Here is a 144,179-nt window from a genome sequence, read left to right as displayed (position 1 = left end):
AACAATGCTGCCTGCCAAGCACTCGCCACTCTTCCAGGCACCTCTCCCACCTCCACATGGGACCGGCGCCTCTACAGCTGTTGCCTTGGCCGTCACTACCAGAGTGCGTGGGTCTGAAGATGCTCTAGAACCATGGGGGCCCTTCAAACAAGTGGACTCTGCTGAGACACCAGCAGTCTCTGCCTCCACCCCAACCCCCACTATTCTGCACAGCCAGAAGCAATGAGGCCTGATTTTCCCTGGTGCTGGGACCAAGAGCTGTGGGGTCCAGTGAGGAGCTGGGAACACTCCCCAGGTGTCCCCCCTGACCCTTTAAAACGTGTAACTGTGCTTTCCGCTGGCCCACCACTGCTACCGCTGCTGCCACTACCACACCGTGTCTTTTCCACCCCAGCTCCGCCCCCCTACCTGTCTGGATGAGCATTTCTTCTTTATATCTTTGCTTGTTGGACCTGCATGCAGCTCTATTTTCTACAACTTTGGCTGTCTCCAGTCCTAGCGTAGTTGCACTCTCTCTTAGTTGTGGAGGGAGATGCAGCGTGTACGTCCACACTTCCATCTTGGCCGGAAGTCCCTTTTTAAAAAAATTAATTTTTTAAATTAATTTTTAAAATTGTTCTATTACAGGTTTGCTATTTCCCCCCTGTTGCTCTCCTGTGTCCCACCTATGCCCCTTCTCCCATGGTCAATCCCCACCCCGTTGTCCATGGATCATTTATACTAGTTCCTTGACCAGTCCCTTTCCTTTCTTCCCCCTCATCTTCCCCTCCCCCATCCCCTCTGGTCACTCTCAGTCTGTTTCTTGTTTCCATGCCTCTACTTCTATTTTGCTCATTTGTTTGTTTTGTTCATTAGGTTCCTGTAATAGGTGAGATCATATGATATTCTTCTTTCACTGCCTGGCTTATTTCACTTAGCATAAAACTCTCCACTTCTGTCCATGCTGTCATGAAAGGTAGGAGTTCCTTCTTTCTTTCTGCTGCGTAGTATTCCATTGTGTAAATGTGCCACAGCTTTTTGATCCACTCATCTACAGATGAGCACTTAGGCTGTTTCCAGCACCTGGCTACTGTAAGTAGTGCTGTTATGAACATAGAGGTGCATAGGTTCTTTTTAATTGGTGTTTCAGTGTTCTTTGGGTATAACCCTAGCAGTGGAATCACTGGATAAAAAGGTAGTTCCATTTTTAGTTTTTTGAGGAATTTCCATATGTTTTCCACAGTGGCTGCACCAGTCTGCATTCCCACCAACAGTGCACTAGGGGTCCCTTTTCTCCACATCCTCGCCAGCACTTGTTGTTTGTTGATTTATGGATGATGGCCATTCTGACTTGTGTGAGGTGGTATCTCATTGCTGTTTTAATTTGCATCTCTTTGATGGCTAGTGATGTTGAGCATTCTTTCATATACCTATGGACCCTCTATGTCCTCCTTGGAGAAGTGTCTGTTTAGGTCCTTTGCCCATTTTTTAATTGGATTGTCTGTCTTTCTGGTGTTGAGTCATATAAGTTCTTTAGATATTTTCATGATTGAACCCTTGTCCAAAGTATCATTGGCAAATACGTTTTCCCATATGGTTGGTTCCCTTTTCATCTTGCTGATGTTTTCTTTCACTGAGCAGAAACTTTTTAGTTTAATGTAGTCCCATTTGTTCATTCTTTCCTTCTGATTGACACAAGCAAAGGGGAGATTTAATGAAAGATATGGTCATGCAGGATGGGGAATAGAAAGCATCAGGGAACAGAGATTACAGAAGTCACAGAATTTGCTCCTTGGAAATAGGCAGGATCCATGGGTGCTTCAAAGGACCAAGAAGCAGGAAGATGCATAACTATCATAACTAACACAGCCTCGTCAGACTTTGCCCCCTGTCTCCCTGGCTGTTTCTGCTTCAGTGACCTGGCAGCATTCCTTTATCCTTACTCATGATTCACTCTCTGGAGCAGGTTCACTGAGCTTGGTTCATTGCCAGTCCTCTCCCTCTACCAGGTATGGGAGGGAAAGAAAATATCTATTCCCCCCGCTTTGGCTCCATAGTGGGAGAGCACACCCATGGTCTCCTCTTTTAAGTACGTTTGCCCTCAAGAATAGGAATGGATGCTCAGGGCCCCCAAAAGACAAAGTGTCCCCACAGTCTGTCAACACCATCATGCTGCAAGGAGTTTGAATAAGAGACACTGGTTGTGCCCTACTCATTGGCTCTGAGAGGGCTTGTGTGTCTTCTGGGGGTTGGTTGCTACCTCCATTTCATTAGCTGGGTTTTGATGATAACATTAAAGAGCTGTGTGTCCCATACCAGGCCTTTGAATCCCTCCTGACACATGTGGACTGATCCCAGACCTCAAAAAAATTGCCCATGAGCATTGGGTTCCCAATTCTTCATTCTATTACCTTCACACTCAGGAAGCACATCCATTATATTTAGCATAAATGCCTCTGTTGGAGCGTAAGAAAGTCCCCTTTTCAAGATTCATTGAAGACCACTCCCCGTTCCTTTTTCAAAACCAGTCTCTGTACAGAACACATTTTCTGGTTGCTACAGAGTGGGGATTGGACTTCAGAAACAGACCAGAGTGGCTGTGGTTTGTGCAGGAAGAGATTGGAGGAGCCAGTTCCCTATGGATGTGAAGCCAAATCAGGCAGGAGAATGCTGCAGGGGTCCTGTCTATCTCCCTCACAGCCACTGCCTAAGTTTCAGGCTTTTCTCAGAACAGCTAAGCATCTGGACACCACAGCATGAGAATCAAGAAAACAGCTCTGTGAACTCCAGATCTGCAGTCTGGGGAAAGGGTGTCCTTGAGCTGTGTAGCTACACAGGTCTTTGCAATGCTACAGGGATTTTCCTGAGATTTAAATTTAAAATCCATTTTTTTTGACTTCCAATCAAGATGGTGGCATAGACAAACATAGCTTGCTTCTTTTCACAACCACATCAAAATCACAACTAAAATATAGAACAACCATCATTCAGAACCATCAGAAAGTGAGTTGAATGGAAGTCTGACAACAATGAAATTAAAGAAACCATATCCAATCAGACTGGTAGGAGGGACACAGATGTGGAACTGGCTGGTCCCATACCCACGTGTGGTGGATAAAAATTTGGGAGGGATATCTCAGGACCCAGAAGTCCAAGCCCCATACCAGCCCCCCACCCCCCAACCCAGGGTTCCAGTGCCAGGAAGATAAGTCCCCACAACTTCTGGCTGCAAAAACCAACGTGGAATAAGTCAGTGGAAGAAGCTGCTGGAGCCCCAAGCTGTTCCTCTTAAAGAACCCACACAGGAACTCACCTACTCAGACTCACTCCCTCTGAGCTCCAGCACCAGGGTAGTACCTTGAAAGGTATCAGTGGTATACAGGGAGAAACTAAAGTGTCTGGCATCAAGGTGAACAGAGACCATTGTCCCTTTTCTAAACCCTCCCCCCAACAGAGCCAGCAAGCTGGTGCCCTATCTGAGACTCAATCAACCTGGCTAACACTGTTTGATCTACCTTGGAGATCCCCAGGGCCTCTGCGTCACCCAATTTATGGGCCCACCCAAACTGTTTTTCCATAAGAATTGCTGGTCTTGGCTCATGCCACACAACTTCCTAATCCTCTCAGACAGGCAACAGCTGGCCTCAGTGAGCCCCAGACCCGGCATTAGCAGCAGCCAGACTAGAGTCACAGCTTGGCTACACCTGGGAATCTCCAATCTCAGCACAAGTAACAGCTATCTCAGATTGCTTTATAGCTCAGGCAGGGTGGCCCTGGGAAAAACACAGATGGGGTCTGACTTTGATCTGTACCACCCAGGAAACTCCAGGGCCAACACACCCAGTGGAGAGCTACAGACCACCTCAGAGTTCTACCACCCTGCCCCTGCATAGCTGATCCAATACGGGAGGTGGAGGCTAGTGGTCAGTGGTCACAGCCAATCCTTGCAGCTGACTGGCATGCGTAAATCCCTTCCATTTATCTTCAAACAGCAACCAAGTCTCAACTATAAGAGGAAGGTGTCCTGAACCCACATGAAGGGCGCTCCTTGGGTAACCAGGTTGGGTGATAGGGGAGGCAGTGCCACTGGACACTACAGGACACCTACTACATTAGACCACACTACCAAGATATGAAGTCAAAGCAGCTCCACCTAATACACAGAAACAAACACAGGGAGGCTGCCAAAATATGGAGGTAAAAGAACATGGCCCAAATGAAAGAACAGATCAAAACTGCAGAAAAAAATTTAAATGAAATGGAGATAAGCAATCTATCAGATGCAGAGTTCAAAACACTTGTTACAAGGATGCTCAAGGAACTTAGTGAGGACCTCAGCAACATAAAAAAAGATCTAGTCAGAAATGAAAGATACACTAATTGAAATAAAGAACAACTTATAGGGAAACAACAGTAGAGTGGATGAAGCCAAGAATCAGTCAATGATTTGGAACATAAGGAAGCAAAAAACAATGAATCAGGACAACAAGAAGGAAAAAAAATTTAAAAAATGAGGATAGTATAAGCAACCTCTGGGACAACTTCAAGAGGTCCAAGGTTTGCATGATAGGGGTGCCAGAAGGAGAAGAGAAAGAGCGAGAAATTGGACATCTATCTGAAAAACATAGTGAAAGAAACTTCCCCAATTTGGTGAAGGAAATAGACATGCAAGTCTAGGAAGCACAGAGTCCCAGACAAGATAACATGCAGAGAGGCCTACTCCAAGACACATCATAATTAAAATGCCAAAGGTTAAAAATAAAGAGAAGATCTTAAAAGCAGTGAGAGAAAAGAAGTTATTGTGTACAGGGAAGTTCCCATAAGACTGTCAGCTGATTTCTCCACAGCAACTTTGCAGGCTAGAAGGGACTGGCAAGAAATATTCAAAGTCACGAAAAACAGGGACCTACAGCCAAGATTGCTCTACCCAGCAAAGTTATAATTTGGAATCAAAGGGCAGATAAAGAGCTCCCCAGACAAGAAAAAAATAAAGGAGTTCATCATTACAAAACCATTATTATATGAAATATTAAAGAGATTTATTTAAGAAAAAGAAGATCAAAACTATAAACAATAAAATGGCAATAAATAATTATCTATCAACAATTGAATCTAAAAAACAAACCAAGCAAACAAGAACAGAGACAGAATCATGGATACAGAGAGCATTTTGATGGTTGCCAGATGGGAGGGAGGTGTGGGGGAATGTGTGAAGAGACGAGGGGATTAAGAAATACAAATAGGTAGTTACAGAATAGCCATGGGGGTGTAAAGCACAGTGTAGGAAATGGAGCAGTCAAAGAACTTATAGGTATGATCCATGGACATGAACATTGGTGGGGGGATTGCCTGAGGAAATGGGAGGTGCTGGGTGGAAGGGGTTAAAAGGGGAAAAATCAGGACAACTGTAATAGCATAATCAATAAAATATAAGTTAAAAATAAAATAAAATTTAAAGATAAAAATAATTTTTTTTTTTTTTTTTTTTTTTTTACAGAACAATATAACTTTTGAGCAGAAAGAGGATTTCGGAGCTCATCAAATCTAATGCCCACCTCATAAATGTGGAAACAGAAACCCAGAGGGATCAAATTACTCCCAGAGCAGGACTTGAAGCATTGACATGTTAACTGCCAACCTAGTACCTTTCATATGGAGACATCTGTATAACAATGTAGATCATCCCTCTACTTTTGTTCATTGGATAATTTATTTGTCTTTAAACTTTTTTTTGACTACTCCCCATGTGCCTATTGCTGCTCTGGACACCAGGCAGCCTATTCTGTTTGAGGTGTCCCATATTATTAGCTATATTTACTGGTGTCTCTGGTTTTATAGGTAAATTGAAGCACTAGAACCATAATGTTTTCATAATGATAATGTTTTAAGATGAAAAAAATATAGTTTGAAAAAGGCTCTAGTTTTAAGTTCTAGTTCAATTTCAAACTGCACAATTTTTGATGTGTTTCCAGGGGAGTGCCCCTCCCCATTTCTGAGATATGTAAAAATGTGCTGGGTGCAAGGTGGCACCTCAGCTGTCAAGGTGTTTGCTGCATACCCTCTTTAAAGTTCACACTGTCTCGAGGGCTCCGCAAAATGGTCGAGGGTCAGACTCCCAACTGGTGACCCACATGTCTGAAGCTTCTCTCTTCCACCTGCTACATGGCAGCCACATGCTGGCCTCATCCTCATCCATTCTGAATTTAGGAAAACAGATGGACGGCAGGTGTAGGGTCGGCACATAAGGGAAATAACTTTGGTGGTGGCATGGTTAGCAGACTGGGTTTTATTGAGTTAAAAGTTGACACATGTAGGGCTAGCTGATTACTTCTAATCATGCAGACTTGGCCTGAAGATGTGTTTCTGGCCTGGCTGCTGTATCCTAAGGCATTTGATTATGAAGCGATCTGGGACTTGGCTTGGCTAGGATTGGAGGTATATGAGAAACTAGCTGAAAACCTAATGAATGAATTTCAGGAATTTCCAGGAATACATATTCAATATGCCACTTTTTGTTGAAAAATGAATAAATATAGCATGTGGGAATGAATGAAGCACTTAGCAGAGTTTTTCTCCACTGGCAGAGAGTTTGTAGTGTATGTGTGTTGGGAGCCTTTGGGAAATAGCGGAACAAGGAACGCTTTGTTAGAAACTGAGAACGTACTGCGATGCTTTCTGTGTATCACACAAGTCTCAGCATCATCACCCTGAATGCAATACAAAAATCGTTTTATTTCCAGGACATTTTTTTTTTTTTTAAATTTGACATAGGTCTTTGACTGGATGTTAGACTTCAGTTTTGTGGCCAAAGCACACATCCTGGAGGAATAGTTACCTTTTCTTTACTTAAAACAAGGACAACAACAGTGTACTGGCTGAATCTTGTATTTATAAAGTGACATTTTCACATCTGCCTTGTGAATTTCTTTCTTAGTCAAGTGGTCATAAAGAAGGGGAAGATAAAAAAGGAAAGAAATGGGAGTAATTTAAGTAAAGAATAACTTCCTTTTTATTAGGTTTAACTTGAAACCAGGTATCATGTTTATATAAATACTGTGGAAAATATTTAACCTATTCATAAAGGTTAAGTAACTAACTGATAAGCTTTGTAAGGAAAGAATGTTTAAATGCTCCCATTAAACTCAAACCTTGCCAGGCAATTTAAAAAAATTTTCAAATACATAACCATTAGGAAACTGAAAAGAAGTCTGAGGAATAGAAAGAATTTCTGGTGAACAAATACAGTTGTTCATTGTAGAAACTGTTGTTACTTTGTATATCTGAGGGTGCAAAATGAGTCAAAAGGTCAAAATAACAGGATTTAGATGAAAGCTTTAATGATACAATTTAGTCCTTAGTAAAGGCTAAGATAAATTCCCTCAGCTGCTGGCTGGAAGAAATCAAAGGGGCAAGATATTTTATCTGGGTCTCTTTTTCTATAAATAATACATGAAATGATGAGATTAGCAAGATTGAGAGGTCTAAGGGTATAAACAGAACATTTGGGAGACTGGAAAAACTGTTTATAAAGATAAAAATTAGGCAATGATACATTTGTAGATTTCTTCTTTGAATAGAATGACCATATGATTTAGCCTTCAACCAGGAGACTTAGAGTTTAGAAGTGGACGGTCTTAAAAGCTATGCCTGGACAACAGGCATTCCCCAGGACTAGCATGGGAAACCTCTGCATACGTGGTCACCCTTTCTTTGAACTGCTTCTTATAGCTACACTTTAAATGCAAAGAATTAAATAAGCCACCGTCTTTTTTGTTTGTTTGTTTCTTTTGGGGAGTTAGGGAGCCCTATGTACTTTTCCAAAAATTTGTGCTATTTTAAAAAAAGATTTTATTTATTTATTTTTCAAGAGAGGGGAAAGGAGAAAGAAAGAGAGAGAGAGAAACATCAGTGTGTGGCTGCCTTTCATGTGCCCCCAACTGAGGACCTGGCCTGCAACCCAGGCATATCCCCTGACCAGGAATTGAACCGGCAACCCCTTGGTTCACAGGCTGGCACTCAATCCACTGAGCCACACCAGCCAGAGCAGATCTGTGTTGTTTCTGTTGCATTAAAACATGCTTATAAAATCATCAGATGGTAAAATGTATAATTAAAAAGCGAAAATCCCAAGCACATTTATGAAGAAGTAAAAGATCACATTCAACCCCATCAGCCAGAATTCAGTCACATGGCCACACTTAAGTGCAAGAGAGACTGGGAAATATGGTCTAGCTGTGTGCTTAGGAAAAGGAGCAGATTACGGGTTTTCATGATCAGCTAGCACTCTGCCACAGTTCAGCAAAATTCTGGTTACCCTTCAAGGCCTAGCTCGAATGTCAATCCTAGAATTACAAATTCTGATTTCCCCACTGCGCCCTCTCTTATGCACTTTGATTATACTAGGGCATATTATGTATGATACGATTAGTATGGCAAGAAATGCTTTTTTCTTATTAATACCTAGCATAGTTCCTTGTACATGGTGGGTATATATTCGTCAAAAACAATGAATTTAATTCATTTAATTCTATATTATTTCATGGGAAAGCCTCAAGGACTTACTGAGGTTTTTTTGTTGTTTCATGTCTGTGCTCTAGGCATCTGCAGTAATACAAAAATGAGACAAGGTCATTTGAAATTTCTTGCAGGACACTCAGTGTCACATGAGGCCTAGGACAAATGGAATGAAGGCCTTTTCTTTTCCTTAGTGCCTCCTCTCTCAGTCTCCTCAAGCCTCCCCTATACAATAGCCCTACTCCCTGCTCTCAAGATTATCTTCCACAGGCTTCCCCACACTCTCTCCAACCCCCATCCCAGCCCAGTTCCTTTGGCCTCAGTGACTTAATCTTCCCACTAGAGACTTGCATTTTAAAAGGGGTAGCTGTTAATCCTGAGGAATCATTGACTGATTAGTTGTATTGGGAAGGAACTTGGGATTCTGATTCTGACAAGGGCTACCACATTGTATTAAAAGAAAAAAAAAATTTGAAATTTAACATTTTCCCAGGGAACAAAAGTAAGAGTTTAAATGAAGAAAAACACATACAATTTTTTACAAATGGGAATTTTGTACCTTAGAAATGAACAATCTTCCTTTGAATCCTGGCTCTATAATTGCCAAGGTAAACAGGAGTAAAGCCCATGTGCCTTTGATGCCTAGTGCTCTTATTAACTCAAATGGGGCAGGAATGAAAGCATTTCTGCAACAATCGTGCAGGGGATTTGAGCACCCATTTAAGGCTGTAACCAGGCCAGAATTTTCTTTTTGAGGCCAAAGATAATCTGGTCCAAAAAACGTGAACACAACAGGAATGTTTCTGGTCATTTTTCTCAAATCCACCAGAGGGTTCTCACTGAATTTTCTGACAAACTCAGCCTATATTCTGCATCTATAAGACAAGGGAGCATTTATGTAAAATGTTTTTTTCCCTACAACTCCAACCCTCACTTTCTCCTCGACATCTGAGAAGCGAGACCACAACTGCATAACATTTTATAGATCTGCCTGATTAAAACCAGTTCTCCCTATAGGTCACATCATGTATGAGACACACGGTTTTTGTCAAGAGACCAGCTACTAGCAGCAAAGGTTTTGATGCTATTGCTAGTAAGAAATTAGTAACTAGATCCTTGGTCTGTTTTAAGACAACTTTATAATTATACTGTTTCAGTGGTAAACCAGATCCTTGAGCCAAGGGTAATTTGGAAATTCTAGATTTGTATGCTTTTTCCCCCCTTTCTTTAATGTTCATCTTTGCTGCCTCTCCATCTTCTTTCTCCAAACATGTAATTTTCCTCTATTCCTTCCTCACTCCTGGCTCCCTGTTTCTGTGACCCTTTGTCACAAAGGACAAATGCATCTTGTTCCCCGTCATCCTGAGACATCCTGAGCAACAATCAAGGCTGTGTATGCACGAATCTAATTCTGGAACGTGTTGCTGCTCAGTGAGGGCGTCACCAATGTGGGCTCACTGGTTTGCCTCTGGGATTGGAGGTTAACACGAGGCTTTGTCCAGTGCTTAAACTGTCCGTGCATCCAGGAGTTAATCTCTGTTTTTTTCAGGCTAGGATCACACTGGAGATGACTTTCTTGAACTCCTGAGTGCTTCTTGATTCTGTCAATTTTTCAGATTCAGAGCTCTTTTGATATGAAAATATTTATTAAATATTAGAAATTAAAACCAGGGCTTCCCTAAGGGAAATTTTCTAGTCTCAGTTAGTTTCACATCATGTTCTCTCTTCACAATTTTCTTCCTTCACCGTCCCCTGTACTTTTTCTGGTGCAATTGTTTTCCTTCTCTTTTAAGCTATATTATGGGATGGTTAAAAAAATCTATTAAGTATATCTTGAAAGCCATACATTTTCATTTCAGCTGAAAGTCATCCAAACCTTATGCATTTCAGTTGAACATTCCCTCCAGCCGGCCTCCCTGTGCCAAAGACCCTTCTTCATACCTGACCAAATTTCTTTAGAATATGGCTGAAGTTACAGGGATTCCTCCAAGATCTTGACAGGATCACTGTCACCAAATTCCTGATTGTTCTTTCACACAGTGTACTGGCTGGAGCTGTTTCCTTCTCCCTCAGATCTGCTCTTTCTTCTTCCTTTATGTTTTCTTCCTTTTGCTGTTTCTCACTACACTTGTGCTCCCCTCCCCGGTAGCCTGGTCAGCTGCTTAGTCTTTCTCCCCCGTGAGCACAAACCCTCTACTGAGAAATCAGACTGGAGGGTTGCTGCCACAGGGCCAGCCGCCGTGGTACTGAGAGACAGCCCAAGTTTCCTTCCGAGACAGCTGTTTTCCATTTCAGCAATCTCAACATTGTGGCTTTGTTGATTGTCTTTTCACCTCTAGGTTTGGTCTTATTCGTAGCTAAAACATAACGAAGCATTTTCAGTAAGGCCTCTAGGGCCGCTGCTCGAGCCCTTTCAGCCACAAGCCCCCCACTGTGAGCGTCCTGTGCAGACGCTAGTGGGGTCCCCATAAGCCACCTCCCCTCGTACCCAGGGGAGAAATTAAGGCAATTTCAATAAGGCCACTGGTGAGGAAAATTGGTTGATCGAGTTATGACTAAACGGCTTTTCAAAGCGTCTCATAATTCTGGGAGGAGGGAATTAGTTCTGTAGATTGTCAGAGCCTGGGCTCCAACCCACAGATAAAGCCAAATCCACAGGATCCCATGGCTGGAGAGGCTGGGCTCTGCTTTGGAAACACACCACGTGGCCTAACTCGGCAGGGCTGCCCCTCGGTGCCCAATGCAACTAATGCTTGCCTGTTTTAAGTGAAAACATCCCAGGATGGGAAAGTGTATTCTGAGAATGGAATGCTTTGTAGCTTCTTTACTTGGGAGGCAGCATGGCATGCTAATAAATGAGAATGCTCTTTAAAAGCCCACCCTTTCTGCTTCCAGGCTGTGTCTCCTCAGGGAGCCTGTGATAAAGATCATTAATATTTTCCCTGTAAGTAACTGAATCAAAGAGCAGCTTTGCTATCTGTACCATCTGGATGCCAATTAGGTTGTACACTTATTAACTCTTTGATAGCCTCAGTTAGCATAGTACCTTTTGTATGTACATATATGCACACTACACATATACATATAATAAAAATATATAATCTCTCCATTTTATGTATAAATATACAGTATCTCATATATACTCTCTTTGTACACACATATTTCCAATCAGCCTGCATATTTAACCTGGCTATGCAATACTTATGTGATGGTGGACATGTCAGATAATGTCTCTGCATCTCAGTTTACCCATCTGTAAAATAAAGGAGTTAAACTAGCAGGTGTGCTTGAGGGAGAGGTGTTTCCACTATATTTTTATTTCCCTCCATTAAGCACAGTTCTGGGCATGTGGTGGGCTCCCAGTGCAGAATACATAATGTGCTAGTACATAATAGGAATCACCTGATTCCTAAGGTTATGACAATTCCTAACATTTTGTGATTCTAATATCTTTACATAGTGCTGTCAGGAAATTACTGGAAGCGGGGAGAGGAAAATATAGTCATGCGCCACTTAACGATGAGGATACATTCTGAGAAATGAGTCATTCAACAATTTCGCCATTGTGCAAACATCAGAGTGCACTTACACAAACCTAGATGGTATGGCCTGCTATACACGTAGGCTATATGGTATAGCACCATCGTATATGTGGTCCATTGACCGAGACAGCATTATGTGGTGCATGACTGCAGTCATCAGATCAGCATGCATGTGTACTCTAAGAGACAATAACAATCTACTTGGCTTCATAAACAAGACCCAGTTAGAGAAACTTAATCTCTTCCTTGGGTCCTTGATTGGCCTGCTTAGTTACAAGCAACTAACAGACTTTATCTAGCTTGACTTTAGCAAGACTTTTGACTCAGTCTTGGGTGACACAATTGTCAATAAACCTTACCTGAGGCCCTTTCATCTTATATGGATTACAAATTTACCCCTGCTCAAATACATCTTGCACATAGCTAGTGGCTTAAACCTATTAAATATCACTCTTCTTTAAAAACCAGAAGTGGCCTCTCCATTGGCTTTCTGATGATTTCCAAGGCCCTCAGCTTGGTGTTCAGGCTTCACTGGCTTTTGGCCACCTTTTCCTTTCAACCTTATTTCTAAGAGTTGCCAGGAGACACATCTTTGGGGTGAAAAGAGTCTTCTAATTGCTTTATTCCTTCCTGTGGCACCACTATTCCACCCCACATTTCTTATTGCCCCAGAGTTGCTGGTGTAAACCTGGAATACTTCCTAATACAAAGCCAGTGCCACCCACCCCCAACCCCATCCTTCCTAATTCTTCCTTTATAGCCCAGATTGGGACCTGCCTCTTCCACTGAGGTCTGCTTGGTAGGCCTGTGGTGGAGGAAATCGCCTTCCTCTGATTTTCCAAGTCATCTGTAGTCTGCATGACACTGTCTTGTCCTTGTTCCTACAGCTCAGTCACTTCATAAACCTCCTAGAGGAATCTGATAGAGCTTGAAGAATGTCTGAGGTCCTTAGGAAGGGATAAAAGGCTGGAAATCAAGATGGTTGGGAGAGTTTAGAAGAAGTAGAGACAAATAAAGGGTAATTTCATGTGACTCTAAATATATGATTCAGTGTCAAGCTTGTATGTCCACTGGTGGTGAGTGTAGAAGAGCAGAAATGGAGTGCCAGGGGAGGTGGCAAAACTGCCTTGACTGTGTGTGTCTTTAAGGTTGGTTAGGATGATTTAGGAAATCATTTTCAAAAAGCCCATGATTTGTTCTATGCTTCTCTTAATCAAACTAGGAAATGACAGTAATATTAAAAATTTCTTGGTTAATAGATCTGGCATGAACATATAGTTATTTATGGATTTGTTACAAAAACAGATAGATGTGGAAGAACTTTGACAAAGAAGTTCTCTCAAGGAGAGAGATTTTTATTATTAGCAATCACCTTATTTGACTTGGGTTTTCTGTAACTTAACCATCATGTTAATGACTGTCTTCCTAAGTGAGGGGTTAGGTTGAGCCTGAGCAAGTGACTCACCCTTGCCCTCTATCTGCTTATCTCTCTAGTCAAGTAGGGGTCCCATTGTTGGCAGGAGTACTCCTAACTCATCTTTTACTGGATTCTTGGTGAAGCTTTTCTCCATCTCAGTTACTTTACCTCCTCTTTATAGGGTGCTCTGCCCTGAGGTCAAAGATGATCTACAACAATTTATGAGAAACAAAGGAAATGGGAGAGGGATGCTAAGCTCTTTTATGGTGGGGAGGGGCTTCTACAATCATGACCCTATGGGGGGGATAGTTAATTTTTACGAACCAGGGGTATGGACTTGGGGGGGATTGCTGGGGGAGGGGGGTGCTGGGTGGAGGGGAGCAAGGGGGAGAAAATTGGAACTGTTGTAACAATATAATCAATAAAAAACATTAAAAAAAAAAAAAAAGAACATCTGGCCTCTGCTATAGGGTAAGAGCTGGGACAAGCACAGCCCCCTAGGTGTGGGGAGAGAGCTGTATGGGGAGAGGGCTCTGTGTGGAGAGGGATGTGTGGGGAGAGGGATGTGTGAGCCTTCTCTCTAGAATGCTGGCCCTCGTCCAGAGTCTGATCAGCAATTCTCAAAGCTGACTGAGTCTCAGGGTGACCTGGGTTTCTTTTGAGCAATGAAGATGCATGGGCCTTGCTTAATGATTTAACAAGTCCTTACTGTGTGCTATGCCACCATATTTAAAAAGCATTATATGCGTCCTGCTGATCAAACAGCAAGAACCATTGACCTAGTCTCTTGATATTTAGCAATCTCCTTAATTTATTCTTCTTCCTTACAAATACACTTACATTTTTCAAAGGGCTCCAGGACAAGAATTTGGTTAATCCCAATGCCAATGCATTCGCTGTTGAAGAACAAGGAGGAAATCTAAAAAAATGAGAAGGCTTCAGAAATAAGATAACAGATATTGAGTTATTTTGGAAATGATTTTTCCCTCTTGTCCAATATTCAAAGAGATTTTGGGAGACACACATGCACACATAGAGTCAGGGTGATGAATAAACAGGAAGGAAAAGATTGACTTTTATTGCTTGCTGGTTTAACGTTAAAAACATTTTTTAAAAAATATTTTGACTTTCCCCTTTTTCCCTTAGAACTGAATCGAGCTATTTTTAAGATGGAATAAGTGGTTGGTTTGAGGAGATGATGAAAAGCATGACATCACCAAACTATTTCAGTAGAGTAAGAGGACTATGCCAGGTTAGGTCGGGTTAGGTTTGGTTCTCTGCATTTAGGAAGTGAATTGCGTCTTTTTCTAATTTGGCTTTACACGGGGGCTGCAGCTCTTCACTGGAGACGGGAAGGAAAATATTTATTTAAAGCTAATTTGTAAACTTCATTTTCAGTTCAAGGCCTGGAATCTAAACTGCTATTCTGTCCTTCTAGGCAGCAATCTGGAGACTCTCTGAGCATTTCAAAGTGGATCAGGGTTGCAGGCTTCTTCTCAGGGGCCCAGACTCCCCCCTCTCACCCTTCCAAATGCCCGCACTCTTTTAGGTCAGCTGCAGGCTATCAGTTTGGAAAGCAAATCCTTAACCTGAACTTTTTGCTCCTGATAAGGGCTCTGTGGATAGCAAAGAGATAAGTTATTTATTTAGACTTTGTTGTGGAATCTTTTTCTCCATGTGTGTTATTGTCAGCAACTCCTATTTGCCCAAGAGGTTTTGAAATGTTCCCTCTGAATGTTAATATGTTTATAACATTTCTCCAATGGAATGCCTCACTCCTAATAAACATTCAGCTTCTTGCAAGGAGTTCCCCCATCCCTCTGTTTGCCACTGTGTGTCCCTGGTGACCAAAGCACACCTTTGGGTAGATTCTGTGAAAGGCTGTTGATCTGTTGTGTTGTTTTCTAAACAAACTCGGATATGGTTTTATTGTTAAAAGAAGCATTTTACTCTGAAGTTCCTAGCCTATTTATGGGTCTCTGATAGATTGTTATTTTTTGGCAGGCTTGAGATAAGCCAGGGTCAAGGAAACAGCTTGCACTCGTCTTTTCAAGTCTAACTTGTCCTTGCCATATCATTTCATTATTTCCTTCCCTGTTATCTTCAAACATTTTCTCAAAGCAGACCTTGACAAGAACAGGAAGGTTGGCAAAGGTCTGGCAAGGAGGTTGTTTTTCTTCGGGTTCTAAAATGGATGTTTCCCCCTCCTCCTGCCCTTTCCCCCATCCTTTCTTCTTTATTACCCACCTCCAGGCCTCTCCAAAGCTGGTGGAAAAAAGTTAAGAACTCCTTTCCCTCTTTAAAGAAGGGTCTGTAAGAGGTTTCTAATCAGCTCACTGTCAGCCTATTTCCTCTGATCAGCTTAAATAGGTCCACTTGAAGTTCACAGCTGCCAAAACCAGTGTTCAGACGGGAAGCATGGGGGCATTTGAGAAGCATTTATGAACTTCCACCCAAGATCATCCAGGAGGCTGAACCCTTTCTTCTTGATTAAATTAGTGTTTCCCACTAACAGGAGGAGGTATTCCTATTCAGCAAGCTGATCCCTCCCAACCCCCTGCCCCCATGAAAATGTAAACTTGATTCCTGTGTCCTTAGCAGGAGCCTGGCTTTTGTGACTGAGGCTACCAGTGAGCCCATCATAAACATCTTGGTACAAATGAACCTTTTATCCTCTCATGGATGGTTTCTGGTCTTTATGCATGAGCAACAACAACAAAACCAAAACAAAAGTGAGATGTGTTACCTCTGGCTGGAGCAGCTGTGTGTTAGGGGGAAGTTGGTTCCCGCACTGTGTCTGCCACGTCCTTTTCTGAGATTTTTCTGCTGTCTTTAGACAAGAATGGCTTTGTTAACCATTAGCTACTGACAAGAGTGTGTCCATTTCCGCAAAATTAATAAGAGATAGCATTTTTCTTCTTTCTAAATGGCCCATGCCGGTAATTAACATCGCCTTTCATTACTCAACTTGAAAGCCCCCTTCTCAGCTCCCCCTGACCTTGCCCTGGCTTTGTTAAACTGTGGCCTCCAGCCTCTGAAAGACCTGAATATAGAAAAAGCACCCAAGACCCTTGCTGAGGTGCCTTGAAAGACTCATTCCAGAAATATTTAGAGTGCCTACTGTGTGGGACTACCAAGTTGAATCAGACGCAGACTCTTGTGGAAAGGAAGCAGGGAAAAAATATAAAAAGGGGTTGTTTAAAATAGCCCTAACATAGTAATAGAAAGTGCTGATTGCACAGAGCCAGTCGGGTGGGGAGCATGGCTAACCAATGACCTCTGTGCAAGTTTTACGGAGGAGAGGTGACAAGTAAGGGGACCAGGAAAATGCTGGAGTTCATTGTAGGAAAAGGAATACAAAAGTTCAAATGAATTTTTCTCACTTTTTTTTTTTTTTTTTTTAGAGAAAGGGGTAAAGAACAATTTCATAAAGAATATATAAGTCAGCTCAAGAGAGATCTTTTTCTTTTTGATGAATTGTGTCCATGTACATTGAGCCAACAAGGTGTTAGCTGTAGACATTTTCATCATGGTACTAGATTCTAGTGTAGCCAACTCCCCTACAAATATGTAAAATATCTTCCTGTCCTTTTTTTTCCTATCAGGTCTATGCCCCAGGAAGATTCTCAGTCACATAGGTGAAAGTGTCACTTGGTGTGAGTTAACTTAGATTTTACATTCATCATATCTTTAACCAAGAACGTCATGTTTAAAAAAGTCACCAAGAAAAACCTAAATGCCCAGTAAGAGAAGATGGATTGAAAAGATTGTGGTGCAACATAGGAAGGGATCAAATCGCAACCATGATGGCCATGATTCTTAATCGTTTATGATAAAACAAAAATAACGTTTTCATTTTTGTGAAGAATATAAATACGTACTTTGAAAAGTACAGCCTAGAAGACTAAACACTAAAATGTTACCAGTGGTTGTTGATGAGTGCTGGATAAACAAAGGATTTGAATTTTTGTTCCCTGTGATTTTCATTATTTTCCAAAATGTCTACAGTGTACATGTATTACATTTGTAATCAGATAAAATGCTGTTGAAGAATAAGGAAGTTGAGAGAAACTTCCTATTCAGGTAAGTTTTAATACAGATGATTATGAAAATGACTGGTAGGACTGCGTCCCCTCCCAACGCCACCTTGGACGTCACCAGTTTAAAAAAAAGAAAGAAAAAACAAAAACAAAAAGCAACCAGTATGCTGCAATCAGAATGAAACACAGGAGTCTGCTTTAAGTAGCAATGACTGTCATTCAATAAACTCAATGGGAGAGTTCTCTTTCAGCTACTTTGGTTGAAAATTTGTCAGTTGATTCTTTTACAAATTTGTGCAGTGAAAGAATCATTTCTCTCTCTGCCTTTGATGGAATTTAGTTCTAGTAACTTCTAGGTTCTGAATTATTCAAGGGTCAAAAATATGTTGTATAGGTTGTCCTGATCCGTGTGTGTGTGTGTGTGTGCACACGCGCGCGTATGTGTAAACCCTTTGTTACTGCCCTCTTGATCAAGCCTAATGATATAAAAATCTAAAAGCCAGTTATGCCTCCAGTGACAGCCTTCACGAATGCACAACAAACCTCTTTATTTTTGTCCATTATTTTGTAATTTTACTCAAATTACATAAAATAGATAAGCTTGTTTATTCCACAATTGGTGGTAAGTGTGCAAAGTATCTCAGGTTGTGATTCAGTTGTCTGCAGTTCTGGGAGCAGAGTAAATAGCTTTTGCTTTTATTCAAATCTTGATCCTAATCATTTGCAAAAGAAAAGCTAAATTGGGGGTTTGTGTGGGATGTAGATGGCAGGTGGAGGCGAGGAAGTGAGTGCAGAGAAATGGGAAAAAAAAATGCAAACCTGTAGTTCAGATTAAAATCAGTTCCCAGCTTCCTTGGGTGTTTTGTGTCATCATGCCGCACAATTTGAAGATCCCCTAAATTAGAGCGACCCCTGTGGGTGCCCCTCCCTCAGACATAAATTGTTTTTTGATGTCTGAGTCATTCAAAATTGTGGGGTGGAAACTTGTAAACAGAATGAGAAAAGCTGTTTGCCACGAGCATGCAACCTTTAAAACCATTTTGGGCCTTGCGAGAAGGTTCCTCCCCCTTTTCTCCTTACAAACACTCAGAAAAATAAAAAAAGAAAAAGAAACTCAAGGAAATGTTGTTTTCATGATGGGAGGATTCAGGGCCTCTATGGTCTTTGGGGCTTGACAAGAATTTAGCTGCTGACTGGGAAGCTGGATGTAACCTTGGGAAAGAGGGACAACCTCAGAGCAGAAAGGCTGGTGTGGAACAGCTTGGTTTCTCTGAACCTGAGTTAGGGGCAGGAGGAAGCAGCTGGGAAGGGGGCGCCCAAGGAGGCAGAGCCTATTGACCTTGATCTGAGAGTCAGGAGTTTGACGAAAAGATCCCTCTCAAATCTGTTTTATAGCAACTCGTGTCCTCAATGCTTAGAAATATTTTCTCCCCATCCCTCACCTTGCTTCCCAGGGGATCAAGCAATTTATAGCAAATACAAATGAATAAAAAACAAACACTGGATCAGGCAGGTGGGGAGAGAAGATAAAAATAATGCACCATTGCTGTGGTTGACTGAGCAAGTTAACTCTCAACTTTCCGGGGTCAAATGTAGAGAAAAGATGGGTGGGGAATGATTTATGCAGTTGCTTCTTTTTGGTTCTGTGTGAGAAAAAAACACATGGCTACAGGGAAAGCAATGCCTTTCCTACCACTTAGGAGTGAAGAAATTTCTCCTGGGTGCCTTTTTATAGGAGACACTAGAAATGTGGTTGAAAATGTGCTCAAAAATTTTTTTAAAGCATTTTGCCTTTCCTTTAAACTTTCCAGTTTATGTGTCCATCCAGCCTTGGCCATTAAGATGCATTCAATGGTAGTTCATCCTGTACCTTCTTATATAGAGATTTACAGTACCATTTAATTAAACAAGGAGATTCATTATATTGAGGTGGCTCTAATCCCTTAGTAGCCTACAGAAGCAAACTCAAACCTAAGCCTGTAATTGCCTCAAGGTTAAGAATGGAAACCTGAGGATAACCAATCACAAACAGCCGAGTAGACTCTTCCTAATAAGGCAACAGTTAAGCTATAGCTATTTAAATATTTTCTTGCATAGTTTCTGTTTCTTCTCTGTAAAAGGCTTTCCTCCAATTCCTGTTGGTGGAGCACTCCTAACCACTTCCAGTTTGGTACTGCCCAGTTAGAATTAATCATTGCTTAATAAATTCTTCAAAATTTTAACATGCCTCAGTTTATCTTTTAACAATACAAAAATCAATAATTTGTACATCCACAGTAGACAATTAGGATTGTGCAGTGTGCCATACAGTTAGCACTTGACAAATACTGGCTAAATGAATAAATGAAAAATTAGTAAGCCAGTGTGCTGTCAATAATGAGAAAAAGTCATAAAATATTGTAATTGCAATAGTAAAATCTAGAAATAAACCTAATATAAAGAAAACCATAAAAGTTTGTTAAGTGATGAAAGGAAACTTGAATAAAAGACACATGCCAGCCTTGCAGATGCTGCTGCTGCCCCGGATATTCCCGCACCCAGTCATGGTCAACCCCACCGTGTTCTTCGACATTGCTGCGGACGGCGAGCCCTTGGACCATGTCATCTTCGAGCTGTTATCAGATAAAGTCCCAAAGATGGCAGAAAACTTTTGTGCTCTGAGCACCGGGGAGAAAGGATTTGGTTATAAAGGTTCCTGCTTTCACAGAATTATTCCAGGATTTATGTGCCAGGGTGGAGACTTCACACGCCACAATGGCACAGGCGGCAAGTCCATCTACGGGGAGAAATTCAATGATGAGAATTTCATCCTGAAGCACACAGGTTCTGGCATCTTGTCCATGGCAAATGCTGGACCCAACACAAAAGGTTCCCAGTTTTTCATCTGCATGGCCAAGACCAAGTGGCTGGGTGGCAGGCATGTGTTCCTTAGCCAGGTGAAAGACGGCATGGGTGTTGTGACAGCCATGGAGCGCTATGGGTCCAGGAATGGCAAGACCAGCAAGAAGATTACCATTACTGACCGTGGACAACTCTCATAAATCTGACTTGGGTTTTATCTTAACCACCAGACCATTCCTTCTGTAGCTCAGGAGAGCACCCCTTAACCCCTATCTGCTTGGAATGTTCTATAATCTTTGTGCTCTCACCGCAGTTCACTAGGTTCCATATTTTTCTTACATCTTCCAAGTCTAGCTGGATTGCAGAGTTAAGTTTATGATTATGAAATAAAAACTAAACAATTGTCAAAAAAAAAAAAAAGATATATGCCATGCTGGTTAGATGAATCAAAATTGTGAAGGTGAGGCAGGAGATGGGAGGGAGGAAACTCTGGAGGTGCCCCAGGATGAAGACAAAGGATATTGATACAGAATAGAAACCCTGTTCTAAGAAGACCCTGTTTTAAGACTGCTTTTCCCCGCTTTCTGGATAAGTGCTGAATCATGGTGAATTATGACTGCACTTGCAGTCAAGGAAAATCATAGGAGACCGCATGTGTAGTAGCTTAAAAGTAATATAACTTCTTGTACATGTGCCATAAAAGCCCGCCAAAAAAACTAGTCAGGAAATATCTGCCCTATAAGAATAGAATCCCTCCAGCCCCTGAGGTCAATCTCTGCTTGGAGTTGGCCCACTCCCATGCTCTGTGGAGTGTACTATTGCTTAATAAAACTCCTCTCTTTCTGTTATAAACTCTCTGTGTGTTCAGTTCAATTCTTTTTCCACAATCACCAAGAACCTAGTTACCTGTGTCCACCTGTGACAAAGGTGTCAGTTCTTCCCCAAATAATCTATTAATTAAATGAAACACTAAGAAACATCACAAGGGAATATTTTATGAAACTTGACAAGCAGATCTGAAAGTTTATATAGAACAGAAAATGCACATATTAATCAAAAGATTATTGAAGAGTTAGCAGTGACAGGAGAGTTATTCTACTTTATATCAAAACACACTTTTAAATAGTAATAATGAAAACAGTGTATTTTTAACATAAAAATAGAAAAATTTATCAGTGGAACAAAAGAGTCTGTAAATGCACCCATGTTTACATAGGAATTTAGTAATACAACAAAGAACACTTCAAATTATAAAGTGATGATCTATTCAATAAATAATGCAGGAAATAAGAAGAAAAGAAAATTTTAATCTCAGCATAAATATGAAAACATTTCATATAGATTAAAGAGCTAACTTTAGAGGAGAACTATAAAAGTATTAGAACAATAATGAAACTACTTTTGTAATTTTTAGATGGGTAATGTCCTTTAAAACAAGAAAAAAAAATACAGAAACCATTTAAGATAAAGGTTTTATTCAAGTTACATTAAAAACCTTAAGCTTTATTTTAATACACTGAAATATATAAAACACGAGTAACAGTCTGAGGTAAAATATTTGCAAGCTACATAATAGATAAATATTATCATCCACAATATATAGAGAGCTCATACAAATAAATAAGAAAAACAAAAATGTAGGAAGATGGGCAAAAATATAAATGGTCAAGTCACTGACTTAAATAAAAATGACCAATATTCATGTATAAAGATGCTTAATCTAAGTAGTAAATAGTGAACAAAGATCAAAGGAATCATGATAGACTATATTTCATTCATTAGTTTAGAAATTTAAAAAAAATTATGTTGCTTTCAATGTTGAGACAGTATAAAACGGTATAGTCTTTTAGAGGTCAATTTGGCAGTGTCTATCAAAAGTAAAAACATCCATATTCTTTGAACAATCACATCCAGTTCTATATTTCTGTCAGAGAGAAATCTTTGCATATGTGTACAGAGAAGTATCAATAAGGATTTCCAACTGCAGCATTGTTCTGAATAGCAAAAAAATAGAAACCCTTTAAACGTCCATCATCAGGGAAATAAATCATGATACTTAATACCACATAACAATATGCAGCAGTAAAAGAGAATAAGGTAGACTTACAGTGCTGACATGGGAAGATTTATGATGTATTTCTAGGTGAAAAAGTAAGGACCAAACAATATGTACAGTTTAATTATATGCATATACCTCAGGTGTGTGTGTGGACATGGATGCACATATATTAACTGCATAGAAAAAACTCTAGAAGTTACACACCAAACTGTAACTCTGATTACCATGCAGGAGGTGTTGTGATTGGGTATGAGGAAGGAAGGAGGCAAAGATGACTTTTTTGTACTCAGTATAATTCTTTATTGTATGATTACTTAAAAGAATAGATTCATTCTTAGTTAATTAACACATTGTTTTAAGGTGGGAACATACTAATAGCCAGTGCATTTTTCATAGAGAAGACATTTTATCCCAACTTACGTAATAGAACCAGCCTCAGGAATTCATAGTCATAAGATAAATAGAGTTCTTTTTGCCTTCTTTCTCAGAAGGATTTATTTTCTTAGTCTGGAGTCTTCTCTTTTCCTAATAAAGGTAAGGACAGCTGAGGAGCTATATCCACAGTCTCCGTCATGAAAAGGTTAGCAAACTGGGGATAGCTGAAACCCTCTGCCCTAAGTCCCATTTTAGCTGGTGAATCCACTTCCTCACTACCCAAGCTGATGTTTTAAAACTTTATGTTCTTTCTTCTCCTGTCCTCTCCTGGGGGGGGGGGGGGGACGTAATTATATGAAGAGGTCAGCGAAGAAAAGGATCTGTGTAACTCACACCAGGACAGTTAGTTCCTGAGTGACTGAAAGCTGGCTAGTTGGATTTCATTCTCCTTCAAAGGTAATGATCACATTTCCTTAAAAAAAAAAAAAAAAAAGGTTACATTTAGTGGCCTGGTGCATAAATCAATATCCAACAAACCTCCCCCTCCTCAAAATGTGTAATATTCACAAAATGAGACACATTTGTAGGTCCCTTGGGTACTTTGTTTGAACGACCCTTCTTTTTTCCTTCTGACCTGTACTCTCCACACTGTATATCAAAATCTAGAGGCTTTTATTTTTCCCTCTTTGGGAAATTCATTCATGTTGCCTTCATTCCATGCAAAGCCTGCCTCTGTGTCCTAAGCAGAAGAGAGAGTTTAGTGTCTAAAAATTGGCCCTTTGGTAAGACGGCACTGAAACCAACTTCCATCTCGTCTACCAGCCAAGGATCATTTCTTTTACATTTTATGGGCAGTTGTTAAAAAACAAAGATTTAGCTGATATGATGTACAGTAAAGTTATACTTGATTTATTCAATACATACCTGTGAAAATGGTTTCCCAGTACCCTTGCAAATGAATTTTTAAGTTAATGCTTTTGCTGGGGTTTTTGTGTATGTGCATGTGTGTGTGCACATGTGTGTGAAATGGGGAAACTTCCTTTAAGCACATTGAAATAAATACCTGTCATAGTTTTAGGCAATTTGTGTATACATACATGATGATGTCAATTGCATATCACACAGAAAACCTATTTTCATTATATGAGAATAAAGACATATGCAGTGACATCCCTTGCTCTTTCATCTGACTCAGATTATTCCTCCCTTTTAGGATTGGTACTCTTGCCTTACGCATCATTCTGGTGGTCAGTTAATTAAGTACCTGCGACACCACTCCCACCACAGAAGGACTCGTGGCCTATCAGGCCAGACAGAAAACTTTTCAGAGACTGACTCATATGGATGCTGAGAGGGAGTGGTCTCTGCAAGGGAGATACAATTCCAGAGCTGCTGGAGGTCATCTCTCTTACTGCATGGGTAGAATCTGCCTGAGAATGACTTCAGCAGAGATGAAAACAGAGCCAAGAGATAAACAACTATAAGGAAACCTGGATGGATGGATAGACAGACAGATACCTGATGATGTAATTTGAACGTGGAGCCAATCATACATAAAGAGTCACCTCTCTGACTTTCCAACTATATGAGGTACACATTTCCTTTTATGCTTATGCTAGTTTGAGTTAGATTTCTGTTGCTTTCAACTTAAGGAGCTATGATGAATGTAGGTTATTTGGTCTATTTACTGTTCAGTCTATTGATTGGAAGGGTATTACATTCTGTTTCAGAGCTGATTCATATATGGTAGATACACAGAATATATAAAAGACAGAACCATGGAATAAGATGAACCTACAGTCAAGGGGTTCCATATTTTTGTGTGTGTATGTTTTTTCTTTTTTTTTGTCTCTATTTTAGCAAACTGGTTCCAAGGAAGAGAGGCCATTCAAGCAAGTAAAAAAAAAAAGGACTTTAATTATCTTGCAGAATCTTATATTTGGAGGTAGGGCTCTGGAACTGAATATTGGACTGTCAGGAACCAAAGTCTCTCTACAGGGTCATATGAGCTCTCAGTTAAAGGCAACTCTCTTCTTCCAGTGGCTGTGGCCAAAACATCTAGTGTACTTATGTCCACCTTGAGTTCCTTATTGCATCAAGTGTCCCCTTTGTATGAGTTATCTCCCTTTATTTCCAGGGCTGCAAATGTATTGGGTTGGTCAAAACTTTTGTTTAGTTTTTTCCATAAAATAAAAGACACATTTTTCATTTTCACCAATAACTATTGATTTGGATATTTTGAGTATGTTGGCTATCTCCCACTATTGGCTTCTAGTGGGCAGGAACTTCTGTTGATTTAACAATCTTCTCCCTCCACTTAGCAGGAGTATCATCCATCTTAGGAGCAATTAATTTTATTACTACTATCATTAACATAAAACCCCCTGCCGTATCAAATACCTCTTTTTATCTGATCTGAGAGGCCAGGGGAACTGCTAAACATCTTCCAATCATAAGGCAGTCCTACAGCAAAGAGCTATTTGGTCAAAATGTCCATAGTACCAAAAAATTTCACAAATCACTTTTGCTATGTTTCATCAGTCACAACACCTTCTCCATTACAATGCACAAATCTTTTTTTTTCTTTTTGCATTTCAGTTGCATTTTTATCTCTCTTGAAATAATAAAGCATAATATGCCAATAGTGTTGCATATTGTCTTCCATATTCAATATTAAAATGGCTGCACAAAAATTCACCAATTTTAATGTTTTTTTTTAATGCATGATGATATGATAGCTGTCATAATACAATCCAATAAAATTGGAATGAAGTTAAAGACCACTAAGTGCTACTATTGTAACAGAACAGGGGCCCTCCCCAAAGTCCCTACAGTTCTTGGTTTTGGGGGTGGGGAAGGGAGGTAATACAGCTTTTAAGGTACTTTGCATGTCTATCGCAAGTTGGTAACTAGATAATAGCTGTGCTGCCCCCAGGTAAAGGGGCAGATGATAAGCTTAAGGTATTTTTCATAACAATGACATATGGTGCTGGAGTCAGCATTTAAAATAAAGGCAGGCAGCCGTAAAAGACAAGAAGCCACCAAGGCTGAAAGGAGCATAGATGGGAGTTGGGAGTTGGCTAGGAGGTCCGGTGTGCAAGCAGAGAGAGCTGTGATGTAGCAGTTAGGCAGCTTTGTAGGAGAGCTGGTCTGCCATGGGAGAGGGCCATGTGGGTGGAGTGAGGGTACAAGAGCAGAAGAGGAGTAGCGATGAGGAAGGAGCTGGGATCCAGAAGGGGATTCAGCCATGCTGCCTGTAGAGAAGAAGCAGCTATGCAGTTTGTAGTCAGGATTCAGTTATGCGACCTGGGATAGTAAGAAAGCAGGCATGCTGCCGCTTTGATTGTGCCCGCTCTAGCTGACTTCTAAGCTGCCAAGGACTCTGCCTTGCAGTCCCAGATTCTATCTGGACTTTTGGAACTCAGGACATATGGAGAGGACACTCTCTTAGGACTTCACCATGATCCAGCTTAACATGGTGTTACAGAACCCCTGGGCTGCTCCAGTTGAAAACAAACCCACGGGCTCTTTAGTTAGGGGCCCGATTGCCCGCCGCCAAAATTATAACTCTCAATACCAGAGTTTAGTGAAAAGAAAAAGAATTATTTATTTAACAGTTATATAGATTTAGTTATTTGCGGATTTCTGTTGTTAAGTCTTATGCTTTTAAAACACCCACAAACACATATCCTTGCCTCCCCACTACCAAACCAGGCTAGTTTTAGGAAAGTCAGAGAAACCGTTTCCCTACTTTCCAAACACAGTTCAGCTTTACCAGCAGCTGCCAATCATTCAATCTGATTGGGGAGGTCCTTTCTGTGCTGTGGTGCCCTCCAGCTCTCAATGCAGAACCGCCTGGATTCTCAGTCTCCTTGCAAACTGCCTTCTTCCTGCAAACCGAGTGGATCTTCTCTCCTTCTCAAAACTGCATGGCGAGAGCCTCTTAAAGCAGCCTGGAGACCCCTTCTCCAAGCCACATTGAGAAGGCCCCTTCACTAAGCCACGTGGAGGGAGCACACGAGAGCGAGAGAGCGAGACCCCGAGAGCGAGCGCGCGAGCGAGAGCGAGAGAGAGTCAGAGCGCCAGAGCGAGAGCGAGAGCGCGAGCTAAAATGTCCGCAGCTGCTTATATATCCCTGACTGCGTCCTCTGACTTAGTGGGCGTTGCAAACAGTTCTGACCATTCACAGAACCCCACGTAGGCTCTGTGTGCTTTCCATACCGTCCCCTGGTTCAAGACTCCTCCCATCTACCTGAGGCTTTGGATGCATTAAAGCCATTTTGCATAAGAAAGACATTGGCCACCAGCCTCAGGCATGTGGAGGCATTCTGAAAGCTGCTTCCTTCTCCCCATCCCCCAGCAGCAAACTCTGGGGATTTTTAGACTCCTCTGTTTCTGTAACAATGGCACATGCTTTTCTGGACTATTATATGGAGGCTGAAGACAACATACCCCGGATCCTGAAAGAGAGTCCTGACAGATTAGGAATGGGGAAGTATTGGGCTTGGTTTGGGTTTATAGCCTTTTGGGGAGCATGGGAAGTGCTGGGTCTTGGGGGAGAAAAGGGCTCCGAGCTGAAGTGCCTCCAGCCCCACCAAGATTGGAAGATTGTAAATAAAGACCTGTTTTGCTCAGCACTAATTGTTGGCACCAAGGCATCACGTGAATGAGCCCTGCTTTGCTTGGTAACACTAGAGCCATCGTACAGAAAAAACGAAATGAACTTCTTGGCCAACTGAATATCAGCTTTCTTTGGATAAAAGCTGGTGTCAGGCAGAGGGGAATCAGCATTTGTATATGTTCCTGGAATTAGAATATTATTAAGAAATCCACCCAAAGATTTCTCTAATTTTCTCTGGGACCCTGATGGGTTCACAGAGGAATTTGACTGTTAGAACATGTAATCCTGGCCTTCTAACCTATTTCAATTAATATACTTACTGGTTTCTGGATGCAAAAGCAACAGGATTACTCAATAGGGTTTGCTGGGAAACTCTTGTTGCGGATTCTGTTTTTATGGTAGAAAGCCAGTTCACCTTAAGAAGGATTATAGAAAACTGAAATGGGATTTAGGAAAAGAAACAGAAGTAAGCATGGGACTATGAGAAGGTGTTTCTCCTTCTCCTTACTAATAGTTTAGAAGAAATTAAAGTTAACATAAAAAAAAGGAAAATTACTTAAGACCCTTATAAATACTGGTATTACTTTATCTGTTGTTCTTAACCACACCTAAGTTGGAGTAAAGCTTTTGTGTAAATGATGGGTATAGCTAATTAACCAATAACTATTTTTAAATCAGATTCTGTTCCTTTCCAACGAGGAAATATTGTGGGGGGAATATATATATTCAAATCTGCCCAATTCACCTCATAGGGCGAGATTTTTTTGAAACCAGCGATGCCCACATATCCTTTTTCCAGAAGGATGAAATGTATTTAGAGGTATGTAAATCTGATACTGAACTAATTAGGAAAATAATAACTTTAAAAGAACTTCCACAAGAGGAAAATAATCTTGAGACTTAATGTTTGTTGCAAGATATTCCAATGCAACTTCAGGTCTTTTCCAGTCTCCAATATTCTTTATGCACAAGCTGAAATTGAACCCATTATATAGAATTTCTTTAAAAAGGGACTTAAATTTCATGTACAAGCCCTTATAATTTTCCTATCCATCCAGTAAAAAAACTCAGTAGGAAAGGATAGAGATTTGTACAAAATCTCATATATGTAAATAAAATAGTTATTCCTGAACATCCGGTGGTTCCAAATCCACATAGTCTATTATCAGTTATTCCTGTGGACTGCTAATATTTTTCAGTGATAGATTTATGTAGTACATTTTTTTCTGCATATTTTTAGGAGGAGGAGCGGGAGAAGGGGGAGAAGAAAAAGAAGAACAAGAAGAACAAGAACAAGAAGAACAAGAAGAAGGAAGAGGAGGAGGAGAAGGAGAAGAGGAGGAGGAAAAGAGATTGAAATGCCTCTTTGCTTTCACCTGGGAAGATTATAAGTTTACTTAGACAGTAATGCCCCAGGGATATACAGAGTCCCACATACTGTCTCAGATACTAAAAGCTCATTTAAAAGATGTTAATTTCCTAGAGAGTCCATTCTAATTCAATATGTGGATGATTTAATTTTATGCACTAGGACATTATTAGACTCCCAAAAGGACATGATTTACCTATAACAACAGTTAGCTATGAAAGGACATAAAGTCTCAAAGGATAATCTTCAGTTTTGCTTACCTCAAGTCAAATGCCTTGGCCATCTCATGTCTAAGGAGAGGTTACAGAGTGATCCTGAAAAACTCAGAGGAATTTTATCTTTTCCTCTCCTAAAAACAAACAAACAAACAACAAAAACCAGCTTGGAGGGTTCCTGGGTTTGACCGGATATTGTTGCAATTAGATTGCAAATTTTTATTAATAGCCCAGCTTCTACATGTCTTATTAAAACCAAATTAACCTGATCCAATTCAGTGGAACCCAGCAGGTAAATGAGATGTAAAATCTCTAAAGAATTATCTAAAACTTCCACTCTGGGATGCCTTAATTATAAAATTTCTAATTTTTTATACATGAAAGTAAAGAAAATACTTTAGCATAGACTTATAGACTATTATAGTCAGCAACCATACTCAGTATCCAAAGGGCTTCCTCTCTGCATGACAGCCATCTCTGCTATAGATATGCCATACGTACAAACAGAAAAGATAGTTAGTTATAGGCTCTCCTTTGCTTATGTTCCTCATTCTGTTGACTCTCCACTGAATTCTCATCATGTTCCACACTTTTGGAGTTGACTGGCTCTTTCCTTCTGCCCCTAATATTACTTGAACTCAATGTAATTATCTTAATCCAGCAACTTTGCTACTTTCTTTGCAGGATAAAGACATCCAAAATTGTGTTTTGCTTGCTGACCACCTTCTTATTCCTAAGAATGGTTTATAGGAAATTCCTATTGATAATGCTGACTTTATTTGGTTTACAGATGGATCTTTAAAAGATAAACAGGTATGTTACTGAGTTGGATATGCAATAACTTTCATGGTGGACATAATTAAAGGTTTTTATTTACCTGAATAAGACCTGCCCAACAAGTCTAATTAATTGTTCTAACTCAGGCTTGTCAATTGGCCAAAAATCAAATAGCCAATATTTACCCTCACAGTAGTTATGCCTTTGGTGTAGCTTACAACTTTAGAATATGGCTAAAGCAGCGAGGCTTCTTAATCCTATCAGGGTAGCCCATACAGAATGGAAAATAGGTTGCAGAATTATTAGATGTCATACAGAAATGAAAACAGTTGTCAATTATCAAAATCCCAGGGTGTCCTGAAACTGCCACCATGGAAGCAAAAGGAAATTATTTAGCTGATGTTGCAGCTAGACAGGCAGCAACAAACAGCCAAATTATTCAGACCTGAGAATGCTCCTTGCTTCCTATTAAATCAATAAAAGACTCTTTTATAGTTCCAATAGACAGCTGCAGAAGAAAAGAGAATATGGTAATGAAAAGGGGGAAACTTTATCCCAGGCAAACAGATATGGCTTGGGCCCAATCAGAAATCAATCTTACCTTTAGGGGCTTAGTTACCTATACTTGAACATGTATATGAGCTAAAACATAAGAGTTCTAAAACATAATTTCATAGAGTAAACAATGTTACTATTACCATAGCTCATAAAGTATATAGCAGATGTCCTATCTGTCCAAATATAACCCTGGAAAATCAGTCCATGGGTCCAAGGACATTTCCGACTTCTTTTAGATCCATTTGAGCCATGGCAATTGAATTTTATCCAAATTACACCATCTCAAGATTATGTGTTAGTTATGCTTTATATGGGCTGAGGCATTCCCTTGCAGGAGAACAATGGCCTTAATGATAGCTGAATTATTAGAAAAAAATTAATTCCCAGTTGGAGAATTTCCTCTGAGTTACAGTGACTGAGGGACGCATTCTATGGGGCAAATAATGCAATCCGTTTGTAATATTTGGCCTGTTCTACAGTATTTCCATTGTGCCTATCACTCCCAGTTCTCTGGGTTGGTGAAACATATGCTACAAATAAAACCATTTTCAGAAGCTTTTAATCTCTCTTGGCCAAAAGATCTCCCTATACTGATCCTCAACCTGAAATCTTCTTTTTTGGTAAACATAGCTTTTCTCCTTATGAAATAGCCACCAGCTGCCCTATGAATCTGGATGAAGGAACATATGAATCAACTTTACTAAAAGAAGACATTCTGCATTATTATCAAGGGTTCTTTAACAAGTTTATAGGGACAGATAAAATTAGTAAAATTAATTTCACACTGTGCTCCCAGGAAACGAAGACTTCAAAGATGCAACTTACAACCAGGAGATTTTTGTTCATTGGGAAAGACATTAATTAAAGACTAACTCCAACACTGTTGGAATAAACCTTATCAGGTGCCTAAACATGAATGGACATCCGCCCCTGTCTCTGACACTTGCCTCCACCTACAGCAGAGATCCAAGTGACTTCTTGAGGATGAGGAGACAGTAACATCAGAGACAGACAGCTATACCAAGACATTGACAAGGTCTGTATACTCAAACTTGATTTGTTTGATTGTCTTTACCTGTCTGCTAACATTAATAATAATAATTATTATTATACTTGTTCTTTAGGATTTTATGAAACCTTGTGTATATAGCCCAACTGTTAATAATTGCTAAAGGTATATAACATAACTTTTATATTATCAATAATACTCTTTTTATGGTTTCTCTTGAAATTTAATGCTATTACAAATGGAAGGAAAGAAATGTGTATATTTTTAAGAAAAGTTAAAAGGAAGTAGTTGGTCCTAATAAAGTGCTTATTTCTGAATGAGGGAAAAGAAACAAACTAAGAAGAACAGGTGTAGAAAGATAGTGAAAAAGAAATATTAAGAAAGGAGTTTTATGTATAAACACTAGAACCTAATTATGAGAATGTGCTAATGCATCCTAACCCAACAAGAACAACAAACTACATTAATTCAAATATAAGCTAAAATGGCTATAAAAACATGGCCCTCTATAACTGCTGTTGAGGCACAGGAAATTTACTTATGGAACTCTTACTGTCCTCCTAGCCTCTAGACTTATAGATGGCAATTGTAATTTACAGCATTGTGTTCTTACAACCTTGGCTCCTAATAAACCTTAAAGCTACAGCTTCCAATTGCACAACTAGCAGGAATCAAATTAATAATAAATGGCAGTTGAGTTCTTCCAATGGGAAGTATATGGGCCATAGTAAATAGGAACCCATCTCATGGTCAGATTATAAAAATTGAAAATGTGCATGGTGTGCCCTCAAATATAAGTAATTGTTATACTAGATGCAAAATACAGAGAAGTAAGACAGTTAGCAAAACCTGGATCGTGATAGTTCATAGGTTAGAAATGATCCAGAGTGTTTTTCTTAAAACAAAACAAAACAAAACAGCCCACAACACCTGCCAGATTGCCTCCCATTTACCAACTTCTCATTTCTGAGAAAAATTCGGTCTTGACTTCCATCCAGGGTTACAGTCTTGCTTCATCCCCAGTGGTCCATCATTCAGCAAGACAAAGGCTAACACTAAGACTTCCTAGGAATGAGCCTTCCTAGCACTGTGGGACCACATCATCCAACCAAAAGGTTGGTCATCAGTGCATCCTTTGGACTGAGTTATGACCGAGAGCAGGGAGTTTGTCAGGTTTTACATGTGGATGTAGGGGCCACATGTAAAATCTGACAGGCTCAGGGCGGGCCTGTGTGGCGGCGCCCTTACAAACTCAGAGACAAAAGTAACCACATAGGATGTGTTAAGGTGGTCATTGACATGGGCTTTGAAGGAATTCACAAAGTGGAGAAAGTATAAAGAACCAAGTTTTATTCACTCTTCAAGAAATGAGAGGGTATGGTGTGGGGAGATACACCAACATTGAGGGGTAGGGCTTTGAGCTTTTATTGGATTATAACTGGATTAAAAAGTGGTCAGGGGGTGGTTTGCCGTGGTGTGGCCCCTGATGGGGCATTGTAATATGAGACTGCAGTTTGTTCCAATATTATCTTATGTCTGTGGTTCTAGGATGTGGTTAGTTCTGTTCTCACTTTCCAGTAATTTCCAGTCCTGGGACACAAGCTCAGAAGAGTAAATTGGCAGTCATGTTAAACAAGGTCATAGGTCTGCTTAGCAAATGGTACCAGATAGCAAATGGCACTGACTTTATCCTTTCAGGGTGGTCTGAAATTAAAGCTTCCTAACTAAAAGCAGGTAGTCATGTCCTAGGCTAGCATCTTCTCTGAAAAATGTCAGTCTTTACTGTGAGTCTGTCTACTTTCTTTTTTGCATATATGATAACATAGCTTTGGAATGTCAAGGTAATGTCCCTTTTTCAGAACCCCGCTGGCACAACTACAGGGCAGAGACCACAAATCCTCTCCTTGTTATCATGTTAATTATTGACCATTAACTATCCCATACATACAAATGTAAAAGAAGTATGTGTCTATTTGTTTTACTTTTTATCCAATCCCAGAGATTTCCCACTTTGCTTTCTCCCACCTCCCTAATCTATCACGAGTGGATTTCATGTAACCCCCTTATGTCTTCCCTTTTGATTTTGATATATAAAACAAGTGGTAGAACTGACATTCTCTGGAGTATTTTCTCAATCAGTTGAGATTTTGCTTCCCAGCAATTGTCTTAGTTTGGCTCAAGTAAACTCATAAAAATTCTTAAAGGTTACATTTCTTACATTGACAACATGAAAGGTAACTGTGAAGAAGAGATTATTAATGCTTCATGGAAAGTTGAAGAATAGTTCCTGTTCATTAGATAAGATATCTTGTAGAGAAGGACTCAGTCTTCTTTAAGTCAGACCTGCTTTTCATATCTCAAATAATTATCCATGATCCAGTGACTGAAACAAGGACGTGAATGAGGGAGAACCATCAGTTAAGAAATTCTGCTCCAGGTTGGTTGTGTGGTCCACAGCAATCTTTCCAGGGAAGGAACGAAGGTTGTTTTCCTGAAAGATGGCTAGAAGGGACCTTAAGGCACAATGAAAAACCAGAAAGACTTGGAAAGGACAGGTGTGTACAGGCAAGGATGAATGCCAGGTATGTGGCCCAGCTTCTGTGCCCTGAAGAGCAGACTGAGGATCACCCTAAATGTTCCTTGGGTAAGTTCCAGCAAAGCAGAACTAAAGATCATAAGTGATCATTTGCTGCTCTTGTTATGTTTATGCAAATGAACAAGATAAATTAAAAATGGACTTAATGTAGTTCCTTTAAAGACAAGGAGGGTAATCTTAGGGAGAAAAATCATTATTTAAGGAAAATCACAATGATCAGTAGTAGACTATAAAGTAGGGCAGCTAACCATCTTAAAAGTTTCTTCTCATTTAAAATATGGTTTCACTTGAAAATTAAACCATGTCTGTGATATCACCAAAGAGATTCAAGTTGCAGGCAAGTAGAATGTCAAGTGCCTTGCAACTGGATGTCTTCCCAATAAGACAGTCTTACAGATTTAGAGACTTGTTTGTGGGTTATGTTACATAAATTAACATGTGTTTTCTGTTTTCAAAGGGCATAAGCCTATGACCGCATTACCTGAGTGATTGTCTGTACGCATAAGCCTCACTTAATCCTCTCTGCAGCGCTGCCTCCTGAGACTCAACGGTTTGGCTGAACTAAATGGCTGGGTTGGTGAAGAATGGGGTGGTCTGTGGGCTTCACTTTAAAACTGGTTTCTCTTTTCTATTCTAATGGCTTGGACAGAAAGGGCCCAGAGGTCTGAGAGGGGGGAAACCTAAACTAATGGGCAAAAGGGTTTTGGACAGGTGAGATGTGCCTAGCCCACCTTCCTCCAAAGAAGCCTTTTTCTTTTCTCCTAATGTGGAAAATTGAAAAATTAATCTCTGCCTTTTGCCATCTAGTAGTTATGGATTGAATGATGTCTTTTAACCCTTTTTGCCATATCTGTTGCCCCCAGAACACAACAAGGATGCCAGCCTGTTAAACCAAGCACGCCGTTGTCCAGAGACAGCCAACTGACCTGGAGTCTGTACGATCCTTCCCCATGTGGGAAGGCCACCCTCCCCTCCACACCCCCAATATTATTAGGGATTTCTGGACCCAAGGGTAGGTAGGACGACGACCATGTCCAGCTTGAAGCAGCTAGAGGAGCTTGAGACCTTTGCCCATTGTCCTTTACAAGATTACAAAGAGTCTTAATATCTGAGAGGGAGGGATAGTTATTTTTTACGAACCATTGGTATGGAGTTGGGGGGGGATTGCTGGGGGAGGGAGATGCTGGGTGGAGGGGAGTAAAGGGGAGAAAATTGGAACTATTGTAACAATATAATCAATAAAATACATTAAAAAAAAAAAGAAAGAAATTCTGCTCCAACAGGATGGCTCCTTACTGGCTGCAGGCAAACTGATCTTAACAGATTTCTCATGTGCCAGGAAAATCAAGTGACATAAGCCTAGAGCTCAGGGCATGTTCTGAACAGCACCAAGCCAGCACTGTTTCTGCTGTTACTGAGGCCTGATGGAGATACCAATGCTTGCGGTGTAATTCTCATGCCTATACTAGTCTACGATTGGATTAGGGCTTCCTCAGTTCCCTATTTTTTTTTTTTTTAAATCCTCATCCAAGGATATGTTTTTTAGAGAGAAGAAGGGGTGGGGGGTGAGAGAGAGAGAGAGAAAGAAACATCTATTGGTTTGGTTGCCTTTCATACATACCCTAACCAGGGATCCAACCCACAACCTAGGTATGTGCCCTTATCATGAATCAAACCTCCAGTCTTTAGGTATATGGGACAAGCTCCAACCAACTGAATCGCACAAGCCAGGGTTTTCTAACATATGCTTTAAAATTTATTTATTTATTTATTTATTTATTTATTTATTTTTAAAATATATTTTATTGATTATGCTATTACAGTTGTCCCAATTTTCCCCCTTCTCCCTCCCTCACCTAGTACCTCCTATTCCCTCCAGCTATCCTCCCCTCTTAGTTCATGTTCATGTGTCATGCATATAAGTTCTTTAGCTACTCCATTTCCTATACTGTTATTAACACCCCTGTGTCTATTCTGTACCTACCTATTTGTACTTCTTAATCCCTGCACCTTTTCCCCAATTCTGCCCCTTCCCCCTCCCAGTTGATAACCCTCCAAATGATCTCCATATCTAATATTCTGTTTCTGTTCTGGTTGTTTGCTTAGTTTGTTTTTTAGATTCAATTGTTGATAGTTGTAAATTTATTGCCATTTTAATCTTCACAGTTTTGATCTTTTTCTTAAATAAGTCCCTTTAACATTTCATGTAATAAGGGCTTGGTGATGATGAACTCCTTTAGTTTTACCTTGTCTGGGAAGCACTTTATCTGCCCTTCCATTCTAAATGATAGCGTTGCTGGATAGAGTAATCTAGGTTTTAGGTCCTTGCTTTTCATCACTTTGAATACTTCTTGCCAGTCCCTTCTAGCCTGAAAAATTTCTTTTGAGAGATCAGCTGACAGTCTTATGAGAAGTCTTCTGTAGGCAACTCTTTGCTTTTCTCTTGCTGCTTTTAAAATTCTCTCTTTATCTTTAACCTTTGGCATTTTAATTTTGATGTATCTTGGTGTGGTCCTCTTTGAGTCTAACTTTTTGGGACTCTGTGTGTCCTGGACTTGTATGTTTATTTCCTTTGCCAAATTAGGGAAGTTTTCTTTCATTATTTTTTCAAATAAGTTTTCAACTTCTTGTTCTTTCTCTACTCCTTTAAGCACCCTTATGATTTGAACATTGGTATGTTTAAGGTTGTGCCAGAGGCTCCTTATCAGATTCTTAATTTTCATTTTTTTATTATTATTTTTTCTTCTTGCTGTGCTGATTGAATATTTTTTCTTCCTTATGTTCCAAAGCATTGATTTGATTCTCGATTTCATCCACTTCACTGTTGGTTCTCTGTAGGTTTTTCTTTATTTCACTTAGTGTAAACTTTATTTCTGCCTGGGTATTTTTTATGCTGTTGAAGTACCCAATGAGTTCCTTGAGCATCCTAATAACCAGTGTTTTGAACTCTGCATCTGTTAGATTGCTTATCTCCATTTTGTTTAGTTCTTTTTCTGGAGTTTTGTTCTGTTTTTGCCATTTGGGCCATATTCTTTGTCTCCTCATTTTGGCAGCCACCCTGTATTGTTTCTATGTACTAGGTAGAGCTGCTTTGACTCCCTGTCTTAGTATCATGGCCTATTGTAGAAAAGTTCACTGGTAAGTTGGATGGGATGGAGTCTTAGGTAATCACCAGGCAGGGCAACCCGTGTGAACCAGATTGATGGAGTTTTCAGTACAGTGTTGCTTCTCTGTGGCTCTTTTTTGGGGAGGGCTCAGAAAGGGGACAATACTGCTGCTTGGTCTTTGGCGTTTTGTCCAAAAGAGAGCTGTCCCTGGGCACTTGTCCTGACACCAGACACTCCAGTTTCTCCTTTTATGCCACTGGTGCCCTTCCGGCTGCTGCTCTAGTGCTGGAGTCCAGATGGAGTGAGTCTGCTTCAGTCTAAGTCCATTGTGGGCCCTTTAAGAGAATGAATCCTGAGAATTCCAGATGCTTCTGCCACCCCAATCCCCACCTCTTTTTACAGCCAGAAGTTTTGGGGACTTATCTTCCTGGCACTGGAACTCTGCCTGGGTGGTCTGGTGTGAGGCTGGGATCCCTTGCTCTCTAGATATCTTTCCTGATTTTTACCCACCACATTTGGGTGTGGGATCACCAATTCCATGTCTTGGTGTCTCTGCATCTCTGTGTCTCTGTCCCTCCTACCCATCTGGGTGAATGTGACTTATTTAATTCCTTGGTTGTTGGATTTCCATACAGCTTGATTTCCTGATGATTCTGGGTGATAGTTGTTTTGTGGTTTAGTAGTAATTTTTGCTGTGCTTGTGCAAGGAGATGAGCTGTGTTTACCTATGCCTCCATCTTGCCTGGAAGTTCCTATTTTCTCCTGTGTATTCTGAAAGACACGTCCTATCACTAAAGATGATCTGTATATCATATCCTTGCTACATCAAAGAGTACAATTAATTCAGGACACAATTTTCTCTGTTTTATAAGCTTAATGGTAGTGTGTAGATATTTCAGAGTATGAATTTGGAAGGAGAGGCCAGGGACTTAGGATAATAGGGATCATATGAGTATAGATGGTTATGGATGAAACGCTAGTGAACAATTTTGCCTGAAATAAGTAGAGTCAGCTGAGTTTCTGAATGAAAGAGGTATGGCCAAATTGAAAGAACAGTTGAATGGGATCCTAGAGGACCTAAGCTTTCACATAAATGAGCTGTGCAGCCTCTTACTTGGCTCTAGTTTTAATTTGATTCTAAGTTTATGTGGTCCTTCCATGGACAAACCGTGTTTTGTCAGGCTCTACAGGATATAAAATGAGTCAGGCCTTCCCCCTTCCCTCAGGAGCCTGGCAGAGTGAGAGGCTGGGACTTCAAAGACAGGTTGTAGAGATCCAAGATGGCGGAGGAGTAAATGGAAGCTACACTAACCTCCTCCCAGGACCAGTCTGGGTTTACAACTTAATTTTGGAGAAATCATCTGGAACAACCAACGAACACTAGCTGGAAAGAAGTCTTATAACCACGGAGAGACAGAAAAGGCCGCTACATCACAACGTGACCGGTAGGGAGTGCGGAGACGCGGAAGGGCTGGCTGGGCTCACATGGGTGGCAGCTGAAGGGACTGAGAAACAGCTCAGCAGCCGGGGATTCCCCCTGAGAAGGGCAGGGTCTAAACCCCCAGCTGGGCTTCCCAGCCTACAGCAACAGAGTGGAAAGTAAAACAGTATCAGCTGTGAAAAGCGAAAAGCCACAGGGTTTCTTGCTAGCCGGAGAGAAACAGCAGGAGAAAAAGAGCTCTTAAGTGGATCACATACGAAAATATTTTGGCCACCACTTACCCTGGGCTCAAGCAGAGGGAAGGCAGAGAGGACTGGAGACACTTGGGGAGAATTTGGCACGGTGGCTTTGAGGGAAGAACTGGAGGAGCAGCCGACTGGGTCCCAGTGCTGACTCATCCCCAGTACTGCGGGTAGACCATTCCCCTTCAAGTGGCGTCAGCCTGAGGGGAAGCAAAAGCCCTGCCGACGGGAATTAAGCAGCCACACCCACAGTCCTTAAGCCTGACAGCTAATCACAGATTGAGCAGATTAACAATCAAAGAAGACAGACAACAGCAGTAGATCCCTGGAAGTCTCCAACAGGCTGCCTAGGGCCAGACTGGTACATGATCTGACGCCACCAGAGGCAGATCCAGGAAGTGCAGATCATTCTAGGAAGCACCAACAAACAATAGGAGTCAAAAAAATGGGGAGACAGAGAAACAACCTCCCATCAAAAGGAAAGGTAGAATCCCCAGAAAGAGTGCAAAATGAAATAGAGGGGAGCGAACTATCAGATATGGAATTCAAAACATGGATTATGGAGAAGCTGAATGAGCTCAGCGGAAACTTCAAAGAACTCCAGAAAAACTACAAGGAACTCACAGAAAATTACGTGAGCATGAAAAAGGACATAGAAGCTATCAATAAGAGCCAGGAGGAAATGAAGAATACGATCTCTGAATTGAAGAACACAGTAGAAGGAATTAAAAGCAGGCTAGAGGAAGCAGAAGATCGGATCAGCGAGCTGGAGGACAACGTACACAAAAACTCCCAGACAATGCAACAAAATGAAAAAAGACTGAACAAGACTGAAGAGGTTCTAAGACAGCTGCAGGACAACATGAAACGTAATAATATCCGTATCATAGGAATTCCAGAAGGAGAAGAAGAAGAGCAAGGGATAGAAAACCTCTTTGAAAAACTAATGACAGAAAACTTCCCTAACATGACGAGAGAAAGAGTCACGCAAGTCCAGGAAGCACAGAGGGTCCCAATGAAGATGAACCCCAACAGGCCCACCTCAAGACACATCATAATTAAAATGGCAACATTCAAAGACAAAGAGAGGATCCTAAAAGCAGCAAGAGAAAAACAACTAATAACATACAAGGGTACTCCAATAAGGCTATCATCAGATTTCTCAGCAGAAACACTACAAGCCAGAAGGGAATGGCAAAAAATATTCCAAGCAATGAAAAACAAAGGTCTACAACCTAGAATACTATACCCAGCAAAACTCTCATTCAAAATGGAGGGTGAAATAAGGAGCTTCCAAGACAAAAGAAGGCTAAAAGAATACATCTCCACCAAACCAGCAATGCAAGAGATGCTAAAGGGTCTGCTCTAAGAAGATAAAGAAACAGAGAGAGACAGAGAAGAACACAAGTACAAAGGGGAAAAATGACAGTGAATAAGTACTTATCGGTAATAACCTTAAATGTAAATGCATTAAATGCTCCAATTAAAAGACATAGGGTAGCTGAATGGATTAGAAAGAATGACCCACATATATGCTGTCTACAAGAGACCCACCTTAGAACAAAAGATCTACACAGACTGAAAGTAAAGGGATGGAAAAAAGTATTTCAAGCAAATGGGCATGGGAATGACTGGGAATGACTTTCAAAGGTAATAAAAGCCCGCGAAATAAAAGGCCTGCTGCCATGGTTGGTTGTGCGGTCCACAGCAATCTCTCCAGGGAAAGAATGAAGGTTGTTTTCCTGAAAGATGGCTAGAAGGGACCTTAAGGCACAATGGAAAACCAGAAAGACTTGGAAAGGACAGGTGTGTACAGGCAAGGATGAATGCCAGGTATGTGGCCCAGCTTCTGTGCCCTGAAGAGCAGACTGAGGGCCACCCTAAATGTTCCTTGGGTAAGTTCCAGCAAAACAGAACTAAAGATCATAAGTGATCATTTGCTGCTCTTGTTATGTTTATGCAAACGAACAGGATAAATTAAAAATGGACTTAATGTAGCCCCTTTAAAGACAAGGAGAGTAATCTTAGGGAGAAAAATCATTATTCAAGGAAAATCACAATGATCAGTGGCAGACTGTAAAGTAGGGCAGCTAACCGTCTTAAAAGTTTCTTCTCACTTAAAAAATGGTTTCACTTGAAAATTAAACCATATCTGTGATATCACCAAAGAGATTCAAGTTGCAGGCAAGTAGAATGTCAAGTGCCTTGCAACTGGATGTCTTCCCAATAAGACAGTCTTACAGATTTAGAGACTTGTTTGTTGGCTATGTTACATAAATTAACATGTGTTTTCTGTTTTCAAAGGGCATAAGCCTATGACCGCATTACCTCAGTGATTGTCTGTACGCAAAAGGCTCACTTAATCCTCTCTGCAGCGCTGCCTCCTGAGACTCAACGGTTTGGCTGAACTAAATGGCTGGGTTGATGAAGAATAGGGTGGTCTGTGGGCTTCACTTTAAAACTGAATTCTCTTTTCTATCCTAATGGCTTGGACAGAAAGGGCCCAGAGGTCTGAGAAGGGGGAAACATAAACTATTTCCCTCAGCCCAAACTAAATATAATGGGCAAAAGGGTTTTGGACAGGCGAGATGTGCCTAGCACACCTTCCTCCAAAGAAGCCCCCCCCCCTTTTTTTTTTCTCCTAATGTGGAACATTGAAAAATTAATCCCTGCCTTTTGTCACCTAGTAGTTATGGATTGAATGATGCTTTTTAACCCTTTTTGCCAAATCTGTTCCCCCCAGAACACAACAAGGATGCCAACCTGCTAAACCAAGCACGCCGTTGTCCGGAGACAGCCAACTGACCTGGAGTCTGCACAATCCTTCCCCATGTGGGAAGGCCACCCTCCCCTCCACACCCCCACTATTATTAGGGATTTCTGGACCCAAGGGTAGGTAGGACGACGACCATGTCCAGCTTGAAGCAGCTAGAGGAGCTTGAGACCTTTGCCCATTGTCCTTTACAAGATTACAAAGGGTCTTAATATCTGAGAGGGAGGGATAGTTATTTTTTACGAACCATGGGTACGGACTTGGGGGGGGGATGCTGGGGGAGGGAGATGCTGGGTGGAGGGGAGTAAAGGGGAAAAAATTGGAACTACTGTAACAACATAATCAATAAAATATACTTTAAAAAAAAAAAAAAAAAAAAAAAAGACAGGTTGTACCCAAATACCTTTACCTCAAATAGAGCAGGACTGGGATGCATGCTCTGTTTGGGTATAAATTAAGTGCAATGGAATGCCTACCATGATTAGTAGATCTTAAAGGGCTTCCCCAACTCCATGTGAGTTTGCAGCCTATGCCTTTTTGTGCTTAAAGCAGGGTATCTTCGCCTGCTTCGAAATACCATTGAGGAAGAAGGCCAACCAGGCAGAAGTCACATGAATGGGAGTCTGTGAGACACACTGAGTGCCTCTTTGCATGTGGGCTAACAGAGGCAGAGACAGAAGTACAGGGAGTTGTAAAGGGGAAAGGAGAGGATATGGGCAGTGCTGATGTCCCTTTAGCCAGGGGTGATCTTAATCAATGAAAGGAACTTCAGCAACAGTGCTGGAATGCTCCCTGAACTAAATGTATTCTAAATGTTTTACAACTTCCCTTTGCCCTCTCCTCTTCTAGTCTCCCTCTTACCTCCTTATCTATTCTTTCCAGACTTAAAAAGTGAGACAAACAAACCCCAAAGGTATAGTGTTTCTTTTCCCTTCCCTCCTCTTGCCAGCTGAGAGCACATTTTTTTAGCATGCTTGCTCTGTCGGAATCTCTAGGCATCTGGTTCTATGTTTTTCTCTCTTTCTCTGTCTCCATCCTTCCCCATGTTCACTCCCTCCCTCCCTCCACATGTCTCTCACTCTCTATTTTTCTCTTTGTCTCCTCCCTTAGTCTTTATCTCTATTTCCATTTCCCCCTTCCCTATAAGCCTGTTACAATAAAATACAAGATCTGAAGACCCAGATTATTCTATCTGTGAATTTGTGGACAAAAAAACTGATCTGATGCAAGAGAAATGAAATATTACCATGTCATTTCAGTTTACTCCTCTGTGTCTTCTCAGATACATTTTACAGAGCAAGAAAAAATTATATTCCAAGTTTGTTTTGATTTTCAACCATGGACAGCATATATAACTTTTTTCCCTTGAGGAGTCACTGATAGCTTCATCAAATTTTTAGCCAATCTAAAAAACGCTTTCCTTAAGCCAGAGGTTTAAGATTACTCCTTTAAAATCATCATTTTCAAGCAAAGAGGAAGATGCTCTCTTCATGGAGTAGACTGAAAAGATAGAGCCTATTGGTTTGGCTTTATGCTACATCATGGTTTTTGAGGTTAAAAGATACAAAACAAACAAATAAATACCTTCTCCCCCCAACAGTGAGAATATAGTTCCTTTCCTTAGCCCAGAGTTATTTTGATGGGTGTCTGTCAGTTGAGGCAGTCACTTGGATATATCCATTCATTTTTCATTCACTATTTCAGCAATAATTTACTTACTGAATATGGAGGGGCAGACTCTGGGATACAGTGAGGTCCCCACTCTCATGGAGTGTCTTCTTGTCAGTAAGACAAATAATGAAATAAAAAAAAATTATCAGGATGTTTTTAGATATGCTATGAAAACAACAAAAGAAGTTGATGTAATCCAGAGTGGGGAGTTGGGGGGCAGGAGGCCTCTTCTTTAAAAATTTTAAATTGGTTTTCAGAGAGAAGGGAAGGGAGGGAGAGAAAGAGAAAGAGAAACATCATTCAGTTGCTTCTCATACACACCTAACTGGGGACCGAACCTGCAACCTAGGTATGTGCCCCAACCAGGAATTGAACCTATGATCTTTCAGTTTATGGGAATGATGCTCCAGCCAACTGAGCCACACCAGCCAGGGTGGGAGGAGGCCTCTTTACAGAGGGAAAAGCAAACCCATAAAGCACTGATGAGAAGGATGACTGACTACTTACATACACATATCTGGATGAAGGATAGGTAGTAGACAAAAACAGAAGTCCTTAAAAAATAATGTTCTAAAAGGAGTTAAAATCAATTTCACTGAAATTTCTGTTTACTGAATGTCCTCCTCTTCCTCCTCTTCTTCTTTCTCCTTTATTTTCTGTGTCATATTTTCCCCACTAATTGCTCACTATGTTCTTTCTCTGAAAGAATTTAATGCCAGAATCTGTTTAAAAGGCAGCCTGAGGGTGGTAGGGTCTCTGACTGCTGTGACGTTCAAGTAGATCAGCAGTTCTCAAATTTTCCAGTGCATCAGATTCACCTGGAGGGCTTGTTGAAGCACAGATTGCTGGCCCCACTCCCAGTGTCTGATTTGATGAATCAGGGTAGGGCTTGAGGCTTGGTTGGTTTTGCTAACAGGTTCCCAGGTGATGCTGATTCTGCTTGTGTGGGACCATACTTTAAAAAACACTGGGTTAGCTGCCCCTGTGACAGAGAAAGCAGGGCCAGCTGACTGAGGCCTGAGGGCACACGTGCAGCCCACCGTTCCCCATGCAGGAGAGGGCATGACAGGTCCTCTGTTCCCCAGCCAGCTGTCCCACTGCTGGGATTTCCTCAGTCTCTGTTCAGAGCATCTCATGACAATCCTCCTTGTGTTAGTTTTAACTTTAGGTCCAATTTTCTTTCCATCAGTCTGATCTCTTCTGCTTTTTATCTATCAGAAACTCTTGCATGTTTGTTAAAGTTGTCAGATTTTGTTGTTATTTTGGAGAGAGGAGAGGTAAATAGGTGAGTGTTGCCAGCCATTTTGAAGTAGAAGTTAATACACTGCCTTAAAACTTTGGATAAGTGAAATGAAAGGATGACAAAGTACAAATAAAAATGAATTCCTTCTAAAAGGAGGCATGTTCTCCCAGTGCTTTAATAAATTTATTCCCTAGTCAGTCAGATTGCCAATTTAGTGACTGCATTTTCTCTTATAAGCCCCTGCATTTCTTTTAAAAATCCTTTGGATTCTAGGAGAATGGAGGAAAAGGCAAGCAGTGGGAAAATAGTGAAGACAATGCTTTAGTAACCAACTAATCTGTCTTATTTTTTCTTATTTTGAGCTAAGAGAATTACCGTCAAGGTCTTCTATTATGATGCTGGGATCCTCAGATGATGACATTGGCTTGGCTAAATTTTAAGAGGATTCTTTTTTGGAAAACTATCTGTCTTGGAAGGGCTCCCTTTGAAACTGGAGGTTCAGATGGAAGCTGGAGAACTAGAGCCCAGAGAGGCTGGGGAAGAACCAGATTGTGCCGAGGTCTCAGTGTGGCCACACAGGCCGGTCTGAGGAGGCTACTGGCCTGAGCAGGGTGACTTGGGTCTCTTATGAGGGGGTGATACAAACTAATAGTAATCCTCAACTCGATCCCCCAAAACCAGATTTCTATCATGCCACACATAGCCAGAAAGTAAGTTTCTGTTTAGAGATCAATTGTCTTTTTGTTTTCTAGTTTCTTCCCAGAACTCTGAGAGCCTCAAAATACATACCTTGAAGAAGAAATTGCAGTGGGCTTGTATATCTGTTGAAATAAGTTTTCCTCTCCAGGTCAGGTTGATGTGATTTTTAGGATTATGGAATGGAAAAAAGTGCACATCATCTGTTCTGTTGACATTTTGGAGAAGTTTTTACATTTCTGTGTCTTTATTGGCCTGAAAATATGCTGAGTGAAAAGGCTTTTTGGTAAGGTTTAACTAAGAGAACTACATGTGACTCTGAGAAGTTCATTTTGGGTCTCAAGTTGGCCAATGATTAGCTTGTGCCTGAACACGTTAGTCTAAGAAGCACTTAAGTAATGGAGAGAGAATTAAAAAATAAAAGCAAATTACAGAACATGGAGCTAAGGGAAAAGCTGAAAAAAAAAAAAAAAAGGCATTTTGCCCTTCAAGGTTGATGGATAAGCTGTGATCAAGATATAGACTATGTCTACCTGATAATGGCTTTGAGTTCATTCCATTACTTAACCAGCTCAGTGAACTGAAGTCCTCAATGATTAATCTAGATTTAAGGGCAACATATTGGTAGAAGTTTCAATTAAACAGGAAGTTACGATTCTAAATTTGTAGGCACCTAATCACATATAAAGCTAAAATTGACTGCTGTAAGATGTTGATAATGTTTTAAAACATACCTCTCTTGGTAATTTATAGATGTAGTAAAAATATTATTAAGGACAAAGATGATTTGAACAGCACAATTATAATATTTGTCTACTAGGAATTATGCATCCACGTATGTTTACGTATATGTGTGTTCATATGTGTGTATTTGTATAAACTGCATCCAGCTACTGGAAAATACACATTTTTTAAAGCACATGTGGGATAATTAAAAAATTGATTACTTAATAGGTTGTAAAACGAGCTAACAAATTTCACTCCAGCCACAATACAAACAAACTAGAAATTAATAACAAAAATATAAACTTAAAGTGAACCTCATATACTTGGAAATTAAAAGAACAGGACCTATGGCTCAAAGAAGAAATCATTATGTAAATTAAAAATAGAGCTGAATGATAACACACATAGGAACCTTACATAGTAAAATTTGGCAGATGTACCTAAAAAAGTATCTTAAAGTGAAATCTATAGTATAAGTGCTTATATTAGAAAAGAAGAAAGGCTGGCAAGAAATTAGCTATGTATCCATCATAAGAAAATAGAAAAAAAGAAATGGCTGACTAAATCCAAAATAGTAAAAAGAAAGAAAAAATAAGAGCAGAAATAAATGAAATAGAAAAAAAAAACACAAAATTATCAAAGCCAAAGTTGCTTAAAATGACAAACTTCTATCAAGACAGATCAAGAAAAAAAAACAAACAAGAAGCCACAAATACTATCGGGACGAATAAAGGTCATAAGTACAGGTGCAGCAGAGATAAAAATTTGAGGGAATATTATGATCAAGTTGGTGTCAAATACTTAACAATTCAGGTGAAACTAAAAATTCCTAGAAAAGTATAAATTATTTGAACTGACTTAAGAAGAAATAAACACCTGAGTGATCCTATAATTTTTAAGGAATTTGAGTCAGGGCTAAAATTCTTTCCACAAAATAAACACAACTCCCAGATATTTTTTACAGGTAGTTTCAGCTATGTATTTAAAAAACAGATAGTTTCAACCTTACACAAACTCTTTCAAAGAATAGAAAAAGAGAGAACAGTTTCCACCCCTGTTGTAAGACTAATACAATCTTGATTACAAAGGTGACAAGGACACTTAGTAGGAAGGAAAGTTACAGACCAATCTGGCCCATGAACCTAGAGGCAGGAATCCTGAATAAAGTATTGGCAAGCTGTAGCCAGCAATGATTAAATAGCATTTATTTCTGGAATGATTGACATAACATCATAAAATGTGTTATGTAAATCCTAATATTTATAGTTGAAAGGAGGAAAATTTTGTGACCATAATAGATTCAGGTAAGCATTTGATGAAATTCATCAACCATTTATGGTGAAACTTCAGCAAGCTAGGTTTAGGATGAAACTTCCTTTATTTACAAGAAATATCTTAGTGGAAAATTATGAAAAATGATTTATTTACAATTGGGGATGAAAAAGGGTGTCTGCTCTTACCACTGATAATCAACATTGCTCTGGAGGACAAGTCAGTGCAGTAAAATAAGCAGAAAAAGAGTAAGAATCAGAAAGGAAAAAACCAAAATATAACTATTTGCAGATGATACAATTTTCCACATAGAAAACACAAAAAAATCTACAAATTATGAGAAATCACACACACACACACACACACACACACACACACACACACAGTTTTATCAGTTGTGGTCTCTACAAGAAACAGTTGACAATCTCAATGCAAAGTTTAATGACTGGAAAGATGTGGGCAGGGTAAAATGCCTCAGATAAGTAACACAAAACAAAGTTCATATCATGTGCACAGGGTATAACAGAAATTCTGAGGGTGCACTTGGGGGCAAAGGGGAGTTCACATCTAACAAACACTGTATAGGTCCTTCATATAGAAACATACAATTGTACCCAATTATAGTAAAGAAAACTAAATGGAGAGAGAACCATATTCACAGTAGAAAGGTTTATTAAAATGTCAATTTCCCTGCAAGTGATTATAGATTTAGTTCAATTTTAATAAAAATTTCAACAGAATGATCTTGCAGAACTTAATTAGCAGATTTAAAATTTTAAACAAACAAAAAAATTGATAAGAATGACCAAGGCAGAACAAAAAGATATACAAAATCAAGTCGCATAAAGTATTTTTAGTGATAAGACAATGTCTATTAGCACAGTGAGACCAAAAGAGAAGAATATAGAGCCCAGAAAGAGACCCATTTAACATAAAAATCTGATAAATGACAGGGTTGACAATTGCAGGTCAGTCACCTGCAATTCTTCAACCAGGGGTTGTTGGATTTGTTATGTATATGGAAAAAATCATAAATGACAACACTAAGTCCAGAGGTCAAGGTAGATTAAAATCTAAAATGTGGAAGACAAGATTTTAAATATGTAGAAGAAAATATGTGTAGGACTCTGGTGATAGAACAGGATTTCTTAAACAAGCACAAAGGACACAGACCATAGAGGAAAAGACTGATAAATTCAATCACAATTATATTAAGCCCTTCTGTTCTTCAAAAGACACCAATGAGAGAATAAAAAGCCTAGTCATAATCTGGGATATTTCAACACATATCTGACAAAGGATTAGTATTCTGAACATATCATACAAACATTTATAAGTTAATAAGGAAATGATAAACACCCCAATTAAAAAAGAGCAGAAAATATAAACAGGCAATATATAGAAGAAGTCATAAGAACTAATAAACAAGTGAAAAATGCCCAACCTCATTACTCGTCAGGACCGTCCACAGTGAGATATCAATATATTCAAGAATGTCCAAAATTAAATAGTCTCAATGCTAAGTGTTGGTATGAGGGTTGAACGAAAAGGATGTTCAAATACTGTTGCATCTGTGCAAGTTGGTGACACTATTTTAGAAAACAGCTTATTAGGAATTAGATTGAACATGCACATATCCTATAAGCCAGTAATTCGACTACTTTTTGACTTAGGAAAATGACAATTTCATGTGATTCAACTAATATATATCCTAAAGGAACTTTTGTACTTTTTGATTGGGAGACATGTATAACATTATTTATAGTAACATTATGATAACTCTAAAAAGAAAGCAACTTAAACCTAAATGTCCACTGACAGCATGATGGGTAAATATATTGAAGAGTATTAAGTAATGGAAGAGTTTTTATCAGCAGAAGTAAAGAAACTGTAATCAACATAGATCAAGTAAAAACATAGTGTTTGCAAAACCAAAATAGAATAAAACAAACAAAAACTAAATTGTGGAAGAGCTTATATATGATTCAAAACAGGAAAACTCGACAGTATGTTTTTCAGGAATATCTTCTGGTAAAATTTATAAAGAAAATTGAGCCTCAGCTGGTGTGGCTCAGTAGATTGAGTGCTGGCCTGTGAACCAAAGGATCACTGGTTCAATTCCCAGTCAGGGCACATTGGGTTGCAGGCCAGGTCCCCAATTGGGAGCATGTGAGGGGCAACCGATAGATGTTTCTCTCACACATTAATGTTTCTCTCCCTCTTTTTCTCCCTTCCTTCCCTCTCTCTAAAAATAAATAAATAAAAAAATTTAAGAAAATTGAGTGATTTATGTATAACTCAGCAGTTACCTTTTACAAGGAAGAAAGGAATTGTGTCTAAGTGGAGGCATTCATAGGGCTTCAGGGTAATAAGTCATATTTATTTCTTAAGCTGAGTAATGAATATATGGACATTTGTTTCGTTTATTTTAAAGTTGTAATTCTTTAAAATGTACATATATGTTATAGGTATTTTTCATATATAGTCGTCGTCGGCAGCCGTCCGTCTCGAGAGACGATGGTGTAGCTTCTTAAGAGTCTATCTGCACCGCCGAGAATGGCTGTGCAGTCCAACTCGGGAGTGACACGGTATATGTCTTCTCCCGTGTTGAATCGACATCTTGCGATGACGCTGGAGTGTCCTCTCCAGTGAAGCTGAAGCTACAGAGCCTGGGCAGGGTGATATGGAGGATCTGCTGTTGCCCATTCAGCAGACCCCCCCTCTCTTCGCAGCTGAAGGGTCCAAGGGAAAGACGGAGTCAATACAGCTTGGCTTCAGGTGCGCCGCAGGAGTTGCCGGTGTTGACTACAACGTCAAACCGCCTTAGGGACTCCGGCTCCGGATTTTCTGTCGGGGTTTACTCCCTTAGCCTTTCCCCTGAAGAGGTATGCCGCAAGGCAGCGGAGGTTTTTTGGAGTCAGAGTTTTCCTTCTCTGATGTGCCCTGACTGGAAGATCGAACCAGCGACACTTAGCTCGCAGGCCGACGCTCAATCCACTGAGCCAAACCAGCCAGGGTTTCATATATAGTATATACACAAAAAATAGTTAAAAAAAAAAAAAGGCGGTTACCAGAAAAAAGGTGCATCCAGTCTAACTTCTTTTTCACATTAAAACTCTTGAAATGCCTGTCCCTTGTAAGCCTTGTTTCCTTCATGTTATGTCTCCTGGTATTTTATTGTTCTTTACATTATTAGCAAACCACTTATCTTTCACAGTGCCTAGCACTGGTCTGTAACATAGTAGGCACTTAGTACATATCTTTTATTGTTGATTGAAGCAATACGCTAGTCAAATTAGAAAAAGTTCAATTTCCCTAACAGTTAAATCACTGTGAGTTAAAACAATCTGTCATGGGTACCTAGAAATTGACAAAATTTTAAAAAGTATCAATCTTGAAAAAATATGAGAAATTACATATTGCTGGTGGGTATGTAAAATATAAGTGGTGGCTAATTTTGCAATGTTTGAAAAGTTCTAAATTTGTTCTTTGATGTAGTAGGTCCACATATAAAAACTTATAAAACCATCATACATGTGTGTAAAAATTTTCATGTAGCACAGCATTTTATATAATTACATAAAAGGCATATGCTTGACAATGACTTTTTAAAAATAAGCTATGTTGCACCCATACATAAAATGAAATAGTATATAACTATTAAAATGGTATAAAATGGATGATGAAAACATTCTTATTAGTAAAACTCAGATTCATTGAAAAAAATTCAGACTAAAATCCATGTTTTAAAAATATGCATATTTATGTATAGACAAAGTAAGCACAGAAAGGAGTTACATAGTCCCTGGCCCATAATAGGCGCTAAATAAGTAAATGAATAATAAAAGAAAAAAGGAATAAGTGACATACACCAAAATTCTAAGATTGGTTACTTTTGTGTGCTAGGTTAAAGATGACAACAGCTTTCTGCTTTTTGCATATATATATTTCCTAAAATTTTCTATTATGTTAATGTATTCCTGTTGTAATAAAAAAAATCCAAATAATTAAAGGCTAGTATTTATATATAACCATTTTGTTTTGTATCACAGCTAGTACATCATCACATATAAAGTTATTGAATGTCTTTGAAGTTGATGTTGATGTTAAGATCTGCTTCTTTCCAATCTTCTTAAATACTTGCTTATTTAACACCTTGCAGTTTCAAAATCCTTTAAAAGAAATGATTATGTGTTCATACTCAGGTTCTGAAAGTACCCACTTTAAGGTTACAATTTGACCAAAATTCTACTAGCTGGCCCATGTGAGCTTACTCCTGCGGGGCTGCCAACCTCCTCAGCAGAGGCAGGGTTGGGAGACAATCACAGGCCCAAAAACCTAGCTCTGGCTTTCCCTAAGACCGCCTCAGGGCACGGATCTCAATTAATAATAGGGGACTGCCTCATATTGATTAGAAAACTTTGTGTAAGGGTCTAAACTTTTAAAAACTCCCTAGCCTGTATATCCTTAAAACAACATGGGTAGATATTTCCAGGTATGATTTCTATTATTATGGCTATTGTGGTTTTTAAATATATTCACAATAAAACTTGAAGACATGTTTGACTCCTGTTGAGAATCATGTTAGTAGAAATATTTCTTTGCTGTTGTGCACACAGATCTAGGAAATTTAGCAAGTCATTCTGAATCTCAAAGTCAGTTCTTTTTCTACAGTGCCCTGTGCACACCCTTGGGTGCTGTGTTCCTTCTGGCATTTTTGTGGGTTTGAGGTAGGACCAAGTATTTCCACAGCACCCACGGGTTTCATGCTCATTAGTTCCATCATAATTTGAGTCTTCTATCAGCTTACTTAAGAAGAGAAGAAGGAAAAGACAGGACTCTGTTATACTCAAGATTATGAGTTGTCTTGAGTGATAGGAATTTGCGAACCTGAATGGGCATTATTGTCATATGGTTTGCTAAATTACACTAAAGGTTAGAGGACTATCAAAAGCTTCCATCTTGAAAGGGTTACACTTGTACTAAAATATCTCAGAAAACTTGACTTTCCTTTGATGCTTTTAATATATACTCCTTGGGTCTTAGAGTGAATCGCCAACTCAAAAGTTGAACTCAAGTAAACTCTTGGAATCCAATGATACATTTAAATTGGTGCCTAAACCCTCTTTGGGCAGATCTATGAATTTTCTGTTATTTGCATATAGGCATGGAATTTTTTTGGACATTAAGAAAAGAGAACTGCCATAGGCATCCTGGGGTAAAACACAACTGAAGAACACATTTGTCATACCAGAAATAATAAAAACATTAGTCCCAAATGGCACCAAGACCGGTGGCTGCATACCCCATCATAACTTGCTCTGCTGAGCATCAGGAAGATACACTATGAGACTCACAGGATCCTGGCGGTGATCCATGATAATGATTTCCAGGATGAAAACCACATGGACGTGGAGAGGGGTGAACTTTCCAGTGTGGATTTTGTTTAAAGAATCAAACAATCAGATTATCTGAGCCTCATAAAACATGTTGAAGTATATGCATCTCCTGCAGCATGGTGTCTTATCTTTGCAGCTCTATAAGGAATATAATTAAAGCCAGTTCATTAGACTACTGTGTGGGGCCTGCTGGGGGACATCTGATGAGGAAGCAATGGGTATGAGAAGGCTGGCAATGTGCAAATCCATGGGCAATACACCTTAGCACCAAAAGAAGCAGTGCTTAGGAATGAATGAACGCATACCCATACTCACAGCAAGCTGCCATGAATGTAGCAATGCACTTTCATTTTCTAAACTGAAAGCCATGTTTTGCACCAGTGGCAATGGAAAGCCTGTCTAAAAGCTAGGAGTCCAGGTTTTGCCTGTAGGCAGAAATTTGTAGCCACATCTGGCTTCGCTTTCTCATATTGTTAACCCCCCTTTTCCCTGCTACATTTGTTTTCTTTTTATTCAATTTCCGTCTGGATCTTTGCATCTGCATTTCTAATGTCAACAACTGCTTTTATGGCAGATAATAACTTCCTTTTACAAAAAGACTGTATCATCCTACATGCATTTCAAATTACGTTTTATGAACAAACACTGAAATACAGTATTTGGCAGTACGCACAATTGAGTGCCTTTGTAGCAATCTAAATCTAAATTGCAAGAGCCAAGAACCAAGTTGGTTGCAGTTGCCTTCATAATCTATTTCTTGAGTGTTGTTAGTTCTCACCAGAACTTAATTAAGTTTACATTGGGATGTTTATGAAGTAAATTATGTGGTGTGCCCAAACATGCCGTAAAAACAATTATCAAACCATAAGCAATTCTTTAACACTCCAGAGTCATAGCCAAGATCATGAAATGTTCTAAAATCGATTGTTTGTTAACAGATAGGCTGGAATAAAATTATAGAAAAACTGGCAGAGGAATAAGAAGAAAAACTGGACCTTTGCTATCTTCATGGCACAAGACTAAGCCAGCATCAAGGTGTCTGTTGTTTCCTGAGTTATTGTTCTCTCACAGTGTAGAGGCAGAGATATTTGGAAGAATCTCTTGTTCAGGTTATAGACTCTGCTGCTGACCTGCTGTTGGTTATCCAAAACTGATCCTTGTTGACCATTTGAATAAATATAGAAGACAAGTAGAAAGCTACTGGCCAAAATGAGATTAAAATGAATTTCTTGGTCCTATTATTATATTTAATCTAGTGAATAATTCTTCATGGCCATGGGCTGCTATCTGTATCCCACATGGAAAACTAAGCAAATGGTAGATACTAAATTGAAAAATTAATCAATGAGCTTCTGATGTCTCCAGATTTGAGATGTGACATGATGGGATGATAATGTTCCTGTAGGAAAAAGTCACAGGCTATCGCAATGTGGAAACAGAGTTGGCAGAATAAATTGCTTGTTTTAATGTCTGATTTATATAGCAATATTTAAAATTTAGACTTCTGATTCATTGCTTTCTTGGTGTGTGCAGTTTATGGAAAAAATGTCTGGGCATATGACACTAGACTGATCAAGCCTCAAGCACCAATGTTACTTAGGAGGAAGTGGAGCTCAGAAGGGGTGTGCTGTGCAAATGAGGACTGAAATTTCAGTGGCTGTCAGGGTAGTTCTCAGACTGGTTTGAGTGGGATTCACTTTTAGACATGAGAACTGTTGGTATTCTTCAATGACACTTTTTTACCTGCTCATCCTGCATCCTGGAGCTACTCAGAACATAATGATTGAAGTCGAAAATTCTTGTAGATTGTTCTTGGTAAATCTTCACTGGTGCAGTCTGTTGGCCATTTATAAGAGAATTGTTCCATGTGCAGACAGTCCCCAACTTACAATGATTCAACTTACAGTTTTTGGACTTTACAATGGTGAGAAAGCAACATGCACAATAAAGTACATGAGGTATTCAATACTTCATTAAAAAATATTTTTTCTGTTTGTGTTACATGATTTTGCCCAACTGTAGGCAAATATAAGTGTTTTGAGCATGTTTAAAGTAGGCTAAGAGAAGCTATGGTGTTTGGTAGGTTAGGTGTATTAAATGCCTTTTTGACTTAAGATATTTTCAATGTACAATATGTTCATTGGGATGTGAACCTTTAGTAAATAGAGAAGCATCTGTATACTTTATCTCTGTGCTCTCAAAAAATGAAAAGTTAAAACAATGTTAGCTTTTGGATGGATGTTTATTTACTCAGAGCTCAATCTGTAAAGAGAGAAAGTCTTTGTTCTGTTCTATGGCATATGAAAGGTGCATCCTAACCTCTGTTTATGTTCGAAAACATTATGTAAAATAAGCTAATTACACAGCCTTTCTTGAATACTTATTCTATGCAGAGTTCTGAGTTGGATGTTGTGAGGAGATACAAAATAAACAAAGACACACCACTCCATTAGTTGCTTACTACCTAGGGGGAAGATACAGAACATGTAAAATACCTTTAAAAAATCCTACACACCTACTAAACTACCCATGTAAATGTTGGGTGCAGGGTTGGAAAACCTAAGTCAGTCAAATGGATCATGTTAGAAATTTGGCAGAAAGAAAGCACATGTTAATCACTTGTGGATTAACAAAAAAAAAAAAAAAAAAAAAATATACTGTAAGAACTATATTGAGTGAAACCTAGAGGTTCAGGTATTGACCCTGAAATAAATCAATTGTTTAATCAAAGGGTTCATTCTGATGATTGGAATTACTGATTGAACTTTACTTAATATTGTAGTAGAAGCTCCAAGTTCAGTAGTGAAAGTAACAGGCATTTCAGTTTCCAGGAGCCTGGTTGCTGTAGTGTAGGTGAAATCTCTTGCTGAGCTGGATCCCTCTGAGCTTGTAACTTGTTTTCCTAGTACTGGAAAATCATAGGGAGCATTGAATCTCACATCTTGGTGTTGTTTAAGTGGCATAAGAATATCCAAAAAGATAAGCTGGAATACTGAATTGCCAGCCTGACTGAGGATAGTATGACTATAGTTAATAATACCATATTGTATATTTAAGAGTTGCTAAGAGAGTAGATCTTAAAAGTTAGTTTTCATCACAAGATAAAAAATGTTAACTATGTGTGGTGATGGATGTTAACTAGACTTATTGTGGTGATTATTTGCAATATATACATAGATTGAATCATTATGTTGTACACCTGAAACTAGCATAATATTGTATGTTAATTATATCTCAATTAGCAAAAAAATGTTTGGTGGGAATCTATCTTTTTTAATTAAATGTGTCATAACACTTGAGTTTCTTGCAGTGTGCCTTTAGTTGGTTTTAGTGCTAAAATTAAGAATATAAAAGTTGTTTCTTGAATTAGTAGATGTGAAGCAAGAACTGGGTGTGGGAAGGAACCAACTTTTGTATTGTCATCGACACACACGCACACAGACACACGGACAGATTCCTTGCTTAGTTATCATCCCATTAGGAAAATCGTCGGCAGCCGTCCGTCTCGAGAGACGATGGTGTAGCTTCTTAAGTGTCTATCTGCACCGCCGAGAATGGCTGTGCAGTCCGACTCGGGAGTGACACGGTATCTGTCTCCTCCCGTGTTGAATTGACATCTTGCGATGACGCTGGAGTGTCCTCTCCAGTGGAGCTGAAGCTACAGAGCCTGGGCAGGGTGATATGGAGGGTCTGCTGTTGCCCATGCAGCAGACCCCCCCTCTCTTCGCAGCTGAAGGGTCCAAGGGAAAGACGGAGTCGATACAGCTTGGCTTCAGGTGCGCCGCAGGAGTTGCCGGTGTTGACTACAACGTCAAACCGCCTTAGGGACTCCGGCTCCGGATTTTCTGTCAGGGTTTACTCCCTTAGCCTTTCCCCAGAAGAGGTATGCCGCAAGGCAGCGGAGGTTTTTTGGAGTCAGAGTTTTCCTTCTCTGATGTACCCTGACTGGAAGATCGAACCTGCAACACTTAGCTCGCAGGCCGACGCTCAATCCACTGAGCTAGCGTTACATAATATTACATGAGTTCTTTGGTCAATAATTCAACAAGTAGATTTACTAAGTTAGGAAATAAGTGATCAACTGTGGGCTTATTTGTTCCCTTTGCTTTCACAGTTATACCATGAACTCACTGGATGGATTTGAGGTTGACCATTAGCAAGTGTTTATCTGGATGTCCTAGATCCCAGTGTTAGAATACTGGGTTAAGGCTATTCTGGGGTGACACGAGGGAAGGACCAGCGTTTCCCATCCTGTGTGGAGATAATGAGAAGCTGTTGCTGGTGTCTGATGGGAAGTAAAGATGCTCTTGCTGGCAGAGAGGCAATAATAATAAAACTGTTGATTTGGAATTTAATGCTGTTCTGAAGCTCCCCTGTTGGGCTAAGATGTGGGTTAAATTCACTCCCTTGTGTTAATGAAAAAAAAAAAAAAAAAAAAAGTGAACAGAGGCCAAGCAATGGAGAGCAGAGAAAAGAAACTGCAGGGAGCTCATGCAGTTTCCTCTGATCTCTCTTGGAGCTGCTGTCATCTCATCAGCCTCATTTAATTACAGAGGCAGAAACTGAGCCACTGCCAAAATAAACAGTGCCGGGCACATGCGCGGCTTCCTGATAAGGGCTGCACTTATCTGTGAGCGGAGCAGCTCAGAGAAATGTGGGATGACTTACTGACTTACTGCCGGAACTTGGGGCCCTTGTAAACCATGTCCACTAAATCTGGGCTCCTCTATCAGTCTGCGGGGCTTTGTCCCTGCAAGCATGTTTATTGTGAACATTTGGTTTCTCTTCCCGAATAAAGGAATCGGGGAGCTGGTCTGCCTCCTGCATCCTAGAGTCAAAGTATCTCAAATACATCTGGGCTGAGATAAATTTGTATTGTCCCTTGTGCGTGTGGCATGCTGGGGCACATTACTTTTCCAGTCCTCTAAATGGGAGGTTTAAGAAGTTAAGAGAAACTGTGTGAAGAGAATTCACAATTATCGTTACTAAGAGTCAAATTCGACTTTTACTTGCTTACTTAATTCAAGTTCAGTGTAGGACTGTCTGTGCCCTTCCTGTGCTGCCGCAAGCTGTGAGGCTTCAACGAGAGTGCCTGGGTCTCTGACAAGCCCCATGTTGAGGTGGGAGAGATGGACAGAAATGGACAGAAATGTAAGTTCTGTCCGAAGTTTGCCTTTGAAACTGTGTTCTCTACTCTCAAATGTTAAATATTTAAAAAAAATCTTCCATAATGTGTGCATGTAGGATGTATTCCTAATAATAAATAGACTTGAAAAATACCATCTTCTGATAGATTTTTCAATACAGTTTTATAGAGATCATTTTTATTTCATAAAATGAGTTTTAAAGTGGTATTATTTGTTCAGTCAAAAATTAGAAAGAGTCAATGCCTCTGGCATCTTCTGTTGGGCCCTGGGCAGAGTTTATTGGGTCAAAGTGTAAGTTATTTACCACCTTTACTTTGTGTCTGTTTTTTGCTTTAATGATCACATATTTTTTCATCACTTGGAAGCTCCAAGTCGGTTGACAGTGAGTGGGTAAGTGTTTATCTTTAGTTGTTTCTGAGTAGTACAGCCTACTGCCTTCGCGTGCTCTTGAGTGGTAGAAGAAAGTCATTAGTGTTCGAGCCAAACATTAACCCCGTGACCTGCTTGTTTATATACCTACTGTAACTTTGCTTTGCTTGAATTTCTGAGGTTAGTCAAAGCAAATATACGTACAATCTTGAGACGGCTGTGTATAAACTAAGACATCTTTTGTCAAAATTGCTGTTAATACATTCCTTTGGATAAAAGCTTTAAAGAAAACTAGCTACTGATAGTAATGGAAGGCAATTTCTTAAAAGCTTAGGAGGAATTACAGGACTTTCATGTTACCTCCATTTACCACTTACATGGGGTAGGAGTCCCTCCCCTGCCCCAACTTAAGTGCATGATATAGTTGTTTGCTCTGAAGAGACACTACTGTGTGAAGACAATAGCAGTGCTATGTGTTGGTTCACACCTAAATATTCTAAAATAGCATTAGTTTCATTAGTCCATTAGATATTGCATGTGGCATCATGAAGCAGAAATATTTGGTTTCAAGTTAATTGGATATGCTGAATTTCCTATATGTATAGGAATCTAATTATTAGAAAAAGCCATATAGTACTTAGCACTATTGGGGATGATATTAGACAAAACTTTAAAAATCACACTGATATTGCTTTTCTATTAAAAAAAAAAAAACTTTAGTCTTGGTAACATAATACCTGCATTTTTAGAGTGGATTGTTCATATGTTAGGGTAGGGAGAAATTTGATCTACCTTACAAGGCCAGCCACCAACTATTCTGGACATCGTATAAATATGCTTTTGCTAATGGTTGACTTCAGTGTTCAGTTTTTTAATTTTAATAAGTATCGCCCCCTTCATATCAACTCCTAATTACAACAGTGTGAGCCATGCTGTAGAAGAAAAGTCATTCTTTATAAATCTGAGGCTCTGTTGATAAAAGCAAGGCCACATTCTCTAAGATGGGCAGCAGCAGACCCTGTCCATTTTTAGAGGTACAGCTGGACCTCGGAACCCCTGTTCTAATTCCCAGAGAGTCCTTTTCTTTCTGTTGGGGATTTCTCCCTAGTTGCTCCCAGCATTTTCATGTCAAGTAATAGATAGGATTTCATTATAGATCTTCATACTAAAATGAACCATCAGGCTAATTCTATCATTTAATCATGTTTCTGCTTTACTCACCAAAACTCCAGCAGAATTACTCAGAATTGTCTGCTTACTACCTTACATTTTGTAGATTTTGTTTCTCTAAGATGTAGAAAAAGACTTTTTTTTTTTTTTTTTTTTGCCTGAAGTTGCTACACCAAGAAAGAAATACCCTTCTTTTTTTTTTGCAGTTTTGTAGTCATGGTGCTGATTTAGCCCCCTGAAGAATATACCACCCTACCCTTGGTTTTCCTCCTACATTTGCTTGTGTCTCAATTATAGCATTTTTCCACTTCATATTTACAGTTATTTGCCTTCTTTCTCTACTATATCCTAACATCTGCACAACAACATACTTTCTTACTCAGTTTCTTCCATGTAGTAGACATTCAACAAATTTTGTTGAATCCGAGAATGCATTAAAAGTAGTTGCCTGATATTAGTAGGTTTTCTTCTTTATTAGTAATTTTAAAAGAAGGTCACCCTGTCTCAATGGCTTATCACATCTGGAAAATGTGTAATAACAGTCAATCCATTAACAGAAAGAGACCTCTCTTCCCCAAGGCTTGGGGTCCAGAGAATGAAAACAAATGTTTCTTCTCTGTTCTGATCAGTCATCTTTCATTCTGAAAATTAGCCACTTCAGATTGACATTCAAAAGCTCCTCTCCTCAATTCCTGCTCTGTCCTGGCTCCATCAATAGATTATTACAGTCTTCAAATTAAAGCATGGAAGAAAGGAAAGAAAGAAAAAAAGAAAGAAAGAAAGAAAGAAAGAAAGAAAGAAAGAAAGAAAGAAAGAAAGAAAGAAAGAAAGAAGAAGGAAGGAAGGAAGGAAGGAAGGGAAAGGCAAGGCAAGGAAAAGTGTAGGTAAGGTAGGATAAGGGGAGTGGAGAATGTGAAAAAGAGGGTGAGGAAGTTGTAATTTGAATAGGGTGAGGAAAACTGGTTCATGAGAATGTCAAATGTGAATAAAGTCTAGAAAAGAAAGAGAGAGTGAGCCACGTGGGTCTTTGTGCTCAGAGCGAGGGAGGGGGAAGGAGCATGAATGATGTGTTCAAGGAGCAGAAGGAAGATACTATGGCTGGAGCTGAGACTACTAGGAACTGAGGTCAGAGCAGCTGCTTGGTTATAAAGGGAAAGGTGGAAGCAGGGAAAAGGGGCTAGAACAGTGAACCAGGTGAGAGATGATGGCATTTGGATCAGAGCAACAGCAGTGAAGGTAGTGAGAAGTTGTCAGATTTCAGATATGTTTTCAAGAAAGAGACAATGGAAATTCCTGATGGATTGGATGTAGGGTGTGAGAAAAGAGAGGAATCAAGGATGAGTCCAAAAGACTTACATTTTGGGCCAGAGTAACTGGAAGGATGGAATTGCTATCAACTAAGGGAAAGGGGTGGCTGCAGCAGGCTTGGTGGGGAAAGTCAATTCAGTAGAGCATGTGTGAGTTAGAACATGTATTATATAATCAAGTGAAAATGATGAGTAGAATATTTGATACACAGGTCTGGAGTTCAGGATAGAGGACAAGACTGGAGATACATTTGGGAGTCATAGGCATGTGGATGGTATTTAAATCCATGAAATTTAATGATGTCTCCAAGGGAATAAGTAGAAACAAGTGAAAAAAAGGACCAATTACTGAGCCCTGGGACTCTTAGTGCTTAGAAGTTAAGGTGGCAAGGGACTTCAGTGATTGGTCATGAAGAGACCTAGGTGTGGCCAAGGAAGTGAGAAGCCATTTATATGAGGAAGGAGGTCAAGATGGTTGGAGGAGAGGAATTCAATGGAATGGAAGGTGGGACATTGGAAGGATTGTTGTCTGTGCATTGAAAATGCTGAGAAAAGACAGAAGTGTTGTGAAGGATGCCAACAAGCAGGAGCAGTGGTGATATAAAGTGACATGAGATTTAAGTGGATTTAAAGAGAGACGATGTGGAAGTGGTGAAGAGGATGGAGCAGGAACCTACTCTCCCCTCCACCTGTGGTGTGTGAATGGAAAAGAGCCATCATGTGAGAGGGGAACTAAAGCATCAGTTTTTGTCAGAATGAGGAACAAAAAATGTTTGGAGATTAGACTGGGAATTTTGCTGTTAATTGACAATGATTTTTAGGTCACACAGTGGAAGGATTTCAGGAGTTAGGAACAGATGGGAGGAAGTTTCACAGTGCGAGATGTGCAGAGCCTTCTCGTCATTGAAACGTGGGGTGGAGAGTGCAGTGACTTAGAACAGGGATTTATTTAAAATTAAAAGCACTTTGCCAGTGTCTGCAATGCACTGATCTCGCAATAAACATTACCTTTTATTAGTTTTGTCATAAACCAATGAATTATTGAGAAAAAAGATATATGAGAAAAGGATCAATAGCAATACTTCTAACTTGCAAACTATACTTTAGCATTACACTCAGTCAATGTTATCAAGACCTATGCTAACTTAAAGGATCAGATAAAACTATTTTCCAATGCAAATGGATTCCTAAAAGTGGCTGGGAGTATAAAATGCAGTCAGTATTGAGCTTTTCAATAATTCTTATATATTGACTTGTAAAAACAATATTGGAACATTTAGAAGCACACACACTTCTCATCAGGGTAAGGGAAAACAATTGTATTCTATTTATTTATTTTTAACCCTAACCCTTACAAAATGATTTTATTTTTACATTTCCTCTTTAGTGAATGTAATTCATAAAAAAACCCATAAATTTACAAGGTATTGGGAGGGATACAAAGTTAGTTGTGGCCTCTTACAGCACACTCCTTTTGAATAGGGCACTATGTCTAACTGTAGTTAATGTTTTTTAAAATAGACCATCTCTCCAAGGATCTTTTCATATCCTCAGCCAGAATCTGACCTGACATTCAGGGGGTTGGCAAAAGTAGGTTTACAGTTGTGAGTACACAAAACACAGAGTTTATTCTTGTATTATTATTGACTAATTATTGTATTATTTTCCATATGAACAATGTAAAACTGCTTTTGCCCACCCCTGTATTTTACTACTTGAGTAAATTCTTAATGTTAAAATAAATGAGTGAAAACTTTTGGATTTACAACACAGATTGAAAGGAGGGGATTTGCCTGTCTCAATTCAGAAAAATTTCTTAGACATTTTCAAATCTCTATAAAAAATGAGGTATTATCTTTCTTCACTTACAACTTCAGATTGCACACAAACATACCACTTAGTATGTCACAGAAGAGGATGTGTCTCAATCACCCAGCTCACCGATGCAAAGGTCATGTCCTAGTTACAGAAACGGCATCTTCTCCAGCAAGGGCACCTGTACTTCATCCCCCCTGAACTCTCTACAGCTCTGGCCACTGGTCACCATTTCCTCCTTCTTTAATTTTTCTTCTCTTGTTTTTGTGACATTGTTCTCTCCCAATTTTAGTCTTATTTCTTAATTGTCTATCTTGGTTTCCTTCATTGGGCTCAGTCTGTGGTACTTTGTAATGGCAGCCCTAGCAAACTAGTACAGTCATTCATTTGATAAATATTTATAAAGCCCTGAAGAAAAGACTCATGAGACAGTTCATGGACAAAATAAATGTGTCATCCTCTGGGAGGAGACAGATGTTTAAGGAAAAGGACATGATTTAGAGTTGTGCACTCAGGAAGCACAGAGAAGGAATGATGCTTCTCTACTCAATCCTCCCAGCTGCTCAAGCCAAACTTTTGGAGGCATCTTTGATTCTGCTTTGCTATTCTATCTCACACTTAATTGATCAGGAAATCAATTTGGCTTAAGTGGTTTAAAATATATATCTCAAATGTGCCCACTTTTTTCCCTTCCACTGCTATCATCCTGGTGTGAGCCTCATTGTGTCTTGTCATCTCTGCATCCCTCAGCCCACCCTTAGCATGGCAATCCAGGGACTTTCAAGTTTGAGTTCAGTCATGGCACCCTCTCTACCAAAAGCCCTGCAGTGGCTTCCATGTCACTCACATCAGAAGCTGTGATTCCTTTCCCTGCCCTCTCCCATAACCGTTCCTCCAACTCTGTGTGGATTCTTAACACAATAGGCTCATTCCTGCCTATGGGCCTTTTATTTGCTGTGTCTTCTGCTTGGAATTTTCCCACCTGTCTCCCGTATGTTTGGTGAACTCCCTCATTTCCTTCAAGTCTGACCACTTGGAAGAGACACTGAACAATGAAGTAGAAAAAGTGACATGGCCAGTTGACATTAGCCTGCCTTTGCAATCAGCCACCCTAGAACTGGCACAATGGGCACATGATGGAGTGACCATGGTGGCAAAGATGAAAGGTGCACATAGGCCCCCTGTCATGGACTCCCACTTACAAAGACTGATCTAGTTACTGCTTTCTCTCCTGGCAACAGAAGGCAAAGCCAAGGCCCTGGTACAGCACAGTTCCTTGAGGAGACCAACCAGCCACTTGGTGACAAGTTGATTACATTATATTTTTTTGCTCCTGGAAGGGCCAATGATTTGTTATTCCAAGAATGGGCACATATTTAGAGTATGAGGTTGCTTTCTCTGTTCATGAAATTTCTGCCAGCACCACTATCTGGTGGCTTGTGAGATGGCTGATCCATAGGCATTGAATTCCACACAACATAACACCCATCAGGGAACACCTTCGTAGCAAAGGAGGTGCAGGAATGGGCCGTGATGGGATTCACTGTTCTTAACACATGCCACACCCTCTAGAAGCTGCTGACTGGAGCTCCAGCTTGGAGTCATGTTCTGGGAAGATGGGGTGCATTCCTTGGTGATATCAGACAATGCTGATATCTGCTGAATTAATAACCTCTATTGGGCATGTGTCTCCAATAGGAAGAAAACATGAGATCCAGAACCAAGAGATGGCAGCAAGTGAACCTCACTTATCATCATTCGTAGTGGCCCGCTGAGATATTTTGTGTTTCTTATTCAGAAATCAGAGTTGGAGTTCCCTTGCTAAGGGGCACAGCAATTTTGTTATTGAGCTACAAGTTACGGCTGCTTTCTAGACAAGAAAAGGACTTACATCTTGGCAGGGATAATTGAACCTAATTAAAAGAAAGGTAAACTGCTGATACCCACTGAAGACAGAAAGGAATATGTGTGGAACTCAGAGGAATAACTCAGGGGACTCTTGGGACTTCCCAGCCAATGAGTGAACTCAGTGACAGTACTATGGCTATGTCTCTCCAATGTGGGACTCTTCTAATAGGTAGGTAATTGTTGTCCTGGAGCCACCCAACAGATTGGCCAGATCTTTGTCAGGCCTACAATGATCAGAGGCATTGTTTTGTCCATCTTGTTTCCTACCCCCTTTCCTTTTATAGGTGTCAGATTGGAACCATGGTCTGAACCATGGACTATCTTCAGTCCTTCTTATATGTTTTTCTCAAACACACCGCCCCGTTCCCCAGTCTCTTGTCTTTCTAATTCAACCTGTCTGCTTTCCTTAGGACCCACTGACACATGCTCTAATCAGCAGGTTGTAGTCTGTTAAGGCACAGAAAAAGTCAGTAGGATGTAGTAAGTGGCTAGCAGAGGCATGCTAACACATGGGAATAGTTATGCCCATTTAAAAAGTTGATTCACAAAGTAGTACCAGATTTTCTTATTACAGCATTTTTGTATTCAGGAACTTTTACAGTTAAAATATTCTGGAAGTTGAACAGGAAAACTAAATTGAAGATAAATCTAAGTTAATTACAGATGCAAAATTTTTGTTTTAAATGTAAGCCTCTACCCCCCTTTCTTTATCCAAAGTTAGGTTGGTGCTCTGTGAATTGCAAACACACTTTCCTTGCTTGTTATGAAATTTGCTTTTTATATTTTGAAAGCAGCTAAATTCAGCGGCAAGAAAAACTAACTGGTCTCAGATTTAGATTAAACGCCTTCTGTGACTGAACCACTTCCCCCTGAATGCTTGATAGTCACCTTAGATTAAAAATGGTGGCCTATTCCAACCCTCAGTTGCCTTTCTGATTTCCCAGTACTATTTGTGACACTGTGATCTTCAATATTAATGGGTTCATACATGACATTAAAAGTATTTGCCACTGATTTCTATATTTGAGATCCTTCACAATAGCTCAGTCACTTTGGCTCCTCAAAGAAGTCACGTGGCTCCTTACAATGCTTGAGACAACAGTGGAAGTGAGCAGTTCTTTTTTCTTCTTCATTCATTTGTTGGAGAAATCAGTTTTCCAAAATAACTTTTATACAAAGAAGGTGATGTTTACCTCAGATCTATATCAGATCCTTCCATTGGCTTTCCATTCTACTTTTCTTTTTCCTTTTAAAGCCTCAAATCATGGTGTCTTAGTCTGATTGGGCTTCTATAACAAAATACCAAAGAATAGGTGATTTATAAAAAAACACAAATTTATTTCTCACAGTTATGGAGATGGGAAGTCTGTGATTAGGGTGCTAGCATGGTCAGGTGAAGGCCCTTTTCTAGGATGAACACTGTCTGTTGTGCCTTCACATGGAAAGGAGCTCTCTGGGCTCTTTTTGATAAGAGTACTAATGCCATTTATGGGAGCTCTATTCTCATGACCTATCACTTCCCAAAGCCCCACCTCCAAATGCTATCACATTTGGCATTAATATTTCAACATATGAATTGGGGGGGAGGGGTGGTGGTCACAACATTTAGACCATAACACATGAACTTTGAAACTTATTGCATCTTTACTCATCAATCTCTTCCTTTTCTCTTCCTTTCCTTTCCTTTTCTTTCCCCCCTCCCTCCCTCCCTCCCTTCCTTGCTTTCTTCCTTATTTATTTATTTTGGCATGTCCTGTCTCAGATTTATCTGTACAAATAGCACAAGAGGACACCAGCTCCATGCAGACAACAGCCCAGGGCCACACCAGTCCTTCCACCCTCATATTAGCAGACAGAGACCTCTACTGTGGAGCCTTTATGGGGGCCTGGACACCTTTGGAGCCTGAGCCTGACCTGGAGCTGCAGCTGCAACCTGGGGTTTGGTTGGAGTTTTGGGCTTGGACTTTGGCCGACAGAGCCTGACACCCTTCGTGACATGGGCATGAGCACATTTCCTAAGGTTGGGGTGAGTGATGTAGCTAAGTCAACTGAGTTTGCTTGTGGCTGCCGCCCTTTGGGTTCTTGGGCTTCATATCTTTGGGCTTTATGAGGGCCTGATACCCTCAGCACATGCGCTCATGGTCTTGGTGTTATTGGGCCTATATCTTCTTCAGGCTCTTCTTATTGTCCTTCTTGGCCAAGCACATGTTTCTCAGGAACCTGGGGTTCACCCCCTTCAGAGGTTTGTATCTTTGTTATCAGGGTTTCTTGATGTTCTTTCTGTGCCATTTTTGGGACTGGTTATGTGTGTTGTGACTTGGACTTGGCCATACCTACATAGAAGCCTGTGGCTCTTGAGGTGCCTAGGATCCAAAGACCTTCCCTTTTTCTTTATTAATGAATTTTCTCAGACATTCTGCTCCAGCTAAACCATCATCCCCTGCCCTCTTCCTCCTAGTGCCGAATCTTACAAGACTGTTTTCTAGCCCTCTCTCAATCTATAGATTCCTTCTTAAGACCTCTTTCTCCCTGAAAGTCTCTTCTAACTGCCTCCAAAATATTTCTTCTTCTTTAGTCATTAACTTAATGTTTCTGTAATCATGAGCTTGTTTGTGCAAGAGTAATGATACATGTACTTGGTGGGAGCATAGTGCTGTATTTGAGAGAAGCAGCTGACAGATTCAAATTCAGCAGGTTTTTGTTGTTGTTGTTGTTATTTTATGTACCTACAATCCACATACCCTGCTTTCATTACAATCACAGGTGTGTTTGTGTGTGTGTGTGTGTGTGTGTATGAGAATCTGCTTGAAAGTCCACCATCTTTTGTTTGTAGGCTGAGAGAATAATATGGTTTCTTTGTGAGTATTATACAGTTGTTTCCTGTCAGAACTAAGGGCTTTGTTTAATTAATGAAGACCTATACTATACATAACCAGAATGCCAAGCCAAAGACTGGCTGATACTTCTGTGCTGAAATGTGAGTTGCAGTCTCTGCTGTGGTTAGAACACACCTATGAGAATGTACACAAGGAAACCTCTGAAGCTTTCATTTGTATGTATCTGCTTACTTATCTTCTTACTAAGCCGGATCGCTGGCATCTTTTGTTGCCTGTTTGTTCCTAGTTCCTGTTACTCTGTGCTGTAGACTGAATATTTGTGTTCCCCCACAATTCCTATTGAAATCTAATCCCCATTGTGATAGTATTTGGATGTGTGGCCTTGGGGAGGTGATTAGGTCAGGAGGGTGGAGCTTTCATTAATGGGATTAGTGTCCTTTATAAAAGAGGCCCCAGAGAGCTCCCTCACCTCTTTCACCATGTGAAGATACGGTGAGAAGGTGGTCATCTATGAACCAGGAAAACAGTTTTCACAGACTGCCAGCATCTTAAATCTTGGACTTCGCAGCCTCTAGAGTTGTGAGAAATAAATTTATATTGTTTATAAGCCAGTCAGTTTATAATGTTTTTATTATAGCTGCTTGAATAGACTAAGACACTTGAACTTTTTAACTTCTGTTTCATGAAACATTCTCTCAGTCTTCACCCCAGAATTGTCTGAAAGTCAACTGGCAGTTTAACAGTAATGAGGAAATGTAGATCCCAGGAATTTATTCACAATCCTAACATCTTCATTTCAGGGACAGAAGGAAAAAGTGTTAAATGTGTCAGTGGAAATTAGATGAAACGATCAGTTATTTGTAAGACAGTTAGGTGATGATGGTTTTAAGTTGGCTTTGTATAACTGCAATGCACACATTTTCTTTCCTGCTTTGTCCTTCTTTCAATAGAGAAGTCACAATCAGAGTGCTTTTAGCTTAAGTGCTTAAATGTCCTCTTTGCCTTTTTGTCAATTGTAATCATCGTTGCATTGGGCAGGGATTAAATTGAGCTTGTGTGTTGTGACTGATTTCAGAGCAGAAGAGGACATGTTTTTGTCTTCTGAAAATCACCACTCTGTGAGCCACTTAAAACTCTAGTGGACAAACCACCAGAGAACATTCCACAGAGAACTGTTTTAATTGGTGATGTGCTTCCTCACTGTTTAGAGGGTAATGTGGGTCTGTAATTTGCAGCCCTTTGGCTCCAGATCACTTTTAAATCTCAATCCCCAAATCCTAATAAGACTAACTAGTCCTTTGGTTTTGTAAGTATATGGAAGCTGTTACAAAACTTAGATTTCACAGACCAGTAAATGTCCACAAAATGTTTTGAACACTTGTTTAAGGTTTAAAAAAATATATATATATTTTTGCCAGGTATAAACATTTAAAAAAAGAAAAGATTGTCAAAACTCTATTTTGTCTAGGAATATTATTGTGGCAGATATTATTCCCTACATTCCTGATAAAATTCCAATTTTATTTGAGAGTTTATTCCTCTCCCATGTGGGTCAAAGTTAAACCTTAACTAGTCTAAGGCTCCAAGTCAGCATCCTTGACAGTGATTGGTGTAAGGACAGGCACACCATCCTATTCTGAACAGCCATGTGCACTGGTAGGTCTGTTGTCAGATATGTTGTCATTTTCCATTTGCTTCTCTCCATCCAGAACATTCTCTGTGTTTTGTCTTTGTTTTTTGCCTTTCTATGTCCTAAAAGGCTGGCCTCTAAGGATTGCCCCACAAAAGCTTTCTTGTTGGCTGGTTTTCCACTTGTTTGGCTACCAGAGGCACTGCTTGGAGTGAAGAGTACTTATTACTCTTCTGCCTCTACTCCATTCCTGTTGGCTCCAATCTTGCCAACAGCTTTACTCCTACAAGGCACATGCCCTCTCTTCCTCAGGGATAGCCCTCTTTATAAGAGTGGGAGCTTCATTTCATCTTCTTGTCCCTGTGAGACCAGAGTAGTAATGGCTGCTTGCTATGACTAATCTGTGGGACTTCACCATCTCTTGTCAGTCCATTCCCTTAATTCTGCCCATGGTCTTAAGTAGGCCTTCCATAAAAATCACTTCAATCAGATTTCACGAGTGTGCCAGCTCTTTTCTGCCCAAACTCTGACAAATATAGGGGACTTTTGGGGATGAGACTTAAAAAGAGACATAGGGGAAAATCCAGGCCCAGTTGTTGTATCCTCAAGTGACCCCAGGGCCTTTGTGGCTGCCTTCCTGAACAATGAGGGGAGCCAGGCTGAGAGAATCCAACATGCTGTGGATGGCAGAGCAGGATGCCAGAAGGAGCTGTATCCCTGAGACCACTGTGCTTTGAATGAACCACCTCTGGAGATGCCCTGCAATGGGACAATGTTACACAGGCTGAGACAATTCCTTGTTGTTTACACCACTTGGAGTTGTGGTCTTGCGTTTCACAAAGCTGAAAGCTTTCTGGAGTGTGAAAAAGCAAATGAACAGAGTGTAATCACAAAATAATGAAGCAGGTGTGGGGAAATCGACTCAAGCAGAATGAACAGAGATACGTACATTTAAAATGACTTTAACAATGGAAAGAGATGATGAATAATGTTTACTAAGACTTGAGCAGGTGGGAAAACTCCCACCACTACTGCAAAAGGAAAAGGGGCATTTTAACTCCAAACACGTAGAAAGAAGAGAAACTGAGAACAAATGGCAGGCTAGAAATTTAAATAAAATATTTGGAACATTGGTCTGACTTTCCTCCATGGGTGGTCAACACTGGTATGTACGTGACTTCAACCATGGTTATTTAGAAGGTACTTCTTTAGTTAAGAAGTTACAAGACACTCATTGCTGCACACCTATGTTACAGGGAGGCATGGCACCCAGTTTAGATGTAGGGTAAAGTCAGTGAAGCTTAGGTTTGGTGCCTGCCCCTACAAGACTGTCCTTCAGGGCAGCAGCCCCACTCTGGTCTCTGCCCCACTCTGCTGTCGGTGGCTGCTCTTCTGCCCTGGCTGTCCAGGCTGGCCAGCTCTGTGCTCTCTGACCCGTGATCTGGGAGGCTTCGCCTCTTCTTCCTCACCTCTCCCCTGGCTCTGCCCTCTAGAATTCTCTAGAACAAGTCCTTCCTCCATTCTTGAACCTCACTTGCAGTGATTTTCATTTTGTTAAGCCCTCCCCCCTCAAAAAAAAATGATAATTAAGAAAATGAATCTTATTTAATCTAGCTAAAGATAAATGCTAATTTTGAGAACTCTTGTTTATGAAACTATTTTTCCTAAGTTGGAAATGATGTAAAAGCTGTCCGCTATTCTAGGCCTCCGTCTTCTGGTCCCCTGCAGCTTCCTTTCACTTCTTTGACTCCCTGTGTTCTCAGTCCTGACTACTGGTAGCCCTTCCCTACCAAATCTTAGAAGGGAAGTGGGAAGGAGAAACAACAAACAAACAAACAAAAGGAGGTGAAGGAGAAGCCAAATGATTATTTTTCAATGAAAGCAGGAGAGACTAAAAAGACCTCTGAGGCCTAGTGTTTTCACGGTCCCATTGACCTAATGTTAATTGCAGGCAGTGTCACAGGGTTTGTTATTTCTTCTTGAGTGAGCTATTTGCATGAGTGACACAGGATTTGAAGGCCACGGTTGAAACTTATTCTATGAAAATTATAGAATAAGTACCTGATTCACCTAGCTACCCAAACTAGTAGGTAAGCGAGAGGAAAATGATCAATCCATCACTTGGATTGAAGACACTGAATCAATGCTTTCTGATAATGTGGGTTCAGGCCAGGAGCCACAGAGGTCTGTAGGCCTTTCCAGCAGTGTGGTTGGAGAGTTTTTAAGTGAGGGCACATGTGCTGAGAACCCAGCATCAGAAATTTTCATTTTAGGGGAAGATGGTAAATGGTATGGCTTTAAAATGAAGACACTTGCTTCCTGTAATGTATGAGGCAAAAGAGGGACAGCACTGAGGGACCCCAGTCATAAAGATCCTGGGCTTGGCTTTGAGTCCCTTGCTTCTTCCTGACTTTGGGAATTTTGGGGACTCAGCCTTTATAAGCTTTCAGTGTTTATGGCACTGAAAATAATCAATCTTGTTTTTTTTTTAATTTATGAAATAATCATTCCTGTTCTGTCCACCTCTCAAGGTTGAGAGGATCAAGTGGAACAAAATGATAGTGTTTTGAAGTGTAGTCTTCTACACACACACACACACACACACACACACACACAGTATGTGTGACCCTGTGACAAGGTTATGAGGCATTGTGAACTTGACTGGTCAATGCCTCCTGCAGGATGGGGGTGGGGTGGGAAGGGGAGGACCAGGTTGAAACAAGGTGCAGTCTTCCTCTGGGTTGCCTTATTTGGCTGGAAGACATAATTGAGTCTAGGCTACATGCCCAGCACTGTACTGGATGATGAGGGGAAGCATAATACATCTCAACCAGCCATTATAAAAACAATGCCTGCTTTTACTCTCAGACTTAAGAGAGAACACAAAGTTTAACAATTTGATAATATAACCACCTGACGTTGTAATGTTTGTTTAAGAAAAGTATATGTAGGTATGTTTTTGATCCACATTCTGTTGGCTCTCCTTCCTAAGTATTTCTCAGATCTACTGCTCCCCTAGCCCATCACCACCACTGCTTTATTCCAGGCCTGCATCCCCTCCCATGTGGATCATCACCTCAGTCTTTGACCTAGTCTTTCCCTCCAATCTCTTTCCTCCTGCAATCTACCACCCACACCAACACAGAATTATCTCTATCTCCAGTTTAATTATGCCACTTTCTTGTTTAACACCCTCCAGAATCTCCCCATTGCCTTTAGGATAAAGCCAAAATTCCTTCCCAGGGCATACAAGCCCCAACTTACCTCTCCAGCCATGTACTTCATTACCATCCTGATCAACACTCAGGCCACCTTGAATGGGCTCAGTCCCTAGCCCTTCCAGTCCCTGGCTTGTCTCAGATGGTCGTATCTGCCTCTTCCTCTGCCTTGTTCTCCTGAACCAAATTTCATTCCTCCTTCCTGCATCCCAGCAGCTGGGCAAGCCATTCCTCAGGGCTCCCTGTGCATGCTAGCCCCACCTGCCCCTTCACTCTCAGCTCACAGCCTCACCTCACGCTTCTCTGAGGTGTGGGAACTCTCTTAACTCCCTACCAGATCCATAATGTAGCCATCTTGTCTCATTTCCTCCAGTTAAAATAATGAATGATCAATGGATCCCTCCCCATTAAAGGCAGGTGCATCTGCTCTGAATGTAATCCCTTAGTCTTCTCAAGGACTCCTGCTTCTATTCTCCCCTCCACCTCCAATCTTATCAATCCCCCTTTTCTCCTGGACCATTTCCATCAGCATGCAAACATTCTCAAGATTTTCTTGATTCTTTAGAGGATCCCCAGCTGCCACTCCATTACTCTGCTTTTAAGGCCTAAAATTCTTGGGTGGGTTGTCTGGCCATGCTGTATTCCTGCCTCACCTCTTCTCCACACACACTGACCAGGCTTTGCTGGCAGCAGCTCTGATCCAGATAAGCAGTAACCTTCACTTTGCCCACTTAGGGCTCAGTGTTTTGCCTTCATCAGGTGCTTCTCTTGCCGTAGTCACCGCTTGGCCTGGGCTTCCTTCTGTTTCCTAGTCCCCCTCAATGGCTCTTCACCCAACAGCCTTGCACCCTGCACCCTTTTCACCTCTTGCCACATTCCCTGGTGGTGGTCTCAGCTTGACCCAGAATTTTAAGTAACATTTATTTGCTGATGATTCCTGAATTTACAGCTTCAGCTCAGGCTGCTTCTTTGAACTCCAGACTTGTATGTCTAGCTTCTTTCTCCATGTTCCCACATAGCTATTTCACAAGTCTCTCAAAATTAATATGTCTCTGAAATAACTCTTCATTCCTACCATGTCAGTTTATTCCCCCCAGCCCTGTCTTCCCTATCTCAATTTTCACATCTTCACTCACTCAGTTGCTCCCTCCAGAAACCTGGGTGACCAACTCATCTCTCTCTCTCTCTCTCTCTCTCTCTCTCTCTCTCTCTCTCGCTTTTACCTTTAGAGTCAGTTTGTCAGAAACTTCTGTCTAGTCCACCTCCAAAACATATCTTGTATTTATCTACTTGGTGCTCTCTCTTCTGTCCCTACAGTCCAAGACACCTTCAGCTTCAAATGTTGTCCCCTGCTTTCACTTGGGGAAGGCAGCTCTAATCTATTCCTATACAGCATCCAGAAAAAGTGTGATGTGTGTGTAAAATCCTAAATGGCTCCCCATTGCATAGCTCACCTGGCCCTACATGATCTGGCCCTTGCTTTTCTGCTAGTCTTCCTTCTCTTGCCACGGCCCCACCCTCTTCTCACACACAACCTGTGATGTCTGCTTGGTTCACTGATTTGCATTCAGTAACTGCCCCTGGCAGGGATATGCTGTGAATAAATATTTGCTTTAATTGTTGCATTTACTGCTGTGTGTTAGGTCCTGGAGTAACCAAGATGAACCAAAATAAGTCTCTGCCAGACAGGAGCCCTTAGTCTGGTAAGTGACCCAAATGTGTGCACAGAAAATATTTACTATTTGACGTGATAGGTGTGACCATGGAAGGACAGCCATGCCTAGGCCAGAGAGACTCAGAGAGGTTTCTTCAGGGAAGTGAGTTGATGAACCTCTGCAGAAATCTAAAACAGTGTATGATGATAGTAACCTTAGAAAGTAAAATAATGGACAAATATTTTAAGATAGTAATACTGGGGACTTCTGGCTTTTAGCTTGGTGAAAGTTTTTTATTCTTGTTTTATATTCCCAAATATTCCATAATAAATGTATCTTTATAGTAAAAAAAGTTAAAAATTTGGCTGGAAATAGTTCTTTCACACACACACACACACACACACACGTATTGTAACACAGGATAGACTGAAGTTTCTCATGGTAATTTTCCTTATCTGTTTCTGGAAGTCTGTTACAGGTACTGGAAATCAAACTTCTTCTAGAAATAAAATTTTCCCAAAACAAACAAAAAAGTTGAGGAAAAAGATGAGGGAAAGGATAGGAAATGTTGAAATCCTTTTACGCAGTTTATAAGTTGAGTGGGTGGTAGGTAAGGGATAGGAAGAGAAAAGAAAATAGGATTTTCTTGTAATGTTCCACTGTAAAAGTCAGTGGGTATTTTTACAGAGGTACCAGCTAGTCCTTCCTGAAAATTAGCTTGTGGGGACAGGCTGGGAAGCGACAAAATGAAAGATAAATAGTTTTCTGTGGAGTAATTTTAGTGCAGTGTGGGAAATGGGAAGAGAAAACAATTAAAGAGCAAATGGAAAATCCACCCACAGGCCAACCCATGCAATAGAAGTGCAGAGGAGCATGTGCCCCGAGGAGCCCCCACACCAGGCGGGACTTCACTCTGGGCAAATGCCCTGCCCTCTGTGGCAGGCAGCCTGGGAGAGCGTTCATTTATACTGCATGCCCCAAGAGCAGCTATCATTTTGGGGAGCAGAAAAATTGGAAAGTAAAAAAACCAAGACCACCAAGCTGTGTCCTTTTCCCTGTATTCAACAATGCAAGTGTATTTTTTCTGTAATGGGCATTTAAATGTTTCAGAATGAGATATTCAGAATGCAGGCACTGTAGGGCCAGGGGAATTGCTTTCAATCTCTGATCCCTCTCCAACTCAGCATCTTTTCTACCTTTGTCAACCCTTCTGTAATAACAATGAAGGGCAGGTAGACATCAGTAAGCCTGGAGTTTCCTCCTATTTTTCCTCCATACTGAGACAAACCCCATTCAGTGCTTTCTTGGAGTTCAGAATTTTCCATGTTCCTCATAGCAAGCTTCAGTGCTTCCAACAGTCCTGACTTGCAATCTCCCATAACCACCCAGCTCTGGGAAGCTGAAAAGGAATGGTGCTGTAATGAGATAAACCCTGTTAGTTTGTGGGGTGGGGATTCAGAGCTTTCTCCCCTCTCCTTTGCTTATATAGCTTCTTCTCTCTTTCATAGGGGTGTTGACATCAGAGAATCTGAAATGATAGAATATTCTGAAGGTTTGCTGAAGGCTCTGTACTCGGAGCTCCTTCAGTACCTAAGAGAAGTAGAGGGACCTGAAACTTCCTCCTTGGGACTGACTCACTGGATGATATAGCACTGTTCCAGCAAGGGTTGCAATGGCTAAAAACAAATCACATCTTTGCCATTTGTGAGCAGTGAGGTATTTTCCTCCAGTCAAATGGACCTTTCACTCAAACACAGGCAAATCAGCAAGTTCTAATGTTTGACTTTTTAATTAATTAATTTTTAGAGAGAGGGGAAGGGAAGGAGAAAGAGGGAGAGAAACAGCAATGTGCGAGAGATACATTGATTGGTTGCCTTCTGCACATCTCCACCTGGAAACCTGGCCCACAAGCCAGACATGTGCCCTGGTCAGGAATTGAAGGAGCCATATGTCAGTTCACAGGCTCAATCCACTGAGCCATACCAGCCAGGGCTAGTGGTTGACTTTTAAATACGAAAACAGTAGGGTCTATCATTATAAGAGTAATTCCATATTTAATTTAAAACAGGAGATAATCCCAAAGGATTTAGCATAAAAGTGGTGGTTTCCAGCCCAGTCTTAAGCCACTGGCTATAGTGCATCCTAAATTTCCTCTTTGGTAGAGATTGTCCCTGCAATAACTGGGAATGTTCCCTGTTTTTGTCTTCAATTCCCAGCCTAAAGGTTTGTCCATTTCCTTGTTTTAATTGCTGTCTTTAAGAGGTTCATCCAGGTCTGGTTAGATATATAATTATGTTGGAATCTGGCTTGGAGAAACTATTTTTTTTTAACTTTGGCCAGAATTAAAAATGATAGAAGGGACAGTGTGGGGACTTCTGGCCAAGATGGAGGCCTAGAGAGATACGTTGCGTCTCCCTCGACAACTAAGAAGGAATACACCTACCACAAAACTAGAGACAACTAGAAGTTCCAGAAATTCGAGCTGCATGGAAGTCCAACAAGCAAAGATATAAAGAAGAAATACTTACCCAGACAGGTAGGAGGAGTAGAGCCGGGGTGGAGAGAACGCAGTGTAGTGGTGATAGCGGTGGCGGCAGCAGTGGTGGCAGCGACAGGCTGGTGGAAAGTGCAGTCACACACTTTAAAAAGTCAGGAGGGACACCTGGGGAGCATTCCCAGCACCAGACGAGACCATGCAGCTCATAGTCCCAGCGCTGGGGAAAATAAAGCCTCATTGCTTGTGACAGTGCAAGCCAGTGGGTGTTGGAGCAGAGGAAGAAACTGTTGGTCTCTCAGCAGAGTCCACTTGTTTAAAGGACCCCGTGGCCCTAGAACATCCACAGACCCACCCACTCTGGGAATAGCAGCCAGGGAAACAACTAGAGAGGCACCAGTCCCATATGGAAGTAGGAGAAGTGCCTGGAAAAGGGGCAAGTGCTGAGCAAGTGACATTGTTCCCTCTCAGGCCCCTCTCCCACATATAGTGCCACAACATGGTGAAACAAGTCACCCTGTACTGATGAATACCTAAGGCTCCATCCCTTACAATGTAACAGAAGCAACAGCTCTACCTAAGAAACAGAGGCAAACAAACACAGGAGCCTGTCAAAATGAGGAGACAGAAAAGTATGGCACAAAAGGGGGAATGAATCAAAGTTCCAGTGGGAGAACTAAGAGACAAGGAGATAGCCAACCTAACAGACGTAGAGTTGAAAACACTGGTGATAAAGATGCTCACAGGCTTGACAGATATGCTTGAGTATGGCAAATGCATAAGGGAAGAAGTGAAGACTATGCTAAATGAAATGAAGAAAAATTCACACAAAACCAATGGTGAAGAGAAGAAAACTGGGGTTCAAATCAATGATTTCGAACATAAAGAAGAAAGAAACAGTCAACCAGTACAGAATGAGGAAACAAGAATTGAAAAAAATGAGGACAGGCTTACAAACCTCTGGGACAACTTTAAACATGCCAACATTCAAACCATAGGGGTGCCAGAAGGAGAAGAGGAAGAGCAAGAAATGGAAAACTTATGTGAGAAAATAATGAAAGAAAACTCCCCAAATTTGGCAAGGGAAGTAGACATATAAGTCCAGGAAGCACAGAGAGTCCCAAACAAGCTAGACCCAAAGAGGGCCACACCAAGACACGTCATAATTAAAATGTCAAAGGTTAAAGATAAAGAGAGAATCTTAAAAGCAACAAGAGAAAAGCAGAGAGTTACCTACAAAAGGGTGTCTATAATACTATGAGTTGATTTTTCAAAAGAAACTTTGCAGGCAAGAAGGGACTGGCAAGAAGTTCAAGGTGATGAAAAGCAAGGACTTACAACCAAGATTACTTTATCCAGCAAAGCTATAATTTAGAATGGAAGGGCAAATGAAGTGCTTCGCAGACAAGGTAAAGCTGAAGGAGTTCATTATCACCAAGCCATTATTATATGAAATGTCAAAGGGACTTACTTAAGAAAAAGAAGATCAAAATTATGAACATTAAAATGACAACAAATTCACAATTATCGAAACTGAATCTAAAAAATAAAAACAAAATCCAACTAAGCAAAGCAGAATAGGAACAGAATCATAGGTATGGCTCTTGGCAATGAGAGGACAATTAGAATATTGTCTGCACTCCCTTGACCCCTTCTTATCATTTTTTAAAGTATATTTTATTGATTACTTTGTTACAGTAGTCCCAATTTTTTTCCCTTTGCTCCCCTCTGCCCAGTACCACACCATCCCTCCAGCAATACCACCCCCCCTTAGTTCCTGTCCATGGGTCATGCATATAAGTTCTTTGGCTTCACTCTTTCCTATATTATTCTTAACTTCGCCCTGTCTATTTTGTACCAACTGATTATGCTTCTTAATATCTGCACCATATCCCCATTTTTCCCCCTTTCCCCTCCCAGCTGATAACCCTCCAAATGATCCCCATACCTATGATGCTGTTCCTATTCTGATTTGCTTAGTTGGATTTCGTTTTTATTTTTTAGATTCAGTTGTTGATAGTTGTGAGTTTGTTGTCATTTTAGTGTTTATAGTTTTGATCTTCCTTTTCTTAAGTAAGTCCCTTTGACATTTCATATAATAATGGCTTGGTGATGAAGAACTCCTTTAGCTTCACCTTTTCTGGGAAGCACTTCATCTGTCCTTTCATTCCAAATGATAGCTTTGCTGGATAGAGTAATCTTGGTTGTAGGTTGCTTTTCATTACATTAGATACTGCTTGCCAGTTCCTTCCTGCCTGCAAAATGTCCTCTGAGAAATCAGCTGAGAGTCCTATAGGCACCCCCCTGTAGGCAAGTCCCTGCCTCTCTCTTGTTGCCCCCAGGACTCTGTCTTTATCCTTCATCTTTGGCATCTCAGCCATGATATGTCCTGGTATGGTCCCCTCTGGGTCTAGCTCGCCTGGAACCCTCTGTGCTTTCTGGACCTGTATGTCCATTTCCTTCCCAAAATTTGGGAAGTTTTTCTCATTTTTTTCAGTTCTGCTTCCTCATTCTTCCTTATGTTCCAAATCATTGATTTGAACCCCTGTTTCCTTCCCTTCACCATTGATTTTGTGTGGATTTTCCTTTGGTTCACTTAGCATAGCCTTCACTTCTTCTCTTATGTGTTTGCTATACTCAGGCATATCTGTCAAGTCTGTGAGCATCTTTATCACCAGTGTTTTGAATTCTGCATCTCTTAGGTTGTCTATCTCCTCATATGTTAGGTTGGCTATCCCCTCGTCGCTTAGTTCTCCCACTGGAACTGTGGTCTGTTTCCCCTTTTGGGCCATACTACTCTATTTCCTCATTCTGAAAGGCTTCTGTGTTTGTTTGCCTCCATGTCCCAGGTAGAACTGTCACTCCTGTTACATTGTAAGGGGCGGGGCCTTAGGGATTCATCAGTACAGGGTGACCTGTTTCACCACATTGTTGCGCTGTAAGTGGGGGAGGGGCCCAAGAGGGAACAATGCTGCCTGCCCAGCACTCGCCCCTTTTCTAGGCCCCTCTCCCACTTCTGCACTGGACTGGCATCCCTCTAGCTGCTGCCCTGACCATCGTTCCCAGAGTGAGTGGGTCTGCAGATGTTCTAAAACCATGAAGGCCCTTTAAACAAGTGGACTCTGCTGAGACCAGCAGTTTCTGCCTCCACCAGAACCCCTACTGGTCTGCACAGTCAGAAACAATGAGGCTTGATTTTTCCTGGTGCTGGAACTGTGAGTTGAGAGGTCCAGTGAGGAGCTGGGAATACTCGCCAGGTGTCCCTCCTGACTTTTAAAAACGTGTGACCGCACATTCTGCCAGCCTCCTCCTGCCACCACTGCTGCTACCATCACACTGCATCCTCTCCGCCCCAGCTCTTCCCTTCCTACCTGTCTGGATACGTATTTCTCTTCTATATCTTTGTTTGCTTGACTTCCATGCAGTTTGATTTTCTGGAACTTCTGGTTGTTTCTAGTTTTGATGTAGTTTTATTCTTTCTTAGTTGTGGAGGGAGACACAGTGTGTCTGTCTATGCCTCCATCTTGGCTGGAGGTCTAGATACCTTTTTCCTTCTGTGTTTGCTTCATTTCATACCAATCCACATCAGCGAATATAAAAATTTCAATTCATGTATGTGCTTATACACTCCTGGTTCGAAGAGCTGTAACTTTTCATCTTGGTATTTCTAGCACCAGGCACTGTGCCTAGTACATAGTGGGCACTTAATAAATTGAAAAATTATTTACTAAATGCACTCCCAGGGAGAAGGGGATTGTTAAAGAGAAATGTAAATATCTTACATTTGCTTTGAAATCCCTTTGGGGATGAGTTATGAATATTTGCCTCCTGGGTTTTCTTTTACTTTTTTTCCCTTAAACACATTGAATGGTAATAAAATGTTTATCTTTTCAGAATTGGAAAAATTATTTTTCTCTGGCAAGTGGTGGAAAGGTAAGGGTGGGTGATAATGATGAGGGCATCTTCTCATGTCAAAACACAAATATCTGTCCTGCCTCTTGGGGAAAGATTAGCAAGTCTGCCTCCACCAGGCAAAGTCATCATCCTTCACTGTCCTCATGGATTGACTGTCTTGTGTCCACAGGAGAGTGAAGGACGTTGTTCCATCTTCCCCAGGTGCTCCTGATAACCATCCACCTGGCTGCCATAGCTGCCCAGATGCCCCAAGAGAACCTCATCCCTGATATGCCTTTGGGACACCAGTAAGGGCAAAGGAGAAAGAGTGTATGGAGAGCTCTCATGCTTTATTGAAAAGCTGAGGTGAGCATGTACAATCCTTCTTCACCTCCCTCCCTCCTTCCTTTCTTCTCTCCCTCTTTCCTTCCCTATTCCTGCTTGTGTGTGCATTTGTGTGTGTGTGTGTGTGTGTGTGTGTGTGTGTGTGTGTGTTTTAATTTCACAGTTGCATTTGACGTTTGAACAAAGCAGAGGTTAAAGGTGCCAACCCCCTGGGCAGTAAAAAAAATCCATGTATTGCCCTGGCTAGTGTGGCTCAGTGGATTGAGTGCTGGCCTGAGAACTGAAAGGTCACTGGTTTGACTTCTAGTCAGGGCATATGCCTGTGTTGTGGGCCAGGTCCCTATTTGGGGGCGTGCAAGAGGCAACTAATCAATGTATCTCTTGCACATTGATATTCCTCTCCCAACCTTCCCATCTCTCTAAAACTAAATAACTATATTTTTAAAAATCCATGTATAACTTTTGGTTCCCCCGAAACTTAACTACTGTTCATAGGAAGCCCTACTGATAATATAAACAATTAATTAACATATAATTTTTGTGTTATATGTATTGCATATCATAATCTTACAATAAATAAACTAGAGAAAGGAAACTGTTATTAAGAAAACCATAAGGAAAGGAAAGCACATTTACAGTATGGTATGTATTTATTGAAAAAAAAAAACACCCACATATAACTGAACCTGTGTAGTTCAAACCTTTGTTGTCCAAGGATCGACTGTAATGTATATGTACAAAAGGTTCTAACTTTTGGAATTGGAAGAGTCTCTTTCATCAGAAAAATGGCCTTTTATCCTGTAGCCCTTGATGGCAATGTGTGTTGTTATTTCTTCCTGCTCTCTAGAGGGCTGAGGTCATTTTCAATCTCAGTAATGAAGCTGTGCCTTTTGTGCCATGTCTTTGTGTCTGTGATTCTGTGAGACTATGGTCACCTTTCTTGTGTCTGTTTTTCACCTTGGTGTGTCCACCATCCTAGGACTTCTTCCTTTCCCGTTTGCCTGTTGCCAAGGTCTTTGAGGTATAACTCCCTCCCTGCCCCACCTGACTTTCTCTCTGGAGGAGCTTCCCTTCAGAACTTGAAGCTTCCTGTAATACTATTCACAACTGTTTCTCAGCTGCAGTGCTTAAACTGAATCCAAGTAGTGTGCTCTTCACTATTTCTCTCATGTTGACTCTATCAAACGTAAGAGCACTGCCCACTAAACTCTGTTAGTAACATGAAGCTGACATATTTCAGGGTTTCTGAATAGGGAGATTTCTCCTGAGGGCAAACTGGCTGAACTTGTAGGCCTGCATGACTACATTTTACCTAGAAGTCAGCTTAACCTTTTCTTGTGATAAAATGATATAGATAATGTTGTCCTTGAAGAGTTATGAAGATTCTCAGGTTCTGAGAAGATCACTGAGAACTTCCCTGGGGAGACTAGTTCCCAGTTGATTAGTTTCTTGATAAATTATAGAAACATGGCACCAACAATGACCTCAACACTAAAACCAAATGAAGGGCCTTGGCTGCCCTTGACCTGGGAAGTTCTGGGGAGGCTTGTTTTCAAGATGGTGTGCATTTGTTTTAAGATGAGCTAAAGATTATAAAAATATTCTTCAAAATATTGTGGTACCCTTGCTTCAATGATCAAATAGAGAAAGGTGTTATTTTTAATGTTTAATCTGGTTAATACCACGGTGGTGATGTGCATCTGCTCAGACCAATTATTTTGTATTCTTCAGTGAACACTCCAGACACTGAAAGGTCTGAGGCCTGAAAAGAGAACACCAAAGCTTTCCAAGCTGGAGTGGATCTGACACCAAAACAGACTGTAGTCATAGTAAGAACAAAATTCATTACGCCAGACATGTTTGAAATATGGGGACTCCCTATGGAACCATAATGAAGAGAGGTCAGACAAAAGCATTCAGTGTCTCTATTGTAGAATCATAACTTGAGTTTATGAGGAGACTTGGGACATAGTTTAAGTAATAAGTTCATTATTCTGGCTAATACCCACTTTGAACTGTGAAGTAATGTTAAAATTTAGAAATATTTAAAGGTATAAATTAACAGATTTTGAGTTTCCAAGAAACTTTTAGAGACATGTCTTATTTTCTCCATTAAAAAATTCAGATGTTTCTTAAATACATGTTTCTCATAGATGCAACCGCTGATTACAGAGCAATGTCAAACAGGTAATTTTCAGAATAAGTGCTATGGTTCAGAAATAGAACATAAAGTTAGTCACAAAATATATAATCTAAAAGTGGGAATTACCATGGAATCTGACTTGATTCAGGTAATGCTTGCCTTGAACAATGAATAGTTTATTAGTCACCACCATTTATAGCGTCCAAAAATGAGTGTCATTGAAGTTTTCACTACATCTTGAAATAAAAATGTTTCTTAAAGATTATTTTAAAAAATTAATGGAAATCTTAATTTGCTCAAAAATATTGATGAGCAGTTTTGTAATGATTTGGTGAGAGTAAGGCAGGAAAAACTTCGCCTAAATGAACTTTTCTTTAAAAGAATCTGTAGGATTAAATTAACAACAACAATAATAAAGCTGATGTAACACATTGCCAGAAAATTTAAAATGAATTTTAAACCTTTTAAAAACTTTAAAATGAATTTGAAATGCCCAACTTTAAGGAATTCCTTGGTAGTCTTATGACCTTGGATTTGGGCTTTTTGCAAAGTCATTCTTGTGATTATTATGGGAAAAATTGAAACTCAAAAGTATTAGATGAGCTAAAATTTAAGATTCCTTTTCATGTTTTATGATAAATTATTAACATAACATTATTTTTCATAATTGATTATTAAATATACCCAGCCCTAAGTTGTACAGTAGTAATAAACATAATATCATTTTTAATGATCTTCAGGAAGCTATTACCCAAAATACTTAGTTTTTTTACCCATACAAAAACCCTATAAGGTTGGCAGTGCAGACATATTACCTTTTTACAGAATATTTAAGGAATGCAAGCTTTTTAAAATAAATAATAAAATGTATTTATTTAATATATTCACCACAGTGGCTCAACCAGAGACCTAACTTAAAAAATAGAAACAAAACAAGACACCACAGCTGAAGATACACAGAGTCCTACACAGAAAGGACAGACCATCTGAGGAAAAAATAAGAGCCATCCCAAGGAGAGAGGCTGGACAGCCTGGGCCAAGGCTCTTGGCTGAATTCCTGCTACGCATGGTTGTCTTACATGTAGTTAGTTCTTAAAGACTGTGGTATTTTTCAGAGCTCAGCAGCATGTGTGTTCAATGGGCTATTGATGTTGGGTTTTCCTAGCAGGCTCTCAATAGAGAACAGGATGGGACTGATGTCATACAGGGCAGACCACTTGTCCATCAGGAGGTCCAGGCAGATGTCACCCTGGGTGTTCATGTTGGGATGTTAGCAGGGTGTGAGGAATTTCACTGTGGGTGCATTGTAAGAGTGCCCACTGGGGAATTATAGGGAGAGCTTATATCTCAAGTCTTTGTATACTGTGCCAGCTTCTGTGTGGATGGTCCCCACACTTTTGAATAGGCTGACTGATTCAAGGAAGACAGAAATTCCTTTGTCACCAGACATCATGACTGTCATCAGCTCCTGCTGTAACCTGAGGAGAATCTTGGCAGCTTCTCTACACCTTCTAGCCTCCTTTAGGAGGTTCTGTAAGAGCAGCCTGAACCTCTAGAGTGTCTCCCCACCTCCCATTTCTCAGCTGTCCCAGGAGAAAGCATCCCCAAGGAATGCAAACTTTTAACTTGCCTAAAAACTGGAAACTGCTGGGACGGGGGCTAGTTCTTCCAACCCTGGATCAGTGGTCACTTTTTGTGTGTGTGTGTGTTTATTTAAAGTATATTTTATTAATCATGTTGTTAAACTAGTTTCAATTTTTTCCCCCTTGCTCTCCTCTGCCCAGTAACCCTCTTCCCACTAGCAATCCCATCCCCCTTAGTTCATGTCCATGGGTCGTGCATATATGTTCTATGGCTTCACCCTTTCCTATGTTATTCTTAACTTCCCCCTGTCTATTTCGTACCAACCAATTATGCACCATTTCCTCATTTCTCCCCCTTCCCCCTCCCAGCTGATAAACCTCTGAATGATCCCCATACCATGCTTCTATTCCTATTCTGCTTTGCTTAGTTGAATTTTGTTCTTATTTTTTAGATTCCGGTGTTGATATTTGTGAGTTTGTTGTCATTTTAATGTTCATAGTTTTGACCTTCTTTTTCTTAAATAAGTCTTGACATTTCATATAATAATGGCTTGGTGATGATGAACTCCTTCAGCTTCACCTTGTCTGGAAAGCACTTCATTTGCCCTTCCATTCTAAATGATAGCTTTGCTGGATAAGTAATCTTGGTTGTAAGTCCTTGCTTTTCATCACCTTGAATTTCTTGCCAGTCCCTTCTTGCCTGCAAAGTTTCTTTTGAGAAATCAGCTCATAGTCTTATAGGCACCCCTTTGTAGGTAACTCTCTGCTTTTCTCTTGCTGCTTTTAAGATTCTCTCTTTATCTTTAACCCTTGGCATTTTAATTATGACATGTCTTGGTGTGGCCCTCTTTGGGTCTAGCTTGTTTGGGACTCTCTGTGCTTCCTGGACTTGTATGTCTACTTCCTTTGCCAAATTTGGGGAGTTTTCTTTCATTATTTTCTCACATAAGTTTTCCATTTCTTGCTCTTCCTCTTCTCCTTCTGGCACCCCTATGGTTTGAATGTTGGCATGTTTAAAGTTGTCCCAGAGGTTTGTAAGCCTGTCCTCATTTTTTTCAATTCTTGTTTTCTCATTCTGTACTGGTTGACTGTTTCTTTCTTCCTTATGTTCAAAATCATTGATTTGAAATCCAGTTTCCTTCCCTTCACCATTGGTTTTGTGTGGATTTTTCTTTGTTTCACGTAGCATAGTCTTCACTTCTTCCCTTATGCATTTGCCATACTCAAGCATATCTGTCAAGCCTGTGAGCATCTTTATCACCAGTGTTTTCAACTCTACATCTGTTAGGTTGGCTATCTCCTTGTCTCTTAGTTATCCCACTGGGACTTTGATCCATTCCCCCTTTTGTGCCATACTTTTCTGTCTCCTCATTTTGACAGGCTCCTGTGTTTGTTTGCCTCTGTGTCTTAGGTGGAGCTGTCACTCCTGTTATGTTTAAGAGGCAGAGCCTTAGGTTTCTCTTCAGTAGAGGACGACCTGTATCACCACATTGTGGCACTGTATGTGGGGGAGGGGTCTGAAAAGGAACAATGTTGCTTGCTCAGCAGTCACCCCTTTTTCCAGGCACCTCTCCCACTTCCGTACCAGACTGGCGCCCCTCTAGCTGTTGCCCTGGCTGCTTTTCCCAGAGTGGGTGGGTCTGTGGACATTCTAGGACTGTGGGGGCCCTTTAAACAAGTGGACTCCGCTGAGAGATCGGCAGTTTCTTCCTCTGCCCCAACCCCTACTGGTTTGCACAGTCAGAAGCAATGAAGCTTTATTTTCCACCTGTGCTGGGACCTTGAGCTGTGTGGTCTAGTCTGGTGCTGGGAGTGCTCCCCAGGTGTCCCTCCTGACTTTTTAAAATGTGTGACTGTGCTTTCTGCTGGCCTGCCATTGCTGCCACTTCTGCTGGTGCCACCGCACCATGTCCTCTCCGCCCCGGATCCGCCCCTCCTACATGTCTGGGTTAGTACTTCTTCTTTATATCTTTGTTTGTTGGACTTCCATGTAGCTCAATTTTCTGGAACTTCTAGTTGTTTCTAGTTTGAGGTAGTTGTATTGCTTCTTAGTTGTGGAGGGAGATGCAGCATGTCTGTCTAGGCCTCCACCTTGGCTGGAAGTCCTCACTATGTTCTGATGATTGAAGAAGTCACTTTTGGTTTTGGTGCTTAACATTAAAAATATTGTTAGCCTAGTTCTAGGCACTTCTTGGTGAATGAGTGTAATATAAATCTTTATTTTAACCTAGTATTTACTTTATTCTATTAATTCTAGGTATGATTTAATGTTCTATCTGTGGAATTACCTGGTTCATTGCATTTGCATTACACTTTTTAATTGTATTTTTACCATTACCATTTAATCCCCTTATATCCCTCTACCCCCTGGAATCACCACACTTTTGTCCATGTCCAGGGGACATTTTTCCTTTATTTCAATCCTTCCACCTCTTCACTGCACCCCACCCCCATCACTGCCCTCCTGCTCTCTGTCTTATGAGTCTGTATCTATTTTGCTTATTAGTTTAATGTGTTCAGTAGATTCCACATATGAGTGAAATTATATGGTATTTGTCTATCTCTGACTGGCTTATTTCACTTAGTATACTGTTCTCCAGGTCCATCCATTCTGTCCCAGAAGTAAAATTTTCTTCTTTTATATGGCTGAATAGTATTTCATTGTGTAAATGTCCCATAGTTGTTTTATCTACTCATCTTCTGAAGGATACTTGGGCTGCTTTCATATCTTGGCAATTATAAATAATGCTGCAATGTATTATATTTTAATCTTCTGGAATTCATGTGTTGCTTCTATGAACAATGAATGGTTTATTATCACCACCACTTATGGATCATATGCTAAAAACAAATAAAGTTGACAAAAAATTGTGAATAAACTCCATGTATTTAAAGAGCTTTTAAAATCATGGGAATTCTTATTGAAAAGAACTTTTTGCATAGGGAATATAGTAAATAATATTGTGATAACAGTGTATGGTGTCAGGTGGGTACTAGACTTATCAGGGGGTATCACTTTGTAAGTTATATAAATGTCTAACCACTATGCTGTACATCTAAAACTAATATAATATTGAATGTCAACTAGAATTTAAAAATAAAAAAAATTAGCCCTGGCTAGTGTGGCTCAGTGGATTGAGTACTGGCCTGTGAAGCAAAGGGTCACCAGTTCCATTCCCAGTCAGGACACATGCCTGGATTGCAGGCCAGAACCCCAGTTGAGGGGCATGTGAGAGGCAACCACACATTGATGTTTCTCCCCCCTTTTTCCTCCCTCCCTTCCCCTCTTTCTATAAATAAAATAAATAAAATATTAAAAAGTCCTATTTAATTTTTTTTTAATTTTAAAAAAGAAAAGGAGTTTTTGGGAATTATTATTTTTTAATATCAAGTGGTTTTGTCTAATAAGCAGTGGGGTATGTATACAAGTATGGAGTTTAAGGTAAGATACAGTGAATATGTTAACTTGGGAATCAGTGCCATGGGATCAGTCATCTAGGAGGTGAGTGTGGATGGAGAAGATAAGGGGAGTCTGAGACCCTTGGACGAGTGCATGCCTGCGTATATAGCAGTGGTCCTCTCCCTGGCTGCATGGTAGAATCACCTTCAAGATTTAAAACCACACAGTGGCATGTGAGCCTCTTCCTCAGGGCTCCTGGGTCAGATCTCTGGTATAGATCCCAGGCATCAAAACTTTGTAAATATTTTCCCATATGGTCCTAATGTGCAGGTGAGGTGGAGAACCACTGTATCAGAATTCAAGAAGAAGAAAGGGAGCCCTCCATGGAGACTAAGAGATAGGAGTAAAAATAAAGAAGAACGGTGTCTCAGAAGTCAACTGCAGAAAGTGTTCAGGAAAGATGGATTGTACTGCTGTGCCAAGCACTGCTGACACAACAAATGAATGAAAATATTGAATATTCATTTTGCCAATGTAAAGGTCACTGCTAACTTTCACAATGGCAGTTTCCATGGAGTGGTGGGAGTGAAAGTCTAATTAGAGTAGATTTATGAGAAAGAAGAATATACACCATTCTTTTTGTTCTAAAGAAATATGGGGAGGTACTTGGAAGGGGTTTGAAATTAAGGGAGCTTTTTTTTTTTTTTTTTTAAGATGGCAACAATTGCAGCATATTTGTATGCTGATGAAAATGATCCAGTCAAGATGGGAAATAATGAATGAAGGGGAAATAGAGGACAGTTGCAGGAGATCCTGAGTACAAGAGGAAGGGCCTCAGAGAGGAGAAAGGGCAGCTTACCGGCTGAAAAGGAAGACAGGCAGGTGGCATTGGTGGGAACCCACAGCAGTTGCGTTGGTGGTGGGAGAACCCCAAGCTCTCTTCAGCAAGGTCATGGGCTGTAAGTGAGCAGAGGGCAGGAGAAGCTGGAGGTCTGAAAAGAGAGAATACTTGAAACAGTCACTCCTGAGAGATGAAAAATGTGGTAGGATTGATGGGCAGCTTGAAGAACTCCTTTGAGGTGTGTGGTGGTCATGGATTTAGGTGAGACTAGTGAGCACGGTTGCCTGGTTTTTCTCCATGTGTTTCACTGCTTTGGGCATAAGTATAGAGCAGGCAGAGAGTTGAATTTAACCAGGGTGGGTTTTTTTTAAGTATGATGAAGAGAAAAAGGGAAAAAGGAGATGAGAGTATATGCAAAGGAATGTGTAATATAACAGACCATAGAGTCTGCCCTGTAGAAGGAAAGATGTGAGACTATGAAGGTAGCCATGGACGATGAAGTGACGCTAGTGCCAATGCATTTGTGACCTTAGTAAAACAGAAGAGTTATCCAAATGAGGTATGAGGAGAGGTGATTTAGAAACATAGGAAATGCTGTTTAGAAAGTGAGATGCTTGAAATTAGGATTTATGGAAGAAATACAATTATACTGTCATTCAGTGGTGTGTGGTCCTGGGGGTGGACAGCTGAGGTGGGTTGGAAGACAAGTTTCACTGGCAGTGAGACAGGTAAGGAAATGAGAAGACAAGGTATTGGTGGGAATGTTTTCCTAGATGTGGGGATCCCATGAATTATGACAGGAGAAATGATGAAGAGACAGTCAGTGATTCAGGAGCTTAAATCTGCATGGAGCGAGAGGGAATGAATGAAGGGCCTCAGAGGACTGCAATGGGGAGGACACTATATCTGATGCCCTCAGCAGTCCTGGCCTGATGCCGAGCTCTTCAAAGGAGCAGGACACTTTCATGGCGAAGAAGTCACCATGGTCTGGAAGCAGCACCGAGGAGGAAGAAAGAGACTTTGCCCAGATCTCAGCCCAGCGGGGCAAGGGGTGTGAGAGAAAAATGACCAGGCTGGTTTGGGTTCGAGCATGATGAGGGCAACATTTAGAAAAGAGGTGGATGGTATAGGGTTTACTATCACTTGACCAGAAATTTCAGCAGGCAAAGGGGTCTAGGGTGGGTGTGATATTGGATCAAAGTAAGAGATGTACAGATCTACATGGGGACAAGAGTCTGGGGCATTAAGAGTGACCTTGAGCCTTGTGGTCACCAAGAAAAAGTGTCGTAAGTCATGACGTGATCAGGTTTGATGTTTCTTAAGGATAAGCTTGGTATTCAGTTGTACTTAGAGCATGTTTCTGGGCTGGTGTCTTAGATTGTGATCATGAAGCAGTGACTGTTGGGGAAGAGAGGGTTTCCAAGCCAAGGGTAGTATAACAACTAGGAAAAGTTTAATATTACCTTAGAGCTCTATGGACATTTTGGGAAAATTTTAAGTTCTTTCTTTCAGATATATTTTCAGAGGGAAAAATTTTAGGTCAACATTTTTGATATTGTGATGGCTAATGTGGTAAACACCTCAATATCCCATTCTACTTCAGATGATTAGCCTTAGCCATTCACAGCAACTGCACAGTTCCTGTCAATGACTGATTTAGGAACAAGCAAGTGCCCTAATCCTAGTCAACAAATAGAGGAAGTCAAATGTACAGGTTGGGAGCTGACTTCAGGGAAAAGTTACGCATTTCTTAAACACCATTTCAGAAATAGATTATTCCTCTTCTTTCTCATGCTTTTGGTTGTAAGGCCTGACATGGTTTGAGTCATATTCTACCCACTGTGAGGTCAATGCCAATACATGGAGGAGATCTAAGTGGAGAGAACACAGAGGAGTGGACCTGGAGCCCTGACATAACACCTCTAGAACACACCCTATCTTTGGACTTCTTGTCATGAGAGATAATAGATTTTCTTATTGTTAAAGCTACTTTTAGTTGTTTGCCCTGGCTGGTTTAGCTCAGTGGATTGAGCGTCGGCCTGCGAGCTAAGTGTCGCTGGTTCGATCTTCCAGTCAGGGTACATCAGAGAAGGAAAACTCTGACTCCAAAAAACCTCCGCTGCCTTGCGGCATACCTCTTCAGGGGAAAGGCTAAGGGAGTAAACCCCGACAGAAAATCCGGAGCCGGAGTCCCTAAGGCGGTTTGACGTTGTAGTCAACACCGGCAACTCCTGCGGCGCACCTGAAGCCAAGCTGTATCGACTCCGTCTTTCCCTTGGACCCTTCAGCTGCGAAGAGAGGGGGGGTCTGCTGCATGGGCAACAGCAGACCCTCCATATTACCCTGCCCAGGCTCTGTAGCTTCAGCGTCATCGCAAGATGTCGATTCAACACGGGAGGAGACAGATACCATGTCACTCCCGAGTCGGACTGCACAGCCATTCTTGGCGGTGCAGATAGACTCTTGGGAAGCTACACCATCGTCTCTCGAGACGGACGGCTGCCGACGACGACGACTTTTAGTTGTGTTTCCTGTTACTTAAAGCTGAAAACACCCTATTGATACCAATAAGTACTAAAAAATTGCTCTCCAGGAGAGCTGTGTATTACCTACATCTGCCCCTTAAAAATATGTTATAATAAATCTAAATGCCATTTGGTAATGAGCGTGTATATGAATAAGGCTTTTTATCAGAATTTATCTCAGTGATTTCAGGGCTGTTATGGACTGAGTGTAATTCTCCCCAAATTCATATGCTGAAATTCTAACCTGCTCTGGTGCTCCTGTGCCTTCCTTCCTGCAGTAGGTCAGCATTTGGAAACCTAGTTTCTGATTTGAGCTCAGCCTTATTTTGAGAATTCTTCTCACTTTTCTGGTTGTCAAGGCTCTTACTGATAAAAGTAAATGGTCTAGACATATGACCTCTGAGGCCCTTGATTGTCTGTGACTACCATGAATTTATTCTAAATGTCTCTGAGTGTGACATGTCCTCTGGCTAAAGGATCCAGAACCAGTGGGGAGGGGACCCTAGTAGGAGCCTTGCCTGATGCGGAGATAATGGCCTGTCACCCTCCTGTCAAACCCTAGAGCCCAGTCAATGACATCAGTGAAAGGCATTTCTGAAATAGTGAAGGGTATTTCTGGGCTTATGACTCTGAGTAAGCTATAAAGCACACACTCCACACTTGATACTTTTCATTAAGATTAAAGAACTCTCAAGTGCAACTGACAGAATATGTTGATATATGATTATAGTTATACACTGTGCTTTTTTGTCTTCAGAGGAATTTTTCCCAGTCACGGCTTTAACCTGACAAAACCAGACAACAAAGGTCCCTGATTACACTTAATAAGAAAATTTAATAACCTCCTTATTGAGTATTTTTGCTGCAGCCTTGGATTAACCTTTAACAAATAAAGCTTTAGCTGCCACACAGCCTCAAGAATGTTCTCCCTGTGATGAATGTGTCTAAATCTGTGTGTACTTGAGGATGCTGGGGGCTGGGAAAGTCACACTGTGGTTGGACCAACCCTTAGGGAGCCAACCCTACTGAATCAGTGATGCCCAAGATGCTAGGAATGACTTCCGAGGCCCAGAGGCCACATCGCCATCTTCCCCTAAACTACAAAATACAGAATAAATCCACTTCTCCAGATATTTAAATACTAGACACATCTGAACAGCAAAATAGTCCCCCCAAAGATTTCTTTATAAATGGTCATCTATTTAAAAATTGAATGAGGGCTTACTGTGGGTCACAACTTTGGGGGGAGGGGTGGTGATGTGACTAAGCAGCTGGTATTGTCATGGAAACTAATTCACCTAATCTAGACAAAGAAAAACAGATAAAATAGGTCCTTATTTTATGTTATGAAAGAATGCTTATTTACTATCTTAGCCCTAGACAGTCCAGATGAAAGAGCCAGAAGAGAATTTGGAAGAAAACCTGTAGAAAGAAAAGATAATATTGTAGGAACTTTCTGTGTTGTTCTACCATCAATCATTCCTCTGGTTTTGTTAGCTGACACTACAGCAAATCCTCCTGTATTTGTTGTAATAATTGGCCATACTGCTCCCTGTAGAGCCAAAGAAATGTTGACTTACTATCATTTTTATGATGGTCTTGAAGATCTTTTAAGGAAAGGAGTATATAATGCAAATTTGTACTTTCTGTAGTTAAATTAGATAAATGTAAAGTTTAAGTTTATGACTTCTTTTTCATTTTTCAGGTAAGCCTAGAATTTTATTATTGACACAGAATGAAAGTACTTATTACATATTTCTGTGTATTTGCATGATGCATGATGTACTTTTATCAAGTAAAGTTTTCTAGTGCATATGCATAATATATAAATATCCAAATTGTATATTATACATTCTAACTAAACCTTATATCCTTTATTATCTACTAGATCTTATTTCCTAAAAGTTATTTTTGTACTGCTGTATCTGCTTGAAATCATGATCTCTGGCTTCTAGATAATATCTGTAATTGAGAACAGACACGCCCCTTCACACTTTGGGTAAATTATTTGTGACTGTGGTGTGTGTTCCTCTAGACTCTACACCCAGATGCTTTTTTTCTGCTCCCCTAAGAAGGTAACTGGTGAGTCTCATGGAGGAGCCAGCTCCAAAGTCCCGAGGCTTGGGGAGGACAAGTTATGGCTTACATGAACACCGCCCAGTAAGGCCTGTCCTTACAGGCTGGGCAGACACAGGGGAGAGACCGCTTGGGTCCCTGAGGAGGGTGCACTTATGATTTCTGTCCTTGTCACATAAGTGAGGTAACTGTTGCTGACACCAGACAGGCCTTGGAGCAGAGTGTCCCCTTTGGCTTCCAGATTCAGTATCCACATCACTGATTCTAGGAGAATGCATTGACCTGCTTCTATGGGCTGTGCAGAGACAATGACTGGATGTTGTCCAAACCCCGTTTTCTCTGCCAGGCAGTGGCACAGCCTGTCGGAGGAACAAAAGGAGGATGTGGTGATGCTGCGGGTCAGCCATTTTAGAGGGAAAGAAACAAATGATCAGTGGAGAGAAATACAACCAATCCCTTTCATTTCTGTAAAGGTCAGTGTTCTGTAGAAAATGGGAGTGAAATGGGTACTCAGTCTGGACTCCAATGTTACCCTGCCCAGGACTTTGTCAACAAGGCATCGATGATAGTGTCTGTGTCAGGTAGGGACCACAGAAAAGCTGCGTCTCCCGACCACTCACTGTAGGAAGCGAAGTACATGGGGGGTGGGGGGCGATGGTCCATGGAAACTCTCAATCCTCTCTTCTCCCACCTGGGGCAGTGGAGGCACTGCCAATGGCCCCTCTTCCCAGGGCTCTGGGACTGCAGACTTCCCTCAACTTTGCACTTGCTGTTCTAGGCCACAAACACTGATAAGGAGGTTTTTCTCCTCTTTCCCCTGCCCTTTTCACTTAAAAAAACCAAACAAACAACAACTTCATCCTCTTGTTCAAGAACCTGAAAGGCCAGAAATCATGAATGAAAAAGCTTGTTAAAAGTTACTATGCAAGAGGGAGAATAGATTCACATTCCCACATAAAAGGAAATGTGTTCTGACGGCACCCATGACTTACCTTTGAAATTTTGGGACATTGTCGCAGGATGGTGGGAGTTGAAGCCCAGGCAGACTGAGTGGTCTGAAATTATTAAGTGAAGCCATCCTGTCTTCACTGTGACTCATACTGCTAGCACTTCATTTCCTCTGGGATGCAGCCTGGCTGCCTCAGAACAGTGGCTGCACAGAACAGTGTCAAGTTCCTAGCAACCTATTCAGGAGCTCTGTAGGGATCAGGAGGGCCCCCTGAGGTGTGCAAATCCACTGCAAGTCAGCCCAGCTCCTCTCAACCTCATTCCCAGCCACCCTGCTGTTTATGAAGCTGCCGGGGGCAGGCGAGTAAAGAAAGCACAGGGAAGAAACAGCCTTCTCATTTGGGTAGAGGCTTTTCCCAAGTTGCCGGAGTGATGTGGTCGAAGTGTGGGCTTGAGGTGGCTAGAGGAGTAACAATGAAGCAAACGGGAGGTCCAACTAGACACGAAACAATGGTTGAATAGTTGATATTTCTTTGTGGCAGGTTTTCGCTTTGTCGGTGTGGACATCGACAGTCAATTGACTACATAACAGTTTGAGGGTAGGCATCCCAGAGACTCAGCTTCAGAAGACGTGTGAAAAATGTCCATTGCTCGAGAGGAGTGTTCAAATGTACAAGGCAGATGCTGCAGTTTTATTTCCGTTTTCTTCGGTGTGAGATCGACTGCACATGTGAAAAGAAATGCTGTACCATTATTTACCTACTAATGATATATGCTTGTATTGTAGTCTGGTGGGAGCAATGGAAATATCAAAATAAAGGAAAAAAATTGATGATAATTTTATATATATGTATTATCTAGAAGTAAATAGATTTTCAATAGATAGATATATCCATTGGAGCACCTGCATTTTTACAGGTTAGCTGTTTAACTGGTCAAGGGCAGTTAAGCTTAATTAATGTGAACTTAGCACTTTAGGTTAATAAACTCTTCCGTGAGGACTATGAATTCACAGGGTGAAAGGAAGTTGCCTATTTAATAGCTAATTTGATGGCTAATATGCTTTCTTACTATATCATTTTCTAGATTTCCATGCTAACAATGAAGCATTTCTTTGATTTACTTTAAATCAAAGATATCTAAAACAATTTTTTTGTTTTCTAAAGCTAGAAAAGTAATATAGCTTTTACAGAAGATTTAAAGCTTGTTTTTTTCTTAACTAATGTAACATTTTTCTTGTGCCTCTAACTCAAGAAGCAAACATATACCTACTGGATTACCAATGCTTTGACTGAGTCACATACTGATGTTGAGTTATTATTTAACTAAGATGAACAAAAGCTCTGTGAAGAGGGCAATGAGAGCCCAGGTCCTAGCCCAAGGCTGTTTTTAGTAATAAGTGAACAGGTTAGTCAGCAGCAGTCTGTGGCTTTGGCTTCTGTTCTTAATATTTGACAGAATTAAAAAGCTTCTTAGGCGCTTAATTTCCTACCAGGGAGGAAGCTGAAAAATAAAAAATTTAGAGATTTAAATGCATTGATTAAAATTCAGTTGTGGGAAAACAAGAAAGAATGTTTGAGAATTCTCCTCACAATCATGTGATCATCAGTATAAAACATTATTTACAACATGTGCCTGAGGTAAAATTAAATATAACACCACCCTAATTTAACCACTCTTTCTATTTCTTTCACCATATTTATTTGTCTCCTCAATTTGGCAGCCTCCCTGTGATTGTTTCTGTGTATTAGGTAGAGCTGCTTTGACTCCCTGTCTTAGTAGCTTGGCCTATTGTAGAAAAGGCACCTGTAAATTATGGAGAGCGGATCCTTAGGTTATCACCAAGGTGGGGCAATCCGCTTCAACGTTTTGTGAATCTTTGTGGGGGGAAAGTTTGGAGAGGGGTCAATGCTGCTGCCTGGCTTCTGGAAGTTTGCCTGGCATTCGCCCTATCTGTAGTCACTTCACTTACTCCCAGTATGTGACTGGTGCCCTTCCAGCTGTTGCCCTGGTGCTGAATCCCAGAAGTGGGTGGGTCTGCGTATGTTCTAAGTCTGTGCAGTCCCTTTAAGTGGAGTTTCCTGAAAATCCAGCAGTTTCTTCTGTCACCCCAAACCCCACTGGTTTTTACAGGTAGAAGTTATCGGGATTTATCTTCCTGGATATGGACAGCAGGATGGGCATTGACTGTTGGAGTCAGTGGTCGGTGGGGCAGGGGAGGGCAATAGAGGAAAAATTGGGAGTACTGTAATAGAACAACAATAAAATAAAAAAGAAAACATAGTTCATCACCTTTATTTTTCTAATTTTATTGTAGATGGTTAAAATTATCATTATGGATATTTATCAATTCTTAGACCTGCAGTTAAAAATCAGTCATTTAAGAGAATACTTCGGTGTTTCCATTTGTGAAAACACTTGGGATCTTAGGGTGGGAGTTATTTCCTAACTCAGAGTCTTAGAGAGTGGAAGTATCATCTCTTTCTTCTCTGGTGTTCTTTAGAAATATAATTAAAAGAGGTAACATGTGTAAGGCCTGGGTACAGAGCCAGACACATAGCAGGGAGAAAAACAAATGCTAGTTCCTTCCTCTTACTTCATCATCCTTTCCCTCCTTGATCTCATTTATAAATATCACAGCTGGGTATTTGTAGCTGTGGCTAGACCAAGAGATGTCAGATGGTGGAGACAGGTGAGCCTTGGATCAAAGCTGAGGTCTCTTGGAGGTGTCAGAGTGGAGAACATAGGGAAGTTCAAGGTCGAAAGGTGAGTTGAGCTGGTGTCCTGAGATTTAAGCCTTGATGGCAAACATGGGCAAGAGAAGTTTCAAGTGATAGGTGGTTGTTGATATTAGGAATCAGTTGGATATTAGGAAACAGGTGAGTTGTGGAGATAAGCTGAGAACAGTGATTCCTTTAAATTCCACAAACATTTACAGAGTCCCCCTCTATGTGCAACTAAATGCTCTAAGATTTCTGAGTTTTAAACAACCGAGCATGAGACAAGTGTAATTTATGTTCGACTGCTGACCTTGGGCAAGAAGGATCCATCTCTGCTCTGGCTTTTGTAACCTGGTTTGGGCAGATAAGGCTCACAGTGAGAGCTGTGTTGGGGGTTGGGTGGGTGATGATAAATTTCTGCACGTGCTGCTGATTGTAACCAAAGGCAGGGTCTCTGGGAAAGGCACAGTTAAATACTTCATCTGGGAGGGCTATCACTCTTCATGTTTGTCTCCGTCTGGTGCTAGGTTTCTTTGGTTCTATGTGTTAATAAATTAGAGTTTGGGTTGAAAGAAATGTGCAGTTATAGTTTGGGGACTTGTGGGCCTTGATAATCACATCATTAAGTTCCATTACTTTGAATTGGGTATCCCCTCACCTCCCATCAGACAGTACGGAATATTATGTATAATATATGAAAGAAAAGAAGTTTCCTTTCTTTCCTTTTTTCTTACTGAGTCAACAATTAACTACTTTAGGAGTAGAGCTGAAGTAATCCCATCAGGAATTGACATTGAGTTTCTGAGAGCCCAAGACTCAACAGCATTTTATATACAGTGTGTTTGACTAGGAACTGAGGCGAGAGAAGCTTCAGTGTTGGTATATTTCATGCTTACAACTAAAAGTAATTTCATAGACTTCCGGCCAAGATGGAGGCTTAGACGGACACGCTAGGTCTCCCTCTACAACCAGAGAGGAATACAACTACTTCAAAACAAAGGATAACTAGAAATTCCAGAAAATAAAGCTACACGGAAGCCCAACATATGAAGTTATAAACCAGCGGTGCCATTCGGGCAGGTAAGAGTTAAAGAAGGCAAAGCTGTTTGCGGAGCGGCGGGGCGGGGCGGCGAAAAAGCCCGGAGGCAATCAAGCCCCTGGCGTGCGCGACTCCAGCGCTGGGGAGCAGCCGCAGCATCGCCTTGAACAGTGAGGCCCAGGGGGGCGGGAGGACGGATCCCGGTCTCCTAGCTGAATAACTGTGTGAATCCATCTTGGACCCCCGCCCCCACAGAAAGCACCACAGGGCTGCGAAATAGGTCGCGGACAGGCAGGCGCCGGCAGGTCGCTGATTTGTGACGCTTACACAGGCACCGCCCCCGACAGCCAGCCCAGGAAAACAAAACGCATCTGTCAAAATGTGGCAGACAAATATAGAGATCCCGGTGGTGCAGCTCACCAGGCAGCAGATAGAGAACCTGACAGATGAACAGATAAGAAACCTGTCAGAGGCTCAGTTCTGGGCCATTGTTATCAGGTGGCTTACAGAATTCACAGAAGAGCAGGAAAAAGATATGAAAGAAGCGAAAAACTTTCATAACGAAAGGAACAAAACCACGTACGAGACAGATGGTGAGGAATCCAGAGTTCATTTCAACAAACTGGAATATGGAGAAGGAACAAGCAGTCAACCAATGCAGCGAGAGGAAATAGGAAGCAACAATGAGAGGATCAGAAACCTCTGGGACAGCTATAAAAGGCCCAACATAAGAATCATTGGTTTGCCAGAGAATGAGGAAGATGAACTAGAACTTGAAAAATTGAGTGAAAATATAATAAAGGAGAACTTCCCAGACTTGGGGAAGGGAATAGACTTGCAGGTCCAGGAAGCAAGGAGAGTTCCCAAGAGACTGGACCCAGGGAGAACCACTCCAAGACACATCATAATCAAAATGTCAAAAATTAAAGCTAAAGAGAGAATCTTAAAAGCAGCAAGAGAGAAGAAAAGAATTATGTACAAAGGGGTCCCAATTAGACTATCAGCTGACTTCTCAAGGGAAACCCTACAAGCAAGAAGGGACTGGCAAGAAATATTCAAAGTAATGAAAATCCAAAACCTACAACCACGAATACTCTATCCAGCGAAATTGTCATTCAGAATAGAAGGACAGAGAAAGTGTTTCCAGGACAAAATAAAACTGAAAGAGTTCATTAGATCCAAACCACTGTTATATGAGAAGTTAAAGGGACTGGTTTAAAAAACAGAAGCTAGGGAGATGAAACAAAGGCAAACGAAACAGGCAACGAGAGTGGAAAGGGAACTGTGGGTAAGGGAAGCATAGTGGGCGGAGGTCAACAGGGAGGGGGAGTGGGGAGAGGGAGGGAGATGATATAGGAATTGAGGATCATGGTAGGAGGGAATGGAATAGACGGAGAGAGGTTGGGAGGAACTGTATGCACAACTAATGGACATAATCTAAAAGGGGGGGACAACTGGAGGGAGGGGGGCCACCGGGTGGAGGGGAGCAGAGGGAAGGGAAAGTGGCACAAATGTAATATTTTAATCAATAAAACACATTAAATCTGAAAAAAAAAAAAATAAAAGTAATTTCATAAATACTGGAAAGTTTACAGGGGCAAAAAACCTCATTTTCACTAAATGATTAGCTCATAAGCAAGAGATATTTGGATGGATGGAGACTAGAATTGGATTCTTTCAAATTTCATGCAGGCAGAACTTTTTATTCAGAAGAGGTCTTCAAAGTTTGGGAATTTGTTGCAGGTAGGAAACGCAGCAGGCACACTGATGTTGCATTCTCATCATAAAAACCCCACAGGTCTGTGGCTGCTGGAATGAGGAGTGATTCTCTTCAATATGTACAGTGCAGAGGGCACCTTGCCCTGTGAACAGGAGCCTTTCACTGCACACACACCTCTAGGCTGAGGCCTCCCTGCTAGACAGGCTGAGGAGGTTTTTTGAGGAGAGGAAACTATGTGCAAAATCTGATTTAGGAACCAATAAGCTAAATTTAAGATTATGAAAATGAATGGAAAGAAAAGCATTTGGCAAACAGCTTTAACCTTGGGGAGGGGAAATCCCTCACATCCCCTGAGCCCTCCCCTCGAAGAGGCCCAGCAAGCCTCTGAGAATCCTGAGGACGAGGCCTAGGCCGTGGGAGACCTGCCGCCGGGCTCTGGGCCTGGGCTTTGAGTGTCCATCCTGCCCTGGAAACACAGGCTGCGTGGTGACGCCATTGGGCAGGGTTTGCCCGCCGGAGCCTGCGTCTCCAGGTCCACAGCCAGTGAGGCCTGGAGAGGGTTTCCAGGGGCACTTCCGCTGCAGCTTGTTTCTATTTTAAAGCCTGGAGACAATTAAAGACCAGTGTCTGGTGCCAGGTTTTTTTTTTTCCTCCACAGTTCAGCTATTCTTAGAAACAGTTGAGCCAGAGGTGGTGGAGTCAGAAAGGGATGGAATCTTTTCCTTCGTGTGGCAACAACTTATTTTTCCTGTGGAAGCTTAGTGGTGCTTTTCTTGGGCTCAGCAGTACGGCTGATGCGACTTGGATGGCACACACCCTGGGCCCTTTGGAAAGGAAGCAGGAGGGCAGAGGGCAGTATCAGGCTAGGAGGATAAAGCAGGACTGGCGTCCTATAGGCAACGAGTTATTTATAGTTCCCCAAATGGTGTTTGTTCAACTATCCTGAACTGTTGTGCAAGTTCAAATATGGGAACTGTAGTGATAAAAATGCTAATTGCATTTTTAAAGTTGTTTTTAACTGCCTATGAAGTTAAGGTTGCATTTTGGCAAAATAGGCTGCTTTTAATTTGGTCATACGGAATTAAAAAAAAAATTTATTCAGCCAGGTTTTGTTGAGCACTCACTATACATGAAACAAGTTTATTTAAGGTATACTTTTTGTCTTCAAGGAGAACTACACAGGATTTCTGGGATAAAAATAATCAGGAAGCATTATCACTCAAGAGTGCATATTGGAAAGGCTATTCGCATATTGAACTAAGAACATTCCAGAGGGTTACATGCCAAGCATTGTTTGTATTTGCATATGCTTTAAATTCTCCATAAAACAATTAAAAACTGTAAGAAGAAGAGAAAGAATATATTTTGAAAAAATTAAAATGAAACAGGAGAAACCTCTGTTGAGTGCAGCCTAGATGACACTTAAAATGAATATTTATATTTGTAATTACATATAATAGAGAATGAGAAAAACTCGTGAGCTAAGTCCTCACAATACAATACAATATAAACAACCACAGAGCAAGCAGAAAGAAAGCAGAAGGAAGGGAATTATAAAGATAAGGATAGCAATTAATGAGCTAGGAAACAAAGTAAGAATACAGAAAATCAATCTAACTAAAAACTAGTTCTTTGAAAAGATTGATAAAGCAGTCTCTGGAAAGAAGGACTGAGGACAGGAGGGGGAAGGCACGGAAAAAAACATAACATAACTGCAGATGGAGACTGAAAACCCTATCAGAGAATACTATAGATAAGTTCCTGACAATGTTTGGACCTTGAAGAATTTGCATAATTTCCTAGAAAAAATATCAATTACAAAAAAATGATGAAACAAAAAGACTAAATATACCTACAACCCTTAATAATCTACAGTTTTTCCCTGGTCCCCTCACCTCTTCAGAAAATAAGCCAGACACAGCCAAAACTATAAAATCTTCAAAGAACAGATAAGTACTACATATGAATGTATTTTTTTTAATAGGAAAAGGGAAGTCCCCAGATCATTTTATATGTATAACCTTGATAATAAAATTGAACCAGTAAGGTAAAATAAAGCAAAATTATAAGCCATTGTCAATTATGACCATGAATGTAATGATCTGAAATAAAGTATCACTAAACCAAATTTATCAAAATATTTAAAAATTTTTTTTTGCCAATTAATGTTTATCCCAATGTTGCAGGATGGCTTAAATTAACAAATCTTTAAGGTAATTTACCACATTTGTACATTTAAAGATGTACAAACACTATTATATATTGCTTGAAGTTTTATGTCTTTGCAAAATATGAAACAGTCAAGATATCTATCGCCGGTGATAGAAGTTGAGGAATGAAACAGAGTGACTTCGACTGCCACTAAAATGTTTTAGTTCTTAAAAAAGAAAGAGATAACTGAAGCAAAGATTCAGTTAAGGCTAACATTTCTGAGAATGAATGAAACAGACCATTCGTAACTGGCAGTTTCTCTATGTTTTCTGAATTGAGATATCACACAACTGAATATTTTAATTTAAAATAAAACCAGAAAAAATTGAAAACTTAAATTATAATCTGCACTATTCTATAATTTTCCATTCTTACTCACTAGAAAATGTTCAGCTTATAATTTATTTTGCTTTTTAAAAAATAAACTTTATTAGTGTCTACTTAAAAAAAAGATTTTATTTATTCATTTTTAGAGAGAGTGGAAGAAGGGAGAAAGAGAGGGAAAGAAATATCAATGTGTGGTTGCTCTCTCGAGCACCCCTAACTGGCAACATGGACTGCAACCCAGGTATGTGCCCTGACTGGAAATCAAATCAGTGATACTTTGGTTCACAGGCCGGCACGCAATCCACTGAGACACACCAGCCAGGTTTATTTTGCTTTTAACATAGATCCTAAAGGGAATGTCTTCTTGAGCTTGGTTTCCTATCAAATGTTCAATAACTTTTTGTAACTGATATTTTAAAATTCTTGTTTTCCAAGAATAGAAATAAAAAAATCTATCAAAATATTTTTAAAAAGATTAATCCTCTCACCAATAGCCACCATAACTTTATGCCAGACACAAACCTTCTGCTTTCTCTGAGCATGTTCACTTCCTCCAATCCCCTAGAGTCATTGAAGTGCTTCCTTCTGAGGTTAGAGTTTGCTTCTCTCTGCTTTCTGATCCCTAGTAAGATTTCATCTGCTTTGTCTCTTCTATTCCTAACATCCAATTCCTTCTTTTCCTAATTATCTTCATAGGAGAACACACTAGTCACATATACAGAATATATTACCTAATTGTTGAGGAGAAGCTTCAGATAAGTACATTTGCATATAGTAGTATTTGTATACATATACATCTGTATATCAAGTATTATATAAAAAGAAAAATGAGCAGTTGGGGGAACATGGCAAGGGATAGGATGGTATAAAACTGATAAATAAAAAGGATGCATGGAGTGGGGAGCACTCATCTCTTTGCCTGGAGAATGAAAATATAATGATAAACCCTGGCTGCTGTGGCTCAGTGGATTGAGTGTCAGCCTGCGAGCCAAGTGTCGCTGGTTCGATTCCCAGTCAGGGCACATGACTCAGTTGCACATCAGGTCCTGAGCTGGGGGCACAAGTGAGAGGCAACCACACAGTGATGTTTTTCTCCCTCTCTTTCTCCTTTCCCCTCTCTCTAAAAATAAATAAATAAACAAAACAACAAATAAATAAATTATTTAAATAAATATAATGATAAAAAAAGACATTTGGGCTAAAGAATGAATAAGGTAGGCAAAATGGCATGGAAGAAGTATGCCTGTTGGAGTTGACCTTGGAAATAACAAGGGCAAGGCAAGAAAACAAAACAAGACAAAATAAAACACAGGAAAAGAATATTTTCATCATGACACTGTTTTGGTTTGAATTCTTCCAATTTGGAGATCTTAGTTCTCTACCAGAAACCCCATTCTACCTTTTTATTTGTGTTAAATAATTCCTTCCATTGAGTCCAAATCTGTTTTTCTAAAGCTTTCTGGATCTAGCCTTCACGACTACAAAAATATAAGTTTCTTTAACTGGAGGTTAATTTAAAGATGGCTGTCATGGTCTACCCTTGCACACACACACCAGCTTTTCTTGTGCAGGCCTCACATCACTTGTAGCTTCAACCTTTTGCAGGTGTCATGTTTGAATCTTTGCTAAGTGCTTTCCAGTATGCTATTTCCATTTGGTGCATACACTTTTGAAATGAACAAAGTGCTGCAGGTACTAGAGTGACAAAGAATGGGATGTCCATCTCCATTGTTCTAGATTTTAAATATCTTTCATTATAGCCCAAGACTGTTTTGTTTTTTAGGTCAGTAACATCACCCTGACCTTCTGAGAGTTTACTGTCAGTAAAGGCAAATGTATCTATTTTTAACTTATTTTCATTCAATAACTGTGCTAGGCCAAAGCTAGCTTGTATGATGTCGGCGGGTGAATTAGAAAATGTCACCCTCTCTGAGTGGATGGTTCAGAGTAAGACACCTCCTTGGGCTATTGTAGGCAGTAGTCACAGCTTGGCAAGCAAAGCAGGGCTGGCATGGGGCCCCTGCTTGGTCCCTGGCCTTGGCACTTCTATAAGTGCCCTTACTTCCCAATGGAGTATAGCACCCAGTGGTGCCCTCTTATTGTGCTTGCAAAATTTTATCCCTACCTCTTTCTCCCCCTTTTTTTGGTGAGAGGAAGGGAGGGAGAAGGAGAGAGAGAGAAACATCAATGTGGGAGAGAAACATCAATGGGTTGCCTCTTGTACACACACCCTGACCAGGACTGAACTCGCAACCTAGGCATATGCCCTGACCTAAAATCAAACTAGCAGCCTTCCACTTTGTGGGACGACACCCAACCAACTGAGCCACATGGGTCAGGGCTTCTTTTCTTTCTTGCTTTTGAATAAAAGGCCTTACATATCTGGTCATCATATTTCATTTTGTTATAGTATGCCCATTTTTCAGCCTTTCAAGACAGTTTGCCTTCTCATTTACATATATTTGCATCTCTTCTGCATCCTGTTACCAGTAGTCTTGAACCTACCTTCTCTTTGTGCTTCTCAATTTTCTCTGACTTTCCCCTTTTCAAGTGCTATTTAAGTAAATATCTTCTGATACTAGTCTATCATTTCTAATTTCCTCTCTGCCTCCAAGGTGCTGAGATGCTGATACATTGTTATTTAGTTATTATAAAGGTGGTTATCTCATGTGCCTGTTTTGTTTTTTGAAGAAAAGTATAGGTTTCTGGAGAGTTGTTGTAATTTTGGCATCCCTCACTGTGCTCAAAGCAGCGGTAGGCTCTCTGTGTGACCAGTGGCTGTCATTCATCTCTGTGTCATTATACATCTATCATGTCTGTGCATCTTGTTTTCCTTTACAAAACACAGATTTCTTGAGAAAACTTCCTTGCCATATTTCTCTTTGCCTGCTACATTGTTGTATAAAGGGATCTTTGATAAACATCAATAGCAGATGAAAACTACAAGCTATCCTTCATTATAGGATCATGCTTTCTTTAAAAATAATCTCTAGAATTACATATATTCAAATAATCTTCCATAGAAACTTTCAGTTAGAGTAAGAAGTTCCTCAGATATCTTACTCTGATAATAACGTGATTCCAAGTCGTCGTCATTTTATTCATTTGATATATTCTTGAAGAGTGTATTACTCATGAACTGTTGAAATTCAAGTACTAGACATAATTGAATTTCAAATCATATCTCTCTATCATAATCTGATATGTATTCCTACTGTGCTTTAGCTCCAAATATAATAAAAATCATATTTCAGAGATCCAAATTTTACCTCAAGGTTATTCTGCTCTTGTTAATGAACACCGTGTGTACACTGAACTCTTCTGAAAAAGTTTAGTCAAGGAAAACTCATTATAGTATTTACATACTGAATACAGAACAAATGGCAAAATCTTTGTATTAGAAATTCTTCCTGAGACTGAACAAGTTGAATATATTTAAAAAATAAAACTCTGCAATTGCTCAGAGAACTTAAATATACCAGTAAACCCATATTCACTTGTTTTCCCAGAGAGCAAATATGATGGAGGTGTTACAGCATTTCCTTGTTTGTACTCAGATAGTAAAAGTACTACCTCTCTAAATGAGATCTTATCCCCTGTTAACAATTTAGTTAATAAGTAGTTAGTTTAAACCTCTTCTAGCACTTAACACTTGATTTAAGTAGGCCCTTGGCCCCTGGTAGTCTCAAGGATATATCTGGAGACTTTCAAAAAAAATCTGAAGTGTAGGAGTTTCTAAGGAAAACGTGGTCACATAGGAGCTTTCTTCTTCTTGTTTTTAAAAGACTAACTGGAAGTTTGTTTAATAAATAATCAGACTGTACATTATACCTCAAATGGCTTTGAAACTATTCAGCTTGTGTCAAGGACTCATTCTGAATTTTTAGTTTCAATTAGCTGTAATTGATAGCTTGAAAAGATGTGGTCGTGCGTGTGTATGGTGTACCATACCTAATAGTTTCTGAACTAGTTTGAATCATTAAGGATTAATTTATTCAGTCTAATTAAGCATGCTGAACTCTAGGTTCTTAAAAAAGAAATGAGGCCTATTCATGAGATAAAAGGAGGAAAGGTCCTGACTAATTCCTTGTCCCATCCCTTCCTGCTCCCGTCACCTGGGCATTCTTCCTCTGGATGGAGCAGGCTGAGGACTCGGGAAGTTCATGCCCTTGGGTCATGACAGGTCTGTTCTGGGTGGTCAGGATTTGGTTGGTCTTACAGAAAAAAATTTCGGGGTTGAGTTGGGTTTCAGAACTTCATATGCGCACTGGAGGCATGCATCAGAGCTCTCTGACTCCTTGTCTGGGTGCCGCTTCCTTTGAGTCTCCTTGCCTCCTCCCTCCCACTCACACCCTTCAGTTGTGATTCAGAGGAGACCCGTGCCTCCCAGAGTCACCCATCTCAAGACCGTTACAACAGAAATGGGAACTTATCTCTCATTTGCTCATTTCCAGTAAGTGGAAAGGCTGTTTAATCACGGTTGGTGCACTCCCTTTATCATACTGACTTAAGTCAAATATCAGAAATGGTAGTCGGCAGCCGTCCGTCTCGAGAGACGATGGTGTAGCTTCTTAAGAGTCTATCTGCACCGCCGAGAATGGCTGTGCAGTCCGACTCGGGAGTGACACGGTATCTGTCTCCTCCCGTGTTGAATCGACATCTTGCGATGACGCTGAAGCTACAGAGCCTGGGCAGGGTGATATGGAGGGTCCGCTGTTGCCCATGCAGCAGACCCCCCCTCTCTTCGCAGCTGAAGGGTCCAAGGGAAAGACGGAGTCAATACAGCTTGGCTTCAGGTGCGCCGCAGGAGTTGCCGGTGTTGACTACAACGTCAAACCGCCTTAGGGACTCCGGCTCCGGATTTTCTGTCAGGGTTTACTCCCTTAGCCTTTCCCCTGAAGAGGTATGCCGCAAGGCAGCGGAGGTTTTTTGGAGTCAGAGTTTTCCTTCTCTGATGTACCCTGACTGGAAGATCGAACCAGCGACACTTAGCTCGCAGGCCGACGCTCAATCCACTGAGCTAAACCAGAAATGGTAGTAATAGCAATAATAATAGCAAACATTAACTGAGCATTTACTATGTGGTAAGTACTGTGGTATACTTGTAAATATATATATTTACCTCCACTAGCTTTCTGTTTTAATTTGTAATTGATGTCCCATGTGTGTGAGCATTTTCTGTTCAGTATTGACAATATTATAACTGCATTGAAAGATCCATTCAACCCCCAAATGACCACAAATGGAAACTGTTGATACTATGACTCATTCTCCATGCTGCAATTATCTCCTCCACTCTCGAGCAGGGAAAGGCCTTCCCTGAAGCACACAGCAATGTGTCAGGGTGCAAATGTCGGCTCCGATGAAATGTTTCTTTAATTAATATTAAACCAGAAGTCTGTGTAAAGCATTTGTTTTTGAGACTGTTCCGGATTCTTCATTATTGAATTGTTTTCTGTGGCTTTTTGGCCCTGAAATCCTTTTTTCAAGTTCTCCTTCCTACTGAACCTTAATGTGCAGGATATAATGTATACTGTATTCACCAGTTATGGCTTTTGAGGTAAAATTTAAAAATGAAACATGGCTTCTCTGAGACTCTGGGAAATTGAGTTTATTGACTTGCCTTTACCATGTGCTAAAAGGCTTTGAATTATCTACTTTTTAAATCTTAAATCTTGGCACTAAATAAAGGTGATGAGAGACATGAGCGCTGGAAAGACAGTTTTGGTTCTGTCAGATAAACTGGCTAGGCTGTTTTTCACCCGCTTCCAGGCTGTGTGGGCATAAAGGTCTGATGGGAACAGACACACTCTGACTGTCATGGCAGTGCCTGGGGCCGACGTAAGCCCTGTCAAGAAGGCGCAGAAAGGGACGCTGGGTTCCAGGACATAGTTTGTGGGGGTATGAGGAAGGAAAGTCATTTTGCCCCCAAGTTTCTCCTTCCAAGTCCCATTGGGTCTGATATACTGAAATTTGAGATGAATTTTTCTAGGTTAAGTACCTCTTTCCCTGGTTCCTTACCAAAGGGGAAACAAAACACAACATAAACAAACAAACAAATATACAAAACAAAACAAATATTCAAATAGATTGTCATTAATGCTTTAATGCGAATTTATTTCTCAGCCTTGGTAGCAAAAAACATCATGAGACGTATTTACAAATTTGTCAATGAGTCTGAAGCAGCCCCCTGTTTTTGTAAATCAAGTTTTATTGGAACACAGCCATGCCCATTAGTTTATATATTGTCTATGGCTGCTGTCACTCTGCAATACAGGCCTGGGCAGTTGTGAGAGAGACCAGAAGGCTCGAAATGCCTGAAATAGTTATTATCTGGCTCTTTACAGAAACACTCTGCTGACATTTTGCCCAAAGTTGTGACTCTAATACAGCAGCCACATGTGGCTATTCAAATGTAAATTTATTTAATTAAATGTAATTAAAAATCCAGTTCCTCATTTGCATCAGCCACATTTCAAAGGCTTATCAGCACCAGTGGGTAGTGGTGTCCAATACTGGTCAGTGCAGAGATAGAATATTTCCAGCAGTGCATAAAGTTCCATTGCAGCTTACATATTAATTAATGTTATATATTAATATATATTAATCCTTTATGTTAAACCACTCACAATCCAAACATATCATGTTCTTTGATCTCTATCACTTTTTTAACTATCTCGGGCAATGGTTGAGAAACTCATCATCTGTCTCTGGGCAGTATAGTATACCTCATTTCATAAATAATCATCCATCCAGAATTTTCTTCAGTGTATCCATGCTCTAATTTGTAAAAGTGATTATTTTCTTCTATGTGAGTCTAAAAGCTATAGGCATTCCAGCAGCTTCCATATGTTTTGTTTGATTCCTGCATTCACAATTTCTTGCTGGCTTCTTGGTAGGAGATAAACTCCTTGGACCATGGATTGGATTTCCCTTGCTTGGAAGGGAAGTCACTTCGAACCACAGCCTGAGAATTCTTGGCTGGAGATGTAAAATGAGAGCAGCAAACTCTTCCCCAAAAGTGCTGGAGACATCACTGTTGCTAAGAGCGAGATACTTCCCTGAGGAAAGATTTTGGAGGCTGAAGGAACCATTGCCCACAGTCTTGGCAAAGGCTTGCTTGGCTTTCTCTGAGGTAACATGCCATATATTGGAACTGGTAAACATGGGGGTGGGACCCAGGGAATCCCTTTCTGATCTGCTCCTAGAGTCATTTCTGTATTAGGGCAAAAGGTGAAGTCGCTGTTCAAAGAGATCCAACAATGCAGTAGCTTAAAAGGCAAAGAAGTTAATTTCTTTCATATGACAGTCCCAAGCGGATGTTCCAGGTGGGGTTGGCTTTGTTCTACAGCTATTTAAAGGCCTTCTAAATCTTTGCTCTGTCCTCCTCTACTCCGATGTCCCTTGGAAGAATTGTCACGGGCATGGTTGAACCTGCTTATAGGCATGTACAATTTTCAGCTCATGAGAAGGGATGAAAAGTATGGAGAAGGCATGCCCGCTCCCTGAAGGCCTGGGACCAGAGGCATGACTCCTTGCACTGCTCCTCTGGACTGGACAATGTAGCCTAACTACAAGGGTGTTGGGAAATGTAGTCTGGACTTGTGCTCAGGAAGGGTTGGAAATGGATTTGGGGAGACTGTCTCTTCCTTTTCTCAGCTCCTGATAGTTTTTCACTTTCAAATGTCAAGACTCCACATCCACCAAGAAATGTGTTGTTTCTCTTCCCTTCCCTTTTTACCTCTCTCTCACTTTAAAAAATTTTTCAAGAATAAACGTTAATTTGTTTTTGCAATCTTTTTGTTAATGTTTCAAAAATGACAAATCCCCAGACACAGAAAGTGGGTTGAAAATATATTACATTTCTATAGGGAACAAACCTTTTCTATATAAGTACTAAACTCTCCAAACTGGGAGATATGGAGTGTTTCCATGGAGCAGGGGTGGGGTGAGGAGACACTGACCCCTCTCATCGTATCTTCAACAGTCAGAAGCACAGATACAACCAGAATGTTCTCAGAGCCAATCAGCTGTGTGCAGGTCTCATTACTTTGTTCCCTTCATTCCACTAGAGCGGCTCCAAATCATGACAACCAGTGGGGATAATTGACATGAAAATGCTCAATGCCAAGTACCCAAGCTTTCCCCAAACAATTGCTGGATTGTTCCAGGACCTGTTGATGCAACAAACCTCGTGCTGAGAAGTTTGCGCCATAATTAGCACGCCGCAGCTGTCAAGCCCATCAAGTGGTTTTATGGGCTGCAGTGAATGAGACAAAGCAGTTTTTTCTCTTCCTCTGGCAGGGAGGACAGTTAGTTTCTGAGTGGAGATGATGCTTCTGTAAAGGAAACTAAGTGAATTTGGCTTCCATTTCACACTCGTGCTTTCCAGATGGATATAGAATCTATGAGGCTCATCTCTGGAGCCTGGTTCCCTGGCACTTGGCTGGTGGAGCGGCAAATTCTTCACGAAGCTCAGGGAAGAAAATATAGGCTGTGGGTTGTAAGCCCCATCTGCCGTATGCCTGAATAACCTTTAACAGCCTCTGGGAATTCTCAAAACCAAGAACACTTAGCACTGCCTCAACCTTGGAAGGAAGTTCCACATGTGATAGTTTTGATCTTAACATTGACATTTCATATTTGGGGAAATATAAAATGGTGTAGGATGAAACAAACCCATTACATGTACTCAGTGCTAGAAGAACTGTATATCTGTGATTAAAGTCAATAGAATTTTAATCTTTTATTTGCATTTAATGAGAACATACATTGTTGCTTGTTGGGAAGAGCAGCAGATAAGGAGACACTGGGTAGAAGTTGCTTAATTTCTGTGGGCCTCAGCCACCTCACCTGTAAATTGAGACCATTCTTTAGACAATCTTTAGAATTTTATCTAATTCCAAATATCTATGAATTGATGGAGGGTGCCCTTTACCAAATATTGCAATATATAATGATGTTTTTACAGTGGTTTTAGGTAAAAATCTATCTCTTTATATAGATATGTACATTTACATGAGCTGTGATAAAGCTCCATGGACACACACTGATGCATTAGGTATTTTCTCATAGACTCATACCATTTAGAAATGCATATGATTTCAAAATATGACTGTCATGTTCCTGAAAACATGAGAAAGGAAATTAATTTACTCAACATTATATATTGATACTCAAATAATTGTTGTAATTAATATTATATTTATACTATGATGATGACCATAATACTATTAATGAGATAAAAAAAAAAGCAGAAATTTTAACTGGCATGTTATGTGTGTTAAAAAAAAAACTGTGATGGGAAATCTTTTAAAATAGAAAAATTCCCATTTACTTTAAGCTCTGTAGGTTTAAAAAGCTTTTAGCTAAGTGTGTCATTATAGAACTGGGGAAAAATATACAGTGCATAAGAGTACATTGTTTATTTTATTTTCCAAACCATGCCATCCATCTCTTGGTGGGCTTTAAATTGTAACCAGGTGAAATGAAATTGGACCGTTGGCATCAATAGCACATGAGCACCTATAAAATAAAGTGAATATGAATATGTATTTGGGAATTTTGTTTATATTCCCCTTAATTTCAGGGTATCTAACAGCACAAAAGAGCAGCTGTTACATGGCCTCTGAAATAATATAGTGAAGAAAAATGTCTTATTTAACTTAGAGGATGACCCAATTTGCAGGTTAGAGAATAAAATTTTATTTTTCAATTATTGCACATTTTATAATCTAGAATATTAAGACTCTTAATGACAGAGACGAAATAAGTTAGTGTAGATGGTTCGAAAATAATCCCTTCTAGTATTTCTTTGCCTTTGTTTTTACCACTGTAGTCCCAGCTTATATCACTGTAATTGGCCATAGAAGGAATTCAATAAATCTTTGTTCAGTGGATAAAGGAACAAAGAAATGAATTTGGAAAGAGGTTCCTTATGTCTCTGTGAACCTTAGAGTTACCTTTTGATAAAGCTCTCCCAGACCAAAAAGATGAAGCACGTCTAATTTCCCTGGAAACTAAGGGAATGAAATGTGTTATTGTCATCTAAACACAGCCCATGAATACTTTTAGTGATAGAAGAGATACCCATTCACCTACTCAGACTTTGTAGGGACAGCAAGACTGTGCTGGAATCTGCATTTCAATCCTGCAGCTCTCTGAGCCACAAAGTATAATATATTGGGACTGAGCATTTTGTTCATCAATTATTTCAAGACATTTGCTGAACATCCACCTTGTGCCAGGCACAATGCTAAGTTCCAGACATTCAGAAATAAATGATATAGTTTCTTTATTTCTACTAAAAAGTTCTCTATCTGTCTGGGGGAAGGAAATGCATAAGGAGACCCAGCCTGAGCAGACTAAATTTGGAACCCAGTTCTGTCCCTTTTAAGCCACATGGCCGTGATTAAATGCTGATTCATTTTCTTCATTTACACATTGGGAGATGGCATACTGCGCCTTGTTATTGTTCATAAATTTCATATTTGAATGCTGATCTCTTGGAATCTTGCATCCGCTGGGTCCTTTCTACTGGGTAGGGATTTTTAAAGTGGGTCAAGGTAGGAGTTCCTCTTTGCCACAATGTTTGTGTCCCTTTTTGGTGCAGATTGACTCCCCATCACCTCCTGTGCTTGAAGGATTCCAGGCTTACATTCTGCTCAGTTATATACTGATTATTCTTGTTGTTTTGCATTAGGATTTCTGTCTCTTTGACCCCACTGTGAAAACAGAATATACTCTTGGTACCACTTGCCTAGCCTTCCATATCTGAAGCAAATTTATAGCTCACTGAAAATATCCAAGATTCTTTTCTGTAGTTGCTGGAAACAAAAGTGAAAGAGGGCTTGTGTGTACATGTGTGTGTGTGTTTAAGAGTTGAGTGCAAGAGAGGCTTCCTTTTCCGTTCTTTGTATAGTATTTCCTACAAGTTCCATTTTTTTAAGCCATTTTTTTTTCTAAGTTTCTACCAAGAAGAGAACTTCAGATGTTTCACAGAAAAATAAGACATGAAGTGAGTGTCCTGGGGTGAGGTGAAGAACATTGTAAGGTGTGTATGGCTGTGGACAGGACTAACGGAAGAGATGGGCTCACTCCAGTGCTTTCTCTAAGAATATCTCCATTAAGGGATATAATTTGTAAGTCTAGCAGTTTAAAAAATATTATAATTTTCTTCACTGCTTCCATTGGCAAGTGGAGTCTATGTTCTCTCTCCTTAAATTTGAGTGGGCTTGTGACTTGCTTGTAGCCAGTAGAATGCTGCATGACTTTCACAGCTAGATTGAAGAAAGCAGCGCAGCTTTTACTTTGCTGACTGGGACACTCGCCATTGGAGCTCTGAGATGGTCACTCTGCAAAGAAGCCCAGGCCACATGCACAGGCCACATAGAAGTGTTCTGGTTGAGGCCCCAAATGACAGCCAGCATCAACCACCAGACATGTGAGTGAAGGTAGCTTCAGAAGATTCCAGTCCCCAGATGTTGAGTCACCCCTAGCTGTGGAGTTTTTCCCAGTCAAGGTCCTGCCTATTGCTGAGCAGACATAAGCAATTTGCACTGTAGTCTGACCAAATTTCTGACCTACAAAATTTGTGAACATAAAGGAATGATTGTCTTAAGCTATTAGGTTTTGGAGTAGTTTGTTATGCAGCCACAGTAACTGGAACAATGGGACATGGGAGTAAGGATGTGGAGCGGGAAGGACCGACAGCCTGCAGGAAGCATTATGCTCCCTTTTGCTGCAGCACCATGTATCCATGTATTCTGCCATGGATGGTTGTGCCCTGAACAAACACTGGGGCAAGGAAAGAAGACTGGGAATAAGGGTCCAGAACAGGCCTAAACATCAATTACAAGGGGAAAGAGAAGGAGATAGAGAGGAAGTTTTTGTGGCCAACAGCTGCAGGCAGTCATTTTTAGGCAACCCAACATAAATCCAGTGTAAACAAATCAGTGGGTACCTGTACAAAAGTTCCTTTATAAGAACCTAAGTTTCAGGAATGGGGATTCTGTTTTTGCAAACTCAGATATATATATCAATTTCCTAGTCAAGGTTTTTAAAAAGAATGTTTCCATGTAGACTGTGGGAACAGTTATTCTCCTGATTATTTGACAGCAGAGGAATGACACACATGAAATAAAACCAGGAATATTCTGTCCAAGTTAGGTCCCTGGAACCAGAGCAGGGAGAGTGGCCATCGCCTCAATCTGGAGCACAGCTCAAGGTTGAGAGTCAATGACTTCTAAAAACAATTTTTTATTGATTTTTTTTTTTTTGAGAGAGGGAGATCAATTTGTTTTCCATTTATTTATACATTTATTGGTTGATTCTTATACATCCCCTGACTGGGGATCAAATCTACAAACCTGGCATATTGAGATGATGTTCTAATCAACTAACCTACCCAGCCAGGGTGAGAACTGGGAACTTCTGCTCCGGAACCGTCCATCTGAAGAAACAGCATGGTTCTCACAAGGCACCAAGATACCCCGCTACACAAATAAAGACTACGTAGAGATTTGGTGCTTACTATACCCAGTTTGAAGTTTTCCCCTAGGATATAATTTATAGATTAATCTTTTAAAAAAATAAATAAAATGATCTCAACTAGGGGAGAGAGGCTTCTAACCCAGTAGGTTCCTTAAATCATTCTTATGAATAGACTGTTTTTCTAATTTCTTCCCTAAGTTTGTGTATGATATATTATTACACCAGAATGTGAAACCAGCCAAATGAGCCCCAGGAAAGAAATATTGCTCCAAAGTAAATATAGAAACTTGGTTAATACTACATGATCAGATATCTTGCAAATAAGACACACAATTAAAATATCATCATATATGAGATTGGGAGTTACAGATTGTATGATATAGTCCCACCCTGCTGAAGCAGAAATTTAATATACTTACTGAGCCTCAAGAAGAATTCTGGGAAAATGGAACTTTGGATCTGTATGGTTATGTAGAAATATGGCTGAAAACTATGGGACACAGAGGAACAAAATCAGATCATAAATCTTTTATGTAGAGTAAATGCTTAGCAAGCCATTGTTTCTGCATCTGGAATATAACATACTTGGACATGAAGCAATTCTCAAACTTTAGTTAGCACCAGTCAGGATAAAACTGCCAGGTTAAATTCTATTAAATCAAAATATATATATATGAAATTCAAAGTAAAACAGTGTTCTACTTATTTTAAGCAAAGTCATGAAACTCCACTAAATGAAAGGATTAAGGATGAGGAGGTATTTTTTTTAAACTCATTATAATGTATACATTATTATGTACCTTAAAAAGTACATAATTTAAGAGATGCATGAATAAGTAGCATTATTCTAATGATATTGAAAGTAGCAGCATCAGAAAAGTAAATATAGGGTAGCAAAATGAAAGCTACAAACAAAGAGACACCCGAACTCTAAGAGAATATCTATTATTGGATAGCTTAAAGTAAGTCATTGTCTGGAACTGGAAAATTTTATTATAAAACCTTTTTATATTGTGATATTGTTTTACTCTAATGAGGCAGCTTACACAACTTCATATATATATATTCATATAAAAAGTTAGAAAGAGACTGAATGTTTCCAATAAAGATTATTAGGCACAAAGAAATTTAAAGATTTCCCCAGAAAACCCAGTGTAACCTTTCTTTTTTCTTTTTTGCTGGATCTTTCATGCGTGATGATCAACTTTATTCACTGTTTAATATAGATGGGACTCTGTTCTCCTGACACTGTTCATTTCCATATATTTAAGGGATGTTAAGGTTTTCCTTCTCTAGGGTCTTACAAATGAATGACAGTAGTCCAGCAAAGCTGCAAACCCTGGTCTTAAAGGATCAAAGACTGAAATGGAACTAATTTCCTACAATGATTCTACAGCCTAGGGAGTTAACTAAGGAAAAGGTTGCCTATTGCCATTTATCGAGCTAATTAAAAAATTTAAAAACATAGCTTTCAATAAAAAGTATATCTCAGCACATGATACTAATTATTATTTTTTGGCTTGAAAAAACTATAACCTGATCCTACTATTTTGAAAGTTCCTATGCTCAGTAAATTTTGTTAATTGGTTTATTAACTTTTCCGACTCTGGGATAATTCATGTTGACTTCTTAAATAGGCTCACATTCATATCCTTTTGTGACCTCTGATCGTAGATTGGATTTTCTTACTACACGCCAACAACAAGTGGAACCTGTGGTAGAAGAAAGCCTGAAAGGCTACCTTATCGCAAATGTGCTTTCCAGCAAGTGTATTATAAGCCAATAAAGGGAGATATAGGGTCTCTTGACAAGGAGGTGACTGAGTTTAGACCATGGAGTGACTAGTGAGGTCATAATGGGGCAGAATCTTACTGCCTAGTTTCACGGCCCAGAAATCCAGTACTCATCTACTTCAGTGACAATTGTGCTCTAGGGAAGATGTCACAGACCTGTGACACAGATTTCCACCAGAATGTCAATTACTAGAGTTAGTTTAATTTGGCGAGTGCTTTTCCAGTGAGCTTTGATTGTTTGAGTTAACAGATGCTGTAGCCGTCTGGGTCTCTTAAAAAGTTTTTATATTCTATCTTTTGAGCTGTCGTTTTTGAGTGGCTTTTCTGGTCTTGACAAAGTGGATGGCCTCATGTAATAAAACCATAAACCTCTGAGTACAGAGCCCTCTGTGATTTTGACTCATTCAAGGGTCCAGAGTTTTTCATACACATCTTCAGTTCTAACCAAGTAACCGTGGATCCAGAAGTGCGGTTTTCCTAAATATTTATAAGGGAGGAAGAAAAGTCACGGGGCAGATTTTATCTGGCTCAGTGAGTACTTTTGAAGTCTTGAGTAAGACTGGACATTGTGTAGGATTTCCTTTGTGTGTCAGAGAAATTTTCAACAAGCCAGGCAGCTAGATAAAAGAGAAACCTGGACCTATTTGGAGATGAAAGTCTTTAAATGAGGGCATGCCAAATTCATTGAAGAATATCTTTTCAAAGGAAATGTTTGCTTTCTTTTGAAAATTCATCACTATAAAGCCCATTGTGTGATTAGGCTAGTTGTGTGATTATTGAGAAACAACTGAACATCATAAATGGATGCCTCATCAAAAGCATGCTCATGCTGCGTGATCTTTTTTATTGCAATGGTGAGATGCATGCATTCTAAGTGTCTGGCTTCCCAATGAAAAGACATAATTTGTATCCAATCACTATTTCTAACTAGGAAAGCTCCTATACAACTATCATCTGGAGAAAAGTTGAGGCTTTCTTTTTCTTTCTTTTTTTTTTTAATTCCTGGAATCATGGAAGTATTTTACATCTGAACTTCAGAAGAAAGACATATTTTTTCTGCTCTGTTTTTGGCATGCCAGAGTGGTCCTGCCCTTTGAGAAACGGCAAAGTTACCTTGTTAACCAGCATTGAGCAGATCCAGCCCTGACCCTGCCTGGGCTCTGCTCTGGGCAGGAAGTGGTTTTCCCCTTAGGCCAGATTTCATTTTCAAGTCTGAACCTTGTGAGATCTTGAGGCACTAAATCAATAGCTCTTATTCAGTCAGCCCTGAAAAGAAGGCAGTTATCAAAAGGAACACAAGTGAAGGCAGGTGACAGCAGATGAAACTGCGATTATTTTCCAAAAGACCAGAAGGCTCTGAGGTCTGGTGATGCCTCCCTGACCTACCCCAGATCTTTCTCCTCTGATCCAGTTTGGTGCCAAGCTGTGCCTGTCATCAGAATATAGTGTGCCATTTTGTTCTTGAAATAGAAAAACATGTAAAAATATTTATGTCCTAGTTACCTAGTCAAAAATACATATTGAGCCAAAAATAATTGCCTATATTAAAAAGAAAAAAAAAATCAGCTGAGGAAGATATGAATATCATGTGCCACTGAGTGAACTCTAGTATCAGCCAGGGTGTACTTCAAGAGATGTGTGCCCCCTTTTCTCCCCCTTGCCCTCAAACTCATAAAAGAAGGAAGTCAAACACAGGCACGAAGTTTTCAAAATATAAAAAGGATCTTTTGATAAAACGCACAAAAGAAGGCATGTCATAATAAGAATAAAGGATTGAAAATGGAAAGACCATTTCCTCCTTGAAGTCTTCCCGTATTTGGCAAGAATACATTGGATGCCCCCCGCCATCATTGCATGTCTTCTATTTAATGCTGAATATTATAGCAGAGCCTAAGGAAATATATTATATGGGCCTTGATTACAAAGCTTCAGGAAGCTCAGATCCTAAAATTGCAGAAAGGAGGAAAATCAAAGCATTTTCAAAAGTCAGATAACTATCAGACCCGATATATCTAAATGAGTAATGAAGTTTTTCTATCAAAACAAGGCTAAGGATTTCTTTTCCTGTACAGAAATACTTCTTCTAATATAACAGAAGAACCCACAAAGAGTTGCATATAGATCCAGTGTTTGTAACTGCAATTCTATTTTAAATGTCTTTGCTTCTTAAAAGGAATTGTGGGATGATTCCTTCCTACAGAGAAAGACTATTTTCTAATGTGCAAAACTACCCTGAATATATAGAAGTGCTGGGGTTTTTATGTCCAAAGGAGGTTCCCCTCTACCAAAATTTTACCAGATGGGCAACTGTCTTTCTGATATGTGGTAATTACTTTCTGTTAATTCCTTACATTTGGTTTGGTTTCATGTTGGTTTCAGTTTCAATTCTGTTTAAGGGATATTATACTGTGGAGGTAGGACAGTGGAAGGTGTGGACTAACGGAGCTCAAGAGCAAAGAAACTATTGTATCCAGCTTCTGTGTTTGCTTCTGGGTTTCCATGTCTGCCTGTGATAGATTCATACACCTTTCAGGACCAAAGTTGAATCTAGACTATCCTCATTATTGAAGAAAACACAGACACACACACACATGATTCAATCATTAGAAATGTAACCAAATATACAGAAGAATTAATCTTGTCTAGACTGATAACCATAGCGCTATGCACTTTTACAGGATTTGGAAATCTGGATAATTAGTTCAAAAAGCAATAAAATTCAGATCACTGAAAGTCTGAGGACACTCATTCATATTGCTCAGGCATATAGTAAAATCCTGTGGCTTGGTGAAGGGCATCTCAGAAAAACTTCCTTTTAAAGACAGTTGCCTGTCATTTCCAGAATGCACTAGGACCAGGCTGGGGGCACAGGAAGCAGGGCCCTCTCTGCTTGGGGGAGTCTGGGCATGATGCCAACATCAGGGATCCAGGCCCTGAGGTCTCTCTGGGATGAAGCAGCAAGCCACCAGCCACGAGCCTCCAAGTGCATGAAAACTCCAGGTCTGAGTTCTGACATTATGGAGAGAGGCTGATCAGAGGAAGCCATTTTCCTCTACCCTCTGCACAGTAACAACTGCGACTGAGAGAGAAGTTTGTCCTTCCGAGGAATCCTGGGTCAAATGCATTTAGTTCAATGGAATCTTAAAAAAAAAAAAATCAAGATCCCTGTGGTAGGTATCAGTCATTGGATTCCAGTTACTCTACCTTTTTACAAGTCTTAAGGATCCTATAAACTTTGAAAGTTGTAGTAAAATATTTATGGAGCAAGTCAAGGAAAAGTTGGTAGTGTAGGTGAAATTTTGATATGACTAAAATTCCTTTTTTTTTTCTTGTTTTTTTTTTTTTTCATTCATAGGAGTATAGATACCTGGCTGGCCTGGTGAAATACCAACTTGTTTCACCCTCTAACCCAAGACGGGTGTGACTTCCACAGTTGCTATATTATTTTCTTTCTTTTCTTCCTAGTGTTTACTTTAGAAATCCAAGAGATGATTTTGTTGAAAAATGACAGTTCAGATTTATCCTGGTGCCACAGCTGAAATCTCTCAGCTCATTACTCCTTCTGAATTTTCCTGGGAAAGGGCTTTGGATTCACTTTTGCACAGTGTATAAGAAACTCTAGAGTAGCAATTGGTGTTTCAGGTTTTTAGGGGAACTATAAAATGGAGGCCTGACTAGTAAAATCTGCCACCCAAAGCCCCAAGATACTCTTTATGCAAGCAGTCATAGGACCCCGGTGGAGCTCCATCTGGAGCAGTTACCTTTTGCCTTTGTGCCTTCACTCCCTGGCCAATACTCAGGACCCTCCCTTTCCTGGTCAGGGTGCAGGCCTTTAATAATAGGTGCTGTTCGACAGCTGCCTCAATGCCATGGAACAGTGGGATTGGTTTTAAGCAATGTACTTCGGGGTTCATAAACATGCACGGGGCAGGAAAATGCTATCACATATAAATGTGTGCAATATTATTCCAGGAAAAACATATGAATGTTTTGGAAGTCATAAGGGATTTCCTAAATAACTAGAGTGCATGGCAGCCAAGAGGTTTTTGCTCCAAGAAAGCCCAATATCATAACTGAAAGTGTGTTATGAGGCAAGAAAAGGTCAAGAACCAAGGGCAAAAGTAACAACTTGTTTGGGTCCATTACCCTAATTCTGGGGGTGAAATCAAGTTCATGTTCCTTTGTTCCAAAGTATGATTAAAAAGTAACAGGATAGGTGCCTTAACAACTATATCTGAATAAATGTGGCCTTCAAATTAGCCATGGGGAAAACTCTAATTACTGTGATACATGTTCGCTGAAACCTTTTTAGAAACTCTTTCCTCAACTATTCTTACCTCTAGAGTGTTTATTTTTATAATTAAATATTTCCCCCCATGTTGTGATATGTGCTACTTCCTGACATTTTGTAGATATTACTATTGTGACTATTTCCATTTAACACTAGTTATTTTCTGGGTTTGTGCCCCATACAGAAATGTATCCCGGCACACAGTAAAAATGTAAAAAATGTTGATTGAATGAATGACCTTCAGAGTTAGTGTATGACCCATACAATAAAAGTTGCCTAATACTTAGAAGTTACATTTTGCTTTACACCAAAGCACTGTCAGCCACTCGATCATCAATATTCACCAGTTCTATTTTCAAGTGATTTTTGGTTAATTTTAAGAATGAAATGCACCTTTTTGGCATACAGATTTATAACCATTGAGACCATTTTAAAAGAATGTGCTCTTGGCTTTGGAGGTAATTTCAAAGGAGGAATTTCCAAAATATTTTAAACCATGACTGCATCATTGTGTAGTGATGCCCAGTGGAAAAATATTTTTTAAAGCAGTAAACTGTTCTTTCAATGCTACTGAGAGTTACCAGAGGCTGAGAAATCAATCAATATTGTGGCAGATCTCCTTCATTTTGGAAAAAATCAGCAGAACAAGCACTTCATGTTGTCTAAGGACAGTCACTTGTGTAATGGAAGTCATTATCAGCTGATCCTAGACATTGCAGACTGAGATGTGACATGTTCTAGTTAATAAAATCGAGTCCAGTTTTAGTAGGACAATGTCCCTGTAGCCTCTCTGAATATGGACTTAGACTTCAGTACTTCTGACATTGTTCTAGGAAGATGTGTACATGTGTGTATCTGCAGGCATATTTTGTCAATTTATTTATCTAAGGATATTGCAAAACCCAGAAGGTAGCCTGACCTTCTCTTCACATTGAGGAAAAGACTGGGAATAAAAATTAAAACAGGTTTGGCCAGTGACCTCTGAGTTGGAGCCCCAGGCGTGGTGTGATTAAGACCAGTAGATGGAAATGAACCACAGATTATTGCGATTGGTGTTTGGGGTCCATGGAGACTGTGTCACAGTTGGTGGGTGGTTTGAGGGTTCTTTTTGTAAGACGGGAAAGTTCCCTTTGCCAGTCATTTTGGGGTGAGAATAAGCAGGCCTGCCACTTATTTAACAGATTTAGGGGTGGGAAAGAGACCTGGAGATTAGTTGAGAGGAGGCTGAGCTGGCTCAGCCATGTAGAAGTCAGGCAAGAGTTCGGCAGAAGGCCTGTGGTTGGCTTTTGCAGCTGTGAACCTCTAGAGTAACAACTTTTTTTTGGTTAATTTTTATTTTTTAATTACAGTTCACATTATTCTGTGTTAGTTTCACACAATCACAGAGATGCAGATCACTGTTTTCCTGAGTTGTGATCGTGTCAACCCTGAGCCTCCAATAGAATGTTAGATGAGACTGTTCCTCACCGTACTGTGCTCTCTGGTGTCTGTACTTGGAGGGCTTTGCTGTGGGGAGGGCCAAGCAGCTGGAGAGGTCCGTTTCTGGCTCTCCCAAGGGGATCTGCAGAACGTGGGGTCAGAGTGACTGGAGGGAGGACAAGTGGCTCCTGGGAGCAATGGGTGATGTCACATCCAGCATATCTTGGTCATTCTCCAAAATGTCCATGGACCAGGGAGAAAACAACTTGAGGCATGGCATTCTGCCTCAGAGTCATGGCAATTTGGATACTTAAGGAAACATGATCACTTTTGTCATTATAAGTAGGTGAGCTCTGGGAACACATTGATTCTAACTGAAGTAAGTGTACGGACATTCAAGGTGACAGCTTGGAAGGAGACATCATTGACATGTCTATAAGATACCTGTTATCTAAAGAAAAATGTGAACTTAAGCATGAAACAATTAAATTCCATATTTGATATGTATTTCGAGATTCTCATGATGTACATGAAGTGTCAAATTTTAACTGAAATATTTAGTTTTCAGTGAACTGTTTGATATTCTTCACTATAACCTTTTTTCATCTGCCCTTAATATTCCTCACTCCCTCATGTATAGTTCATTAGTAAGTCTTTTATGTGCCAAAGATGCCTCAAGTCTGTCCCCTCTCTTCCTCTCTGTTGCCATCACGCTCTTCTGAGTCACCATCCTCTTTTCTTGACCTCTGGTAAGTGTACCCTAAAAACACAGTCATTCCAAAGCAGCAGAGATCACTTAGAAATGTAAGATCATTCCATTTCTTGCTGAGAACTCTCCCCGGCTCCCACAAACTAAGGAAAAAGAACCTCAAACAGCCCACATTCTTTCATTTCTGGAAGACTCTATGTAACCCCTCCCTCATACCCATGGGATCCCATGTCCCTCTCTTGTTCCTGCCTTGCAACCACACAGGCATTTTGTTGCTGTTGTGTTTTCTCCCAGACACCTGCATCAGCATTATTCCACTCACTGGAATGGTTTTTTTCTTGGGTGGCTCATTTTCCTCAATCAGATGCCACCTTAACAACACCTCCTTAGAGAGGTCTTCCTTGACTGCCCTGTTCCAGTTCTCTTCAGTACCACTACTCTACTTATTTAGAGATCTTGCATAACCTTAGTGAATTCATTCACTGTTTGTTTGTTTGTTTCCTATTTGTAAGCTCCATGTGTGCCAGAGCTTGTGCGTCCAGTTTATAGTGCTGTCCTTAACACCTAGCACTTCATAGTGTTTTTAAATAAGTGTTAAAGAAATTAAATAATGAATGTATACCTGAACACGGAAAAAGCTCAACAGTGGAGCCCATCACAAAATAAATAGTCCTACTGAGCAAGTGCATACACAAGGTCAAGAAAGATGGGCAAAACAAATAGCCTAGAAGGAGATAAACATCACCCTAACTCCCAAACACACTCAAATCTATACTTCAGTCTCAAGATGTTCCCTGGGATTCATTCAGGAGTGGCTCCTCGACCTTAGTCAACATGCCCAAATTACTCCTCTGTGGGCAATCAGGGTCTTTATTCTGCATTCCTTCCCTTGGGTTTCTGCTTCTCTGGACCATGAGGGAGCCTCCACCATGGACCTTCCATTGTCCTCCAGTGTCTTCAGCCCTTATGGTCCACACTCAGTCCCCTGCCCACTGCCACTCATTGTTCTGTCTCTTGCTGCGCTTGTCCTCCCTATTGAATTCTCAGCCATTCCCTTCCATCTCTCTCCTACTCCCTCTGCCAGACGGAGCTCAGCTCCATGGGTTGTTGGGATGATATAGGTGAAGGATGGTAACTTTCCAGTCTTGTGTGCAGGCTCAGTCTGCACGGCCTTCAGACTTTTCCAACTGCCAAGAGTGACTGCCTCCTAGAAAACCTGTTGGGTGTGATTATAATAAGTCTCTTTAGTCCACTTTAAATTGTATTACAAAAGATGCCCTAGTGTGACCGTCAAGAGAGAAAAATGCATCTCACTGCTGTGATATAAACATAGAAGGCTCTCAAAGATGACAACTACTTCTTCATTTAAAAAAAAATCTACACAAATGTTGGCCACTCCTGATGTGCTTCATAAATATTATCTGACACATTCAGCTTCTCCATATCTCCAGGGTACAGGGCAGGGCTGAGGGAGTTGTGGCAGGGCAGTTTCCCTCTTCCCTCTGGCCCCAGAGAACTGACTTGCTACAATTAGGTTGTGTTTTGGGTAGAACTGAGTGGGAAATATTGTTCTCAACTTTCAAGCACACAGATTTCCAAATAGGGAGCAGTTTGTGCATATTCTTATTTGTTTGACTACATTACCAAGTCTGAAAATTGTCTGGCTCACTTATACTGATTTTTTAGAAATAAAAAACCAATTCAAACAGATTTTTAATTTGCAAGACAATTTTGAGAAAGCTATGTCCTAGGAAGAGGTTAGGAAGCAAGTCTGGAATTATGCCTGGCTCCTTTCACCTGGCCCATCCCTAAAGAGCTGGATGAAACACTTTATGGTGCCAAAATGTCCTACGTGTGTAATGAGATGGGTGGAGTGCCTTGTTAATGGTTACGTCACACTCATGGCCCTCTTGTGTTCTTAATGTCCTGATTCCCAAGAACATCAACTTCATAAAAATATTCCTCTCACTCAAACCTCCCATTAACCTTTCTAAGTTGGCTAATGATTAATGTTATTAGCTTCAGGATGGGATGACAACTCCCTGAGAGGGTATGGTGCCCAGATTGGGGAGGGCTATAAGAACCCTGCAAAACGAGCCTGCTGTCTCAGTCTGTCTGGGTATGGAGATAATGGTTTTATGCACTGCATCGGTGCCTTTTATTGTAGCCATAATTATGCATCTGTTCCGTAAGCACCTGCCCTACTAGTGGGGAGAGAACCCAAATAATAATGTCAGGTTGCCTGGACCTATACAAAGTGTATGTCACCAATAACATGGCAACCTTGTGTCTGGGAACCAAAGTCTCCTTGGGCTTGGGAGCAGACCAATCACAGTTTTTCAGGGTCTGTTCTGATTTCCTTTATCCCTGGCCTGGTTCTATCAGGTTAAACTTTTATGAGATTGCCATTTCAATAAGCAATGGCCCCAAATATAAGCAATTTCATAGGGTTCAGCCCAATATATTTTCTTAATGTTTCAGAACAGTGATACATGTCATAGGTCATAGGTAACAGGCAAGAAAAATAAACCCAAATGAGAAAAACCTCCAAATTAAGGGTAGTACATTTTTAGTTCTAAATTGCCCTAGAGAAGACTACGTGATTGTTGCATACTTTTGCATTAATTAAGTGTTGTAATATTTTACATTAATATTAATATTATATAAATGTGGCTTTTAAACTGTTTCCTTTTCTTTGGTTGAGATGTTTAAAGTAATAAGTTCATAAAGTTTCATGTCATTATAGTGCCTGAAAATAGTTTTTATGGTATTTTCATTACGTTACAAGGGATGAGAAGGCTGTGTTTACAAAAGAAATGATTGTAGTCTTAGAAGTCATGTGGGACACTGCAAATAGCAAAGGATGACTGCAGTCAGGAAGTCTTGTTTGAATTAATAGTAGGTGTCGTTTCAGACAACAGAAGTCACTACTTGTCCCAGATGTTTAGTGATGGGTAAATGAAATGAGAAAAGAGGAACTACATTGCTTATGTACTATGAGACATGTCTTTACATGCAGTTTATCTCTCTATCCTCATAAAAATCCTTTGGGGCAGGCATTACTATCACCATTTCACAGATGCTGTGCAATGTCAAGTGTCAATGTCTGTATCACTAAACATTGACAGAACCAGAATCTACACCCAGCTCAGTCTTATACAAACCCCCACCATTTCCTTACACCGAGAGAGACTAGATGACCTAGTTCCTGAGATGATCCGGGTTTATGTCTTTGGTTCCGGCACACTCAGAAGTGTTTCACACTACGGCAGGCAGTTTTCTTCCTCACTGGTCCAGTCTGTGTGCATTTAAAAAGGCCTTTCCCAATATAAAGCACTGTGCTTTTGGGTTGCATAATCATTTGCCTCCAGGCACCACTGCTCTGGGCGTCCTGTCTTTAGGCATTGTTTCTCCCAGGAGAACTTGAAACTTGGTAGTCAATGAAGCATATTTTTTAGTAGTGTATTTTTTAGTAGTGTCTCTGATGGTCTTGTTAGTCACATTTTCTTGTCAAAAATCCAGGATAATAAGGATTTCTAAATCGCTTTTGTGCAAGCAAAATGGAACAGTGTTGGTACCTTAAACCACCAAATTCTTTTTGGGTCATGTGATGGCTGTAGGTTGATGAGCAATTAAATCAAGTAATAATTATGCCAGTGCACTCCTGAGAGGGCGGATGGGAGAGAGAGAAAAATTAGTTTGATGCTGGCTTTTACTGCTGTGCTGATTCTCAAAGTGATTCAGTTTTAATCAGTTCCATGGTCAGGGCATGGAGAAATGCTGCTTTTACATGTACACACAAGTATGGAACTTAGAAATAATGAGGACCAATGTAGTAATTTAATACAGATGAATCTGTTTGCTTACTTATTCTGCATCTGTCACAGCCTATAAATCCCAGCAACCTTGAAGCTTCTAATTCTACCCTGTTGCTGGATGCACAACGTAGAATAATGTCAATGAGAAAGCATGGAAACCCAGCTGGTCCGCAGATGGTAATGGATACATCATTGCTCACAGTGAATAGTCTCCTCATCCTACTGAGCTTCAGTCAGCTGTGTGCCCAGAATTTCCCCAGGAAGGGAAAACAAACATACATAAAGTGGCATTCCCTGTACATTTTTGACCATTTGCTCATTGAATGACTGGCTGTGACAGGCTCCAGTTAATTTGATTCAATTCAGCTGCTGAGTACAGAACTTGACGTAGTAGAAATTTAATGAACATTTGACTGACAAACATTTGCTGCGTTTCTATCCCTATGTTAGCCAGGAAAGTATAAGGCACTTATACTATTTTTACAGAGATGACAGACATAAATGAAATTCAGTAGACTCCCCTTATCAGTAGTTTTACTTTCCACAGTTGCAGTTACCCAAGGTCAACTGCCATCTGAAAATATTACAGTTTACCCTTCAACCAAACCAATCTAAACTGCAGGGCTCCAACTATAGGTGAATTTTTTTCAATAAATACATTTTGCCTTTGGTGTCCACAGGTTTCTTATCTGCAGATTCAGCAGATTCAAACAACTGTGTAAAAAAAATATTATTTTTGCATTCCCAACAGCAGATTTCCAACCATAGTTGTTTGAACCTACAGACAGTGAGGACTGACTGTAGTAGAGGCCATAGTTAAAAGAGAATTTTTGACTCTGCATGGCTCAGTGCCCCAACCTCCCTCTTTGTTCAAGGGTCAATTATAAATGGAAAATTCCAGAAATAAAGAAACTCATAAATTTTAAATTCCAGGCATTTCTGATTATCATGGTGAAATCTCATGATGTCCAGCCTGGGATGTGAATCGTCCCTTCATCCAGTATCTCCAAGTCCTTTGTTTCCTTGCTTTAATTGCTCCCTGCCCCTTAGTTACTTAGGTGTTTTCTCAGTTGTCCTGATATCTCAACGCCGGTGTTCAAGTAATCCTTTTTGTTTTTTCACTTACTATTGGCCCCAAAGGGCAAGAGTAATTATGCTGACAAATGGAACATGTCACAGAGAAGATGTAAACTGCTTGATTTAAGAGAAAAAGTGAGTACAGTACAAGATGTTTTGAGACACCACATTCATGTAACTTTGATTACAGTATATTATGATTGTCCTGTTTTATTATTAGTTATCATTGTTAATCTATTACTGTCCTACTTCATAAATTAAACTTTATCATAGGTATGTATTATAGGATAAAAACAGTATATATAGGGTTTAGTACTATCTTTGGTTTTAGGTGTCTACTGGGGGTCTTGGAATGTATCCTCCTGTGGATGAGGAGGGAATACTGTAATCAGACTTGAGACATTTAGAAAGCAATACTAGAAAGGTTAAAATGAAGTGAATTGAAGATAATCAAGAGCCAAGATGATTACTTCAGACCCCAAAATGGTATTAGTTGTCCGTTGACTGCACTTTTGGGGGACCTATTTCATGGATCTGAGCCAAAGACAGGGCGTAGACAGCAGAGTCAGAGTTAGTCGTTTAATGGTTCAACGTATTGTTTTTCTCCTTTTCTTAACAAGCCCAACAATATCTAACTTAATTAATTGTTGTAGGGATTAGAGATAAGGTAAGCAAGGCCATGCATGATGTCTGTCACAGAGCAGGAGTCAGCACATGGTAGCTGTCATAGTGAGTGGGACTTGAAATGGATCTCGGAGAGTGATCAGAATTTCAGTACATGGAAAGAAAGGAAAAAGCTGACCTCCCTGCTGATGTGTAGAACTCTCGTTCATTTATTTTCACAGTTGTGTAGTTTTCCTTTATGAATATTCTGCAGTTTATTTGTTTATTTGGTTATGTCCACTTTTTGGCTACTATAAAGAATACAATGCATTGGTTTCCTAGGGCAGCCATGACATATTACACACTTTGGATGGCTGTAGACAAGAGAAATTTATTCATTCACAGTTCTGGAGACCATCTCAAATCAAGGTATTGGCAGGGCCACGCTCTCTCTGAAGGCTTGAAGGGAGACTTTCCCTTAGTCTCTGGATTTGCCAGCAATCCTCAGTGTTCCTTGGTTTATAGGCTCATCCTACAGTACCTCTGCCTCCCTGTCACATGGGATTCTCCCTGTGTGTGTTTGTATCTTTTCTCCCTCTGCTTATAAGGACAGTAGTCATCTTGGATGAAGGGCCTACCATTTTTCAGTATGAACTCATCTTAGCTTAAATAACTATATCTGCAATTATTTTATTTCCAAATAAGGCCACATTCTGAGGCCCTGGGAAGGATATAAATTTTAGGGAGTCACTATTTGATACAGTCCATGTGGCTATGGATGTTGTTGCACCTGCCTCCTGGTATGTCTGTGAAGGTGCCTCTGAGTTCCTCCTGCTGGGTGGATGCTCTTCCGCTGGGATCACTGGGTGGTAAGGTCAGTGTGTCTTTGACTTTACAGGATTAATTCAAATTGTTTTTCCAGTTAGTTGTGCCAAATTACACTCCCAGAAGCAGTACATAAGATCTTCTGTTACTATGAGATTTAAGAAAACTTCACCAACCTGGTATTTATAAAGTGATACATCTGTAAGGCTTCATTTACATTTCACAGTTTAATACTCCTCATTTGTTTTCTCCTTTGTCAAATACCTAGTTATATCTCTTGCCTGTTTGCTTGTTGAGTTGCTTGTCTTATCCTTAACTTCTTTGAGGAATTTTTTGTCAGTTATTAAAATTGCAAACATTATCTACCAGTTTTTAAATTGTGTTTTCACTTGTTTTATGGAGTCTTTCGATGAAAAATAATTAATTTTAATGTTGCAAAAGTCAGTCATTTTCTTTAAGTTTGAGGATTTTTGTGTCTTTAGGACTCCTCCCCATACTTTGAATCTGTGGAGACTTTCTTCTTATTTTCTTCTAACATTTAAAATTAGTTTTGTCTGGCACATTTAGGTCTATAGGTCCCCAGGAAGTGATTTTTCTGAATTGTGTGAAACTGGGATTCAACTTTATTTTACTTTTCAAACGGGAAACCAATGATCTCTGAACTGCTTTTTCTTTCCCCACTGATCTTTTAATGCCAACCTTGCCATTTTAACAGATATCTATACATGTAACTCTGTTTGGGCTCCCTAGCTTTTTGTCATCTGGTTGGTCACTTGAGTTGTTTTCAAATTTTTGCTCTTATAAATGATTGTGTGAGCTACAATTTTGCATGTAGATATTTGGCACAGGTCTGTTTGCTGTTTACTTCCTTAAAATAAATTTCTAGATGTGGTTTCTCTGTGTCAAAGAGTGAGCAAATTGTGACTTACTATTTTTGCCCTCTGTACAGACACTTTCTCACCCTGCTGTCTCCATGTAGATTTTCTTCTCACCTCATTCAGGTTCTGACTCCCTGAACCAGGCCAGCGCTCCCCTCCCAGGCTCCCACAGTCCACCCTAGGACACCACAGCACCTCATAGTCCTTCTTCTCACTATTTTGAGTTTAAGGTACAATGTTTCAGGAAGAAAAGAAAGAGGAAAGAAGAGCACCATAGGAAGAGTTTAGGTGCATGTTAAGGTTTTTTAAAAATGATACATTGAGGAAATTACTCTCACCAAGGCTTTACTAATCCCCACTTCCAGCACCTGTGTGTTTGACCTGAGGGAGGCTCTATGATGGCATGGGGTCAGTCTTGTTCATTGCTGTATTTTTTGCACAGTTCCTGGCACATAGTAGATGTTCAATAAGAATTTGTAAAACGAATGACCGTGCTTCCCACTTTCACCAGCTAGTTTTTATCATTAAAAAAAATCCACTTTGTCAATTTATAATGGCAGAATCTACCAACCAGGAGTTGGTCCACTATGGAATGCAGCGGAGCCCAGGGTCTGTGATGTCTTGGGGGGGGTGGTTTCTACCAATGCTTCTCCTCAGTAATGCCCTCCCCCACGATTCAGCACACAGTTCTGTGAACTGAATTTCTACAGTGGTTTCCAATACACCCTGCCAAACAGTGTTTGTCTTCACAGATTTTCTGCTTCCTAAGTGAAATGTAAAACCAGACTGTGCCCAGCATGTCACTGGTTACATAATTATACAACCAGGAACAGATCATTTTTGTACCATTCTGGGTAAGAACATTGGCTACTGAATCTAACAGATCTGATCAGTTCAATGCTGGTCATATTATTTGGTAGCTAAGGAATCTTGGGCAGTTTCACCTCCTCCACCCTCAATCACCGCTTCCTCGTTTGTGCAATGTGGATAATAATACCTAGCTCTCAGTGTTCTTTGGAGGATAAAATGAGAGATAATGCATATAAAGTGCTTAGCACAATGTTTGGCACATAATTCTAATGGCTATAGCTTATATATAATTATTAGCCCGACCAGAGAGCTTAGAAGGTCTGTTTGTACCAAATTTATTTATTAACTCAATGGAAATGGAAACTCACTTCCAGGAATGAGGAAGAAAAAGAAAAGCTTTATTTTTTAATTTGATTGAACAAACTGCCTCTTAAAGTGTTGTTGCTTTACTATGGGCTTTGATTCCTATAAATTTCTCCTGTCTTGCCTAGGGTAGAGTACTAGGGGGCCAGTAATGACTTCATAAAGACCAGTGTGAGGGTTGGGAGCAGGAGCTAACAGACTAATAAGCTTGCCTCCAGGCAGGCTGTGCCCATCAAAGCCCCAAATCATCCTTCCCCTCCTCCATGGATTTGCCTTAAAGTACAGTTCATCAAAAGCCACTATCCTGCACTTCCTGACACACAGTTAGATGATAATAAGTTATGGAGGGTATAAACAAACTCAAAGACATTGCTTATTAAAGCTGAGATGTAGCATAAAAAATAAATCCAATAAATGATCTCTGTGAATGGTAAAAGAAATGCTGTAAGAAGTTATAAGAAGTTTTGTGAGCTGTAACATCCTTAGGAGGAATTTTTTAAAAAAGTGTTTTGTTTTTTACAATCTTTCATCTCTGACCAAAAGAAATAAAAATTCTCCTTCAATGTGACCCAATACCGATGAGCAACTCATTAGAAAAGCCATCTTCTTCTCTGCCTTAAAGTGATCAGAGAGAGGTAAGGGAAAAACATTTCTTTTTATTAGTAGAAAAGTGATATGACCTCTTGGAATTCTTGGCTAGTTGTTGCTTTGAAGACTTGGATGACTAAAATCTAATTTTGGTCATCAAAGACTCATTTGGCTTTTCCTCAACAGCTGTGATGAGGATTATGATCAGTTCCTACAAGTGAAAAAATTGACAATACTTGGCATCACAGCCCTCTCTCAGCTTCTCAGAAGATCTTGAAGACTTACAACTTTCTGATTCTCCTGCCACTATGTGTGGATGGAATAGACGTCACTGGAGGTGTGGAAGGAGAGATGGAGGGCATGGCAGGCAGGGTGGTTCTGAAAATGCTCTTCCATGCTTTCTCTCCCCACGGTCCTCTCTAAGCTGCATGTCTGCTAGGTCCTTTTCTCTCTCTCTCCCCTGGCTGCCCCTCCCTCCTGGGTTGCTCTGGGGGCTTCATTCCCTTCTTCCCTTCAGATGCAGAGCAATTCAGTGCTCTTCTACAGCACTCTCAGGTTTGACTCCCAGTCCAGGGTCCTGGCAGGAGACAAACACCACCAGTGACTTTAAAAGAGAAAATTTCATACAAAGAATTGGTAACTAGAAGAAGGTTATGAACTAGTTAACTGAAATGGCAGAGTACATCAAAATACCCAGAGGAAACAATCGCAGGGAGCAGCTCTCACCTCCAGGATGGGAAGAACAAGTGGAAGGGTATGGAATTACAAAAACAAAGAGGGTGGGCCTTGCAGAACAGGTGTCACTAAGGTTGGAAGAGGGGTCTGAGGGGCTGAGCCCCAGACTTGGGCCAACGCTGGTGTCTCTGAGGCTGGGCTGTGATGAAGCTCATTCTGCAAGTGCTGGAAGAACTGTGTGCTGGGTTCAGGCTGCCCCCAGAAGGAGCTGCCTGTGCTGCGGTGCAGTAGTGTTGCTGGGGTCGTACTCACAGGACTAGGAGACAGACCAAGAGGAGTTCCCTCTCCTTTGTGAGCCCTTCAGTCCCCTTCTTGGTGGACCCTACACAGAGGAGATGGACAAGCAGAAATGTGGTTTGCACCATCTGGCCCCTGCATCACAGAGCAGAGCGTGGACAGCTACGGAATAACTGGTGCATGTGCCCAGAGCCCTTAGAGTGCTCGACAAAATCACGGAGCTTGCGTTGAACATGGGTCCCCTTTTCTAGCACGTAGTTGTGGTTGTGAGTAACAAGCAACAATAAAATGTGGTGACACTAGAATTTTAGAGAAACAGACTTACAATTCCGGTGCTCCATTTTGTTGCAATATGTTAAGATCCTTCCGTCCTGCCCAGCCATCTGCTAACTGCTATTTGATTTAGCTGCCATAAACACCGATTTCATCACGTCACTTCCCATTACTTACAACACTCAAGTCTAAATTCTATACAATACTTTAAAATGCACGCTTACTTCACACTTTCTACTCTCTGACCCTCCTCCCCCGTTCCACATAAAATCTATCCTCTACATAACCTGCTGTATTACAGGATTGCTTTGTTCCTCCTAACGGCTCCTCTTCCCACACCCCGCTCCTTGTCAGCCCCACACATTTTTCTTTATTTTTGTAATTCATTGGTTCTTTATTTAAGTTGGGTCAAGAACTTGTTTGCAATCGAATAAAAGGTAGATGCTTTCTCCCTGAAAATACACAGGGACGCTACATTTGCGTGTGATTCTGAAGGCTCACGGACACCCCACAGACCCTTGCTATGGACCCTCAAGGCATCAGGAGCTCTCAGACTAGGGTCTCCCAGAATTGCAGAAGCTAGAAGTCTCTCTTCACCAAGCTGGCCCCCACCCACCAGCAGCTCAGATCTTCTTGACTCTGCTTTGTATCACACAATTTGCCCCTTTATGACACCAGTATGTAACGGGTGGATTTTATTGACTGATAGTTTCACGCACTAACATCGCAGCTCCTCAACTCATGTAAATCCCTTTGTGTGTAGGGATGGCCTCCCTACTCTCCCTGTTTCCCCTCTTTCCTCCCTTTCTCTCCTGCATCATACAGTATTAGCTTTCACAAGAAGAAGCAACAAACAATACATACAGTATTCCCTCACTTTTCGCGGGTATTATGTTCTAGACCCCCACCCCCCCGCGATACGGGAAAATCCGCGATGTAGGAACTTCACATTTATTTTAGTATTTATATATATTTTAGGCTTTATAAACCCTTCCCACACACTTATAAACTATTCCCACTCCCTTATTAACCTTTTCCACACTTTTATAAACACTACTTATGTTCTTAAACATATTCTACACTCCTAAACCTATGTAACTTTAACAACATACGTATACAGTACTGCAAAATCCCGCAATATAGCAAAAAATCCGCTATAAATAATTAAATATAATATTTAAAAAAATCCCGCGATACAGTGAGGCCGCGATAAGTGAACTGCGATATAGAGATGGACTACTGTGTTTACGGACAGATATTCATTCAATATTTCCAACACTAGGTTTACATGATATGAGTTTTCATACCTTCTTGTTATGTAATCAAACTGCATTTATTTTTACATATTCCATAATGCCTACTTTTTGTTAATCAGACAGGTGCCTCTCCTAGTTAATACTAAGTCAATAGTTTTCTCAGTATTTCAGAAAAGCACAAAATGGTGATTTTTATCACTGGATGTAATGCATTTTTTTTCAGTCACCAAATGATAAACACAAAGTTGGTTGCTGGGTCAAGGGACACATCCTTACTGGGCTCGGTTTTGCCCCTGGGTCTCTTGTGAGCCTTTTCCCCACACAGGGCGGGGCTCCATTTTCCTGCTTCTTCTCTGTTCTGAAGCCTTGTTCTGGGATCTGCTCAGAGGGATCCTTTCATCAGTCCTTTGTGCTTCTTTCCCACTATGATTTGTTCCCCTCTCTGACTGTGCTGCTCCTAGCTGCTTCTCTAACCCCTGAGCCACACAGCCTGTGCCCAGCACTTCCCCTTCTGCAGCCCACAGGGTATGCCTTTGCCAGACCTGCTCTGCTCCATGAGAGGGAAGATGGCACCTTTGAACAGAGTACATTAGCAGGCAAAGATACTGCCCAGAAGAACTAAAGGGAAGGACCAGATGGTTGCAGTCATTGATATAGTTCAAAGGTGACACCAGTGAAGGTGTTTCTCCTAACTTTCATTCCCTTTGGTGCCAGCTGGCATACAACTGTGGAGAAATGGGCAGTGTGAAGGTGTGGGTGAAGGTAATGAGCAGTGAAGTATATACTGTGTGCCTCCTCTGACCGGGCCAGAGCCTCAGGTCTGTGCCATCCCCTCTGCTAGGTGCTCTGGGCATTCTTCTTGAGCCTTATGAGAAACCTGCCACAGCTGTTCCCACTCCGGCTGGGAGACACCTGGGCTTAGCTCCCTCAGCAGTCATTTGGAGCTGGATGGATCACTGCTGTCCCTAAGTCTGTGATCTTTGATTTCTGCTCCGCACCTATTCCTGTTCTCATGGCCTGCCTCACTGCAGACCTTCCCTGTAAGGACCCTGCTCAGGTGGGCACCCTGCCATCCACCCACACCACTGTCACGACCAAGGAGCAGTCTTGTATTCAGCTGATTTCAGGTTTGTGGACCAACCTCAGTCCCTCAGGGGAGGGGTCTTGACCCTTCAGGTGTGTGAAATCTTATCTCCTTCACAACAATTTCAAGTATGAGTCCCACTTAATGATAAGGTTTTCAGATATCCAGAGAGGTTAAGTAACTTGCCCAAGATCGTCGTCGTCGGCAGCCGTCCGTCTCGAGAGACGATGGCGTAGCTTCCTGAGAGTCTATCTGCACCGCCGAGAATGGCTGTGCAGTCCGATTCGGGAGTGACAATCCCTGCCGCACTTGGTACAGGTGAAGGCAGATGGCTGTTGTTGCTGCTGTTGACGCTGCTTCTGCCTCGATCTTTTCTGGACCGCCTCCTCGTTGCGCGCAGCCTCCGCGCCTGACGTACCTTGCCTGACCGCGAGCCTCCAGGCTAGGCGGTCATCTGCTTGAACTTCCCATGTGTTGAGATTGATGGAGCATTGTGTCATGTCCTTTTTGCAGATGTCTTTGAACCGCAGTTTTGGGCGCCCTGTCATCCTCTTGCCTTCTGCTAGCTCGCCGTAGAGGAGGTCTTTGGGGATACGGCCTGCATCCATTCTTTTGACATGGCCGAGCCACCTGAGGCGTCTCTCGCTAAGAACTGCATGCAAACTGCTCATATTGGCTCGCTTCAGCACCTCGGTGTTGGGGACCTTATCCTGCCAGGCGACATGCAGGACGCGTCGCAGGCACCTCATGTGGAAGCTGTTGAGTTTCCTTTCGTGCCTTGCGTAGGTGGTCCACGTCTCGCTGCCAAAGAGGAGAGTGCTGAGTACGCAGGCTTGGTAGATGCGCAGTCTGGTTTTCTCAGTGAGGCTGGAATTGTTCCACGCTCGCCGGTTCAGTCTGGCCATAACTGTGGCTGCCCTGGCGATTCTCCGGTTGACCTCCAAGTCGACTGACAGAGAGCTCGAGATGGTGGACCCGAGGTAAGTGAAGTCGTTGACAACCTCCAGGGTGTATCCGTCGATGGTGATGCATGGGGGAGTCCCCGTGCCTTGAGCCATAACATTCGTCTTCGTCAGGCTGATGGCTAGTCCGAACTCCTTGCATGCGTGGGAAAGGCAAGTGACTAGCTGCTGGAGTCCCTCTTCGGAGTGTGATGTCAAAGCTGCGTCGTCGGCGAAGAGCATCTCACGGATGAGCACCTCTTTGACTTTGGTCTTGGCTCGTAGACGGGCCAGGTTGTAGAGCTTGACATCGGATCTGGTGTGAATGAAGACACCCTCGCTGCAGTCCTTAAAGGCGTATTGGAGGAGCATGGAGAAGAAGATTCCGAACAGCGTAGGCGCGAGGACGCAGCCCTGCTTTACTCCGCTGCTGACTGGGAAGGCCTCAGAGGTTGCGCCGTTGTCGTGAAAGGACATGACCACAGCAAGCAGATGTGGTGGACAGCCAATCTTCCGTAGCAAGCTGAAGAGTCCGCTTCGACTGACCAGATCAAACGCCTTCGTGAGGTCAATAAAGGCGAGGTAGAGTGGTTTATGCTGCTCGTGACACTTCTCCTGCAGCTGGCGTAGGGAGAAGATCATGTCCACTGTTGATCGGCCAGCTCTGAAGCCACACTGGGACTCTGGGTAGACGCGGGAAGCAAGGGTCTGCAGGCGGGCAAGAGCGACCCGGGCGAATACTTTGCCGACGACGCTGAGGAGAGAGATGCCCCAGTAGTTGTTGCAGTCGCTGCGGTCTCCTTTGTTCTTGTACATGGTGATAATGTTGGCATCTCTCATATCCTGGGGGATGTAACCCTCCTTCCAGCAGAGACAGAGTAGATGGTGGAGCGGCTGTAGCAGGACTGGTTTCCCGCTCTTTAGGATTTCTGGAGGGATTCCGTCGCTTCCTGGTGCTTTCCCGCAAGCGAGGCGGTCGATGGCTTTGCTGAGCTCCGCCGCAGTAGGTGGGGTGTCTAGCTCCTCCATGACTGGTAGGTCTGGGATGGCGTTAAGAGCAGTGTCTGTTACGGTGTTCTTCGTTGCGTACAGCTCGAGGTAGTGCTCGGTCCACCGCCGCATTTGCTGTTCCTGGTCAGTGATGACCTCACCTGTCTTGGACTTAAGGGGGGCGATCTTGGAGGGGATTGGGCCTGTTGCCTTCTTGATACCCTCATACATTCCTCGTGCGTTGCCTATATCGGCGGCTTCCTGAATGCTTCTGCACAGGTTTAGCCAATAGGTGTTGGCACAGTGGCGGGCGGTCTTCTGGACTTTGTTCCTGGCAGCCCGTAGAGCTTGAAGTGTACTGGGAGTGGGCGTGACCTTGTGAGCCAGTAGGGCCTTCCTCTTAGCCTCGATCACGGGTTCCATTTCTTCCCAGTGAGCCTCGTACCAGTCAGCGTTCTTCCGCTCTTTCTTCCTGTAAGCAATAATGGCGGAGTTGTATATGGCGTCGCGGAGACGTGGCCAATTGGATTCGATAATGTCATCTGCCGCCACTCCCTCGCCGAGTGCATCTTCCATCTTGTTGATGAATTGCTGGGTCTTAACTGGGTTGCTGGCACAACTGGTGTTGATGCGTGGGCGACCCTTCATCTTGGAGTGGTGCAACCTCTTCGGCATTATGCGCACCTTGCTTACCACGAGGGCATGGTCCGTGTCGCAGTCTGCACTGTGGTAGCTGCGGGTGAGGAGGGTGCTGCCAATATCCGTTCTTCTGGTGATGACGAGGTCAAGCTGGTGCCAATGACGGGAGCGGGGGTGCCTCCATGACACCTGGTGGATCTCTTTGCACTTGAAGAATGTGTTTGTCACGCACAGGCCGTGGTGACACAAAAGCTCAAGCAGTCGCTGACCATTCTCATTGATTGCCCAAGATCACACAACCAGTAAGTGATAAAGCCGAACTTCAAATGCTTGATATCTCAACCCCCAAATGAGTGCTGAATCTCCTCTGTTAAAGACAATTACATGGAATCCAGGCTACAACTTCTCCTTTGCCCCACTCTCTCATCTGTGAATGGAGTTAGTACAAGATAACAGCACTTCTTTCTACTGATTGAATTTAGACTCAGAAGCTTTCTTAACACAGTGCTCCAGAAAGTTACTAACAATGAAATTAGTTGGCACATGAAATGACATTTGTTTACCACTCTTGCCATGAGTCGAGTGTGATGAGCCAGGAAGCAGAAGCTATTGTTCAGCACCCTTTTCTCCCACATTTTTTAGGCATGTGTTCTTTCGGGTAGGATTTGAGATTTGCTCTGGTGCTCCCCATCAAAGCCGAGGAACATGTGGAGAGGAGGTGGGAAGAGTGGCAAGGCAACCACAGAGGAGGACAGTCCCTGGCTCCCAGAGAGAGCCACTTTACCACCTCCCAGTACTTGGGCTCCAGCTGCCCAGGTTCCCTTCAGGGAACATGATGCTAGCTGGCCATTTAAAGCAGGACAGGGAAAAGGCAAAACAGATTCTGGCAAGGTCAGATGATTTGCTGCTGCTGCTAAAGCATGCTAGCCCGCGGATTCTGAGAAAGGGAGATTGTGGATGTCCTGGGGTGTGCACTGAGAATCGTTGGAGATTTGACCTTTGGGTTCAGGAATGCCGCAGGATGCCATATGTGCCCATCCCCTTCTACCCCCACATTCTTCCCACGGTGCTCTGAGTACCCATTATAGGGCAGTCCTGGTACTTGCACTTGGTATCCGAAACGGGAACTATAGGGCGCGCAAACACAGCAGGTGCGGAGAATCAGGTGGACAGGGAGCAGCAGACCCACATCTTCAACAGCTTGTGTCACCTGGAGGCCATCAGAAGCTGTTTGGCCAACTGCAATTTTGTTTCAGGAGATACGGCCTGACAGCAAAGGGGTCCCTGATATCCAGACACGTCAACCAGGGCCAGTGGGCAGAACGCAAGCAGCTTGACCTGTCCAGTGCTCTCGTGCCCAATCTGATTGGTTAACGTGGTCTGGGACAGGCTGTTTTGAGTTTCCAGGTGCAAAAAGAGTGGAAGTACCAGAAATGGGAGCTGTGTCCTTTCTCATAGCCAATTTGCTGCAGAGACAGGACCTTGGGATTGAATAAACTGGGAACCAAGTGTTCCAGGCTTTTGGAGAGTCAGGCATCAGGACACAAATTTAAGGAGTCTGTTGGACTCTGTCTCCTGCCTTTGTGATTAGATCTGAGTTACTTAGAGTTCTCTGCTTGCTTTACAAACTCTCGGTCAAGGGATTCAGGCTGGAAGGAGGCAAGTGGGTGTGCCTGGATGTGTGTGTGTCTGTGTTGGGAGGTTGTTCATAACTTCACTCATTTTGTGATTCTCTCAGAAGCTTGATACTGTAAATAAAAACCTCATATTTCATCTGTATTTGAGTACTTAAGGAGAGATTTGTTTGTTTACGTATGTGCTGCACAGCTTGATAGAAATATGGAGGTGAATTGGCCTGGGAGAGGATGAGCCACAAGGATCTGATGCACAAGACCTTCTGGCCCAGCCTGCCGGGCGAGGAGGCCCATGTCAAGTATGCTTCCTGCAGTGAGCTCCTTTGTCTGATAGGACATTGCCATTGCATTACTTAGAATAACCTCTATGAGATTCTGTTGTGATTCCCTCTTCTTTGAATAAAAGTAATTATTTAGCTTACATGTCCTAAAGGAAAGAACACTGTGTCAGGAAGTTGTCCTGATGTCTCCTAATGCCCCTCAATATCCTCCTAGTTGTATAAGTTTTGACAGGATCCTTAACTTTTGGGGGCCACATATACTTACATTTATGTCGGCAGCCGTCCGTCTCGAGAGACGATGGTGTAGCTTCCCAAGAGTCTATCTGCACCACTGAGAATGGCTGTGCAGTCCGACTCGGGAGTGACACGGTATCTGTCTCCTCCCGTGTTGAATCGACATCTTGCGATGATGCTGGAGTGTCCTCTCCAGTAAAGCTGAAGCTGAAGCTACAGAGCCTGGGCAGGGTGATATGGAGGGTCTGCTGTTGCCCATGCAGCAGACCCCCCCTCTCTTCGCAGCTGAAGGACCCAAGGGAAAGACGGAGTCAATACAGCTTGGCTTCAGGTGCGCCGCAGGAGTTGCCGGTGTTGACTACAACGTCAAACCGCCTTAGGGACTCCGGCTCCGGATTTTCTGTCGGGGTTTACTCCCTTAGCCTTTCCCCTGAAGAGGTATGCCGCAAGGCAGCGGAGGTTTTTTGGAGTCAGAGTTTTCCTTCTCTGACTTACATTTATATCACACACAAAACTCTTATGTGAAATCATTGACTGAATTTGTGTTCTAATTAGGAATTAATCCTCTCATCAGTCCCTCCACATAATCTACTTCATTAGAGGAATGCTTTATTCCTCGTAACCATTTCTCCTTCTCCCCCTCCCGCCACCCCCAGCCCCACACATTTTTCTTTATTTTTGTAATTTGTTTGTTCTTTAATTAATCTGGGTCAAGAACTTGTCTGGAATTGAAAAAAAGGTAGAAGCTTTCTCCCTGGACAATACAGGGGAACTACCTTTGCATGTAATTCTGAGGGCTCACTGCCACCCTGCAGAAGTCCATAAAGAAGTAGAGGGCAAATGGAGGGCATATTTTCCAATTAAGCAGGAGATTTCTACAGGATGATGTAAATAACCAAATAATTATACTTCCCCCAGGCATTGTTAAACTTGTCCTTTAAGTAGAAGGCAGAACTTTTAGTTTCTTTCTTGATGAAACAAATTTTGTTTCAGCAGGAAAGCTTCTTGAAGCCAGATACCAGGTCTTTGGCTCTCTTATAGGTGTAATAATCATGATTGCTGTTCATGAAATATTTCCAGTTCTTTCCTCTACTGGGTACATGGTAGGATTCTACTTCCTGCTCCTTTGTGGGTAGGTGGTGCCCTGAGACTAGTCTGGGCAATGAGTTATGATAGAAAACTACACCTGTCCCTTCTGTGCTAGAAGCTTTGGTCTCCTGTTTGAGTTCTTTGGAGTTTTTTTTTTTTTCTCTGACATGGCAGCCGATATTTAAGATGGTGGCTGCTTTATTCACCTGGATACCTGAATATTTATAGAGAACCGACTCTTCCCTTTCCCGTACTTCCCACCTGCCAGCCCCAAGCCTCCTGCTAACTCTCAATGGACATGTGGCATGAGTGAAAAATAAATCTTTGTACATTTAATCCACTAAAAATTTGGACTTGTTTGTTACTATAGCACAATCACAACTAATATAAGGTAAGATCTAACCTATATTTCAATACACAATACACCTGTATTATTTAGTATATCCTTAGGGCCACTAGACTACTAGCACCTTGACGGCAGACCTGGCATACCTGAAGTGATAAGGAGGCATGAAGAGGATTAGCAACAGAAATCCAATGTTTCTCTTAAATTTTATTTATGCTCACAGTTTTAGCTTTTTCTCTTACCATCGGCTTCAAAAGGACATCTTTCAAGGCTAAAACTTTATAAATACATTTCCTCTGTAGCTACACAGTCTCTAGTGGAATCACAATAAATCCCAGAAAAGTAATCTTTGGTCATGGGGCAGGAGAGAGAAACTAGTTACTATGTGGTTGAAAATCAGTTATGCTCAGAACGAAGGTGGCATTTCTCTTTTGGATAATTGGAACACATTTAAGATCCATTATGGAAATAGAAGTAGTCTAGTCTTTTTTATTTTTTATAGGATAAAGTCTTAATTTTTATTTATTTTTATAGTCATTCTATTACAGTTGTCCCAATTTTCCCCCGTTGCTCACCCCTGACCTGACCACCCCTGCTTCCATAGTCAATCCTCACCCTGTTGTCCATGTCCATGGGCCATTTATACATGTTGCTTGACTAGAGAATTGGTCTAGTCTTGTAGATGGTGGCTTCAAATATTTTATCACAAATATCTACCACTCACAGCCACCAATAAATTTTTAAGTTATAATTCATTTATCTGTATATTAATTAAATTTAGTTTATCAGGATCACTCATTTCATTGATTGGAAGGAGATAATCATCAATAACCCTATCAAATGGCTATATTTCTCACCAAACTAAGATTCATTTGAGTTAATTTACGTAGGAAGAATGCAGTTTCTACTGAACTTTCTGAAATATTGAAAGTGATTTGAAGGTTCTCCATTAATCCCTTTGAGTAATAGCCTAGACATTGCTGTGGCTCCCTTCCTCAGTTCACAGAGGCCCCTGACTATGCTACCTAATATAACTGTGACCGCACTCCCTGGACATGTCTCCCTTATTCTTAGAGAATTTAAGATCTGAAATTATGTTCTTTTACTTGCTTACTTGGCTATTGTCTAATCTCCCTCACTAGAGGGTAAGCTGCATGAGGACCGGAGAGTCACCTCTTCAGTTCACTGCTGTAAGTCTGGCACCAGTGCTTGGCATGTACTAACCACTCAATATATGCTTGTTCAATGAAGGGACAAATGGATGAGTGAATGAATCCATCTATCAATGAATTGCATGAATCATGGGGTTCATATGATAGAAGCAGAAGGAAACCTAGGCCTCTTCAGTTCATAGCCTTACAGATGAGCATACTGTGGGTCATGTCTAAATTACACACAGGTTTGTGGTCTTGTCAGAACCATGACTCACAGTCCAGTGTTGTTTCCATTTCAACATGCAAATGCCTAGTATACAGCTGCTGGAGAGTGGGTAGGTGGGAGCAAGGTGGAAACACCTGGAATGGATAAAGGAACTGTTGGGAACAGAGGCCACCAATGCCTTCAGCATGTCCAGTCTTCCCATTGCTGCCCAACAGGTCCATCCGTTAGTGAGGGTGATGATGAAAGGTGTGGGGAATCTGGAGGGTAAGGAAGAACAAGATGTATGGAGGGCATCAAATAGAGAGGGGGATTAAGAAAGAAGCTGAACTTCTTTGTTCCTTTCCACCATAAACTTAGCATGCCTTTTCCCTCTCCTTGTGGCTCTTTTTAAAATTATGAGCCACTGATTATTTTAAATGGGCTTTCTGTTATGTCATAAATATTCAGACTGGGGACGGTAATTGTTCCCTGTGATTAATTCTGCTTACTTGGGAAAGTTGTGCAAGGTTTTCACTGGAGGGTATGTCTTTTATGTTTTAATGTTACTTGTGGATAATGCAATTTGTCCTCAACAGCCGTTGAGACAGTGGAGTTAGGTTAAGGGCTTTTGGGGTCTTTTATTCTCATGCTGATGTTTGGAAGTACTTAAATGGAATGGTTTATATTACCCCTCCCTGGGCTGAGATGAAGGTAATTGATGGGGCTCTGGGCCAGAAGTTCCTACTGGCTGTTCCAGTGGTCTTGGTCTGGGGTTAATGGAGAAAAGCGCCATGTTGAAGGTTACAGCATATCCCTTTGCTTCCATTTTAATGATACTCGCCTGCCAGTGTTTTCTCTTTGAAGAGCAATTTAATAAACAATCACTGGCGTTTCATGTTGAGGGCAAGATTTGTAATGGCATTCATCTCCCCGGGAGTTCTTCCTCAGCGTGTGACTGGATCAAGCCCTTTGCAATGAATATGGGCAAAATGCTGGTAGCTCCAAATGCACCATGAGTCCCCCCCTGCACAGGATGAAAATGGGCTGGGGCTGAGGGACAATTTTTAGGATGATTCTGAACTCTACTTATGTTTCTATTACTTTAAAAACATTTCCCAAGGAAGTTAAACTTGAGCCTGCCATTGTACTGAGGACCCTTTAAGGGAGGACTGATGGGGCAGTGGGCATGCTGAAGCTCTGGAGTGTGGTCTTCAGCCAGCTCTGTACTTCAGGGAAAGAAGGAAGCTGAGCAGCCAGGGGCTGTCACTGTTGAAGATGACAATGGAAGCTGTTAGGCTCGACAGGGAAGATTACTGTCAAATCTTATTAGTGCCCATATGGAGAAGACATTGTTCTGGGTGCTCTACAAAGCCAGCCCCTGCAAGGAGTTGGGTCGCATATCTCCTTTTGATTAAAGTAAGGTGTAAATTTATACAGCCGGTTAGGGTGGGCCTCAGGCTCCAGCAAAGGTGCCAGCAGACTCGAGGGAGGCTAAGCCTGAGCTTCTACATTGTGGAGTGAGGAGCGTGACAGTTTCTGTTTCTCCTGTAATTAACAACAGCAGTGCTCTAGGAACAGCACATTGGAGAGGGGAGTACCCATGAGAAACTG

The 144,179-nt window shown here is 40.9% G+C and overlaps 1 long non-coding RNA gene and 1 pseudogene across 1 annotated transcript; one reads left to right on the top strand and one right to left on the bottom strand.

The window, feature by feature from the left end:
* The first annotated feature begins 67,522 nt into the window (after nucleotides 1–67,522).
* LOC150019770 (uncharacterized) lies at nucleotides 67,523–109,524 on the top strand. Its single transcript, XR_016509297.1, has 4 exons — nucleotides 67,523–67,614; nucleotides 73,527–73,586; nucleotides 80,117–80,292; nucleotides 108,704–109,524. It is a non-coding gene; the product is annotated as an uncharacterized LOC150019770 (long non-coding RNA).
* LOC150019771 (ubiquitin-conjugating enzyme E2 C pseudogene) lies at nucleotides 83,379–83,876 on the bottom strand (annotated as a pseudogene).
* Nucleotides 109,525–144,179: the final 34,655 nt, after the last annotated feature.

Source organism: Furipterus horrens, unplaced genomic scaffold (genome assembly GCF_987537825.1).
Source record: "Furipterus horrens unplaced genomic scaffold, mFurHor1.1.pri manual_scaffold_2, whole genome shotgun sequence".
NCBI classification, from domain to species: Eukaryota; Metazoa; Chordata; class Mammalia; order Chiroptera; family Furipteridae; genus Furipterus; species Furipterus horrens.
This window is presented reverse-complemented; position numbering and strand designations above follow the sequence as displayed.